Consider the following 124619-nt stretch of genomic DNA (forward strand, 5'->3'; position numbering starts at 1 on the left):
TGGAAGTTTTTTTTTTGTTTTGTATTATTATTATTTTTTGCCATAGGGATTTTAAAAAGTCTTTGTTAAAGTGTATAAGCTATGAACTAAGATAACCATCTACAAGATGAATCACAACATTAAAAACTTTGATTTGAAGCAAAAAAGTATTTGCAAATCAGACAAAAAGGCAACGATGCAAGACTCAGTGTGTGATGCTGCGGCGGAGACAAGGAGAAAGCGGGATCCAAATGCAGTGTAATTTATTAAATAGCCTCTAGACTTTACAAACATAGATTCCGGGAACATAACTCAGGACAGGACAACCAGGAACAGCACTCAACAATGAAACAAGAACTCACACACAGGGCTTAAATACAAGGACAAACAAGCTAAACAAGATAACAAGGGGGCGTGGTCAATCTGAAACACCTGGGGAGACTAATCAACATAATGTGGAACAGATGAACACGAGACATGACAGAGGAACACAGACCTGAATCATTACATAGGGCAGAGCAGGCAAAGCAGGCGACCAGGGTGGAGCAGGCAGTGCAGGCAACCAGGGTGGAGCAGGTGGAGCAGGCAACCAGGGTGGAGCAGGCGACCAGGGCGAAGCAGACGACCAAGGCGGAGCATGCGCTGCAGGCGACCAAGGCGGAGCGGACCCCTCAGGCAACCAGGGCGGAGCAGACGACCAAGACGGAGCGGACCCTTCAGGTGACCAGGGCGGAGACGACCCCTCAGGCAGCCAGGGCGGAGACGACCCCTCAGGCGGCCAGGGAGGAGACGACCCCTCAGGCGGCCAGGGAGGAGACGACCCCTCAGGCGGCCAGGGCGGAGACGACCCTTCAGGCGGCCAGGGCGGAGCAGACTGTTCAGGAGGCCAGGGAGGAGACGACCCTTCAGGCGGCCATGGGACAGGAACAGACACCGGCTCAGGAACAGGAACAGACACTGGCTCAGTAACAGGAACAGACACCGGCTCGGGAACAGGAACAGACACCGGCTCGGGAACAGGAACAGACACCGGCTCGGGAACAGACACCGGCTCAGGAACAGGAACAGACACTGGCTCAGTAACAGGAACAGACACTGGCTCGGGAACAGGAACAGACACCGGCTCAGGAACAGACACCGGCTCAGGGAAAGGAACAGACACCGGCTCAGGAACAGACACTGTGGCAGCGGCTATCTCTGCTGAGGGCTCAGGTTCAGGCGTGTAGGCGGCCATCTCTGCTGAGGGCTCAGGTTCAGGCATGTCGGCGGCCATCTCTGCTGAGGGCTCAGGCGACGTGGCAGCGGCCATCTCGTCCGGAGACATTGGCTCGGCGGCGGCCCTCTTGTCCGAAAACACTGGCTCGGCGGAGACCATCTTGTCCTGAGACACTGGCTCGGCGGAGACCATCTTGTCCTGAGACACTGGCTCAGCGGCAGCCATCTTGTCCTGAGACACTGGCTCGGTGGCAGCCATCTTGTCCTGAGACACTGGCTCGGCGGCAGCCATCTTGTCCGGTGACACTGGCTCGGTGGCAGCCATCTTGTCCTGAGACACTGGTAGACACTGGCTCGGCGGCGGCCATCTTGTCCGGAGACACTGGCTTGGCGGGCGTGACGTGAACAGTCTCTGGATCGGCAGACGTGACGTGAACAGTCTCTGGATCGGCAGACGTGACGTGAACAGTCTCTGGATCGGCAGACGTGACGTGAACAGTCTCTGGATCGGCAGACGTGACGAGAACCATCTTTGGATCTGCAGAACTGACGTGAAGCGTCTCTGGAACAGCAATAGTGACGTGAAGTGCAGGCTCAACAGGACTGAAGTGAAGTGCAGGCTTGACAGGAATCTACTCAGGCTGGACAGACGGGACGTGAATTGGCTCAGGCTCAGGGGGTACTGTGAGCTTGTGGGGTTCTTCAACTACCAAGCCCACAGTAAACGATGAACCACCCATGAGAAGAGCCAGGTTGATATACCCCTCTAGGGTCTATCCGGCATTATCATCCGGCATCATCAGAGCGATCTCCTCATCTAGCCCACTCCAAAATATGTCCATGAGCTGAGAGTCCTCTAATGATGCTAAATGACAGCATGTCAAATATTCCTTAGCATACCTCTCGATGGGCTGGCCATCCTGGAACAGAGAGGATAGCCATCTTCTTAGAGCACCGTTGCTTACAGCTACTGGATCCATTTCGTGGTGAGTTTTTCTGTGATGCTGCGGCGGAGACAAGGAGAAAGCGGGATCCAAATGCAGTGTAATTTATTAAATAGACTCTAGACTTTACAAACATAGATTCCGGGAACATGACTCAGGACAGGACAACCAGGAACAGCACTCAACAATGAAACAAGAACTCACCCCGACTGAACTCAAACACAGGGCTTAAATACAAGGACAAAGAAGCTAAACAAGATAACAAGGGGGCGTGGTCAATCTGAAACACCTGGGGAGACTAATCAACATAATGGGGAACAGATGAACACGGGACATGACAGAGGAACACAGACCTGAATCATTACACAGTGAGAGAACTACAATAATGCATATAGAAGCAATATATTTTATGTTTATTGAAAAATATGTATACATTTATATACACTAAAATATACACAAAAGTGTCCTTTTGGCACAATTTGTTTTCAATTCTCTGATTGGAGGAGAGTTATTACAGAATCATGGGTAATATAGTTTTTCAGCAGGAATTCCACTACTGAACACGATTATAAAAAAACTAATAACTTGAAATAATGTGAACTGATGGCTTCAAACTTGTAGCTCACAGAAGGTCTGTTTTTTAAAGGTTTATAAGTTATTATTATAATCAATTCCCCAATGGATAAAACAATGCGATTTTTACTTCCAGAACCTGACTGTTTTTCTGCAAGTTAAATTGTTCAGCCAGTAAATTGTTCAGATGGCAAATTACCATCTTTTTGATTGAGGCATTGAATTATTTACTCAAGCAATTTGTTCCAAACACTAGTTCATTCAGTAACGGAATGAAACTCTTGCTTAAAAGTAGGGATGCACAATATATCGGCCACCATATCGGTATCAGACGATATACAGTGAGGAAAATAAGTATTTGAACACCCTGCTATTTTGCAAGTTCTCCCACTTAGAAATCATGGAGGGGTCTGAAATTGTCATCGTAGGTGCATGTCCACTGTAAGAGACATAATCTAAAAAAAAAAAAAAATCCAGAAATCACAATGTATGATTTTTTAACTATTTATTTGTATAATACAGCTGCAAATAAGTATTTGAACACCTGAGAAAATCAATGTTAATATTTGGTACAGTAGCCTTTGTTTGCAATTACAGAGGTCAAACGTTTCCTGTAGTTTTTCACCAGGTTTGCACACACTGCACACACTGCACACACTGCAGGAGGGATTTTGGCCCACTCCTCCACACAGATCTTCTCTAGATCAGTCAGGTTTCTGGGCTGTCGCTGAGAAACACAGAGTTTGAGCTCCCTCCAAAGATTCTCTATTGGGTTTTGGTCTGGAGACTGGCTAGGCCACGCCAGAACCTTGATATGCATCTTACAGAGCCACTCCTTGGTTATCCTGGCTGTGTGCCTCGGGTCATTGTCATGTTGGAAGACCCAGCCTCGACCCATCTTCAATGCTCTAACTGAGGGAAGGAGGTTGTTCCCTAAAATCTCTCAATACATGGCCCCGGTCATCCTCTCCTTAATACAGTGCAGTCGCCCTGTCCCATGTGCAGAAAAACCCCCCCAAAGCATGATGCTACCCCCGTGTAGTTCTGGGCTGATTTCTCACCTTTCTTAGGATCATTGAGACCCCACGAGGTGAGATCTTGCATGGAGCCCCAGTCCGAGGGAGATTGACAGTCATGTTTAGCTTCTTCCATTTTCTAATGATTGCTCCAACAGTGGACCTTTTTTCACCAAGCTGCTTGGCAATTTCCCCGTAGCCCTTTCCAGCCTTGTGGAGGTGTACAATTTTGTCTCTAGTGTCTTTGGACAGCTCTTTGGTCTTGGCCATGTTAGTAGTTGGATTCTTAAAGGGGGGGTGAAATGCTCATTTTCACTCAATCTCCTGTTAATCTTGAGTACCTATAGAGTAATATTGCATCCTTCATATCTCCAAAAAGTCTTTTGTTTTATTATATTTTTAATTGTGAGATTGGCTGTACCGAGTCTTTCCGGAAAAAAACGAGCGGCTGGGGCGGGCCGTGTGGGCGGAGCTAAAGAATCAAGAGCGCGTGTAGGCTTTTGCGTCGAGAGCGTCTGGAAGCTGTGACATTACCGCGAGGAAAAAAGTTAAACCATCATCCAAAACAAACCATGGCTACTAACTGTCTGATTTGAGCGCAGTGTTTTTAGAACACCATGTCATGCGCTACTTTTACACCATTTGTGTGTGTTAACTCGTGGTTTATGAGGACATGAATTGGTTTATGGATTACTGTATGTGACTTATCAGTACACAAGCAGAACCGTTTTGCACATCAGACTAATATTTTCATAGAAAAACCATGGAATAGTAGCGCATTTCAATGAAGATGCGCGCTTTGCGATTTAAAATGAAATAATTTATTTTTCATTGACATTTCTTCACACGCATTGTGTATTGTTGTTTGGAGTGGTTTAACAATAAACAAACAGAAACCTAGAGTGGCCAGCTAAACAAATGTAGCAAATACACACACACACCATACATCGCATGTTGTTTATTTGCTGTGCTAACGCGCCGATAGCTAAGTTAAACACACAGAGATATTTTAAGCAGTTTCACTCACCGCCTGCGGTTCCAACACACGATCGTGGTGACCCTTTTTCGTTGGGACTGCATCATCCTTTAGAAATAAACGATCTGCAAATCCGGCGTCAAACTGGGCCTTGTTTGTAAAACAAGCCTCTTCAAAATGCAGTGCACAAACAAAAACACTTTCACAACTCCGTTGATGCTCTGTAGAAATAAACTCCATCCACTGGTCCCTTAATGCTGTTTTTTTTTGGTAATTTGTGCAGGGTTGACTTCCCCTGGCAACCAAAAACACACTTCTTTGGTGACATTATGCTCTCTCACTCTGCTCAGTGAATGTCTCTGTCTGGTCTACGAGTGCGTGCGCGCGTGCGTCTTTCCGGGGGAAGTGCCCTTTGGACCCATATAAGGAAATTCCGCCCTCTCTTACGTGAGAGAGAGCCATACTCGAAAAAACTTCCCGAAACTTGTGACAAACCGGAAGGACAATTTTTGGAACAAAAATACTCCTTCAAACGTACAACTTAACTTTTGAAACTTTGTCCATGTTTAGCATGGGAATCCAACTCTTTAACAGTGTAAAAAACTCAGTATGCATGAAACAGCAATTCACCCCCCCTTTAATGATTGTATGGGGTGGACAGGTGTCTTTATGCAGCTAACGACCTCAAACAGGTGCATCTAATTTAGGATAATAAATGGAGTGGAGGTGGACATTTTAAAGGCAGACTAACAGGTCTTTGAGGGTCAGAATTCTAGCTGATAGACAGGTGTTCAAATACTTATTTGCAGCTGTATCATACAAATAAATAGTTAAAAAATCATATATTGTGATTTCTGGATTTTCTTTTTTAGATTATGTCTCTCACAGTGGACATGCACCTACGATGACAATTTCAAACCCCTCCATGATTTCCAAGTGGGAGAACTTGCAAAATAGCAGGGTGTTCAAATACTTATTTTCCTCACTGTATGTACATTTTTTATGTTATCGTTATCGGCCCGATAAGAAAAGTTGGCTAATATATTAAAGCCGATAAATAATGGATTATTTCCTTCAGCTGAGACTCACTTAAGCTGATGTGCACTGTTCGCCATGATGTTTTTGAATTGTTTGAAATATGATTGGAATGACTTCATAAGGAAAATACAGTTAAGACCAACATGCCTGTTGTAAAATAATAATACAAGTCTGACATATAGGCTACATAAAATTATAATGATAACATCATTATAATTGTGTGCTTGGGACATGCTTTAATGGTGACTTGTTTTTGTAATCAGGATCAAAATGATATAAAAGTTGGATATAAAAGTTATCGGCTTTCAAATATAAAGAATTATCAGTTATCGATATCGTATCGACCAAAATGTTCATATCGGTGCATTTCTACTTAGAAGTGCGTGACGGGAAATTTTGTAAGCTGTAAGCTACAATGATGAACCAGTAATGTGAATCTCAGCATTGTCATGAAATGGAAAAGTACATTGTTGCTACTCTGAAAGCTTTCAGTTCTCACTTTTTCACAGATAAATACCTTCAAGTAATAGTAAGGAATACCCCAAAATGAAAATGAATCCAAATGTACTCCCCCATGTCATTTCCAAATCCTTTTTTTTCTTCTGTGGAACACAACATTTTTTTTTAAAGAATCTCATTGCACCCCTTTTACATAAAACAATAGTTCCCTGTGCACATTTACCACATTAAATGTTGATATAAATAGCGCTTCTGTTCTGACATTCTGACTCAATTGTAAGAATGAGTCATTTGAATAGCCATTGTATATCCAAAGAAAATTCTAGACTTGCTGGAATTTGTTGTTCTTACATTTCCAACTCACACAAATCTGTGGTGAGAATGATCCTGGGTTCACGAGGACTTTAGTTGGCAGTATGGCGATGACACTGCCCCCTCAAGCCATCTGACTGGAAAATCGTACACCTGCTGGGCTTCATCAGGCAAAAGCTGCTCTGTGCCAGGCACGCATGCTACACATTATACAGAAAAAGTTATGTTTAATGAGAGTCAACAGAACCACAGACCTTCTGACTATTCATTAGCGGTATTAAAATACACTCCCCGGGTAAATTTTTAACCATGTCTCACCTGTTTTAGTCATTCGTCCCACTAAGTTGTCCTTGTGATTTTTTTTTTTTTTTTTCAGTTACCAGTAATTTCTTGACTTTCATCACACATTCTGTCAGAACTGCTGAACCATGATTAATTATCATCCAAACACTTTGAGTGTGACTATGTTGATTTGGGGACATAAAGTGTGATGTGTTTTCTTTTTTTTTTTTCTTTTTTTTTTTAAATGGACTACTTACTCATCTCTTAAAAAAATTGCTTTAATGCATTTCATTTAAATATGCTTTTTCTGAGGTTTTTATTGTAATGTCCCCAGATCCAACATAAATAGTTATCTTCTAAATAGACTTTATTCATTGATGTGAATATACATATTCATGTATATATACATTTAAAATGTAGTTATTCACAGGACAAGCTTCAACCAAAAAGTTGCTAACTACATTGGAGTACTTAAAAGGGACCTTTAATGCCCCTTTTACAAGATGTAATACAAGCCTCAGGTGTCCCCAGAATGTGTCTGTGAAGTTTCAGCTCAAAATACCCCACATATCATTTATTATACCATGTTGTAAATGCCCATTTTTGAGTGGATGGAAAAACATGCTGCTTTCCGGCATGTATCTTTAAATGCAAAGGAGCTGCTGCTTCCCACCCCGCTTTCCAGAAGAGGGTGGAGCCTTTACAGCTTGTGCCTCAGACATTCTGCCAAAAATGAACAAAACATCTGTTTGGTTTTGGTTATCATCTCTATCGTGGTCACGCCCACGTTACAGTTCATCATCATGAAAGTTTATTATTTGCATGCGTTTTAAAGCCACATCAGTCTAAACTTCTGATATATGGTTTTCTGAGTGCACACACCCTAAGCACGCGCACAGAGAGCTGGATGTCAGACGGCGCATCCCATTAGTATTAAAGAGGTGACTGATTATGATTTCACTTTTTTAACTTTAGTTAGTGTGTAATGTTACTGTTTGAGCATAAACAACATCTGCAAAGTCAGAACGCTCAAAAGTTCAAAGCAAAGGGAGATATTTTATTTTAAAGAAATTGCTTTTTAAGGACTACAACAAAAGGCTGGTGGGGACTACACAACATTCCTCCTGGGTTAGTGACATCACTAACCCTAAAATTTACATAAACCTCGCCCCCAGGAACGCGATTTATAGATTATCATGACAGAATATGCTAATCAATGACTAGAAGATAACTACACTTAAGCTACATAAATTCATCAACTAACCATTCAGAAATGTTGTCTACATGTTGTCACTTCTTTTTGAGTCTCCATCTTTGTCTGACTCCGGTTTGAACATAAAAGGAAGTTTTTGAAATTTTCAGGACACAAGCTTTTGAAGCTCCACCATCTGTGCAGGGAGCAGCAGCTCATTTGCATTTAAAGGGACAGACACAAAAAAAAATGGTGCGTTTTTGCTCACCCTCAAAAAGTGACAATTTTAACATAAAAATATCTGTGGGGGTATTTTGAGCTAAAACTTCACATACACACTCTGGGGACATCAGAGACTTATTTTACATCTTGTGAAAAGGGCATATACCACCCCTTTAAGCTAAGTTATCTCACGTCTTATTGCGCTTAAATTGTCAAATAGACACAAAGTTATGTCAAAAACACACAAAGTTAACATAAACAGTCAGTTATTTCTGTGAACGTAAAAAGTAAAGAAACTGCATGTGTAGATCTAAGTGAAAGCAGCAAAATATACAGTATCTACTGCTGTTAAAATGAATCAAACAAAAAAAGAAAACAGAACACATTTACGTTGCACCATGTAAAAATGAATTTTGCATAATAGGTCCCCTTTAAGGCTTACAAAGCAAATTAATAATTTATTCAGAGCAGTAGCTATTTTTGATATTAAAAAAACAATGGTTTTGAATAAATGAACAAACTCTGACAATAGGCCTTTCTATGGAAGCTTGTTTCTGCCACGGGATAAAATAAAAAAAGTAATAAATAAGGCAACTCCGACTTTTTATATCACAAATCTAATATCACAAATCTGAGAAACAAACAAAAAAAAGTCAGAATAAAAGGTTTCACTTTATTTTGATGGTCCCTTACACACATTCTGTTGACTAAGTAACGTTGCACCTACATGTCAACTACCTCTCATTAGGTTTAGTAGGGAATTATTAGACTGGTAGGGTTAGGGTTAGAGTAAGATGACATACTGTATAGTTGCAAAGCTATAGTCAGTAGAATGAAGAAGCAGTCGAACAACAGGAGAGAACATCACTCTGTGAGTGTTTACTTTTCCCAGTAGATTTTAGCACAGTTCTTTGTTGCTAGGAAACTTTGTTTGATTTACTGTGTTTTACTCTGGTAAAACGCGTGCCCACGTGGCATTTGTTTGTGTGCCGTGACTTTTGAGTTTCCCTTGGCTAAATAGTAGGGCGTGGCCAAAGTCAGTTCAAGTATTTATTCTACCCATCTGCTAGTACTTGTTAGAAGAAACAGTCGAACATCAGTGTGTGAGTGTTTACTTTTCATAGTAGATTTTAGCGCGGTTCTTTGTTGCTAGGAAACTTTGATTTACTGTGTTTTATTCTGGTAAAACGTGCGCCCACGTGGCATTTGTTTGTGTGCCGTGACTTTTGAGTTTCCCTTGGCTAAATATTAGGGCGTGGCCTGCTGTATTCAATAACGAGGTATTAGGCGCTTATGAAATAGGTTAGTGCACCGCAGCAGCCCTCGTGTGAAGCCCTCATCGTGTAAAGACTGAAGAATGTAAAGACCAACGACTCTACCTGTGCGACTCCACCGAGCAAGGACACCGACAAGGCACTTGAGTATTAATTTCTTGTTGTTTATTTGATTATCTTGTTGTTTCCTTTCTCTTCTACACAACTTTTCATCTGATCTTTCTGTTTGTGAGCTCTCTTACACTGTGTTTTCAAATCCCTATTATTACTAACATTGTTCGGGAGAGGTGGCGGGGCATGTCCGTCATGGAGACGATATCAATTTAATATTTTAGCAATATTTTGGATTACATTAGCACTTTCTGATAAACCAAAATGTTATTTTACAGTATTGGCTAAAATGACACTTTAGTCAGAGTAAAAAATTACTTAAATTACTGAACAACACTAGCCTGATGTCGTCATACTCAGATTCTAGTCAGAATATGAGTCTGATACTGCTCCATTGGGCTGTGATTAAGGGGCGTGTTTCAACCAAACCAGGAAAGTAAATGCCTCTGCACTCAATTGGATAGACCTACAACTAATCAGAGCAATGGAGTAAGTGACGTATGTCCTTCATTCATCTTTCTGACCGACAAATGCCTTGATCGCGGTTCTCTGTTCCTCTTTTAAAATTAATGTGCTGTCTGTCAATATCTTCTATAACAGACTCGATGGGAGAATCTACACATGATGTTTCATAAACAAAGTTCGGGAGGAGCACATTCAAATAATCAATACAATCAACTTGTCTATCAAACAATTACCATGTCTACCCTATCAGCATGAGAGGAAGCATATATTTATTCACTCTGTCAACTCACCTAACATTCCTTGACAGTTTTCAGCATCCCTCCACTCACTCTTGGCCTGTTCTTCCACAGCCTGGAATACGGGGGGAGTACTTTGGGTTCGGGCCGAATACCGAGCCCGGAGCCCTCTCCTCGGACAGCACGCCAAATTATTCTATCTGACTTACTTGTAGGCTAAGTGTGAACTCGTGAAATCTCAAATCTCCAGCGGCAGTCATCTTTGTTGTAAACAAATTCAACCCAAGCGCTCTTTGGTGACGTGGATGATTACGTTACAGTTGATCATCTGTCCATCATCGTATAAAGTCCGCCCTGACAATTCGATTGGTCCGAACAGCTCTGGTTCAAGCATAATAGCTCCACAACGGATCAAGTCCAGACCGAACTTCCCGACCTAAAAATATTGTGGGCGGGGCTAAGTTCGGCTGGCATCCAGGCTAGAACAACACATGATTGATGAATTCTGAATACAATTTAAAGGATATGTTCATCATCATAAAAATGAACACACATGATACTTTTAGGCTACTTTATTCAACAGTAAATAAAACGTTCTCTTCAGTGTTAGGCTACTTCAGCAGCATATTTCAACTGTGCTTATGAAACAGCAAAAACGAACAGCTTAGTTTTTTTCTCAAAGCTAAAGGAAAAATGTTTAACAAGTGTAACAAACGACTGCTATGGGTAAATAAAACAGCCGGTATCATTTATTAAAACAAACATAAAAAAACATCCTGTATAGGTGTAGAGTTGTGGCACTATCACTTTAAAATATCAGTGTTGAGGTAAACGTCACTATGGCGACCCCGGTGTGGAGGAAGCGGATAACGTGAATAAAAACCAGTCTAGTGTTTACACTCACACGAGCTGCATGTGTATTACTCGACACTCTACAATAGGCCTATTTACCACGACTGATTAAATTACAGCCTACATATTGTTGTTCAAAAAGAGAAGTTGGTCTACGTGCTCAGGTGAGAGGCGTGTGCGGAGTCTTCACAATTAGGCCGGCGGTGGAAAAAACGCGCTCCACTGGAACAGATGTTGCAGGAACAGCTAAGTACCACTGGGCAATGATGCTAAGTACCACTGGTGCTCAGCTTTGTAAACCGATTCTCATTTACCTTCCACCACAGTAGAGGGTCCTGGTTTACAGAGATGGATGGCTCACTGAAGTAGCGTTCGATTTCAGTGTCACGCGGACAAAACTCACTCACACCGTAATCCTCACCGAAAAGAGTGTTGAGCACCGTAGTTGCTGCTGCTCGATCAGGCTGAGGGTCATTTTGAAAGGGTGTGACAGAATTTGTAACGGTGTCGTAAAGCTGTTTCAGACTCTCCTTTACTTTCTCTCGAAGCTCTGTCTCAAGAAACTTAAGATGTTTGTGTCTTGGATCCAATGTTGCTGCAATCAGAGGTAGAGCAACTTTCTCAGCATCCTCAGCAACAGTGACTATGCGTCGTTTCAGAGATTCTGCCACTGCTGTCTTGAATTCCGAAACTCTTGGAGACTCACTGGTCTGTGTGTTTAGGTGTTTGTGTGATCGGATAAACCATCGAAACGCAAACATGCATCTCACTGCACATTGTTGTGGCGCACTTCAGAGACTGGAGAACAGGTATCAGTTCTTTTATAATCTGCCAGTGCTCATCTTTCAAGTCCAGTGTCTTCGCATCTGCAAGTTCTGTAGTATTGCGATCTGACAGAACAGCGCACACAGTCCATCTCTGTTCCAAAAGACGTTCGAACATATCGCACACAGAATTCCACCGCATACGACAGTACTGAATAAGTTTGTGTTCGGGTATGTTCTGCTGTTGTTGTTTCTGGCGAAATGCCACTGTAGCCACGGTGCTGTGGTGAAAATGTGCCACCAATCGGCTACTGGCAGCTATCACGCTTTTAACTGAAGCAACACTGAAGCCTTTGTTGATGGCTAGCTGCAGGGTGTGTGCGAAGCAGGGCACTGATCCCAAAGTCCTCGATTCGCCAGAACCATGTTACTAGCGTTATCATGAACACATGCAATTACTCTCTCCGAGCTTGACAGCCACTGTTCTGTAGCATCTTTTAGGTAGATGGCTATGTTCACAGCGGTATGTCGTTCGTCGAAACTGCACGTCTCTAACACTGCACTATGTATTTCCCATTCAGCAATGTAATGACAAGTTAGTGTTATAGAGGATTCAGGCCCCATCCACACTACTGCGTTTTCGTTTAGAAACGGAGACCTTTTGCTACGTTTGCACCTCCCGTCCAGACTAAAATGGCAAAAACGAAGACCTAAAACGGAGAAGTTTAGAAACGCTGCCGACCCCGTTTTGCGTTTTGAATCTCTGTAGGGCGTTTTAGTGAAGACGGGTCAAAACGGAGGACTTTAGAAACGATGACGCAGAGGCTCACGCTCGGCTCTATGATTGGGTGTCATCAGTCATGGAGTATACACAGTTAATATTCAGTACCAGTAAACTCCACCCGCTGGAACAGTTTCTTACAGTAAGAAACTGCGCGGCTCGCGCGGAAAACGCGTGCATGCTAGAAATAGAACCGACGCCTTTTGACACAAATACATTTTGACACAAATACATATTAATAAATGACATTTTGATGTTTGAAAGTCTCTAGGTTTACACCGGCACGTGCATGCCCAGTGTTGGTGAATGGTCACGTGATCCGCGTTTTCAGTTGTTTTAATGTGGACGGAGATCAATTCTAATATGCAGCTAAAACGCTGGTGTGGACGGAGATCATATTCGTTTTAATTCTCCGTTTCTAAACTAAAACGCAGTAGTGTGGATGGGGCCTCAGTGGTCAGCGAGGTCCATGTATCGGTAGTGATAGCCATCCTCGCTGTCTTTGACAGTCTGTCTTTCAGTGAAGAAGCAGTCTTTTCATATAGAGCTTCTATTCTTCTCGTGACTGTCTTGCGCGATAGGACGTTATACTGGGGCTCAACGTAATTCATCAAATCTTTAAACCCTTCTCCTTCGAAACGAATGGGCAGCAAATCTTTTGCTATCATTTCGGTGATTAGTTGTGTCATCTTTTTACCTCTGGCTGCGTTGCATATCTGTCTGACCGTAAAAGATGCAATGCTCGTCTGAGTTGCGTCTTTGGTGGTATCGGAAGACATTTTATGTACAAATACTAGATGATAACGCATTGTACTTATGGTAGATTTGTGTGACAGCTTGGCACTGCATATTTTGCACTGAACTGTTTTTTTCATCTATTTTGAAGTGAAGCCAGACATCACTATGTGACTTTGAAGACATTTTCTCTGTTTTTCGGTTTGGACTTTGGACTGCGCTCTGGCAACGCTAACCAATCAGAGCTCAAGGTGCCACCCAAAATGCTGCTATAACCAATCAGGAAAAAAAGGATTTTTTTTTATTCAGATCATCGTTTTTATGATCAATCGTCGCTGTCACGTTCGAGTACTCGAGTGATCAAGTACTGTGCCTACTCGAGTGATCAAGTACTGTGCCCATCCCTAGCGGTTAAATCCAATGTTACACGTCGGAGGCAGTTCAATCCTAACAACCTGCGTACCTTTCCGGTGTCTTCTAGTACTATATTCTCTTTTCCTATTGGTCTCTGGAATTGCCAGTCAACAAGCCTGTAAACAAAGCTGATTTCATTACATCTATTTCTAGTCATTCAGGTCTCCGCCTACTGGCCCTGACTGAGACCTGGATCAGACCAGAGGACACTGCCACACCGGCTGCCCTCTCCACTAACTTCACTTTCTCACACACCCCTCGCCTGACTGGTAGGGGTGGAGGTACTGGTCTGCTCATCTCAAACGATTGGAAATTTGATCCTTTACCACCTCTGTTTGACTACAGCTCATTTGAATCACATTCAATTACCATCACTAGCCCTATTAAAATCCATTTTGTAGTTGTATATCGTCCCCCAGGTAAGCTTGGCAGCTTCTTGGAGGAGCTTGATGTTCTACTCTCATCCTTCCCTGAGGATGGTACTCCTCTCATAGTTCTTGGAGACTTCAACAACCACCTAGAAAAACCTCAGGCTGCTGATTTCCACACTCTGCTTGCCTCATTTGACCTCAAACGAGTATCTACTGCAGCTACTCACAAATCATGTAACAAATTGGACCTTATTTACACGCGCTACTCCTCCACTGACCATACACTGGTCACTCCACTGCACACCTCAGATCACTTCCTCACTCTCAACCTCAACCTGCCTCAGAACACAACACGCACTCCTCCACAGGTCACCTTTCGGCGAAACCTACGCTCACTCTCACCCTCTCGTTTATCCTCTTTGGTCTCATCTCTTCCTTCTCTGCTAATATACAGTGAGGAAAATAAGTATTTGAACACCCTGCTATTTTGCAAGTTCTCCCACTTAGAAATCATGGAGGGGTCTGAAATTGTCATTGTAGGTGCATGTCCACTGTGAGAGACATAATCTTAAAAAAAAAATCCAGAAATCACAATGTATGATTTTTTAACTATTTATTTGTATGATACAGCTGCAAATAAGTATTTGAACACATGAGAAAATCAATGTTAATATTTGGTACAGTAGCCTTTGTTTGCAATTACAGAGATCAAACGTTTCCTGTAGTTTTTCACCAGGTTTGCACACACTGCAGGAGGGATTTTGGCCCACTCCTCCACACAGATCTTCTCTAGATCAGTCAGGTTTCTGGGCTGTCGCTGAGAAACACGGAGTTTGAGCTCCCTCCAAAGATTCTCTATTGGGTTTAGGTCTGGAGACTGGCTAGGCCACGCCAGAACCTTGATATGCTTCTTACAGAGCCACTCCTTGGTTATCCTGGCTGTGTGCTTCGGGTCATTGTCATGTTGGAAGACCCAGCCTTGACCCATCTTCAATGCTCTAACTGAGGGAAGGAGGTTGTTCCCCAAAATCTCGCAATACATGGCCCCCGGTCATCCTCTCCTTAATACAGTGCAGTCGCCCTGTCCCATGTGCAGAAAAACACCCCCAAAGCATGATGCTACCACCCCCATGCTTCACAGTAGGGATGGTGTTCTTGGGATGGTACTCATCATTCTTCTTCCTCCAAACACGTTTAGTGGAATTATGACCAAAAAGTTCTATTTTGGTCTCATCTGACCACATGACTTTCTCCCATGACTCCTCTGGATCATCCAAATGGTCATTGGCAAACTTAAGACGGGAACTTATGATTTCAAACCATGACGTCTTAGTGTATTACCAACAGTAACCTTGGAAACGGTGGTCCCAGCTCTTTTCAGGTCATTGACCAGCTCCTCCCGTGTAGTTCTGGGCTGATTTCTCACCTTTCTTAGGATCATTGAGACCCCACAAGGTGAGATCTTGCATGGAGCCCCAGTCCGAGGGAGATTGACAGTCATGTTTAGCTTCTTCCATTTTCTAATGATTGCTCTAACAGTGGACCTTTTTTTCACCAAGCTGCATGGCAATTTCCCCGTAGCCCTTTCCAGCCTTGTGGAGGTGTACAATTTTGTCTCTAGTGTCTTTGGACAGCTCTTTGGTCTTGGCCATGTTAGTAGTTGGATTCTTACTGATTGTATGGGGTGGACAGGTGTCTTTATGCAGCTAACGACGTCAAACAGGTGCATCTAATTTAGGATAATAAATGGAGTGGAGGTGGACATTTTAAAGGCAGACTAACAGGTCTTTGAGGGTCAGAATTCTAGCTGATAGACAGGTGTTCAAATACTTATTTGCAGCTGTATCATACAAATAAATAGTTAAAAAATCATATATTGTGATTTCTGGATTTTTTTTTTTAGATTATGTCTCTCACAGTGGACATGCACCTACGATGACAATTTCAGACCCCTCCATGATTTCCAAGAGGGAGAACTTGCAGAATAGCAGGGTGTTCAAATACTTATTTTCCTCACTGTATCTACTGCTAAAATGACTTACTATCACAACAAAATTAACAATTCTTCTGACTCTCTTTTCAAAACCTTCTCTCTTCTCAACCCTCCTCCTTCATCAAACCTAACAGCTGACGATTTTGCCACATTCTTCATAAATAAAACAACCACCATCCGCGGCCAATTTACCAATCCATAAACTGACACACACATTTAACCCTCCTTCTCTCTACTTTCAGAGGCAGAAGTCTCAAAACTCCTCCTTTCCAATCGCCCTACCACCTGTCCACTTGATCCTATTCCCACTAACCTACTTCAAGCCATTTCATCTTCAGTTGTACCCGCACTCACGCACATCATAAACACCTCTTTTCACACTGGTACCTTTCCCACAGCATTTAAGCAGGCTCAGGTAACCCCACTGCTTAAGAAACCCACTCTAAATCCAGCACATCTGGAAAATTAGAGACCGGTATCTGCACTCCAATGGTTCAAGTCTTACCTCTCAGGTAGGTCCTTTAGGGTGTTGTGGAGAGGTGTGGTGTCTAAGACCCAACATCTAGCTACTGGAGTGCCTCAGGGCTCAGTGCTTGGACCACTTCTCTTCTCCATCTACATGACATCACTAGGATCTGTGGTTCAGAAACATGGTTTTTCCTATCACTGCTACGCTGCTACACACAACTCTACCTCTCATTCCAGCCTGACGATCCGACGGTAGCTGATCGTATCTCAGCCTGCCTGACAAGACATTTCTGGCTGGATGAAGGACCACCACCTTCAACTAAACCTTACCAAGACAGAGCTACTTGTGGTCCCGGCCAACCCAACACTTCATCACAACTTCACCATTCAGCTAGGCACGTCATCCATAACTCCATCAAGGTCAGCCAGGAACCTTGGAGTTGTAATTGATGATCAATTGAACTTCACAGACCACATTGCTAGAACTGCCCAGTCATGTAGATTTGCCTTGTACAACATTAGGAGGATCAGGCCCTTCCTATCACAGCATGCTACACAACTCCTTGTCCAAGCGCTTGTTCTATCCAGACTGGACTATTGTAATGCTCTCCTGGCTGGTCTTCCAGCTTGTACTGTCACATCTCTGCAACTGATCCAGAATGCTGCAGCCAGAGTGGTCTTTAAGAAGCCGAAGAGAGCACATGTCACTCCTCTCCTCACAAAATTGCACTGGTTGCCAGTTGCCACTCACATCAAGTTACTGACATTTGCCTACAGAACAACCACTGGTTCTGCTCCCTTTTACTTAAACCCATTACTTATGTGCCATCCAGAAAATTGCGCTATACAAGCGAACTAGAAAAATCTATTTAAAGAGATCAATGAACAACAAAAAATAAATCTAAAAAAAAATAGTTAATAATTTTATACAAATTTCAAATAATTTTCCTGAACACAAACATTTTATAAACTTTTTATTTTATTTATTTTTTATAAAAATCACATCGCAAACATAAGTGCACCATTTAATTTAACTTGCCTTAAAATTTCTTTCTAACAAATAATAATGTTAGGCTATAGATATAAATAAAAGTATTGTATACAGGTAACATTTGGGGTCAATTTTTTTTTTTAAGTAATTAATACTTTTATTAATCAAGGACACATTAAATTGATAAAAAGTGACAGTAAAGATATTTAGGCTATAATGTTACAAAATATTCTATTTCAAATATAATCCTGACATATAAACTGTATAACAGTTTCCACAAAAATATGAACATTGATAATAATCAGAAATGTTTATATTAGAAATGTTTATGTGAACATTGATAATAAAGCAGTAAATCATTATATTAGAATGATTTCTGAAGGATCATGTGACACTGAAGACTGGAGTAACGATGCTGAAAATTCAGCTTTGATCACAGGAATAAATTACAGTTTACAATATATTCACATAGAAAACAGCTATTTTAAACTGTAATAATATTTCACTCTTCTCCTAGCAAGGTACTCCGTTCTAACTGCAGGGTCAGAATTTTTACTTTGCTTGGCTGTGGCATCTGGTAAAATAGATTAAAATAGTTTTAAATAAATAAATGGGCAATAATAAATACATTATAAATAAATGCATAATTACTAAACTGAAATTCCATGCTCTAAAAAAGTTTTTTGTTGCATTTTTCTCATATTGTACATAGAGTAAACATAAACCGTCTGAAATATATATATTTAAAAAAAAATCCCAAATTGCATAAACTATTACAAATGATACAAAATTAAAGTACTTTTTGTATATAAATATCAATTGAATATAAAGGTACAAAAACTGCCAATCTAGGACATATATCTATCACTGAAAACAGTCTGCAGTGGTCGCACCACATTATATTTGGTCACACCACATGATATTTTCAAATTCAGTCAAAATGTACAGGCACAGAATTGGCCACCTAAACAAAACAAGCTAGCTTCCCACAAAAGGTTACTATGAAATTTATAATAAAACTATATATTTGACAAACCTGCTTGCTTCCATGGGTCCTTGGTAAATTAGTATATGATGTAACTTCCTGTGTTTGAATAGTTTTCAACATAAAAGTCCCAAAATGGTAGATGGTCACACCACATGATATTTCATAAAATGGACATCATCGGACAAAGTTTGTTTGTGTATTATGATGGAAATATAAATACAAATGCTTTGAATTTTTTTTACAGGATTACAAAACACTTTGGAAATCATGCCAAATAGTGCAGAAAATAAATTTGAATTAATTTAGAGTAATTTCAAAGACGTTTTCAAAACAGAGGCTATGGCCAGACAGTCGCACCACATGATATTTTGACACTTTAAATAACCAAAAAATGACAAATAACTAAAGGTTTTTGAAAAGTTAAAGTAAGTGCATACATGGGAGAGGTACTACAAATATAGGCTACAGTATATTTTTAAGCATTTAAACCCGTTTTTACCTGAAAAAATGCAATCAGACAGAAAATGTAGGCGTCACGTCGTTGATATGAATGAGAGAGAGCTGTTTACGTGAGCGTTTGATTGTTCTATCAGCTTAAAAATTAAAGTCAGCATGAAACAGAAGTCGCAATAGTATTTTTCCCCTATTGTGATGTAGATCCGAGTGAAATGGCTTCTCAAACAAGAAAAAATGTGACTTGGATTTGTCCATCAGCAATTGCAGATCATTTGCTATTGCTGATGTCATGTGAGTGACAGGTTGTCCCGCCCTCGCGCCAGGAAACACGTCATTAGAGAAGTGAAGAGATGTTGTTGAAAGATGGGAAGATATTTTGATTAAAGATTACAAGGGGATAAATTATTTAGAATAAACACGGAAATGTACCATTAAAAAAAAAGAATTGTAAAATTTTGAAGTGTTTTGTTACTGAAAAAAACGTAAAAACAGCTAAACTGGTGTCATGCTACTGAAAATGGTGTTAAATTAGAAGAGTCACTCTTTGTAGTCACTCTCCAACACTGATGATTTAAATACATAACAGATGCATGCTCTGATCATCACTGTGTCCAGGGTTTATTGCATGCAATGACCTCAAAATAACAGCTTATGGTAGAGTTATTTTCATACAGGAGCATCTTGTAAAATTATAGAGCAGTTTTTTTAGCTTGCTTCTCCATTTGCACTCTTCTCTGTTCTTCTTTCAAAAACATGTTTAATGTTCTTATGGCCTTGTTTGACTGAATTAGTGCATCTACAGGTGTCGAATTAATACCTGAGTTAAATTTATTCTGGTGTGTAACCACAAGCGTTGGTCTCCAGCCAGGAGCACTGCGCTCATTCGCATGTCAACATGACTACATATTCTCAAGCTGAGAGTTTTTCCCCTGCTACCACAGTAAATACATCATCACGTTTGTTTGCAGGTCTTGCACATCAACAAAAATCCCTCAGGATTCATCTACACATTTCCCAATCTTCTCTCCCTACTTTTGTGTGATGATGAAAAGATGCAGTGGGGAGTTCCTCTGTGATGGATGACGTAGTTTATTGTGCAGCAGACGAGTGTTTGCGGTATGAGGGAGAAAGCGCTGGTTTGTGCAGGTGTACGGCTGCCACAGTAGTGTTTATCCTGGCTCGGTATTGTGTCTGGAAACAGGGGCTCTGACGGAGGTTAAACGTCCCCTGCGGCCTCAAAAACACTCTAGAACATCAGGCAAAGGAGGAGTCCAAGAACAGAGAAGCTTAGCTGGTCGTCTTTTAGTGTTTTCTGAGAATATGTGCAGGTCTTTTTTATTTTTTTTAAGGAACTCTGCTTTTAAAAATGCTTTATATCTGGTATATGCTTGTCTTTTTGAGATGAGATCATTCTCCTACGATGAAGGTGAAGTGTTACTTATAAAGTTCTTTATTGCCATTGATGGGTCCATGAAGAACATTTCACATCCATGGAACCTTTCCATTGCACAAAAGTTGTTCTGTTCACTGAAAGGTTCTTTTTTAGGGAATCCAGGATGGTTCTTCTATGGCATCGCTGCTAAACCACCTTATATTTGGAACCACTTATATTACATTGATTCAAGGCATACATTTCTATAATTAAAACCCATGATCCTGCTGTTTCTACTGCCACGCACCACTGTTTGAGCTACAGGAATATTTGATTCTGATGTACATGTATAGTCAAACAGTGTGAATTTACTAATAAAATGAAACATATTTTAGAGTTTATGAGTTTAGCATGTACAAGATAATGATCATGTCAGCTAACAGGAAATGTTCTCCCCAGACAGCAACATAGTGTCGGCCCAGATCCAGGCCACATCTGGTACATGTGGATTCAACGCGTACCAGATGTGGGCCGGATCTGGGCCGACACTATGTTGCTGTCTGGGTTAGAACTTATGAACAAACGTTCTTCCAGTAACATTAACAGAATGTTTGTTCAAAGTTGTCTGGTCTTTAAAAACGTTCTCAAGACGTTAGCACGAAAACATTACTTATGCATCGTTCATGGAACGTTTTTCTTTTTCTTTTTTTCAAATCATGCATTCCCTGGGAATCAAACCCAGTTTGAATCAAACCCAAAATTGGCGTTGTTAGCACCATGTTCTTCTGTTTGAGCAACAGGATTGCTCATGGTGCATTTTTCTGAATCATTTTAGTTAGTTTCATCTAACTTTTTGTTATTGTTACTACTTACTAGTTTCAGATGTTTCGGAGAACAAATGGAACATTCCATTACTGTTCACATAACCAAAAAACCTGTTTGAACGTTCAGAGAACATTCAGAAACAACGTTTTCATAACTTGATGGGAATGTTAGTAAAACGTTCTTGGAAAATATTTTTGTTAGCTGGGATCCAATTTATTGCTAATGGAAATTACTGGAATCTTTTATTAATTTACAGTAGTTGTTCTTACAGTAGTTGTTGCACAAAATTATGAAAAGGGGCCATCTTGCCCCACTACTGAGGTATGATGACCCCCAACAAGAAACCGCCTGATGTAAACTTAGACCAACTCTCATCTGAATATTACAGAATATCTAAATTACATCTGAGATTAATTTAATTTAATTTATTTTCTCAAAGAAAGGTGTCATTAATGTAAAATGCTAAATGGAATTCTGTGTAAATATATGTTGACAAATAATACATTTGAATAATTAAATGATGACATTTCAATAAAATAACAGAATCCCACTCAAAGAAATACATGTGAATAAGTGTAATTCTATGAATTATGCACAGTCCTATATTTTTAACTGAAGTGATATAATAAATAACAGCTCAAATAACAGCTCAATGAATTATAATAATTATTAATAAGATAAATCATATAACAAGCGCAACTACAGGCCTTCTGTCCCAATTCTGAGGGAGGAAAGTCTAAGCATAATTTTTCACTTTTCACTGAATAAATGAATGAATTAATGAATAGTTATTAGGTAATCTATATGAAGTACTGTGAATTTCTTTCAAATTAATTCCATGGCTTGATATTTTCTTATTTAATACAGTGACATTCATCCACTTTTAAGTGTGGCTTGGGAGTTCAAATAATTTTGGAGCCCCTGAATTTTGTCTGAATTGCATTGCTGTTAAGTCTGAGATAGTGGGAAATTCATTCAGAAGTATTTATGCACCTGCTGCATTTCTCTACAATTTAAGGAAGAGGTAGACTGCCACCTACTGTTCAAATGACAGTAACTGAACATTATCCTGTACAAAAAAAAAAAAAAAAAAAAACTTTTGTACGAGTCTGCAGCCATCCAGCCTGACATTAAAGACATGAATGATCAGTTATGCCTCATAACACGAAGGTCTTTCCCACTCCTACCGTCTGTCACTGATGACTGTTGGGAACGCAGTAGGACAGGGACTCTTTCATCCCTCCTGAGGGCTGGTGGAGGATGCGATTAGCACCGATTATGTACAGATTTGTCATCGTCATAAATCCACAGCTGTCGGAGGCTTCACATTTTTACATGTCACTTCAAACACATTCCTGTCTGTCTCCTCCTGCTTTACAGCTTCTGTCCAACTCTACTGACGGCAGCCGAAGAGGGTCACTCTTCTCCAGCACTTCTGCACCGAGATGTCACGTTTCACGTCATGCTGCCTGAATGCTTGTTAGGAGCAAATTGGAAGCCCAGTAGTCATCCATACAAGGTGTTGTCTGACTCTGAACCCTGGATCATTTTTCATCCTGACTTTCCTTCCTCATCTTAGTCTTCATATCCTTTCTTCTCCTCTCACCTCCTTTCTTCTATGTCAAGCATCTGGATGTGTGAGTGTTCATGTGTGTGTGTGTGTGTGTGTGAGAGAGAGAGAGAGAGAGAGAGAGAGAGAGAGAGAGAGAGAGAGAGAGTGAGAGAGAGAGTGAGAGTGAGTGTGTGAGTGAGTGAGTGTGTGTGTACCTACTTAACTATATTTTGGGGACAAATTTGTACCCAGAAGTGACCAAAACCTGACAAAATCTCTAAAAAACTTCCTTTAGGGACGTCCTCATTTGTAAACTGTTATAAAAATACAGTAATTACATTTTTTTGTTATTTAAAAATGCAGAAAGTTTTGTGTGATGGGTAGGTTTAGGGGTAGGGTTAGTGTAAGGAGATCAAATATACAGTTTGTACAGTATAAAAACCATTACGTCTATGGAATGTCCCCATTTAGATAGCTAAACTTGTGTGTGCGTGTGTGTGTGTGTGTGTGTGTGTGTGTGTGTGTGTGTGTGTGTGTGTGTGTGTGTGTGTGTGTGTGTGTGTGTGTGTGTGTGTGTGTGTGTGTGTGTTGCCAGCTGTTTGCTATTCCTCATGCTGACTGCCTGGGAGTCTCCCTTGACCCAATGTCCCCATCCTTTCACAGATCTGCCTTGAGCTGCACTGAGACAATATTAATTGCTTCACAGTAGATACATTTACAGGTGTTTTTATTGTGCATATACTGATTGTAAAAATGATTGTAATTTTACATTTAAAAGACTAAAAAATATTTTAATTGGTTAAGTTCCCTTAGCCTATAAAGTAAAATATTGTTTAATACCATTCTTGGAAGTAAAAAACAAAACAAATCTACAGTGAAAAAATGTAAACGGATATTCCCAGAATTCCCTGTGTGACACTTCACATTTGACGGTTTTTCATGTTTCGTTATTGGGTACATAGGGTTTTATGGTACAACCTGTAGTTAAATGAATGTTTATTGCGTTATTTTGTAATGTGCGTTATATTGTGAATGTGTGTGTTACAGGTTGTTCTGTAAATATGTTTACATTTGTTGTCACTGTATTGTTACAGTATTATTTTGGCAACCACAGCTACCAGTTTTTTTCTGTAAAAACAACAGGATTCTTTTTTTTCCACATTGCTCCATTCGGGCACACCTATTCATTATTTATTACTATTTTCCACATTTAAAGCGATAGTAAAGTTCTAAAGTGAAAAAAATATATATAACACAAATGTAAGTATTAGAATTATGTATGCATGGGAATTATGTATTGGCCAAATTTTTGAGCTTCTTCACCCTTTGACTATTCTCACAGCCATATAAAAGTACATGATGCAAAATACCTGCCTGTACATAGTCTAAGTGAGACGGTGATGATGATCACATATGTTCATTGGCACATTGAACCATAAATCTCACGGGAAGTGAAAAGTTCAAAGGTCAGCAGGTCTCAGACAGGACTGGAATACAGTGGCAGAGTGGGCTTGACCTGCCCTGTGCACTCCCTTCACCCTCCCTTTGCTGACGTCTACTAATTCAATTTGTGGGAACATTCAGCCATGGTGAAGGCACATTCCTACTGGTGTTAGAGGGGTTTCATGGGGCTTATGGAGCCCAATCCGTTGGGATTATCCTGCTATGAGTGGGTTTGCCCCAAAAACTATGACACTATTAGCTGTAAAACTAAACATCACCCCATCTGACAAAATATATAGCCTACTCATCGGCCACTTTATTAGGTACACTTTGCTAGTACCGGGTTTGGACCCCCTTTTGCCTTAATTCTTTGTGCTGCAAACATTCCTCAGATATATAAGCATTTTATGTATAATAAGCATTTCTATGGAATATTCTGTCATATATACAAACATTATATTATTACATGATATTACACTTTATATTTACACTACAAATATACTTTAGATTTTCATTTAATATAAATATGTATCTAATGTAATATAGAAAGGCATTAAAATAAGCATTATTATGTATAAGTATTTCTATGGAATATAGGTTCTATTATATGTCAATATAAATATAATTGGTTTTAAAGAAAAATACAATTAAAAACATTTTTATTATCATTTTAATTTTCATTAATCACCAACCAAATCAAAAGAGTTGCCAATACTGTTCCAAACAACAGAGGGCAGTATTACACAATCAAAGAAGAGAAAAACAACTGGAGAGGTACTCAAATACAGGAAATGTTTCAAATAAATCTTAAAAATGATTAAATAATCATAATTCATGTATGGCAAAATCCCACCAGGATGCCACATTCATACTCATTCTAGTTGGTCAGATAAGCTGAAGTGATCCGATCAGCTACACACATGCTTTGTAAAAGCTTTATTGAACACTTCATTAGAGAAGGCCGATGAACTTTTAGTGTTCTTTCAGAACGTGTTAGCCGTGTTGCTCTAAATGAGTTGAAGAAATCCATTCATTTACAAGTTCTGAGTTCAAGCTGTTATTTAATTTGATTTGGTCCAGTGAATAGTGGTGAATATCTCCAGTAAATATATTTTTATATATAACCATTTACACTAATTAGCTAAAACATTGTGACCAGTCACAGGTAAAGGGAATATCATTGATCATCTCCTAACAAGGCCAGATACTAAGAGATGAGATGGTAAGCAAACAATGTAATTCTTGTAATGTGTTGGATGCAGGAAAAAATGGGCAGGTATAAATATCTGAGTGACAAAGGCCGAATTGTAATTGCAAACAAACTGTCAGAGGATCTCTGAAACGGGTTGCTCCCGGTCCGTTCAGCAGTGGTGAGTATTTTACCAACAGCAGTCCGAGGAGGGACACACCACAAACCGGTGACAGGGTGTTAGGCACCCAAGGCTGCACGAGGGCAACGAAGGCTATCCCGTCTGGTTCGAGCCAACAGAAGGTCTACTGTGGCACGAGTCACACAAAATTTGAATGATGGCTTTGGGAGGAATGTGTCACAACAGACAGTGTGTTGCACTCTGCTGCGTCTGCATAGCCTCAGACCAATCAGAGTGCCTATGATGACCCCTGTCCACTGTCTAAAGCACCTTCAATGGGCACGCGAGTGTCAGAACTGGACCTTAAAGCAGAGGAAGGTTGCCTGGTGCGATGAGTCCCGTTTTCTTTTGCATCACGTGGACCGTCATGTGCATGTTGGCCATTAACCTGGGGAAGTAATGGCACCAGGATGCACTGTGGGACGATGACAAGCCGGTGGAGGGAGTTTGATGCTATGGCCAATGTTCTGCTGGGTTACCCTGTGTCCGGCCATTCATGTGGGCGTAAATTTGACACGTGTCACCCAACCTAAACATTATTGCAGACCAGGAACACCCCTTCATGACAATGGTGTTCCCATGGTGGAAGTGGCCTCTTTCAACAGGATAATGCACCCTGCCACACTGCACACATTGATCAGGAATGGTTTGAGGAACAAGATGAAGAGTTCAAGGTGTTGCCCTGGCTTCCAAATTCCCCAGATCTCAATCCAGTTGAGCATCTGTGGGATGTGCTGGACCACCTAATTCAATCCATGGTGGCTCCACCTCGCAACCTACAGGACTTGAAGGATCTGCTGGTAACGTGTTGGTGCCAGATACCACAGGACACCTTCAGGGTCCTATAGAGTCCATGCCTCGGCGGGTCGGCGCTGTTTTGGCAGCACACAGAGGACCAACGGCATTTTAGGCGGGTGGACATAATGTTTTGGCTCAGCGGTATAGATGCAAGTTGAACAAACTTAAAGGATTGCAGGACTCAACAACTTTAGGAAAAACAGATCCACAGATATCTAACTTTACCATCACAGGAATGTTACATTTTAAAATATATTGAAAAAACAAACAGTTCTTTTAAATTGTAATAATATTTTACAATACTACTGTTTTTATTGTATTTTTTATCAAATAAATGCAGCCTTGGTGAGCACAAGAAATCCATCTCAACCCATTTTTTTCAGAAGTACTTTAATCTAAAGAGGAAACAAGTAGCGAGCATGTAAAGAACTGCAAATTAGATAGATATGTTGTCCAACTTAATAAACGTTATTACATATTTGAAAAACCAAGGCTTGTTTGGTCCACACTGTATATATATATATTTCTTTAGGGCACATTTTTCACTGGCCAATAGATTTTCAACATCTCATGAGAGACATTTAAAGAGACATTTATCAAAGCACAGTGACAGCACTGTTAATTTAACAGGGAAGCCACAGATTCTTATATCTAGCTGATCCAAACGGGCTGGTGGTTGTGAGCCACAAGACAGTTGTGCCTTTCTTTGTCCATTTTCAGCCTTTCTTTCACCCCAATTTCTGCTTCGTCCTCCTCATCCTGCATTCTACTGGTGATCTTTTCTGGCCCAGGCATTATGACCCACAGCTGCCATCATGACAGCCAATGATCATCACAGCTCAGAGCATGGTGACCTCTAATAGGTAGGAACAAAGCTCCACCTTTTTTATTATTATTATTTTTCATGATTGTAAGCTCCAATTATCCTCCAAAAGACAGGTTTGGAAGTGGTCTGTTCTAGTTCTGCCACTGGCCGAGATGTTGTGCGAGATGTGCCGTGTTACTCTCCATTGTATAGTTTGTGTGGCCTCCATTCTGAAACTGATTAGAGAGAGGATTTTAGTATGATTAATTATCTAAATGTCAATTCTAAAATCCCAAAGTTAATCTTTTCCAGTACCGATTTTATAGGCCCACAGCAAAAGATTATTGCAAACAATAACATACAGCGTGACCAATGTAGTCTAATTTATGAACAAATGCCTCTTATGTTCTTTTTTAGTGAATAAAAAAAAAACCCAATTATGTATAAATATATATGAGCAAAATGATACTTTTGAGCCAGTCTTTATAATGAACTATTCAAAAAGACTCACAGTTATCACTATTTACAGTGATGGAATATTTTACATTTACAGTAAAGTATAATTCAGTAAAGGACGGTACTATGAAATTCAGATATGGTAATGGCCGTTTTGTTTCTGAACACACATTGTGAGTGGTAGACCAATCACAACAGACTAGGCCAGCTGACGCTCTCGGAAAGGAAGGGTTTACAGAGACCAAATCCTTCATCAAACCGTTTCAGACATTGTGAGAAAAAAAGGTGATGCTGCAATGTATTATGCAAAAATTAAAGTCCATTATAAAGAACCTTTTGTGCAATTGAAAGGATCCATTGATGTAAAAGTTTCCTCATCTAACCATAGATGCCAATTAAGAACCTTCATTTTTAAGAGTTAAGATAGGTAAACCACACATGAGTGGTTTGGTTCTAACCTGGCCTATGTAAGCTTGTTGATCCAGGCTTGGTCGGAAACCTACTCTTTCATCCTGTCCTGAGTACCTCTTCCTCTCCATATCACCATCCAGGCCATTGAGCAGCTCCTCGATGTCCTGAGCCGTGAACTCGCTCAAGCCTGCGTCACCAGCAGTGATATAAGGTGAAGAGAGCTGCTGGGAGTAGCTGATGGACACAGTGCTTAGATGGTTTCTGTAAGGGTGTTTCAGATCCACATGAGGTGTCTCCAGGTAAAAGCATCCAGGCTGCTGGAGCTCTGGCTGGAGGAGGGGAGGAACCTGCAGTGTGTCACTGGCTAGAACTTCAGTGAGGTTTCCACAAACCTGAGCATTTTTGAGTGTTTTACACACCTGCTGATCCAGAGTTGGAAGGTGTGAGCACCGTGACTGTTGGCTCGTCGTCTGAACCTGGTGTTTTTGGATTGTAATGTGTGAAAGTTTGCATTGTGAGATTCCAGTCTCTTTGTATGGTTGATACATTGAGTGTTGATGTCCTTGAGGATTGTTTTGGAGATCTGCAGCAGCCTTCAGTTCCGTGTGAGGTTGTATCCGTGTGAAGTGTTGTGTCTTTGGTTCAGGATGTGCTATAGTAAAAGTCATCTGTTGTTCCTGAGGTACTAATGTGAGAGGATCACATGAATCCTCTGGGATTAACACTGGAGCTTGCTGTGAAGGTGTGAAGGTCTGAGTAGGCTTCCCGATGAGACACTTCTCCTTCACATTGTCCTGGACATCACCTACACTGTCCGTCTTCGTCCCGAGAGACTGTTGCACATAGGACAAGATGCCATCTGTGAGGTCTGCCACGTCATTTCGACCATCAAGGTCAATCCTGAGGAACAGTTCGTCTTGTTGTAGGGACTTCAGATCTTCTGGGCTGATACCTAAACTACGCATGAAGTTCAGTATCTCACAGTTGCCATCTCCTCCAGAGCCAACGATTGGTTCTTGTTTGAACACAGAGCTTTCAGAGAGTGACGTAACACTTTCGTGCCAGTTACTGGAAAAGATCCCACCAAGATCCTCATTCGCTAATGCCTGTTCCGACACAGAGCGCTTATCTGCAGAACACACATATATTGACTCGTCCTGCTTCAGCATGGAGCCCAGCAGGGAGTCAGGGTCTACAGTTCCAGTGGTTCTGAGTTGGTTATTGTTGTCTTGAGCAGTGGGATCAGAAGGTGTGGTGTTACCCAGAGATCTGGGCAGGTTCATGTCATAGAGAACAGCCTCTCCTGTAGTAAAGCTGAAGGGAAGCATCATAGCACGCTTTCTCAGGTTCTCCTCACCCTCCTCGTCCCTACAGAAGACAGAATGACTCATTCTCAAGCAAGACACCAACAGAAACATATTAAAGAAATAAAAGTGCTTGCAACACAGCAAAAATAAGCATAGGGTTTAGGTTTCTGTTTTGCCACTTTGCTGACTATAGATACACATCCCCCAATACAGAAGAAAAGATCTGTTGCTACTTCCATTTCATCACGACTAAAAATTATGGGTAATTTTTTTTTTTTTTTTAAATGCATGGCTGAATCGTACATAATAAGATCAATAACTAAATAATAAATAGGGTGAATTTTAATTTCATGCTGACTTTAAAGTCCCCCTGTGGTGAAATGTTGTTTATATGTCTTATTGGTGTTTTTAATATGCTTTTAACGAGTTTGCTTGCCCATAAAATCTTTCAGATATTAGGTTAAACTTATTTGGCTTGCTGTCCACTGAAGAGGGGCTCGATGAAGCAGCTTCAACTCGAGCTCTGATATACCCCCCAGTGGCTAAATGTAGGATATGATAATTGAAGGGCAAGGTACCGGAGATGAAGGTGGAGTTTGGGGAGGTGGAGGGATACTGGAACAGCTTGATGCTAGAGAGAGGTAAGCGGCTGCTTATATACTCAGGCTGTTGATTGAAAGATTAGATGGGCTCACTCCCCCCTAACTTGCGTTTAGGAACTTCATTAAGACAAAACATGTGAAAAGTCATAAGTCAGCATAAAACACCATTGCTGAGTATTTTCTCCTAAAACTGCAGTGAACCAAAGACAGTCTCAAAAACACGTTTTGAAATCGCTGGTGTTTCTGATGTCACAAACTAACTTGTAACCAATAATGTCAATGTGTGATCATCAACGAGTGGCTCTCTGAGCTGGTGTGAGTGAGTGGAGGCAGGGCTAATTTGCATATTCAAAGAACCTCGTATACTAAATGAAGCACGGGTGTAGAGCTACATTCAAGCTATTTTAAGGCATGGAGATTTTTTTCTAGGGATGCAATTATTGACTACAGGGGGACTTTAAGGTATACAGTTGTATCTACAATTATTACAACTAAGATTAAATTATCTGTGGTTACCTTTTGCTATGAATACTGCTTCATAATAAAACAACATAGGAAAACATAAGATATTCAATATCAAAAAGAGACAACTTCACAAAGACACAAATAAAGGCATACGTGATGACTCTCTGAGAGGCAATGATGTAATCTGGTTGCCCGTTTTTGTAGACAAGTCTAGCGTTGGACTGTACCCAAATCCAGAGGTTCTGTTTAGTCAACAGTCTGAAAACAGTCAACCCGCTTTCACCCGTCCTCATCGCTGCAGGGGAGAGAAATTATTAAATTAATTTAAATAATCAGCAACTATGTTGCTACCATTAATAATAAAAAAAAGTATATGCTTTTAGCAGTCCCCTTTTAAAAGATTAATTTCAGATTTATGTATATGGTATATGTAGATTTGTCATTGGTTCTTGCACATCAAACAAACACATTTGAGCTTCTGTTTGCCATATTTGCTGTGCTCTATCTACGCATGTGCACTGATCAATGCTTATATGTGAATAAAAGCCTATTAAATCTGCACTGATCAATGCTTATATGTGAATAAAAGCCTAAATTAAATCTGCTCATCATATAAAGTGATCGTGTCTCTTCAGAAGACTTGGATTAAACCGCTCGATTCATGAGGATTACGATGTCTTTTCGTACTTTTAGGAGCAATACAATTATTTCAACAACAGTTAGATCTCCACCCTCTGACACATCAATGTTGAAACCCAGCGTGAGTGAGGTGAGTGTGTTTTCTTTATCCATTTGTGATAAAAGGAGTCTTACCCCGCATGTGGTTCTCGGCGCAATACAGCATGTCTGCTGCATGGATGAACTGATAGCCCGAGCCGCGGTAAAACAGTTCTGCCTCTGTGTAGCCCAGAACAATCTTTCCTCTGTGGAGGAGGAAAAAAAAAACATGGCTTTGAAAGTGAGAGATACTGATGGTATAAGAGCACCAAATTAAGGGCCAATTATTGTTTACGACAAAAATAAATATTTTTTATCACAAATCTAAGGAGATAAAGATGCCACTACAAGTCAAATGAAACAAACTGAAGTGAACAGAAAACAAAACCACAAGCTTTTTCACACTTGATAGGGGCTAATATGTCTTACTTTGGGTCACATGCGGTGGGCGTGAAATCCAGTTTATGCTTGGTTTCAAACATGAAGCTCTTGGTGTGGATCTCCAGTATGTAAGGCTGCACAGGGCTGACCAGGGCAAACAGGGCCAGCTGAGGAGGGATGGGTTTGCCATCTGCTGTTCTCTCATTCTGCCCATGCAGGAACTTCAAACGCCCCTGAAAGTTCATGGCCTATAAAAGTACAAGCCATCTATTTAACACATTCGACCATATGTAAATACATTGCACAGCATTCAGCTAATTTTCCCCAACCTCTCTTTGAAACCAATATGAGGAGATGATGCATTTTTTGGAGAATTGTCATTTGAGCTATGAGATGCAATGGAAATAGCGACAGATCTTTTCTTCCATATTGTGATGTACATCCGGATTATCACCTTGTGAGTCTTGAAGCTGACTTCTGCTAATGAAACTGCAAACTATCTTCAGTAAAAATTTTCTTTCATTTATTATAATTCTGACTCTTGTCTTAATTAATCATTTCTGGTTCTGGGTCTTTGACTGTAAATCCCCTTACAGTACAATATGGTCTTTAAGTGATTTTAACTGCTATGTACTCAAATTTTAATTAATCATTTGATACAATGCACTTATTGTATACATGTTTTTACATGTGAATACATGACCCTTCCCTTACACCTCAAACCTACCCAAACTACTAAACCTTTCTCTAACCTTACTCGTATACCACCTCAATAGAGCAAAAAATACAACATGAACACAATAACTACATAGTACCAAACAATTATTGGTTACACTTTATTTTAAGGTGTCATTGTTACAATGTAATTATACATTTAAGTACTGAGTCATATTAATTAACTACATGTACTTACTATAGGGTTAGAGTAGGATTAGGATTTGGTTGAGGGTTAGTTGCATGTAATTATGCATAATTTATTGTTATTACTATAGTAAGTACATGTAACATCTGTAACATGGACACTGTAAAATAAAGTGTTAATTATTTTTTAAAATGTAAATACATAGTAGTTAAAGACACCTAATATAAAGTGTGACCAAAAAGCTTTTTAGTTTTTTATTTATTATCATTTCAACTTACAAGAAAGCCAGATGACTTGTCCAAGAGACATCTTAACCGGCAAACAAAACTTCGCTCCAGAAAGGTGGAGTCCTCTGGCGGTAACTGCTCTGGCCTGTAGTACGTGTGAGGCAGTGGTGAATCCTGGGAAGCTTGACAAAAGCAAAGCAAGTGCATTTAAACTTGAATATAGAGAAAAGCATAATTAAATACAAAACTCTCTAAGATTATATAACATAGAAAAGGTTAATAATGCATTGGTGGCAGTGTAAATGTTTATATAACTCGTAGGTAGTGTCATTGCTGACACACTGTAAAAAATTTCTACCCCTCCCAAATCAAAAATTTCAAGTGACCGATAACATCTAAATTTTTCAATTGGCCCAAGTGAAAATCTGTGAATTTAATTTGATAATTTACAGAATTTCACTTGGGCCAAGTGAAAAAATTAGATGTTATCGGTCACTTGAATTTTTTTATTTGGGAGGGTTAGAAATTTTTTACAGTGCAGCTGGATGTGCTGTGTGTGTGTGTGTGTGTGTGTGTGTGTGTGTGTGTGTGTGTGTGTGTGTGTGTGTGTGTGTGTGTGTGTGTGTGTGTGTGTGTGTGTGTGTGTGTGTGCTGTCTGACACAGCTGTCATGTGTATAACAATGACAGGCCTTCCAAATTGCAAACGTTAGATCTGATGAAAACCGACCCAGCTTGGTTGAGAATAAAAAGCCCAATCTGTAACCAGAGCAAACTGGCACAGCCTTTGAACACCAGCTATAAGAGGCGGTTACACATATGAACCTGAATCCTCAGAGCATATATAACAGAAAAGCATCTTATTCATGAAATATTCAGATTGTCTGAAATCAAGTGAGCTGTTGGTTAAAAACATGGTCTGTAACAAACTTCTTTGTTATTCTAAGAAAAAACATTTGGATACCTTGACAAATTGTTAGCTATTAATGACAATGTTTCAGACCCATTGTGAAGAAGTTAATTGAAATGTATTGCTTTTGTTGTTTTAAAATCATGTTATTTGTGGATTTATTTTTTAATGAAGATTGTAAACTAGGATGTCTGTCACAATGGACAGACTTTGTCAAACTTTTTTTGCAGACAAATGCAATCCCATCTTCATTGACTCTTTGTGTTGATGGAATGGGGACAGAATGTTTTAGTTGTCCAGGCACAATGCTCAGGTCTGCTCATGGTCTGCTTGGAAAGATGTTTAGTTAACTTATTTTCTACCTTGCACTAGCTGTCCGGCGTCTAAAGTGCAGCTGGGGTTGAGTGCCCAGTGGAGCTGCTTCTGAAACCTAACCCGGTCTTCAGTGTGAATGAGCTCGTACACACTCTGATGGATGAGATCCGACTGCAAACCAAACACATCGGTTTTACTGCAAGTAGTTTCACAGCTGCTCATTACAGCTGGTACCAAATTTATGAAGAAATCTGAATCTAAATGCTGAAGAAAAAAAACAAATGGTAAATGTCTAAGCAATCTCAACCTCTAATGAAGCTGTTTTTATCTAAATTTGTTCACAGCCTGCTTTGTCTGGCAAAACAATTCAATTCAAGTTGGTATTTGTTTACAGCTTGATTTCTGATTGCGGTGAGGAAGTGCTTTTAGAATCACATTTGTGGGAAGAAGCTGTAATTTCACACACAATAAATTAGAAAGCTGCTATGAGGGATTTAAAAAGACTGGTGATAAAATCAGGTCCATAATTCTTAATGTAATGAACCTTGAGTGAGTTTTCGAGTGAGTAGATTCACTAAATTGATGAGGGATGTGTGCAGTGGATTAAACAAAAACTTGGATAGGTGAAATTTGAACAAACTGGACTGACAAACAAATTGCCAATATTTTTGTTTGTACTTTTTTAGGGATGGGCATTGACACAAATTTCACAATTCGGTTCAATTTTGATTCACAATCTTGCGATTCGATTAAATGCAATTCAATGTTATTCAATTTGAACGTGTTCTTGTTTCCTAGTTCCTTAGTTATTTGTAAAATATACGAAAAACTGCTGCATTTAGATCCTTTACTCATCTCTATTTTCAACCCAACTGTGACAGATACCGATTAATATCAAGTACACTACATGTCAATGTATCTAAAGGAAAAAAATACACTATACAAATATTTAAATTGAACATAAGGCCGTTTATATAATAACTCAGATTTCTCCAGTTTCTACTCCAATTCGTTTTTTATTTAAATGGTGGCTTTCCTAAACTTGTTTTTATGCAAATGTATTCATACATTGAAGAACTACAAGTTAAGTAAAAAAAAATGTATATAGTGCATATACTTAGCAAAATGCTCAATGTTAATTTTTCTACCTAACTATCAAGCAAATGTGTCATTGAATGGCTTTTCTGAGGTAAATATATTGTTACGTGACATTGATTACAAGCTTTTATTGACGTCTATATTCATGTTTGTGTCATTTTGTGTTTATTTCATGTTTATGCTATAACTAGTATTAAACAGGAAGAGATGATCGGTTCACATGCCGTTTGAACTGAGGCGGCTACAGCGACCCGTCACACCACTTTAAAGACAATCAAAACGGTATTAATTGTTTGAATTTTATTATAACTGACAGAATTTGAAAGCTTCGAAAGTCTGATAACTGAAGACAGCATAGAATAAAATAATGATTTCTGGGATTTAAGGATTAATATTGGTTGATCAAAATGAGAATTGATTAAAATCGAGAAACTGATATTATTAACCCAGCCCTATTCTTTTTTAAAGAGAAGTTGCTATAATGTAAATCCAGATCATTTCGGTCCAATTTAGCCCCTACAAATAAACCCTTTGGGCTGCAGTTTCTTCCACCCCCACAATACATATGCAAACCAATACGAACCTGATGGAACCCCAAGTAGTCCTTAATGGTGGAGGAAGCATAGAAGATCGTGCCACTGGAGGTGACCACCAACACAAAGCCATTTATAAGCTGTAAAAAAACGTAGGTAGATAAAGTTATACTGCTAATAGAATTCTAAATCAATTTTATTGTGTTTTTGTCTAGATCTATGTGCTTGAATTAAAATACTAATGTTTCCTAGCAGTGAGTTCACCTGTAGTAAACATTCTCCCTCTGGAAGCTCCTGAATTTGTGGTTTAGTGTTATTTGCTAGTTGGCTGGAGTTCTTTGAGTTCAGGGTCACTGCAACAGCAAACAAGCATTAAAGCAAGAAGCTCTGCACAATAGTTAAAACAGATAATACCAATTCTTCAACAAAGACATGATGAGAAAATTATGGGTAACCTTTCACAATATTTAATGTCATGTGAGGGCACTTAATCAGGCATAATCAAACAACAGCACAACTTCCTGCATTAGAAAGCAGTAATAATGATAGTGAGAGAGAAACATGAATAAATGTATAACAATGGTAACTTATATCACAGAGCTGTTGGCCACTGAACAACCAAAAAGTGAAAGCAAATCATAATGCCCAGTGGTTTAACAATACACAGTCAATGGTTGAAAAATACTTGTGCTTGGCACACATGAGCCATGAAAGGTTTGCTCACATAGTGGTTTATGACATGCAATGGCAATGAGAGGTCTCAACAGACATTGGGTCAATAACAAACAAGAGAGCCCATGTTAAAGAAAAGAAAAAAATCTAGTTTAAAAAGCATGTGCCAAGTTCTAAATTGTTCTCTACTCGTATTGGTTTCATATGATTTTGAAAAACTTTTTCAAATAAATAATTTTTTTAAGTTACTTTTTTTTAACTTATGTTATGTACAGTATAAAAATCTTGAAGAATTGATGTTCCCAACAGATACATTTTCAAAACAATTAATTAGTTAATTACATGACTGGGTCAGTGACACAACGCATTTTTATTGATTTATTTTAATTTGTTGAAAAATATATTTAAAATGCAATTGATTCATACAGTGGCTTCAATACAGCTATTCTATGCTGAGCATGGTTTCCATTTCAATTAATTTAGATATTATGTATGTATGTATGTATGTATAATATATAAATTTTAATTGAAATTTAAACCATGCTCATCATAGAATAGCTGTATTGAAGCCACTTTAGGAATCAATTGCATTTTAAATATAGTTTTGAATAAATTAAAATAAATCAATAAAAATGCGTTGTGTCACTGACCCAGTCATGTAATTAAAGGAGAACTCCGGTCAATTTTAACATTGAGCTCATTTTTTTGTACATTTGGAGTGCTGTCAATACAGAGAACTACGACAAAAAACGGTGTTGCCTACACCGAGTTATTCTATTTTTAAAATTTGCACCCTGTTGACTTCAATAGGGCAAGTAGTAAGCCTGCTTTTTAGCCTTTTAACATCCTTTAAGTGTCATTACAAGTGCACAGAAAATGTGAGTGATTCCTTCCGAGTGAACACGGGTGGATCTGACTGCAGTAGATGTTAGAGATATTAATAAAAACGAAGTTAATTCAGCCAGCGCTCATACCTTTGTTTACATTCTGTTTTCGGTGGAACGCCATAGTAATCGATTGTCGAGTTCACGCGCGTGATCATTGGTAACTAAACCTATGCGCGTGAACTCGACAATCGATTACTATGGCCTTCCACCGAAAACAGAATGTAAACAAAGGTATGAGCGCTGGCTGAATTAACTTCGTTTTTATTAATATCTCTAACATCTACTGCAGTCAGATCCACCCGTGTTCACTCGGAAGGAATCACTCACATTTTCTGTGCACTTGTAATGACACTTAAAGGATGTTAAGAGGCTAAAAAGCAGGCTTACTACTTGCCCTATTGAAGTCAACAGGGTGCAAATTTTAAAAATAGAATAACTCGGTGTAGGCAACACCGATTTTTGTCGTTGTTCTCTGTATTGACAGCACTCCAAATGTACAAAAAAATGAGCTCAATGTTAAAATTGACCGGAGTTCTCCTTTAACTAATTCATTGTTTTGAAAATGTATCTGTGGGGAACATCAATTCTTCAAGATGTTATACTGTACATAACTCCACAATACCAAAACACTGGCAAGAAGACACAAAAATGTACTCTTGACTCTTTTCTATTGAGAACAATGATCTATCTACAGTCTTCACGTACTAGATGCCATTACTTAGTCACTGTGTCAACAAACCCCTGAATTTTGGAAGTGTGTGCCAGCAAAACATTGAGATCATATCTCAACTGGTGTTCCTGCACTCTTCTCATGCAATGTCTGACCCTAAATATCCCCACACACTGGTTCAAATGATCAAAACTTGGCAGGGTCTTTGATGCTACACAGCAACTCCGGTCAAAGTTTGCTGCTAGAGCCAATGACTATCAAACATTTCGTAACTCTTTTCACCTAAGTCAAAATGTCAGAACGAGTCAATTTCAGTTACTCACGCAAACCCAGACCCTCCCCTGCAATGGCCTCCAGAAAGTCTGAGTAATTACACGAAACAATCAGCGCACCTGTTTAGCTTGTTTCTCATGGAATCCCTTCAATGCTGACCACCTGACCACACCTCTGAACTGGTCAGGATAATTGGAAGAATATAAGCTGGGAACTGTAAAACGATATTTTTTTACATGACAGGTTCTTGCTTAACAAAACTTGGACTGTTGCCTTTATAAATCTCAAAAAAAGATGTACAACTGCATCTTTGAAAGCATGTGTAAGGCTCGTCCGAAACACATGCATACACTAAATCAGGGGTGCCCAATCCTGCTCCTGCCGATTGACTGTCCTGCACAGTTCATCTCCAACCCTAATCAAACACACCTGCCTTTCATTTTCAAGTGATCCTGAAGACGTTAATTGGTTGCTTCAGGTGTGTTTGATTAGGGTTGGAGATGAACTGTGCAGGACAGTCGATCGGCAGGAGCAGGATTGGGCACCCCTGCACTAAATGAACTGTGATATTAAAGGGACACTATGCAGTTTCGGTTTTTGTCAAACAGTGACCCCTAGAGTCGCTGTGGAGTACTTTAACGTTACTGTCGTAAATAGTTTCTCGTTTTCTTTTCCTTGACTCTTCCGACCGTGCTTTCTTCGTTTTCTTTGTCATGATTCACGTCTGAAATGCGTGCTAGTGTCTTCCATAGTGGCTGCTTCATATGTTGTTGATGTATGTGACGTTGTGCCGTAAAGCAAGTCGCGATTCTCGCGAGATTTGGCGGGGAGCCACCTCTCAAACCTGCATTGCTGGTTTTGTCAGGGGCGTCCCCCCCTGCTTTGCTATCGGGATGATTCGCCCTACTACGAGTTCGTTTACCATCGAAATTACTTCGAAGCTGTTATATTAAGGTACAAATCTTGCATAGTGTGCCTTTAAACTCTCTAAAAGTCTATTCTCTAGGTGACTTTAAACAGGCTAATTATTAACACTTGAAATATATGTTTGATCAGGGCAGTAGTTCAGATATGTGTACTTTCCCTGCCAACATTTTACATTTTCAATGCTAAATGTTTTCTATTTGTCAAATAATATTTAAATGTATACACTTTAAAAGTTTGGGGTTGGTAAGCTTTTTATTATTATTACTGATTAAATTAATACTTTTATTGAGCAAGGGTGCTTTATTGATCAAAAGTGACAGTATATGATATGATACTATATATAATGCAATAATTATACTATATATTATAACTAAATATTTTTTTATATTAAATAAAAAATTTTTTTTTACATTTCTATTAATCAAAGTATCATGAAAAATGTATCATGCATGGTTTTCAGAAAAATAAAAAATAAATTACATTAAATATAAAATAAATTACATTAAATAGAAAATGTTTATTTTAAATTGGAACAATATTTTACAATATTACTATTTTTATTTTTATCATATAAATGCTTTAAGCAATAAAAACTTCTTTCAAATACATTAAAACATTATCTTAGCAAGCTCAAACTTTTGAAATTAATATTCATTTAACAGTATTGTTAATAATACTATATTAAGACTTTTTACTATATTAAGACTTTGATTTGCAGTAATAGCTGGAAATTTGACAAATATAGTGTAACTAAAATCTATGAATTCATATACACACTTCATTCACACAATGGCATGATCTGTTTAAAGCTTTCAAACCCATTGTAAGCTAATTTTGCAATTTCAACAAAATTTTCTTATCTATATTAATTGGCTAGATTAAATCAACGGAATTCAACAGCAATGTTCAGTGCTGTTCCCGGGCCATCGGTTCATTCTTACAGTTGACCATGCATTACATACTGCAACATATCGCGCAATATTATCTATTTTCAAGTGCCAACATTGCACAATATGTGCCTTGAATTTTGTGAATTCATACACACGTAAAACTTTTGGACAGCGGCAAGAAAAAAGTATCTGTCCCAATAGAAGAAAGAACCTCCAGACCATTATTATAATATATCAAAGCATAGCCTATGTTACCCAAATATGGGTCATCCTGAGATAAAACTGCTGAGAGACCGGGATGTCCTGTGATAAGCACTCAATCTATCACAAACAAAAGGAGGAACTCCATGCACTGCTCTGTCCAACTTCCAAATCTTAATGCTGAGGGAAAAAGCCTCTTGCGTTCATCTTACGTCATCACAAATGGGCACAGCACATGATAGAAAACAGAATGCGGGTGAATATATTGTGGTTTAAGGCTTTAAAGTGAACCAAGTGAACAAAAGTGAACAACACTTGCGTTTACTGTATGTGCTTCGCATGAAGGCTTGCAAATGGACTCTTTTGAGGAGAAAGCTGATTGCGAGTCATTCATTTGCCACTCTGAGCAATTACACTGCACACACACCCTCGCTCGTATCCAGTGTAAATCATCAAACTGTCATCTCCTAAGTGTGTTTGGTTGATGACGTTGTCATCGGATAAAACACATGCGCAGGTTACTTTACTTCCTGAACAAGTGTGTCCGAGGTAGCATCCTAAACCGCATACTCTCTTGAGTAGGTACTTTTAAATAAGTAATTACTCTACGACCGCTAAAAAAGTACATTCTATAATATGAGTGTGTGTAGTATGAATGAAATTCTGGATGTACTACATTCGCCATGTAGTCCTTATCATGTGATCTACCAGCGTCAGTTACATCGCTTCACTGTCATTCATAAATCCTCTCCCGTGGCCTCATGGGATAGTAAAGTGTCTATCGTATACACACTTCAGAATCTTGCCGGAAGAAGTACGTCATCCGGGTACTTTTTCGAACTAAACAGCCAGTATAAAAACGTCCTTATTCATTTTAATCATTAAGGAAGAAAAAGTGTTGCCTTTGGATGCATTCCACAACATACTAAACTATGACAGAATTTTATAGAAAATACATCAAAATAATAAACAAATAATCTTTCAAATATGCATAAACTGGATGGGACTATTGCAGGGGTGTCCAGTCCTTCTCCTGGAGAATTTGGCTCTAATCCCAATTAAACACACCTGAACCAAGGTAATCAAGGTCTTCAGGATTACTTGAATCTTCCAGCCAGGCATGTATTTTTGGAGAATTTGGAGCTAAACTCTGCAGGACATTGGTCCTCTGGGATCAGGATTGGACCCCCTGGGACTATAGCATCCATACATTTAAATGCAGTCAGCAATTGTACAACTAGTATACACTTGTTACAACTGCAGCTTCGGTTTACATGTATTACCATTGAAGTGACTTTTGGCCCGCAGGTAGCTCACACTTAGCCTCAGTATGGTGAGTTTGTCCATCTTGGATATGACCTCTTGTGGGAAGGGGAGCTGGCTGGCCAACCTGTCTAACTCTCCATTCAGCCGGTCCCGATGTCGTTTGGATGGATTCGATTTGACGCATTCAGGAGGAGACTGCTTTTCACTAAAAAAAAGAGAAAACATTCGGCTTTACTGTAACTTTCAGATTAGTATGACAGTATAGAAAAAAAAATGTGTGTGTGTGTGTGTGTGTATGTATGTGCCCTTTTTTACTGACTTGAACTTTTGGTTCAGCACAATGAACAATTTTTTTTTTTCTTTTTTTTTTTTTTTTTGAGTCATTCAAGTGGAGGTCAATTTTATATTTTCAATAGTCAAAATAACCGAACACGTTCATATCTGCGCAATGTTTTTGATAATTTCTTTTAATATTCCGATTTAGGAACTCACGCAGACAAATATAAATTATGGAAAGCACAAATGATTAGTTCACCTCCTGATCCTGGATCGCTTATTTGCCAGGTGACACGCAATGAACGAATCGTTCATGAAAACGCTCAAGCACAAAACACGGTCGAACGCACTATAAACAACGTCCAAAGTTTCGCAAACACAGTCTGGTTAGATTTTGGACAGAGTGCATCGATAACATCACTCAAAGTTGAGTCAAATTGAACAAATATGCAGATAACTATATAAAGAAATAGCCTACTGTAACAAAAACTATATACATGAACAATTATGCAACGATAGTCAAGTGTCCGCTTTAGGTGCAGATATTAAACAGGCTGACCGTGCTGTAAACTGAGTATAGGTTTAACTAAGCAACTTTAGTAAAACAATGATTTATTACCTTTTCTGGGCAGGTTTCCTCCGTTTGCGACTTGCATAAACATTACAGGAGCTCATAATTCCCACAAAAACAGATTCGTGGTTAGTCGGGTGGTGCTAGCAGGCTAAACTTAATCTGCTGTTAGCTTTCTGCCCAAATAAACAAACCTTACAAACTAACAATTACCCGGTAGTGCTCTTTAAATCTGAAGCTTTCACCTGTGTTATTAAGCAGTTAAAGCCCATGGATGACACGAGGGTAGAATAAACACATCCCTGTCATTGCTAAGCTAAAATGACAAGCTGTCTGTCAATCTAACTAACATTAGCTAAGTTTTGTCTAACTTTCTAAAACTCAACTACTACTGACTCAAACGCACCTTTTGCTCTCTAAAAATGTTTGTATTCAGCTATTATATACTAACTAACATAATAGTCCAGGGCTGGCTAACTTGTAGTTAGTTTGACAGTTCTGCTGTGACCAATATTTGGTTTTGACAGTCCGATCAGAGGCAGGGCTAATTCTCCCTCACACTAACCACCTGCTAACCACTTCCTACAATTCCTTTTGAGTCATGGACTGAACCAGTACTTTGTCCAAGTACCCCAAACCCCACAAAACTGTAGGCAACAAAATATCAGTTATTGTTAAGCCATAATAAATGTAATACTGTATGAACTGTAAAACCATAATCAATTGATATTTTTAAACCATGTCAAAAGCTCAGAAGCATTCTGCAATTTATTTATGTTTAGTTTTTATGACAGTAGTGACTAATACTAAGTTACCACAGTTTTAGCATGGTAACAAAAACCAAATGTTTAAGCAAAATTAAAGCTGTTCAACATAGCATGCAGCCATGAGTTAATTGCACTTTTTTTTGACCACTTTGAATGACTGTGAAGAAAGTTGAGATGAAACTCTGAATACTAATAAAATTGACTAGAATATGATAGAAATTATGACTAATTACATGGATGTAACAAAGGTATAACAATGTGCCTTCTTAGCAGAATTTCATATTTAAAATAAATGTTTATAGACATCACATTTTGTCTGTATTATAATTGTTTTTGATTATTGTCATTGACTATTACAAATATATAATTTGCCAAAGCTCATCTGAGGATGTAGAAAATTAAATTGCGGGCCTATACGCTGAGCCTATATGTATGTTTTTTTTATTATTATTATTATTATTATTTCTTTGTAACAAGACACACTGGGGACTGGAATGTTTCATCTGATGACTTATATTTGTACAAATGGTCAAATGTCAAATATTTGCACATTCTTTCATGTTGCTTTAACAACAGTGGCTTGTTGACTAAAATACATTAATTAGGCCTGCAGCACAGCCATGGGTTTTTTTACATTCCTCACCATAATTGTGAAGAAGACAGAGTTCCAAAGAATTCCAAGATTGGTTGGCGTCTAAAGGGATAGTTCATCCAAAAATGAAAATTCTGTCATTATTTACTCAAGTTGTTCCAAACCATGAATTTCTTTCTTCTTCTGAACACAAGAGAAGATGTTTTGAAGAATGTCAGTAACCAAACAGTTGATGGACCCCATTGACTTCCATAGTATTTTTTTTTTTTGCTCCATACGAATGCCCATATTCTTCAAAATATCTTTTTTTGCGTTCAGCAGAAGAAAGAAATTCATACAGGTTTGAAACAACTTGAGGGTGAGTAAATGATGAAATTTTCAATTTCAGAATTGAAATTTTTGGGTGAATTATCCCTTTTCAGTGAATAAATTCAGTGAATCTTCAATGTGAATACTTACTAATGGAAGTATAAGAGCCTAATATTCTTTGCTATTCTTTGCCCTCCTGTTACCCTCAAATCTACCATTAATTTGACCCCAGCAATTTAAACCCCCAGAATATGACTTTTTTTCCCCAAAAGGTTTAAGTCAGGTACTTTGTTTCTTTGTTGACTACTTAAATAGCCCTTTAAATAAAACACCACCAACCCCACCCCACCCCTTATACATCCAGAATACCTATTGCACGACTATGGACAAATTAGCAAATCACAATAAAATGTCACTGATTGATCTAAAATTCAAAAATGATATATATATTTTGGTGTTTTAATAGCTTTATATTTATTATATTATACAATATATCATTTCAGTCAGAAGGATGCTTCATCAGATACAATAACTTTGCACCAGTCTTCTGCTGTCCAATTCTTGTGCTTCCTGCAGAATTTCAGTCAATCTTTGATGTTTTTATTGGAGAGAAGTGGCTTCTTTGCTGCCCTTCTTGACACCAGGTCGTTGTCCAAAAGTCTTGGCCTCGCTGTGTGTGCAGATGCTCTCACACCCACCTGCTGCCAATATTGAGCAGTTCTGCACTGGTGGTGACACGATTCCTTAGCTGATTCCTCAGGAGGAGAAGTTCCTGGTACTTGCTGGACACTCTGGGACATCCTAAAGCCTTCTTCGCTGCAGCCGAAACTCTATTCTTGAAGCTCTTGATGATCTGGTAAATGGTTCTTTCAGGTGCAAAATTCTTTGCAGCTATTTCCTTACATGTGTGGCCATTTTGATGCAAAGATGATCCTCCATCTTTCTTTGGAGGAAACCATTGCTAACAGAAGAACACAATGATTGGAAGCACTTCTTCCTTCCTTTTATAGCAATCATGTGCTGATGATCTGATTAGTAAAATGATGTTAGCTGGTAATTTGGTGCCAAGGACAAAAACAGTGAAATTTGGGGTTTTGTGATAAAGCTTTTTTAAATTATGTAAAATGCCTCTGATCACTATGCACAATAATCTAGAAAAATGTGAATCAACATCATAACAACTGAAGCAGCAAAAATTTCAAATTTGGCCACAGCTACCCATGTCATTCAAGTGGGAAGTGGGACCATAATAACGTTCCATTTTTGGAAGGTAATTTATCTGATAGACAACTTGAGGGTAAACACTAGGAGTCTCATGCTCATCTGAGGAGATATACTCATAGCTCATATGAGATATCATAATAAGGGTCCTCCTCGACATTATCGTCTATTTCAGACACATTCTCCTTTGTCACTGTCACTTTCAAAGAACTATGACAAAATCTAATTGACAGAAAACCTTTGCTAAGAGGTAATTTTCAATTGAGAAAGAGCATAAAGAGAGAGCTCACAGAGCACTAAGAGAAATGGTTTATAAGGCTTCTGTGGAAGCTTTCATACATTTGCTCCTTCCCTATATTATGTTTTCCCCTCCCCCACGGCACAAAATATCAAAGTTCTTGCAAGAATTATGTTTTCCCTTCCCTGGAAATATATAATTGGCACTGGAAATATTTAATTTCTTGTGAGAATTATGATTCCCCCTCCACTATATCGTGTGAACTATCAGTGGTTCTCTCAATATTTCAGTATAATGTTAGGTTAAAAGCCCCCTAAAGCAGAGGGAAGGTTTTTGAAGATCATAAAATCTCAATTTATAATGACCTCAATATCATCCAAAACAAATGTGGGATTTGTGCCTGATCACCAATGTGTGAACAACAAAAAATTTGATATTTCTTATATATTTTATACAGCAAAATGAGCCTGGGGTCAAATTGACCCCAAAGAACACCGATGCTTCAAAATGTGTACAGAACATTGAAAACCTATCATCATGTTAATTTTATGTTTACCCAGTTGTCCCCATTAAATTAGGAAAAGTCTTTAAATATGAAGCTAATTTTTTTTAAATTATTATTATTATGTATTTAGAGACGTTAAACACTGAATGGGGTCAAATCGACCCCAAAGGTAATGTAATATGCAAGTTATTATTATATGACTTTTTTTTTTCTTTTCTTTTTTTACATAGGCTATATATTCCAAATTATTTGCTGATGCCTCTATATCTATATCCTACCTGACAAATATCACTGTAATGTGCATTATATAAAACTAGCCTCTTCGAATAGGCTAACTTTAACTTTTGGGCTATGACACCGAATTAGCAAATGTATCACTTAAATGTAATGTATCACTTGTAACATTGGCTGATGCATTATCATTTCATATGCTACACTTACATAAAATAATGTAAGTGGCCGAAGTAAATTATGCGCATGTTCGTGTGTGACATCTCCCATTTTACCTTATAGACGAAAGCTGGATTCAGCCTCGTCTTTTATGCATAATAACCGCAGATATGGCGATAATGATGAGCATATACGATGACTGCTATTTTACAGAGAGCAAGCAGCGAGCAAGCAGCGATTTTTTTAACCAAGATTTGTTTCAATTTATATTTAGTTAAATTGTTTATATAGCATACAATGGTAAATCGTGTCAGTTTCTGTGACTGGTTGCAGTGCGTTGCCACTGATATGTATTTTGTAAAGTAGGCTATAAACACTTTAGCGTCATCTGGTGCACAACATTATAATAGACTGTTTGTTCTTCGATTATTTAACGCTCATTGTCTTAAAGCCTCGTTTAATCCAAATGAATGTCTTTATTTTCATAGTTTTATAGGCCTATTTTATCGAGACAAACTGTCAGTATGATTTATGTTATTCATTTATGTTATTCATGTGTCTTTATATTTGTTATCTCACAACTTTAGCTACTATGGTCTGATGAGCTGTTCCTTTAAGGAACAATACAAGGAACCGGTTTCATTGTTTTCTGTACAGACATATGAAAACATGTATTTCCTCTAACACAAAGTGAAGACCCAGTGAAGACGATGGGTAGGATTTTCCAAGTTTGCTGTAATTTTATCATTGATACATATTGCATTTCGTTACTTATAATATAATTATATGTGTATATATAACCCCCCCCCCCACACATACACACACACACACACACACGCACACACACACTTGAGTAGCTACAATTTGACAGTTTTATATTGAAATGTAGGCTACCACTTAAACTGTCTACAACAGGTCCGTCCCTATACCTAAACAGTGACATTTAGTTGATCATTGGGATAAATAATAATGTTAAACCTAGCCTATCCTGATTGATATTGGCATATTATAACACAAATAATGTTCCATAATGTTCATGGTCATTTGGTAACTTTAAGTATTCAAGTATTTACTTATAGGACTTATATATAAAAAAGTAACCGTTAAAGGCTATGATATGTGCACTTTATCCACCAAATAAAGTCCTAATCCACCTTCTTTGTCTCTATTCATTTTTGTTCAAACGTGAATTGGAAGTCACTTTGCGATAGAGAAACACGCACTTCTCCTTTACTTCTCTGAAATACACTGTAGCACACACACATACACACACACACACGCACGCACAAGCAGCTCCCCATCTTGCTTTTAACCAATCATTGTTCTTCTTACTCTCGCTCAAGCCACTGTCTAGCCAATCGTCGTCTTCGTTCTTTGTGAGGCAGCAGTGGCGGTAATGTTATGGAGTTTTCTCCCCTGCTCATCAGTGGCACATAGGAAACCCCAGGCCTACTGGAAGCGCTAAATTTACCGACAATAAAACATCAGCATTCAAGTGGTGGTGGTAACTGATATCCGTTTAGTCCTGCATGAGAGCCAAAGAGAGCATCGAAACATGGTGGTTCTCAAAATTAGAGACCAGGTGAGTGATGTGTGAAACAGCTAGCCGAGTTAGGCTAATAAGTGCTAACACGCTAGTGAACTACTCAGAAACCTTACAGACGATTAGACTGTACAAAGTCATTTAACTAAAACCGGGAATGGGAATGTAGACGTGATACACAGTGCTATAAGCGAATAAGCACGAAACGTAGTATTTAGGTATTTGTCATCCCGTACAGTAGGAAAATGTGGCTAATAGTTGCTAAGCTAAATGTCCGCGAGCCACGATTAGTATAACGGATCATGACTGATGAAGTGTACACTTTATGTCTTCAATAATCTACTAAATGTAATTCATAAATCGCTCTTCGGTTTAATAGTTATCTTAAGGCTCAGTCAACAGTTGGTCTCATGAGGGCAGAGGGTTGACATCTCGTTGCACTACTGCTGGCTATGAAAATGCACAGCTATCAGAGATTATATAGTGGTTTGATTGTGTATCTTTATTTATAGGGTTGATAATAAATTGAAGGTCATTTAAAGATTGATAACTTTAACGTCATTCTGCTTTGGCTTACAACTTTACAGGGTGCACGACAGGTGTATGGTCCCCTATCAATGATGTACTAATCCAGTCATGCCAAAAATAATTCAAATGTGGTGATTTAGGTTTTGCAGTTGATGTTTTACACTTAGTATGTTACGTGAACTTTATTGGCTTTTTAATATGAGAGGTGACTAGCATAAGCACATTCAAGATGTTGAATATTTTGGACGTTTTGACTTTTGTAGTGATGAGACTGCCAAAAGAGGCTTTATTTAATTACTGACGTCATAGATTTCATCTGTCACATTACTTTGTCCTGCAGGATATCTATCTATTTTTAAATTATTACGTTACACTTTTCTTCTTTTGACCACTTAGTGATTTCACATTAATGAAATTCCTGGTTTTCTTTGGAATAACGCAATCATTATGTACTCGATGGATGCTTAGCAGTGCTCAACATTAAAGATTTTTGCTACCGGCCCAATGGTTTCGATTTTCAGTTGTCGTGTCACAAAAGATTGTTACAACACCAGCATTTTGATTCCAGGGAAATTTCACAATTTTGATACCACAGCAAAAACTACTAGCCTCACGTAATGTTATAAAGATCAAACATTAGGTACAGCAGATTCGATTTCTTTCTCCACTGTTTATGTGCACTTATAACATAGCCAACTGTTTACAAAGATACTCGCCAAGACTTGCATTTTGAATATTTTGTGTGTATTTGTCTGTTCAGACACAAAAGAGAACCCATTTTGTGTACCAAATTGAGTTCTCCTTAGCACCTGAATGGATTGAAATCGTTTGAACGCTTAAATTGGCAAGACCAATTTGCACATGCATATAATAAACTTCCAGTTCCCTCAGCTGGCCATCAGACATTTCTTACTGTTGACTTGAGCCCTGCTTCTGCACTTACAGTGTATTCCAGGTGTTCTCTGGGAGTCGAACCAATGACCTTGGCATTACTAGTTCCATGTTCTCCCTGTCGACCTCCAGGATCAGAAGGAGATTTCAGTATTGGGTTGTTAGAGTTTGTACATGTGCACATGTGTTTCTCTGGTTAGAGAGAGGATGTGGAGATAGCGAAGAGCTCATCTCCATGGTGATGGCATTAACTAGAGGAGCTTGTTAAAGGAGACAGAACACGATCGCAGTGCTTGAATAGAAGTTTAAAACCCTGTATGCATCCAGTAGAGCACAGGCCACATGTGACAAATAGAGCCTTGTCTCAGCTTAGAGCCACTAAAGGAGGCTTTTCAAACGAAGCTTTCTTCAAGCACAAGTGCTTTCTTGTTATGTTCTCACGACTCTCAGTGTGAGCCTGTCCTTCCACTGACAACCTGAACTGAGACTGATTTAGATGAGCCAGTGAAGATCTGGGTGAACTCTACATATTGTTCATTTTTGCAGTACATATTGTCTTGATTGCGACGTAAATGTGTCAAACAAAGAGATCTTTCGTATTTTCTTGTTGTGCTTTTTTTAAATATCCTTCTCAACCTGTATATTGCTCATAAAAAGAACATGTTAATGTTCATTTAAATGCTTTTGCTGATGTTGTTATCCTCAAAAGTAGTGCATGGTGTGAAACCTGAGGCAAATTAACTCTGATTTTTCTGCGTCTCATTTCACAACTCTCAAGAATGTGTGACTGAACACTTCCTGTAACTCTGGCATAGTGCACATACTTCCCATGAGTCACACTGCGTGCTCTGCAGGAGATGCGGAAGACACGTGCATTGTTCTAAACCCCCCTTTTTTCTTTCTTTCTCTTTTTTTTTTGAAAGTGATGATAGAGATAAAGTATGGAATACTTATGGCCACGTACACACTGCAGCTAAATTCAGTGCTGCGGTGGGCAAGTAGTGTAATCAGTTTGCGGCTTAACACCGGTAACACAGAGTATCGCAGGAAGCCTAATGTGCATCAGAGATGTTTCTCTCTTAATGTGCAGTGAAAGTGGTTGTCTCATTCGTGTTGCCAGATCTTACTAAGAAAAACAGAGAACAAGAAGAAGCCCATAAAAACCCGAAATAAATCGAAATGCTTTATGCTGAAAATAATACCAAAATATCATGACCCACACCTGCTCACTTTAAGAACTCCATAAACTTGATCGCTCTATGAGCCAAGCATAAACAAGCCCAAAAACGCTTATAGCCTAATAAGTGGACATGGCCAAGTCAACCCTGCGAGAGCATGGTCTGTGAAGCAGCCTTCACAAGCATGAGCAAAACACTACGCCTCCGTCGTCTGTGCTAGTGTGCTTTAGTTAAAATTGTTAAACGTACGTTTTTTGTCACTGTAATATTACTTAGGTCAGAATAGCAGATGCTAAACAGGTGAGATGCTAAATACGGTGTCAATCATCGCAGTTTCGTGAGCGAGTCGCGTTCCATACACACACAGAAGACGTTAATTTAGGGGTCTCACTCCCGCAGTTAACGGTCCCGAAACTTTACAGTGTGTACGTTGCCTAGTATGTGGCAAAGCTGGAGATGGAGATGGAAATGAGTCTCTGCAGAGGAGAACTGGTGTCAACACTCAAGTTTCACTGTGTATTTTGCCTCTCCTATCACTGACAATTTTTTGGGATTTGTTTGTTTGTTAAAGCTGGCTAAATATTTATTGATAAACACAAAATTAGCCATCGTTGTGCTTGATAAACCAGTAGCACAAGCTTCGCTGCTGGGAGGAACAGTGGTGTCCAACATCAACAGTCATGCTGATTTGGAGCAGATTTGCCTTGTCTGCACCATCTGCTCTCTCCAGTCTAGTGGAGTACAATCATATTTTGCATCCATCTTTCAATTAATGAAGAACGTTTTTGAATTTATCATTTTGAGGTTTCTCGCTGGTTGGGATTCACTGCTGGTGTTTAATCCCATAGGGTGCCCCCCCTCCAAAATTAGGTGGATATTTGACTGCTTAATCTTGATAAATTAAGATTCTTCAAACTGTTTCATCCATGTTAAAATGTACCAAGTTGATTTTGGTTCAGTTTGTGGAGGTGTGGATTTTAAATATTGTGTGTGTGATGGCAGTTTTTGATCCCAGTTTTTGAAGTTATTAATGTAATTATAATTTTTAGATGCTGACTGTTTGTTATTGACACGTAATCGAGCAGAGCTACTCTCAAGTCATGATTTAAAAAGTAGTACAATTAATTGTCTCTGTGGTTCTGGCAGAGATGTGTCGCTGATTTTTGTCAACCAAATTTACATTTATTATTAGAGATGCATAAATATGAAATGTGAAAGTTTTGGTCGATACCAATAGTTCTTTATATTTGAAAGCTGATGACCGATAAATTGTAGCCTGGTAATACCAAACTCTGCTACTTCGCTTTGCTTCGTAGACAGAGTCTGGAAGGGCATAATTGAAAAGCGTTTTCTTTCTCGCAGGGGGGGCGCTTGTCTGAAGTTTAAAATCATTGGTTACCCGTAAGCCAATCGCATAACGTTTGGTTATGGCGTGTGTTATGCGCATGCTCAGCCGCATCTAACTTCCACTGTAAACACATGTATGATGCGAAAAACAAAACCATCAAGCGAAATACCGGAGTGAACATGGCTGTGAACGACTTTTGCAGATTATGTGAAGTAAATCTACGCATCCACGGTACAACTACAATCAGCGTCTACGTCACAGCTCTCAGCCCGCCCTCTGTTCGTTGATTGGCCGGCTGTTTTGAGGCCGGAGGAAAACGGGAAAATAGGTCGCTATCTCAGACTGAGTACAGAAGCGAACTGAAATTGAGCGGAAGTACGAAGTCTGACGTGGTCAGGCTAGATAAATTGGCCAATAAATCTAAATCCAAATTTTTATGTAATTTTGAAATCCTGATTACAAAAACAAAAGCGACTCATAAAATAACAACACTAATCGTAATATACAATGCCAGGTTTATTAGGCAACGAGATTAGGAGGGATTGAGGCAAGCTAGAGAAGAGGAGAAATGCAGAGGTAATGACAACATTTTTGGGCACAGCAATTCTTCTAAGTATCTACAAATTCTTCTTTCCAAACTACTTAAAATCATGCTTAATCAAATAGTATACAATTTAAAAATATATATTTTAGATATTTATTATAGTGGCAAAGTTAAGTCTGCATGGGGACAAGCTCCAAATTGTGAAATTCTATGAGGAAATATTAATTAGAGACAACGTTTAAGGCTATTATAATCTATCCTTTAAAGCTTGAATGTTTGTCAACTAGAATGAAAGCATGTTTTCTTTAAAACCATTGTAAGGGAAAGAGAATTGACTGATTGAAGAATCAACCATTAGTGTCAATTTGCACTGCAGCTCAAAAAGACGAGGCGAGGAGGCAGAGGCTGGTTTTATTTAGAATCATTCTGGCCCTTGAGGATGCACTTACATAAGCAATACACATGCAGTCTCATGACAACATTGCTGTCGGAAGTCTTTGGGGGAGAGATGCAACCATGTTTCAGTTTTTGCAAACACAAACCCAGACTCTGCATTTAAGTTCACCCCTCAGGACACAAGCAAAATGTCATGATTCTGACTAGGCCATGTTTCTCACCGTCAGTTGTCTAACTTGATGCTTCTCTGTCTGTCTTTCAGCCTGCCCTGCTAAAAGCTATTTTCAATGTTGATCCGGATGAAGTACGCTCTCTCATTTTCAAAAAAGAGGATGTGAATGTACAAGTAAGATTTTAACCTGTTAAAAAAAAAAGCATGACCAGATTGCTTAAAGGGATAGTTCACTTTGAAATAAAATTTTTGTATGTTTTAGCTTACCTCAAGGGCATCCATAGGTGTCTTTTTTTCCGCAGTAGTTTCAATTTTGATATTTTTAGGTTAAACCGTTCTTGTCTGTCAGTCATTTAATGCAGGTCTATGGTCACTATCTCAAAGAGCATGCACAGAGTCCAAATTAAAACAATTCCCCATCGTCCAAATTAAACAATTCCCCATCGTAAGTACACATTGATGGCCTAAGACACGAAACGAGTGGTTTGTGTGAGAAAACGAACAGTATTTGTGATACCACGTCCAAGTGATCTGAGGGCGCGCGCGCATCCTGGTGTGTGACGTGTACGCAGACTGGTGCATAGATATATACACTAGATGTCGCCTTGTCTACGGCAGTTCATTGGAACGAATGTCTTTAAGGCGACATCTAGTGTATATATCTATGCACCAGTCTGCGTACACGTCACACACCAGGATGCGCGCGCGCCCTCAGATCACTTGGACAAATACTGTTCGTTTTCTCACACAAACCGCTCGTTTCGTGTCTTAGGCCATCAATGTGTACTTACGATGGGGAATTGTTTAATTTGGACGATGGGGAATTGTTTTAATTTGGACTCTGTGCATGCTCTTTGAGACAGTGACCATAGACCTGCATTATATGACTGACAGACAAGAACGGTTTGACCTAAAAATATCAAAATTGAAACTACTGCGGAAAAAAAGACACCTACATCTTGGATGCCCTTGAGGTAAGCTAAAACATACCAAAATTTTATTTCAAAGTGAACTATCCCTTTAATTGAACCACCACGTTTTTGAATTGACTCAATTGTGATTAAGAACTCTCTTTATTTCTTTCAGGACAATGAGAAAAGGACACCACTTCACGCAGCTGCTTACCTAGGAGATGCTGAAATTATAGAGCTCTTAATTTTATCAGGTAAATGCACCTGAAATATTCATCCTGATGAAATACATTTCCTGAAGCTTCTAGTATCTTCTCCCTTTGATTCCAGGCGTCTTCAGATCAGATATGGCTTTGATGTATTGTTATACTGTTATTCATGAATCTCTTGATGTTTCAATGTTTTTTGTGATGTAGGGGCGAGGGTGAATGCCAAAGACAACAAATGGCTGACTCCTCTTCACCGCGCAGTGGCATCCTGCAGTGAGGTACTACAAGCACAGAGCCGTTCGACAACCTACACATAAACTCTACTTCCTGAAGAGTAGGATTGTCACAATACCAAAATATCAGTAGTGCATACCAGGGTTATTATAGTTAACTGAAACTAAAACTGTATTGAAAAACATTTTTGTTGTTTAAAATAAAATAAACGCTAAGAGAAATTAAAATATTACAAAACTTATGTTATTTCAGAAGTTGAAAAAGAAAAATATAGACATAAAAAATTTTTTACTAAAGCTTTAAAATTAAAACGGAAAATAAATATAAAAAATATCAAAATATTAATAAAAACTATAATGGTATACTAAAATAACACTGATGAATACCAAAATTCTGATATAAATTTTGGCATCACAGCAAAAACTGATTTTTAAACTATTCTAAACTATTTTGAAACTAATTAAAAAGTTCAATTAAAAACAATAAAAAATAGCCTACATTTGATTAATTAAATAATTGAATCTAGTGATTATCAAAGTAAACGGTTATAAAATTAGAGAAATTACAATCGTAAATAAATAAATAAAAACAATAAAACAAAGATATGTGAGCTAAACACTGCTGTTAGATATCTGAAACTTCAAGCACTAAATATTGAAGAATATACAAAACGATTTATTTTGACACACGTCCAGTCTTCGTTTTTTGCCTATAAAGCCTATTTTTATTTTTGCTCTCGACATTTTGCAGTACAAAAATACCAGTATTTTTGACTTGAGCTCATGTGAGTAAATTGACTAATTGTTACTTGACAAAATAAGGCAAAAACAAAAAGAAAAGTAATGTTTCAGATTATTGATCTGCCTCTTCATGTAACCTTGTGTCTTGCAGGAGGCAGTGCAGGTTTTGTTGAAGCACTCTGCTGATGTAAACGCTCGAGATAAGAACTGGCAGACCCCTCTACATGTGGCCGCTGCTAACAAAGCGGTTCGCTGCGCTGAGGCGTTGGTGCCGCTGCTTAGCAACGTTAATGTATCCGATCGGGCTGGACGAACCGCTCTGCACCACGCTGCCTTCAGTGGCCACCTGGAGGTCAGTGAAGAAGCATTTGCATATGTGTGGGTTTGTTGAAATTATGGTTCAGAATTCATTAAGAGCTTGAGGTACAATTGAGAAATGAATATTTTAACATTATATAAATTGAGGTTTTTTTTTTTTTACACTGCAGATGTATTGTTTAATTAATGTCCCCCCTGTGTAAAGTATGCATGTTTTTCTTTTTTCAGATGGTGCGGTTACTGCTATCCAGGGGAGCTAATATAAATGCGTTTGATAAGAAGGACAGAAGGGCGATCCACTGGGCGGCATACATGGGTGAGGCAGAGCAATGTTTGTTTTCCAGTCCTTTTCACAACCATATCTATAAATTCAAAACCCATTCAAATCCTCAACTATTCATTTCTTCTGTATCTCAGGTCACATGGAGGTGGTGAAACTGCTGGTGTCGCACGGCGCTGAGGTGACGTGTAAGGATAAGAAAGCTTACACACCCCTCCACGCTGCGGCGTCCAGCGGGATGATCAGTGTAGTGAAATATCTGCTGGATTTGGGAGTGGATGTGAGTTCTAATTTTTCACAAAAATCATATTGTCTTAAAATAAATGTTTACTATGGATAATATTGAATATACAGAAATTTTTCCGGCGATATTAAAAACACAGTAGTGGTCGATGGTGGATATTTATACAACTATTTAGTTTAATTATAGAAAAATTAAACATGCTGCAATTAAACGTAATATTTTAAAATGTATAATTTTACATATTCACTTAATTTAAATAAGTATAAATTAAAAATAATTTAAAAACTATCATTTAATATAATAAAAAAATCATTTGACTTGAAACTATAAAGAATAAACCTGGCAAATAAAAGTATTTATACTTTCGAGTGCAGCTTTTTGATTCTGTGATCCTAGTATTTTTCACAAATAAAGAAATTGTAAAAAAAAAACTAAAAGGTAGTAACTTAAAGGTAGTAACTTAAAGGTAGTAAATACTATAGATGTACCAATTGCAATTTTCTTCAATTTTTCTTTTGCCGATTGCGATTTTCTTTCTAAGAACGATTATTGACAGTATATGCAAACAAAAATCTACTTTTCTTCAATGCAAATTGTTATTTTTTAAAAAGTAAAAAAAAAAACAATAAGAACAAATAAACAAATTCCATATGTAAAATACATTTGCATATGCCTGCCTCCAGAGCAAGATATCAAAGAATAGTTATACATCACACTACTACCATTCAGTCAGTGACTTAAATTAATTTCTGCAAATCATTTCTTTTTCAGTGTCTTTTTTTATTATTTTGGCAGTGCGCAATTTCATTTTACATTGGTCCAGTCAAAAGTGGCAGTTAGTTTGATTGACAAGAACATAATAAAATGCACAATGGGATTTGCTTTCACACAGGCATTTGTAGTCTTGGGACAGGGTGATTTGGTCCAAGTATGTTTCAGAGGGCATTATGCTAACTTTTTTCATGCAGAGACCCACTTTAAAGGCACTAAGAAAGTAGCCTACTGTGCATTTGAAAAGAAGCATGTATAGCTAATTGGGTTACACCAGAATGCTTAAATTGGTTGCACACCTGTGTTCAGTTTCATTCAGTAGCACATTCTATTAGACACGTTTGTAATTAAACTCTTCTGAAAGCCTGCACAGTTTAAAGTAGGGCTGTTAAGAGGCATCTGCACAATCGATGCAAAAACAAGACTCCTTTACTCACAGAGACAGAGAAATGATTTGCACCCACGGCAGCTTCAGTGGATCTTCAGATGCAGCTCAAGCGTACTCTACACTTGGTTACAAAACATTTCGAATATCTAGTCGTTTCAAATGATAGATGAACTTGTGCCTTGATTGGTGTTATGGACTTTGGCATCTTTAGTTAGGTAGATGTCTTCATTCTTGGCACTTTCTTATGAGAATTTTTGGATAAAACATTGAAAATTGAATGTCAGTTTACAAGTTACGGTTATTATTTTAATCGATTAATCAGAAAAAAATGTATGTATTTATTAACAGTAAAAATAATCGATAGATCACAGCCCTAGTGTGAATGTTGTGTACCTGATCATTTAAACTGTGGACATGCTTGCAGATGAATGAGCCAAATGCATATGGGAACACTCCGCTGCATGTGGCATGCTACAACGGTCAGGATGTGGTGGTGAACGAGCTGATCGAGTGTGGCGCGAATGTGAACCAGGTTAATGAGAAGGGCTTCGCACCCCTGCACTTCACCGCAGCCTCGCGGCACGGAGCGCTCTGCCTTGAGCTGCTTGTGGGCAATGGAGCTGATGTCAATATCAAGGTAGAGCCTCTATTAGGGCTTCACATGTATGACAAAATCACCACTGGATTTGATTAGATTAATAGAGCTGCAGAAAAAACAGGTTTGACTGGTTATTTATCATTGTTTTCTCCTTGTACAGAGTAAGGACGGTAAGACCCCTCTACATATGACCGCAATCCACGGGAGGTTCTCAAGATCTCAGGCTATTATTCAGAATGGTGAGTCTTCATTTTTCTGTGTTCCATTATTGAAACCTGCAGTATCTCCAATTTGTCTGTTTCGTTTATGTGTAGGTGCTGAGATAGACTGTGAAGATAAGAACGGGAACACTCCTCTGCACATCGCAGCTCGATACGGACACGAGCTTCTCATCAACACACTGATCACTAATGGAGCTGATACAGCCAAGTATGAATTCCCCCATGCACTTGTTAATTACTGAACATAACAGCTTTGTTACATTTGTGCACTAACTTGACATAGATGTAGGCAGAAATTCATTATATATCTTCTTTGGAAATCCCAAGAATGTTGTAATTGATCCCACATGCATACACAGTGAGATGCTCCTGGCTTTCTGATTGTAACATTGGCTCTTTTTGATTTAGGAGGGGAGTTCATGGCATGTTTCCACTGCATTTGGCTGCTCTCAGCGGCTTCTCTGACTGCTGCCGTAAGCTGCTGTCATCTGGTAAGACGCTTTCTGTGCATGGATTACAATATTTGTTGTTTTTTAGTAGTCTGCTCTTTTCAATATAAAGATGAACTGAATGGGTCTCTGTCTTCCAGGCTTTGATATAGACACCCCCGATGACTTTGGAAGGACCTGTTTACATGCTGCTGCTGCTGGCGGGTGAGTTTCTTTTTGATTTTATGGTCATTGACATTATGCAGTGTTTTTCTTGGTCCAAATCTTTTTATTTAGAATTTATTCAGAAAAAGAAAAAAAAAAAAAATATTTATTGATTTCTGAATTAAATGAAGTAATAAGGTAAGGGTGATCTGATCAGGGGTTTTGGGGCCGTTTACCAAAATAAATAATACTACATGATAAATAAAATGCTTCAAATAAACCCACTGGTGTAATTAGCTAACAAGAATGTATTTCAAGAATATATTTCAGTATTCAGTAAAAAAAAATTATGAGATGAGAAAGTATCAATCAAATTATATAAAGCTATTATTATCGGCCGATAACGATCTGCCCGATCAACCCAAGCATCCTTATTTTCTTAAGGCATAAATGTCAGGGGTATACAAATATCCTGATATCATAAGTAAAATAAAATAAAACACTTTAAAAGAATACAAATTTTGAAAAGAAACTTAGTTTGGCATAATTTTTTTTATTAGTTACTTAGAAAAACATATTTATAATACAAAGTAATAGTTTAACAAAATTGCTCCGTAGTTTATTCATATTTTAAAAACTTTGTCATGTGGTGCGACCAACATGGAGAAAAACTTAAATCATAAAATTATATCATAAAGACCCTCATGACTGTGTGCCAAGGTCAATAAGTTTCTTAAAATACCAGATAATTCGACCTTTTTATGGTAAGGCTAGGTTAGTTTGTAAAATGCCATGTGGTGTGACTACCCCAAAAAAAGTAATGGTATTTATAAAGCATATTAATAAATAAAATATTTTTGACAAGTTTCAAATTTGTACACTGTGATGTAAGGAAACACACAAGGTGCAAGGAAAATATTTAAAAAATATAAATAAAATAAATGAATGATGGTTACACCACACATTAAATTTAAAGTCATTAAATTGAAACTTTCTTGACATTTTAAACTAGACTGAATATTTCTTATTGTGAATACTTTTTGTTTTTGTTGTGATTTAACCAACCTAGTGTAACCCATTTAATGTTTCATTCATGCAGTTTGAGCATGTATTACAGTATTTAATGAAACATGTTTTCCACTGCAGGAACCTTGAGTGTCTGAATCTTCTCCTCAACACGGGGGCAGATTTCAATAGGAAGGACAGTTTTGGAAGGTGTGTTTACCTGTACAGTAGGGCTGTCAACGAATAATCTAAATTCGAATATATATTCGAATAGTTTTAAAAAACAGAAATTCGAACGTGAAAATTAATATTCGAATGTGAATTTCGAATATGGAAAAACACGCCCGCGGAAGCAGAGGCGCGGCTGTCTGCTTTGCGAGTGGGCGCGCTGTCGTGAGGCGTCAGGGACAGGTCACACGAGTCGCACTGTTTAGCACAGCGTCACTGCTGAAAGTTGACTTATGGAAGATGGCAGAAAGTGCAGAGCCCAACTCGACCGCAGCAGAGAAAGTGATTTTAACCCCCAAAATCTAAAAAGCCATGTCTGGAAGTACTTTGGATTTTGGTCGGTAGAAGGTAAAATTGTGGAGCCGCGAGATAAAGTAGTATGCAAGCTATGTAAGATACAGCTAGCATACCATTCGACCTCAAGCAACATGAGGTCACATCTCGAAAATGTGCACCCAAATGAGCATGGCATAATGACAATAATTTCTTTAATTTTTTTTCCTTTTTTTATTACAAGCACCAAGAATGTAAGTAGCCTTTTTCTTTTTTAATAGCACTTTATTTTTTATGAACCTCAGGGTAAAATTTCTTTGTTGTCACATTTCTCGGAATTGTGTGCCTCATTTTATTTAACGTTAAACAGAAAAGTTCCATGTTTACCACAGCACAGCTCACTCGGAGCGTTCAATGTCGGTTCTATACTGTAAAACTTCAATTAATGTTAATAAATTTGTTTCAATCACTGAATGAAGCCTGCTATATTTGGGACAAGAGTCGCGACCTTAAATTGCTTGCACAAAACTCTTGATCAGCACTCAACATGTGCTTATTGTTGTTAATTTAAACCGTTATGCACAGAGAGAGCGTGAGTGCGAGGGCGAGAGAGGGAGAGAGTGCCTGCGTGTGAGCGAGAGTGAGGTCTGCGGTCTTGGCCATTAGTTTATTTACTTGGTTTTGTGTTGGTAATACATTGTCAAATATGTTTAAACTTAAATTAACTACCTATACAAGTAGTTATGTCTCTTTGTATTAATTTGTCCTGTTATTGACGTAATGCGCGTGTCATTGACAAAATGCGCAACCAGATGTTCGAATAGTTCGAATATTCGTGTGTTTTTTAGAGGGAATATTCGAATGTAATTTTTGAGCAATTTTGACAGCCCTAACTACCAGTGTCATCCATTATGCTAATGCTTTTTTGATATTTTTGATTCTTGGGGCTTGAGAAAATATTCTCTTCTTTAGGACACCTTTGCACTACGCAGCTGCAAACTGCAACTACCAGTGCCTGTTTGCTTTGGTGGGTTCAGGAGCCAATGTCAATGAGCTGGACAAGAGGGGCTGCACCCCCCTCCACTACGCCGCTGCTTCTGACGCAGATGGAAAGTGAGTTACCATGTGCACTATGGTTGAGTTGGATGGGTAATTTCAAAGCTAATGAATTTACCAGTGCCTCTCATTCCCTCCCTAGGTGCCTGGAATATTTGCTGAGGAATGATGCTAACCCAGGGATCCGAGACAATCAGGGCTACAATGCAGTGCATTACGCCTCTGCTTATGGACACCGCCTGTGTCTGGAGCTGGTGAGAAACTTAAAATCACATGATAGGTCTATGCTTTTAATATTTTTATCTTACTGTATTTCTGTCCTCTTTATTAGATTGCTAGTGAAACTCCTTTAGATGTGGTAAGTACTATGACACTTAACATTTAAGATCAACACCAGATCATCACTGCTCTTGAGTGATCAGACCTAATTAAATCTGTTGTGTCTTGTCTTGAAGTTAATGGAAACCTCAGGGACAGACATCCTAAATGACTCTGATGTACGTGCTCCTGTGAGCCCACTCCACCTGGCTGTGAGTACAATCTTCATCTGTTTGTTCAACAAATGTTGGGAAACATTTACATTTTCTTGCCTCCTGGCTGGGGTTCGTCTCAGATTATATGTAATGGTTGTCCTCAGGCATATCATGGACATCACCAGGCTCTTGAGGTATTGGTTCAGTCTCTGCTGGACCTGGATGTGAGAACAGCACAAGGGCACACGCCGCTGGACCTGGCTGCCTTCAAAGGCCATGTTGAATGTGTGGATGTGCTCATCAACCAGGGGGCTTCCATCCTGGTGAAAGACTACACGCTCAAACGCACCCCCATCCACGCCGCTGGTATGTTGTACAAAGACTAATTAGCATGAAGTTCAGTTATCCCCATAATTTGTGATGGTTTTAGAGTCCTGCACAGGTTCGGGAACCCGATGGGTGACCGCAAATTTAGCTGAAATGGGTGAAAAATATCCAACTGTGTCGGATACGGGTGCGGGTCGGGTCGGACAAGGGGGAAACATGGGTTTAGAACAGTCACGTGCAAACGTAAAAATACATGCATATTTTTAGGAACTGATAGGAAGTTGATAAAATAATTTTAAATCCATATCAGTTTATTTGTGCCCTCGCCCTCCCAGGAGTCTCTAGGCCAGGGGTGCCCAACCCTGCTCCTGCCGATCGACTGTCCTGCACAGTTCATCTCCAGCCCTAATCAAACACACCTGCCTTTAATTTTCAAGCAATCCTGAAGACGTTAATTGGTTGCTTCAGGTGTGTTTGATTAGGGTTGGAGATAAACTGTGCAGGACAGTCGATCGGCAGGACCAGGGTTGGGCACCCCTGCTCTAGGCCTACTTTCACTTAAAAAAAAAGAAAATCACAACCGCTCGATCTGCCTACAGTCGTTGAGATGGATCCTGTGGAGTTGAAGAAAAGAATAGCTAGTGGAGATTGTAAAGTTGTCGACAATACGTCATCAAAAATCAAGTCCAGTGTGTGAGAGAAATTTGGAGTTATCTCAGATGAAGAAAACAATATTGTGAAAGGCTTTGCTGCATGCAAAACCTGCCTTAAAGTTTTCGTGTTGGATAGCCACAAATGTGGAACTTCATTGCTGAGGAAGCACGCAGATAACTGTGGTAACAAACCAAGCAGTTCTATCGAACAGTATTTTTCAAAGGGGACAGAACTGAAGGTGCCTCGTAGAGAAGGAAACTATAACCAGGCTGTCTGTGAACTTTGTATGCAATGATATTAGACCCTTTGAGGCAGTACACAGTGAGGGATTTTTTTGCATTAGCACAAAGGTTGATAGATGTTGGTGCTCGGGCTGGTCGTGTGGATGCTAAACAACTACTGCCCTGACCTTACGACTGTTTCTTGTGGAGTTAACAAATATGCAGAGGAGATTCACCAAAAACTAATCCCAGAACTTAAAATGATTGCATATATGCTGGAATAATTTCGATTTTATTTTATTGCTTTTATATATTTTTTTACTATAAAATTACATTTACTCAATCACTAAAAATATTTGGAAACAGAAAATGTTCAAATCCATTGACAAAGCTGTTTATAGATTCTTGACACAAGGCAGAGCTAACACTTGTTGTTAATCAGCCAATCAGACACAAGGTCGATGTTGTCTGCAGATTTATCTATCGATTTATCGATCTATCGCTAACCTCAGAGGGATTTAAACTGTTGCTGTATATGTATGGACATAAACACTCATGACACGTGTATTTGTGCCTATTCTCTTGCCTTGCAGCCACAAATGGTCACTCTGAATGTCTCCGTTTGCTCATCGGAAATGCCGACCTGCAGAGTGCAGTGGACATCCAGGATGGCATTGGCCAGTAAGTACATGACACAAAAAAACACAAATTTTCATGTTCTTCTTGTAGAAGTCAATGGAAATGACAGATATATTCATATACGTGATTCTCAGGACTCCTCTGATGCTGTCAGTTCTGGGCGGACACACAGACTGTGTTTACTCCCTTATTAATAAAGGAGCCAATGTTGATGCCAAAGACAAGTGGGGCCGCACTGCTCTGCACAGAGGGGTAAATCGCAACTCATTGCACTAGAAGTATTTCTACTGGCACTGGCTCTCACCTCTGCTAGTGCTTCCTGTCGTGGCTCATGGATGTGTGTGTTGTTCCAACCAGGCGGTGACGGGCCATGAGGAGTGTGTGGAGGCTCTGCTGCAGCACAGTGCCAGTTTCATGGTACGGGACTGTAGGGGGCGCTCTCCAGTGCACCTTGCGGCCGCCTGTGGCCATGTTGGGGTTCTGGGGGGCCTTCTGCATGCTGCCCAGTCAGTAGAGACCATTCCTGTCATCACTGACCACCAGGGCTACACGCCCCTTCACTGGGCCTGTTACAACGGTGAATAAACGCACTTGCCAGTCACAGATGGATACACCATACCTGTCTAAAGGCCTGCTCACACCAAGTCTGATGAAACTTAATGCAGGGTTCCCACAGTCAAGGAAATATCAGGGAATTTAAAAATTGGAATTTCCTTCTGTTTGGAGGCTCAGGAAGCTGAATCCTCTTTTGAGCTACATTCAGATTTCAGGTTGTTAGCTATTTTTAAAGACTTTCATACACGGATAAGCATTATTATTGAAATCTCATTTTAAGGAAAACAACTTGGCATTCAAAGGAAATCCTCTTTAGCAATCTCTATATATAATAATAAGTTCTAAAATATTATGTAGTAATCATAATCTTATAGGACAGGTCATGGAAAACCATTGGTCAAAATGTGTGGGAACCCTGTAAATGGCACTATGGTGTCTATTTTTGTTTTTTTTCTGCAAAATGTTTAAATCTGAATGAAAGCATGAAATGGTCTGAAACATACAGATTTCACTTGCATTAATCTGAAACAACCCATATTTTATATAGGGGAGTGAAGACAAATCTCAATGGTCTGATTTGTTGTGACTAGACCCCTAAAAAAGGTCAAACCAGCATAATCACAAAATATGATCGCTGTCACATGTTCACTCGCCAGAGTCTGTCATTATTCCTATTTGGACGGGACTAGTTTTCTAAATGACGTTTGAGTTACAATTTTTATCCCTCGACGCCTGTGATTTCCTTTACCGATTCGGACGGGACTGACATCTCCATGTTTATTACAGTGGTGGGAGTGTGTGTTTTCTAGACGGGGGTGTTACAGAAGGTCATGTGATGTGCGTGCATCACGTATGACACGTGTCTTTTAATTTATTATTTGTTCATATAATTTTAATTTATTATAAAAACCCTATTTAAGTCAAGTTTTTAGCAGCGGCTGTTTATAATAAACTTGCGTAAGTGAGCAGAGAAATCTAGACAAGTATCTTACTCTTACCTGACACTGATATTAAAATGGGCAGTCTTCGCAGTTTCCACGATTTGGCACTATTTATTGATAGTATGTGTTATTTTTTTCCTTCTGATACCATCCATATTGAAATAAAAGCATGCCAAAGATTGGTGCAGAAATGGTAGCTCAGCAATCACAGACATTCACATTCCGACAGGATTAGATTTCTCAGAGGACCGTTGAGTTTGAGTAGGTAATTTTCCCTGGAATTGTGAGAGGAAAAACAATGACTTGGCAGATTGGGACGGGATTAAAATCACAAAGTACGTCTGTGAAACATGAATTATTCTAACGTCCTCCTGGAAAACTTGTCCAGTCCGAATAGGGCTATTGAGGGATTTTTTTGATCAGGAGTCAGGAAGCTTGTTAGATAAACCGTTGTAACATCAGATTCTCTCTCTGCAGGTCATGACACTTGTGTTGAAGTGTTGCTGGAGCAGGAGTTATTTCATAAGACTGAAGGGAACACTTTTAGCCCCCTTCACTGCGCTGTGTAAGTGGATTTGGGTTGGTTTGGTGTGTGTGTGTAAGAAGGGCAAGAGTATTGAAGCTCTTTTTTTTTATGACCTTCAGTATAAATGACAATGAAGGAGCAGCTGAGATGTTGATAGACACACTTAGTCCTGCCATCGTCAATTCAACTGATTCCAAAAACAGGTACCACTCATACTTCTCTTTATTCATTCTTAAATCAGTTGAGATAAATAGGGCCTATGCCATATCATTTTGTTAATTGGAATAAAGCTGAAATAAAATGGAAAAATTAGATTACAATTTTTTTTTTTTTTATGGTAAATGATGATAAATAATCATATAAAATTCTCATTATTTACCATCTTTTGTTGTGGTTGAGGTCCAGGCTGTAATTGTTGTTGTCTCTGTAACAGGACTCCTCTTCACGCTGCAGCATTCACAGATCACGTGGAGTGTCTGCAGCTCCTGCTGGGTCACAACGCACAGGTGAACTGTGTGGATGCTGGAGGCAAAACCCCACTCATGATGGCTGCTGAGAACGGCCAGACCAATGCCGTCGGTAGGAGTTTGACACTCAAATCTCATGGTTTTTTGTTTACAGTTAACTGAGTTTGTGTTTGGTTTTGATGTCTGTCTGTGTTTGGCAGAGGTGTTAGTGAGCAGTGCAAAAGCAGATCTCACGCTACAGGATGCCAACAAAAACACTGCTCTCCATCTGGCCTGCAGTAAGGTAAGAAACTCTCTGTTCTGTTATGTCTTCATTTCTGTAGGAGTTGTTTTTGCATTCTGCATTGAGCTCAAGCAATGGGACATTGCATCTAGTATAGATTTGGTGATTCTCTCCTATCTGTTACTCACACTATTGATTTTCATTTGCTCTCTATAGGGTCATGAAACCAGTGCCTTGTTGATCTTGGAGAAGATCACTGACAGAAACCTCATCAACTCCACCAACGCAGCTTTACAAACGTACGGTCAACACGTAGAAATGATGCACCGATGTACCAAAATATATTAACAGGGGATGGGTTTTTTCCGTATTTATAAATACCTTAAAAGTATGACCCACATGAATTGCTTAAATCCGAGAGAAAAGTTGTTGGGGTAGGAGGGGGGTGGGGAGGTGGCTGGTTACTGTATGATGACTGAAATCGCGAAATGGCCTTAAACGATTACTAAAACGGCTAAATGTTACTTTTTCTAATACTTTTGCACGAAGTATGCAATGCACGAGCTTGTGGCGCCATCTGTGGGACACTATTAGCATGTTAAGCCAGGGTTCAAACTGCCAAATGCGAGTAAAAATTGCGTTAAAATTGACAAATTGATGCATCTCTTGATGATAAATTTTTTTTTTGTGATGTTATTTCCATCAAGAAGTGCATACATTTTTGGTTCAAGATCTTGAATTGGCAATGCAAGAGTCCAGCACTCTGTAAAGTCTCCTCCAGCACATCCCAAAAACTCTCAATGAATTAGAGGTCTGGACTGCCGATTCATGCGTGAAAAGGATTCTTCATGCTCCCGCCCAATCACTCTTTCACAATTTGAGACATTGTCATCCTGGAATATGGCCATGATGTGTCTTCCTACATGGTTGTTTAAGAAATGAAAAGCTACACACTCCATCAATTAGGGTTAGAGGAATCATATATGCCAAACATATAACATGCTAGAAACATGATAATCACACCAATAATGATTAAGTATTTGCCTATTTAAATCCATAATTATTCATTATTATTATTATTAATATTATTATTATTTTTTCTTTTTTGGCTGGGGATTGTATATTGTATTATAATGTAATTTATTATTATTATGATTATCATAAATACTGAATTTGTTTTATTCAGTACAATAGTATGTATTATTGCGATACTAAGATAATTCTTTAATAATTAAAAAAAAATTCAGAATAATAATTGCCGTTAGCTGATCACATGCCTGTTTAAAGAATAATATTAAGTTCTCATTTTCCAGGCCCCTGCATGTTGCTGCCAGGAATGGCTTGACTGTGGTTGTCCAAGAACTACTAGCTAAGGGTGCTAGTGTGCTAGCCGTGGATGAAAATGGTAATTTATAACCTTATCATAATCATGACTAGAGTTGATAATGTGTGTTTAAAATAAATATTATGTTTAGAAATGTGCAAAAAGTTGGTGATCCTTTTACGTATATACACATAATACCATTAAAAAAAATTGGAATCAGTAAGTTTTTATTTATTTTAATACTTTTATTCAGCAAGGATGCATTAAATTGATCAGAAGTGACAGAAATATTTTGCATCAGATCAGCATATTAGAATGAGTTGTGAATATTATGTGACGCTGAAGACTGAAGTAATGATGCTGAAAATTCATGTGCTTTGCCATCACAGGAATAAATGATATTTTAAAACGTTTATTGTAAATTGTAATATTTGGCAGTATTACTGTTTTTATAGCATTTTTGTAAAAGCAGCCTTGTTGACCATAAGAAAATTCTTTCAAAAACGTAAAATAATCTTACTGACCCTAAACATTTGAGTGGTACTGTGTGTATATGTTTTTATATATTTCTTTGTATATGTACATTTCATAACCTTTTCCCCCCCTTTTGTTAGTAAACAATAGAATTTTGGAAATCATGGAAATTTAAAAATCAAGAAATTATGGAATTTTGGTTGCAGGGTTTACAGATAAATAAAACAAAACATTGATCTCCTAATATTATTTTTATATAATAATATTTTTAGCATTTCATTCTTTATCTGTACGTTATATTGGAAAATAATTTTCATCATTAGTATCAGTCCAAATTTCTCCATTTTCACATCCCTAATTTTCACATGGCAGTTTTGCTTACCATAATAGCATAAAACCATTCTGAAGGCTCTTCTCTCATTTCTCTGAAAGGCTACACTCCCGCCCTGGCTTGTGCTCCTAACAAAGACGTGGCAGATTGCCTGGCGCTAATCCTGGCCACCATGATGCCAGTGTCTCCCGGCGGAGGTGCGGTTCCCAGCCTCACGTTCAGTGCCATCAATCACTACACCAGCCCCACTAAAAGCGTCACGTTCGACAGTCTGCCCATGCTCCGCTCCGAACACAGCTCCTATTGCAGTTTCAACAGCATCGGCCGCCACGACGGCTTCTACAAGGACGACGAGCTAAACGACTCTGACTCAGAGACTTACTGAGGTGGAGGAAAGGAGAGGCTCACATCTTGTCTTAATTTACCCAGCGGCCGGCCACTCCGCAGAGCCTTAACTCTCTACACACACACACACAAATACACGTGTATATGAGGCGCAGCAGGCTGGCGCTCCCAGCCCCTTTATCCATCAGCTCAACCTCTGCCAGCACATCTTGCCCTACACAAAAGTAATGGATAAGTGGGCGGACCTCCCGACATGGCAATAACGAGACAAGAATCAGCGGCCTGGGACCAACATTTGCACGGGCAGTTTGACACTGTCATAGTGCATCTGGGATTCGAGATTCAGCTCTTTTTTCAGATCGTGAGGGAAGATTTGAATCAGTCCCTTACAAAAGACTGGAATATTTGTGATGCTTTCAACAGTTTCAAGTCAGTGTGCACTTCTGAATCGATCATTTACAACTTGGGTAAAGAAATGATTTATTTTTTAAAATACGATTTTAATACGTGTCAATTTCTCTGTCCCTCTGAGGGGAAAAAAATAATAATCGCAGCGTTTCAATAGTTTCAAAACCGCAAGGGCAAAATCGAGGACATCGACAGCATTGTAATGCTTCTGGCCACAAGCATGAGTGATGTTAAAAAGCTAGCAGTCTCCATCTTCAGTTTTAGGATAAATTATTCTTTTTATCTATGGTATTTATTTTTACTTTCCATATTTCATCATCATTTTGTGCCTTCATAAATTACTGTATGGAGGGAAGGGGCAGCTTCTGAGAACAAATCTACGATGCACAAGAAGTTCAACACTACGTCTGTGAAAAGCACTGAAAATGAAGAGGCAAACGGCTCCCAGCATGCTTTGCTCCAGGATGAGGAACACTGTGTAAACCAATGGTAGAACAGCATTTGATCTCTTTGTATGTTGATATATGAATATAAATATATATATTATATTTTTTCTGGCTCTTATTAACATGATGTTTTGGGCATGTATGCTCGCTTTGATTTAGCAAATGAAACCACTCGATCCTTCTTTGATGGCCTGTCAGAAAACCTGTGTTTGTCTCTTTTCAAGCTTTGATTTTGGAATGATTGAAACTGGAAATCTGTTTAAAACAGCTTCCCGGCTGAGAGGGGGCCAGCAGGTATCTGTTAGCTTTCCTGTCCTTTTTTTTTGTGGAAAAAGGAGAGTGATTGGTGCAGTCGATGGCCACTGCTGTCCCTCTACTCAGAACAAGAGATTCCTGTATATTTTATGGTTGTTTAAATAAATAAATGAGTTGAGTAATTTGAATATTTTTTTTCCTTGTCAAACATTTAAAGAGGACCTATTATGTTTTTTTACGTTATCAACTATTGTGTAATGTTGCTGTTTAAGCATGAAAAAGGACTGCAAATGTCCACTCCAAAGTGTTATTCTTTGTTGTTCTCTATATCAGTCCGGCTCAGCACTGTTTCTTATCTCCCTGAAACGCCTCAATTGTAGTCTTGAGTTTCCTTCTGGGAATATACGCATCACAATATTTCTTGTTTAAGCAAAAAAAGGGGTGGAGGCCTGGTTAAAACTTGCATTAATAGTGTGTTGTTGTAGTCATGTGAAACTCACGGTTATGGTAAGGATGTGACATTTCCGAAACGCGCTCAAAGAGGCTGACCAATCACAACACTGGTCCAGCCGACCAATCGGAGCACATTGCGCTTTTAATGAGGGACTTCATAGAGACAGGATCGAAAAATGCTTCTGCTGCAGCAGCGCCCGTCTCAGAGGCTATGGGATCTTTAGCGTTTGCCTCTTACACCGGGGACAAACTTAACGACTGTAAGGCCGATTATGAATATAATTTGAATCATGCCCAATCGCGCCGAGTCAGAGACAGTTGCATTCTGTCGGTGTTCTTTAGATCATCGTTCATCATCAATTCCAAAATCAATATGAGTATGTCAACCATGCCCACCGGTTTTCCTGAGAATGGAGGGGAGTCCTTATCTCCTGAACTCTCAGATGAGCTCACCGTCGGCCTCGCTGCAGGGCGGTAGTGGGCAGTAATGGAGGTTTCACGCCCCATCTCTGAGGAGCCTGAGTATGGGGACCTCACCTCAGGGCTGTGGTGGGAAACAGTGGAGGCAGAGGAACTTCATGCCCGACATCCCTGGTCTTCAGTGATGCATCTGAGAAGGCTCAGTCTCTGCACTCAGGCTTCTCAGATGCTACACTGAAGACCACAAAGCAGTGGAGGCAGAAGAAGAAACAGGGAGCACCCATGTCTTCTGGGTCTACACAGGGAGCACCTGTGCCCAACAGGGAGCACCTTTGCATACCAGTTCTAAGAAGGGGAACCTCACCTCATCCTTCATCTTGAGTGATGCATCTGAGAAGGCCCTGTATTCAGACGCAACACTGAAGACTATGGAGCAGTGGAGAAAAGTGGAGGCAGAAAAAAGGTCACCACAGGGAGCATCTGTGCCCAAGTTTCTACAGAGAGCACCTATGTTTTCTAGGTCCTCTATTTGAAATCCTTTTTACTGTATTTCAAAACGACAGAAAGACATGTCTTTTGATTTAGTCTAAGAAGCACTTAGACCAACATGATTATGTTTGTTTCTTCAACAGGTCAGTATAGGTGCAGAGTATTAGCAGACTAGTAGACTGTCAGGTTAGGGTTCGGGTTAGTAGAATAAATTGACATGTAGTTGCAAAGGTACTTATAGTAAGTAGAATGTCTAAAGTGGACCACTGAAATAAAGTGTTACCAAAGATTGTAAATTGTACAGACCTTGACCAAGATTGAAACTCCCCCAACAATAATGAAAAAAATGAGCTCTAGAAATATTTGACAAAACTTACACCACAACAAATGACAACCTTGTGTAATTTTAATATCAGAAAAAGTGATAAATATTGTCCAGGAATATGATTCCAAGAACACAGGATGAGATGTTACTATCCTTTGTGCAAGCACTTCCAAGAGTTCATGAACAGTGAGCCTGATGAAATTTGGGGAGCGCATCGTCAGTAGTGTACCTTTGGTTCCTAGGGTGTTTCGGCCTTTCACACTATACACCCTCCCCAAAGGCGGCCAGCGACAGGGTGATCAATCCTACGCTTGCATCCCATTCCCAGTTAGTCATAGGAGTTGCCTTGTTGTTGATAGCCAACATCCCATGGGACTATGCATGGCAGGGGCGTCCTCCTCCCTGAGTCAAGCATTGTTGACCGCATACCTCCTGGCCCTCTCATTTCAGGGCCCAGCTGGGGTCTTTCCTCTTCATCCAGAGCCACTGACTGCTGCCTTCTGCCGCCTCCGATACAGCTCTGATTGCCGAACGCTGGCTCTGGCCCTTAATTCCCAGGTCTCTAAGCAGTCTGGTTGTAGATGTTGCCACAAAACCTCTGCAGCCCACCTCCACTGGTCGGACTTCTGTGTTCCAGCCATGATGCCGTGCTTTGGTAGCTAGATCGGCATAGCGCAGATGTTTTCGCTCATAAGCCTCATCTGCTGAGTCCTCCCAGGGTACTGTGAGCTCAATAATGAAGACCTTCTTGAGCGAACGGGACCAGAGCACCATGTCAGGTCTTAGGGTGGTGGTTGCGATCTCCGGAGGAAACACAAGTTGCCGACCAATGTCAGCTAGCATTTTCCAGTCGCGGGCCAAGCGCAGCTGGTCTCGCTCTGATGGTGTAGAGCTGCTCTTCGGTGGTTTTGCCCCTTCGCGGACAAAAGTTGTCCGTAAGGGGTGTGATGCTGCTGGGGGTGGTAGGGAGTTGGTGGCAGCTCGCTTGTCCTCCAGGGTGGACGCAAGATTTTTTAGGACTTGGTTGTGACGCCAAGTGTAGCGTCCTTGGGTGAAGCTTGTTTTACACCCTGTGAGAATGTGTCTGAGGTTGGCTGGCATGGAACAGAGGGCACAGTCCGGATCTTCACCATACCATTGGTGAAGATTAACTGGTGTTGGAAGGACGTCATATGTTGCTCTGATGGAAAAGCTCAACCGCCTCGCTTCCATGGCCCACAGATCCTTCCAGCTGATCTTCCTCTTCTCCACACTGTCCCATCGAGTCCACTATCCCTGTTTGGCAAGAGAGACTGCCTTGGCCCACCTTGCAGCCTCCTCCTGATGGCGTACTTCCTGCACTACCATCTTCCGCCGCTCTGGTGCAGTGGCCTTACTCCAAACAGCACGGCTAGTTAGCCCAAGGCCTCCTCTCCCTTGCTGAACATGACCCACAATGTCAGCATGTCTGAGGGCTGCTGTTGCCTCCTGGACTGCTTTTCCTGGCCTCCATTTGCGCCCAGTTGCCAAGGTCGGTGCGTTGTTGCTCACCACTGGGTCTCGAGATTTATTCAGTGTCATCTGGAGCCTGGTTTTTGCACACTTGAATTCCTCTGTTAGACTGGTGAGGGGCAGCTTGAGGACACCATCTCCATAGAGGCCTATGGTGGTAAGGCATCGTGGAACTCCGAGCCACTTCTTTAAGTAGCCTGTGACTCCTCTTTCCATCTTCTCCACTATTGAGATTGGAACCTCATACACTACTAGGGGCCACAACACCCGGGGTAGGAGACCAAACTGCAGACACCAGGCCTTTAACTTTCCAGGTAGCTGGGTGTTGTCGATGGACTGTAGGCTACTACTGATGTCTTTGCGCAGCTGTTGCACCTGGTCTTTGTCCTTCAGGCTTGCATCATACCACCTTCCAAGGCTTTTTACTGGCTGTTCAGACACTGTTGGGATTTGGTCATCTCCGATGAAGAATTTCAGGTCAGAGAGTACTCCCTTCACAATCGAGATGCTGCGTGACTTGGATGGTTTAATCTTCATACGGGCCCAGCTGATGTTCTCCTCGAGTTTTCTGAGCAGTCTCCTGGTGCATGGAACAGTGGTGGTCAATGTTGTAATGTCGTCCATGTAGGCTCTGAGTGGAGGGAGGCGGAAACCAGAGTCGACTCGCTGTCCACCAGCAACCCATTTTGAGGATCTGATGATAACCTCCATTGCCATTATAAATGCCAACGGAGAAATGGTACATCCCGCCATTATACCTACATTCAAGCACTGCCATGAGGTGGTGAACTCTGAGGTGGTGAAGCAGAACTGCAGATCCTGAAAGTACGACTTCACCAGGGTTGTGATGGTGTCCGGTATGTGGAAAAATCTGATAAAGAAATATAAAGACCCATAGAGAAGCAGAACAGCACATATTGCTTATCCAGGAAACAGCAGCAGAATTTATTTTTTTTAAATAAAAGAACTAGAAGTTACTCCAGCTGTTTTATAATCATTCTCAGTGGAATATAAAACTCAAAAATTGCTTCCAGAACTGAAGTCTTCCTTTGAGCCTTCACACCACTGGTTATTAGCGTAAAATAATAATTGGTTGTCGACATTCGTCCTCAACCATATTCATTAAAATATTTCCCATTATTTCGATTTCATTCATATGTCCGGTAGTCTTTTACATTCGTCATGCCCCTTTAAAGGTTAAACCCATAAATACCATAATTATAAGAGGCTATTCTGAGTTGTATGTCTCTAAGGGAGCCATGATGACGCTGTAAGGTAAGTTAATTACATCAATTATGGCACTCAAGGTCCATCCAGATTTTCTTTGAGTAAAAAAGAAATGCCAATTTGCCAGAAGGTGCGAATTGTTCATGTATGGCTGTGTATAAAAGCAAGGTCAGTGCGCTTTTGAGCAACAGAGGCAAGCTAACAGCAAACTGCATTCACGGGCACTGCAAACATGTGAGTTCTTTTGGTTAGATGTTGAAGATGTGGTTTCATGCTGGGATTGTAATGTCTCTGTCTGTTGTGTTTTGCATCTAGGTTGAAAGTGTTGGCTCTGATGACACTACTGATGATCTCTGTGGAGTCGGACCTCTCACATGAAGAGTGGAAGTCTCTGAGCAACCCACAGACCAGGACCCTGGTGAGTCAAACTGCTCTGTTCTTCATCCTTCACGCAAAGACTCTTGCTGCAAATGTGGGAGTTATATGTGAATTTTTTTATTCCTATAAAAATGACGTTTTTCAACCAGAATTCATGCGACACTCCGGTTCTGTTTACTCAAAACAATTTTTTTTATATTTTTTTTTTATTTCGGTTTTTATTGCAAAGGGATATAATTCACATCTGTTCACATTGGTCACTTTTACAGCTTTACCGGTTTACAAAAATTGACTACATTTTAAAGAACCCTTTATGCCATAGGAGAAATGTCTTAAATTATTAAATAATACTTTCATGTTTAAAGGGATATAAACCTTTAAGGTTATATACATACAACCTTTTTTTCTAAGAGTGTCCTTATGGACATATCTGTATAATATGTGTATTATTATTTATTTGTATTATTATTACAGTCAGACCTTTTTTTTTTAGCTTCATTTATTCTTGTAAAAATATTTAAATGACATTTTCTGCATTTTAAATTCATGTTCCCGTAATATGTTGTCAGTTTTTCCGGATCCTGCAGTCGTATCTTGAAGGCAGAGAGAGCGAAGCTCAAGCGATGGGCAGGAAAACAGATGTGAAGGTCAACAAAAACAGCAATATGGAAAATACTGGTTACGACAAGTACAGCCTCTTTCTTCACAATGACATTTATGATGTTTAGCCTGAAGATTTCATTTTTAGTTTCTCAATGTCTATCATGTAAATCATTAGGTCTTATAGTTTGAGAATTGTTCAAGTCATTATGCCTGTAATGATGTTTTGCACAGTAAAATTTGAACTCTTGCTAAACCAATCTTCGCTACCGGTTTCATTTCTCATATACTACTGATCAATTAAATATTTTTTATGTTATAAATGTTTTAAAAAGTTACAAACTAGTTGATAAAAGCAAAGCATGTCATATACTGTGTTTATAATAAAGACTTATGTTAGTAGTAATGTGTTGTTCTCTTAAAATTATCATTTAAATCTTCCTAGTATGAGAATGGAAACAGTGGAATGAAAATAGCAACTGTGGAATATGAGATTTTGTTCAGGAGTGCAGATTCTCAACATAATTATATTATATATTCATTTTTATTAAATATTGAGGATTACTCTGAATATTGAAAGATGTAAGTTTTAATTAAGTGTAATGAACACAATCTAGAAGGTTTCTAATACTCTCAGGAATGATTTTCAGTTGAAATTTCATATTGATGAGTAAAATTTGAAAGAAAGCTAAATGAGTTACAATTACCATTTAACCAAATGTAACTATGTTGTTGCTTCTCTTAACACACACACACACACACACACACACACACATACACACACACACACACACACACACACACACACACACACACACACACACACACACACACACACACACACACTTACTTCATCTTCTAACTACAGGATCCATAAAAACGAGACAGGAGACCAGCCTTTGTCACAATGTGAGAGTGACACGTCCGGGTTATCCAGTAGGTGGAGACATGCGCTTTCATTTTATTGCAACTACACAACACAAACCACAGAAGAAGAGCAGCAGGACAGAAGAGCAGTTTGATATCTTGATATCTGTAACGTTATATGAGTGAAATGAGTCTGTTGTGAAGTTGATTATGGATGAAGTTACTGGAGCTCAGTTGATCGCTGAGGCGCTCAAATCTCAGGTCTGTGTTGTGTTGCCGGATGTGTTTTCTCTAAGTTTCTCCTGTATATTTAAATTAAATAATCTAAGTAGGCTATCTAATCAAAACCTTTGTCAAAACCAAGTCATTAACGTGTATTTTATTTGCAGAGTTGTTGTTTTTCCATTGCAATATGCGTGCAAAGAATTGCCTGCTGTGCTATTGAACTTGGACAGTGTGTCAAAGGTTCCGCGCATGCGCAATAGAGCTGTCAATAAATGTGTGATCCAAAACACTAAATAGGGCATGGAGATGACAAATTGTGTGTGTTTCACATTATGGTCAAAAAATTATTAGATAAAAAAAAAAAAAATCTCTAACAACTTGACTAAATATGTAGCCTGAATCAGGGGCTTCATACTTTTAGATGTCACAGACCCCCATCCTAAAAATTAAAAGGCAGATATATATTTTCATGTATAGAATAGAACGCCCCATTAATACTGTGAAATATTAATTAAATATTAAAACAATTTAATAAAAAAAAGATCATGAGGTGTGTTAGATGTAGCATTTATTCTTTTAAATCCGTTTTATTTACTTATTTAGTTAAATCAGTTCATTTTAATCAGATTTATTATAATTTTTTCTTTAATTTTAATCAATTACTTTTGTTAATTATTTTTATTAATTTATATATATATATGAATCAAATGTATATGCTTATGTATTTATTTAAATCAAATTTTATTTATTTTAATATTTGATATTTTAATCAAGGTAGGTTAGTTAGTTAGTTGTTTGTTTGTTCATATAATCTTATTTTTATTATTTATTTTTATTTTATTTTAAAATGTACACTGTTGTTCTCTAAACTTTTCCACAGTGAAAACCCCTGGCCTAAATGTACTGCTTCTTTTATTGTGGCTTGGATTACTAGAAATACTTTTAATATTAAAACGAGTATTTAACATATTAGTATGTATATTATGTATGTCTTTTCTTATATTTAACTCCATCTGCAGAATGTGGAGTACATGTTTGGCATCGTTGGCGTGCCCATCATCGAGGTGGCCATGGCCGCCCAAGCAGCGGGCATCAAGTACGTGGGCATGCGCAACGAACAAGCAGTAAGACAGTCTCTCTTTCCACTTTCATTTCAAATGTGTCCTGCTTTCATTACAGTGAAGACCGTTTGGGTGTGTGTTTCCATCTTCTCTCTCCTAACAGGCCTGCTATGCTGCGTCTGCTATCGGGTATTTGACAGGATGGTATGAATATGTCATTTCATTTTTTTTTACTTGTTTTTTCTTATGCTGTTTTGCTGAAATATAATTTCCTTTCCTTAGGCCAGCTGTGTGTCTGGTGGTGTCTGGACCTGGGCTGATTCATGCTCTCGGAGGAATGGCCAATGCTAACACGAACTGCTGGTAGCGAACTCCCACACTGCTGAATTCACTTAAAATGAAAGGGAATTGACCTCAAATGGGCCATTTTTTTACTTTTCTTCTCTTGTTTGAAATCACAGGCCTGTCATTGTCATTGGTGGCTCATCTGATAGGAACCAAGAAACCACAGGAGCATTTCAGGAGTTCCCTCAAGTAAGGTCGATAGGAAATGTTTGGCTTTAGTACAAAATAGCCTCTGGTATCTCTGGTATCAGTTTTACTGATCTGGGGCCGTATTCACAAAGAATTTTAAGGCTAAAAGTAGCTCCTAACTTGCGAATTTAGGAGCAACTCCTAAAAATAATGGGTGTGTCACTCGTAACTTTAGGACTCCTCATTTTTTTTACTAAGAGTAATTCACGAAGCATTTTAGCCCTAAAAGTAGCAGCTAAGCCTGGGACAGCTTAAAAGAAGTCGAGAGGACTCCTAACTCACTAAGACCTATTCACAAACCGCTTTTTGTGGCATTTCATTTTGCGATGTTTTGAAATGCGTATGCGGCGGCTACAGGAGCTTCCAATCGCGAGGGAACAATTCTGCATTGTAGGCATAACTAGGGATGCAATAACGCCACCAACAACAACCAAATCTAGGCTACTCATTGCATGTAAACTATTTGTAACGTTTCATTGTGAATCAAATTAAAATGTTCTTCTCTTTGCAAACGTAGGCAGAGGCATATAGTGACAGATTAATTCAATAATGTTGCAAAGATATTGCATCAATCCACATGTTTCATTAGGCTACTAGGCTATTTGTTTTGCCTTACTCTTTATTCATTTAGGCTATTTACACAGATCTGGCCTTTAAAAACGCGCGTTTTCTCCCGCGGCATTCGGCAATTCGTCTCGTAGAGTCTCGCAGAATTCTGCAAGTGCTTTCGGGGGGCGCTACTTACAAATTCCCTCAATGTGTTTCGCTTCACAGAATATCCACCAGGTGGCGCATAAAAAACAACTTTACGTTAGATTTTTTCTTTTACTTCATTACGTCACGATTGTGAGAAAACATCCACAATAAAATATAAATTATAAATAGTAATAGACACAAATATTTACAGTAGGCTACTGTATTATACAGACATTTGAAAATATTTGTAAATGCAAAAGGTTCATTAAGACAAGAAGGGGTATTGGACAACGTTTACGAATTTTTATATGCTTTGTCATTGCTGTGGTTTCCAGGAGATGAGTGCATGCAGAATATTTAACATTGCTTTTATTAAAACAGCAAAGTGACGTTCTTGCCAGTAGCGCATAACTTTTTTGTACAACTATTAAGATGATTGTGCATGCAATGCGCATTTATATAAGTGCAACAGAGAATTTAGTGTGAGCATAATACACGTGACTCTGCCTGTAAAAACCCAGCAGTATTTTTTATATATATACACAAAATCATCCTAACATAATGCAATTAAATAATGCGACTTACCCAGATTCTTAATTCGTGAAAATATTTCTTGTGTGATTGTTCTTGTGCAGATATTTCTTGTGAGGTAATGTTGCAGCTCAACGCGTAGCATTTATATTTTGGGCGCATCTGATTTGCCATTACATTATTAATAAATATTTTAATTGAACTGTCTTAATGCATTAAGCATAAAGATTTTTCCACGTTAGTCTCAGAATGTCCGGGGTTGGTTTGAGGTCTTGCCGACAGTTTGTAAATCTTCTAAATATTCATATTCACAAATTCCATACAAAGGGTGATCAACAGTTATGACTTCTAAAATAAAATAAAAATGACCAGATAAGAGGTATCTGATTGACAGTTTGACAGATGTTGTTTTAAAAAAATAATTACAACATTATGGGGAAGTGGTATTAAATATTCGGTAGCACATAGCCTAATACAATTATTTTAAGTATGCATTTTGTTCAGTTTTGCTTTTACAAAATGTTCCCTGTTTTTTATATAATTAATTTAATCTGAGATGTGCGTTATATCGCTTTTTGATCATTATTTGTGTTGTCGAATTTTGACACAGTTTCATTACTTGTTCATAATAATTTGATTCATAATTATGTCGTTTTTTTCTAAAAGTAAAAGTAAAAAAACTAAAAGTTTTTCTAAAAGCAATATTCTAAAGAGATACAAAGACAGTGTACGTGTACCCACCAGATTTCGCCATGAGTCATTTTGTACCCACCACTTTTAACTTCCGTTGACCGTTTTCAGTGGTTATGAGGAGCAATATGAGAGAAAATTTTTGTAATCATTGTCTGACACAACAAAAAAAAATTATAATATTCATTTTATTTTAATTTTCGTGTTCGCATTTATGAGGGAAAAAACAACGTGTCAGTTTACGGTTATGGACGTGAGCGCTCTAAAAGCGGCAATAAAAGTCTGCTTTAAAACTTTCACAGAGACCTTAAACAGAACAGCTGCCTTTCTTTAAATCGAATTTCGTTTTGTATTAATTATGTCTTAATTTTAATCAATGTTTCGTGAACCAATTGCCTGGATTTAAGAAGTAAATATAGCAGACAATCACGACACCGGCGCCGGCGATATCTCATAAATGAACCGAAACTCAGCGTGTAATGCACATTCACATTTACAGTGTATTTAGACACATTTAGACGCATTCATAATCATTACTTTTACCGGTTCTTTGTGGCAAGCTTTATGCGTGCGGTCGTGCGCTTGAGTGCGGCTATATTATAGTAAATGCTCATTACTTAAAACAAAGCATAAGCCTCTTCCTGGCATGCAATGGAATCTACAATGTCAGTTGGTTATATCAACATATGTCAAATTAAGTTACGCGATATCAACAAATTAAGCTATAAACATTAATTTGAAATAACTTAAAGCGTATGTATAGTATATTTGCTTAAATAGCATTTAAACAAAGGAACTGCAAGGGATTAAAACCCCGCCCACACGCTGGTGAAAACTGGAAAAACCGGTTTTCTTTTGATTCCCTGAGAGGAGATCGATTAGCATTGGGGGTTGAATCGGCAGACCTGGGGGGTGGGTGGTTGTAATTTCTTGACTCTGTGCAATTGGTAGCAGCTAAAACAAGCAGCTAAAACAAAGACTGTGCAATTAATTACATTTTGGAAATAACTTTCTTCATGTCGTTTTATTTATACACTGTAAAACATTTTTTTTTTTTTTTTTTTTTGAATTTGTAAATATTAAATATGTTTTACAAACAATTGGTTTACAAACTCTTGGAGGTTTGTGGTTACCATCATTCAGAAGAGTGGTGCTTGTGTTTAGACTTGTGTTTTACGTGATTAAATCAGGAAGATTACATTGGTTTCTGTCCACACGGAGACGCATTTAAGACGATTTAATCAGGAAATGGAGGCACCGGCGCGATATAACTTGCATTGCTCGTGAACTGAGCTCGTCTCATAAATGAACCGAAACTCAGAAATGTATCTAGAAAGCTTGAAATGTCCACTTTTAAACAAAACAATTCAAAACGAAAAGAAACAGACAACTCTCTTTTGTAAGTGTGCATTTCTCTCTATAGGCACGTTCACAATATCTGCGAAGATGACGAGTCAGCATTGTCAACATCTTTGACTGACACATAAAACACTAGTTGATTAGTAAACAATTAAAATGTCTCCTTGCTATATTTGACACATGATTACTTTTGTCAGTTCTTTGTGGCAAGCTTTATGCATCCGTTAACTATCGAATATCGTGACTCATATTTTGTACCAGACCATTTATGGTTGTTCATATTGTTCAACAAAGTTCTTGATAAAAAAAGAAAAGAAAAAAAAGAAGCTACTGTGCCTAATATTATTGTTGTATAGCGCGCAAGGTTTATGCGCATGCTTTAAGTGTTCTCCGTTTTTAGTGTATGTCTGTGGCAGAATTGCAGTGCCTGGTCTGGTATGTATACTAGGCTACATCGTTTTGAGTCGGTTTCAGTGGTTTAGTGTGTACGCAGATATTTCTTGAGACGACGCCATGTTTTTATGTTTTTATGCACTTTTACTCTTTTAGTTTTGTTGCAATTTCACCAAAAGCTTATAATTAGGAAATACACACAACACGCTAAACTTGTATTCTCTATATGTTAAAAATGTTGTAAAAAATACGTATTATTCTTATATAATAAGAATAACAATATGATACATTTATATTGCACTCGAAATGATTTAGATATGGAAAGAGGAATTCTTCTCAACTACCACCAATAAAGTTTTAAAATTCTTCTTTAGAAAATATTATATTTTGATGATTCTGCAAGTTCAGCAGACAGTGAGGTTCGGGTTTGTTCCGATCAGAGCTCGTGAGTGGAGAGCGCATTTCTGAATATTCCGCTCCGCTCGTTCATTCCGCTCAGGGTCCACGGCCTCGCTCAACACAGATGTCCTGTTGCCTGGTTCGAAAATATGTGGAATACGGGCTGCTTTCGACTAAAAGTTTTTTTTTTTTTGTAGTCGACTAGTATACTAGGCTAGTTGTTCATTTAAGTAATTCGTGGACAAATCGCCCCTTTATATTAATTTAATTAGCCTACTTATGGATCATGAGCGTTTACGTAATATAGCCGCACTCAAGCGCACGACCGCACGCATAAAGCTTGCCACAAAGAACCGGTAAAAGTAATGATTATGAATGCGTCTAAATGTGTCTAAATACACTGTAAATGTGAATGTGCATTACACGCTGAGTTTCGGTTCATTTATGAGATATCGCCCGGCGCCTCCAATGTCGTGATTGTCTGCTATATTTACTTCTTAAATCCAGGCAATTGGTTCACGAAACATTGATTAAAATTAAGATATAATTAATACAAAACGAAATTCAATTTAAAGAAAGGCAGCTGTTCTGTTTGAGGTCTCTGTGAAAGTTTTAAAGCAGACTTTTATTGCCGCTTTTAGAGCGCTCACGTCCATAACCGTAAACTGACACGTTGTTTTTTCCCTCATAAATGCGAACACGAAAATTAAAATAAAATGAATATTATATATTTTTTTGTTGTGTCAGACAATGATTACAAAATTTTTCTCTCATATTGCTCCTCATAACCACTGAAAACGGTCAACGGAAGTTAAAAGTGGTGGGTACAAAATGACTCATGACGAAATCTGGTGGGTACACGTACAATGTCTTTGTATCTCTTTAGAATATTGCTTTTAGAAAAAACTTTGTTTTTTTTACTTTTAGAAAAAAATGACATAATTATGAATCAAATTATTATGAACAAATAATGAAACTGTGTCAAAATTCGACAACACAAAGAATGATCAAAAAGCGATATAACGCACATCTCAGGTTAAATTAATTAAGCTCCTCATAACCACTGAAAACGGTAAAAAAAAAAATCGAACCAAAAGTCAAATTAATATGGACTGAAGTTAAAAGTGGTGGGTACAAAATGACTCATGACGAAATCTGGTGGGTGCGTACCCACCGTCCCCACCGAAATCGACGCCTATAAGGGAAACATGATAGTATAAAAAGTACTGTGTGTAATGCAGAAAAGCGCATTACAACCATGTTAAAACTATTTAAAACGTTAAGATGCAAAAATGAACTAAATGTAAAATTAGATAATGATATTGCGCAAATGATCTCGGTCTCTTTAAAGGTCTTCGCAAATTATTGTGTTATAAGACTCAGTTATCATAGCCTACATCACGTCTCTTCTACTGTAAGTACACAGGAAAAAAAAAATAAGACAAATGATGCGCGTTTGAGTCGGATTTTTATGAAGAATATGTGACTGTTTATGTAACTGGCAAAAGAAAACATTGTATTCGTCATACTTCGTCAACTCAGTATGGCCACATGAAACACTACTGCCATCTACAGGTTTTAGTATTTCCTGCGTCCAACACCTAATCCCCCTTCTGCACGATCCCGCAGAATTTCGGAAGTGCTTGTGGCATTCTTTTCTCTGAGACGCGCATTTTTAACGGCCACATCTGTATTCAGTTATTCATCATCTTCCGTCCTTCGCACTACTTGTGTAGCGCACGCATTCTCAGACCTGTCACCTGTCACTCATCATCGTAGGGGAGGTGTTTGGAATCATTCCCGCGTTACAATCATCAGCCAATCAAGGTGGTCACTTCAGTCAAGCTCGTGCATGAGTAATGACGTCATCCATAGCAACGAAGACTCACTCTTAGTTTAGGAGTTGTCATTTTTCTTTACTAAGAGTAGGTCTGAAAGGCGTTGTGAATAACTTTTAAGAGAAAACTCCTAGCTAAAATCTTTTAGTGCGATTTAGGAGTACTCCTAGTGGTAAGATAAAATGCTTTGTGAATACGGCCCCAGATACATTAAGCAACAAATAAACAGCATTTGGTGACTGATAAATGAAACATGTTCAATCAGTAGATTCAAATATTTAGTGATTCATCTCATATATTTCTATGTGCTTAACATATCATTTGTATTTATTTTCTTGTGTCTCTTTAACCTGTGATAGTCTTTTTCTTGTTTCTCATCAGGTTGAAGCTTGTCGTCTGTATAGCAAGTTTTCTGCTCGACCAAGCAGCCTTGAGATGATACCAGCTGTAGTTGAAAAAGTAAATTGTGTTTTAAGACCCCATGAAATCAAAAATTCAAGTTTTGTGGCTTGTAGTCCATGCCTGTCAGCTTTGAGGCCATCTATATGATATAACAAAAAAGTTTATATACATTTTAGCAGATATACATTTTTGAAATTTGCGTTTTTAGCACTGCCCTGTTTGTCAAAGATTTAATGTGTTCCTGAAATTAAATGCTCCTAATGTTAGGTGAAATATACAATTTACAATGTTCTGTTTGTGTTTTTTAGGCTGTACGGAGCAGCATTTATGGCCGCCCAGGAGCTTGTTACATAGACATAGCTGGAGACATGGTGAACGCCAAAATAGACCGGACCAGTGTCAGGTGAGCTTTAAGTAGACTTGAAGATTAATCATAGCAATGGGGACTAACTGTAAGTTTATGATGTGATGATCACTTATTGATGTTTTTTCTTTTGCATCTTGAAATATGCACAATTGCATTGCTTGTATACACGTTCTTCATTTTTCTTTAGGTTTGTTTCCTGTTGTCCTGCTCCTCCTGTGAGTCAGGCTGACAGCAGGGAGATCACACAGGCTGTCAGGCTCCTCAAAGCGGCTCAGAGGCCTCTGATCATCGTGGGCAAAGGTGAACAGAATAGAACTGAATGAGCCAGATGTTTGAGCATCTTCAAGGCATGCCGTGTTGAGCTGTGATCTGGCGCAGGTGCGGCGTATGCCAGGGCGGAGAAGGAGATCAGGGAGCTGGTGGAGGTCACTGGAATCCCCTTCCTTCCCACACCTATGGGGAAAGGAGTACTGCCGGATGACCACTCCAACTGTGTTGCTGCAGCCAGATCCAGGTGTGTGTGTGAATGTGTCTAAATGATCTTTACAAAATCTCTTTTTAATGGAACCGACCGATGTGATGTGATGCCCATCTCTCTCTGTTCTAGAGCTCTATTGCAGGCTGATGTTGTAGTGTTGCTGGGTGCCAGACTCAACTGGATCCTGCACTTTGGTTTTCCACCAAGATTCAGTCCTCATGTGAAGATCATTCAGGTTAGTTGCAACCTGGACACTCAGTAAGTTGCTGCAACATCAGTGTAAAGACTTTAAAGTCCACCTGCAGTGCAGTCAATAATTTTATCCCTTAAAACTTGTCTTTGATAATGACATATTTAAATGTTTTTTTTTTTCCTGTGAAAATAATTTTGTCATGCCTTAAAGGGTTAGTTGGTTCACCCAAAAATGAAAATTATGTCATTAATCACTCATCCTCATGTCGTTCTAAACCCGTAAGACATTTGTTTATCTTGACAATCTACGTACAGTAACTACCACTTTCAAGCCCCAGAAAGGTGGTAAAGACATTATTAAGGTAATCCATGTGACTCCAGTGGTTTAACCTCAATTTTATGAAGCAATGCGTGTACTGTTTACTAAAAAAATACATAATTTACCACTTTTATTAATACCACCATTATTAATCTCCAACGCCCATTCACGCATAAACATCTGCTCTCGCGTCAAAACAACATGCATACGTTCTGGTGCTCTCGTTCGTTGGAGATTAATATTTTGTGAATAAAGAGGTACATTTTTTAGCAAACAGTACTCGCATTGCTTCATGAAATTGAGGCTAAACCAATGGAGTCACATGGATTACTTTAATGATGTCTTTACTACCTTTCTGGGGCTTGGAAGTGGTAGTTGTGTAGGCTGTCAATGCTGTCAGATTTGATTAAAAAGATCTTAATTTGTGTTCCGAAGATGAACGAATGTCTCACAGGTTTGGAACGACTTGATGGTGAGTAATTAATGACAGAATTCACTTTTTGGGCTGAACGATCCCTTTAAAATAGCTTGAATGTAACTCTATACCCTTGCTTCATTTTGTATAAGCGGAACTCCCTGATCCATTCTGTCAACTGTAGTAAACGCTACACAATAGCAAGTGGAAATACTGGTTTAATTCAGCCATGTTTGAACCAGAAACTGATTCATGAGAACAAATTATACAGGGTTGTCTACAAGGCGATGTATCAGAATGGTAATGCATTTTATGTACCGTTCTCTACAACGTCGGACACATAACAGTAATTTATATCATTAGCCTTTGGCTTGACTACATTATAAAACAGCTAATAATGTGTTGCTAATGTTACACAAACCACGTTCCCGTTCGCTATTTAGAGTCAGACAGTTGCCTTCTAGAAACCAGCATCTTTAGTAACGCTTCGAACATCTTAAAGCATATTAAAAACACCACATATAAATATATAAACAACATTAAAAACTTGTACAACAGGGAGTCTTTAAAATGACTAAATGATCTTCAGTTTATTGTGAATTTGTTTAGGTGGATCTATGTGCGGAGGAGTTGAGTAATAATGTGAGAGCCGCATCTGCTCTGCTTGGAGACATACGGGCTGTGGTCAGCCAGGTAAATCACAGTATCACCTGAGTTATCTTACATAAATGCAATGTTTTTTGGTATCTGCATCATGACAATCTACACTCTCAGAAAAAAAGGCACAAAAGCTGTCACTGAGGTGGTACCCTTTCAAAAGGTACACATTTGTACCATATTAGTACCTAAAGTGTTACATATTAGAACCTTTTTAAATGGTAATTTTTTCTAAGAGTATTTGTTCTATAGATTCCCAATATCCCTATGAAATACAGTATGTGTTGTAGCATTTATTTCCTTTTAGTTCGACTTATAATGTTTCACAAATGTTTTTAGCAAAAATGCATCATTTAATTTATTTTCTCTATTAAAATGGCAGTTTTTCTATACCTTTAACTTAAGGCTTTTCTACATCAATGACTTCTGTTTTTATTGGCTTACGTCTTTGCCTGTGAAATGAGGAACAGTTTGTCCACTGTTACAGAATTTGGAATCAGTGTTGATAGGTATAAATGGATGGCTATATGTTAATGTGCTCATTTTGCAGTTTAATAGGGTGGAAAACTTATGGAAAATCATGTTTTCCATGAAATGGCCCCTTAAATCTCTTTTTTTACTTGGTTTAAAGCTGTTGGATACTGTACGGTCAGAGTCCTGGAGATTTCCTTCTGATTCACAATGGTGGGCGACACTGAGGGACAAAATGACTGCCAATGCTCAGATATCAAAGGTGAGCTTGTGTGAGCTTGCTTTCTTTAAACATGTCAACTGTGAATTTAGCATTTTTAGAATTAGATGAACCATTGTGTCCCACAGACTCTTGCTCTCCAGTCCACTCTGCCCATGAACTACTACACAGCGTTCCACCACATTTCTGAGCTCCTGCCCAAAGACTGCATCATAGTGAGCGAGGGAGCGAACACGATGGACATCGGCCGTACCATGCTGCTCAATTACCTCCCGCGACACAGGTGACAAAAGATGATACTCTCCCTTTTTTATCCCTAGATCAGAATTCGCTGTTCAGCTGTCCAGATCCAGACCTGGGATTGGTTCAACTTGAACAGTGAATCATTCTTGACGAATTAAAATGTTAACATTCATAAACAGGGGACAGAAAAAATGATGTGCTCTGATTGTCATGACCATGGCAAATTTTAAGCTAGCTCTGATGTGACATTTCAAATGGTGTGTGTGTGATGAGAGATGGAGGACGACATTCAGATTTTTTTCTGCTGTGAGAAAGTTGAGATCACAAGAAAGCTACCTTTTATGTTGTGGTTAAAGGAAAACCACTTTTGTTGTTTTTTAGATTACTTATTACGTGAAAACTTGTGTTATGTGTGCATCATGAGAAAATAACTTTTGTTATGTTTAGATCACAAAAAAAACATTTATGTTTACGTTAAGAAAAAATGTCATTTTTAGATAATGAGAACGTTTGTTGATTAGATCACAAAAACAACTAAAGTTTAGATAACAACTAACATAAGAAAACAACTTTTGTTATTTTAGATCACAAAAACAGCATTTGTTATGTTTAGATCATGAGAACCGGATTTGTTTGGATCATAATAAACAACTTTTGTTGTTTAAATCATGAGAAAAACACTGCTTTGATCCCACACACACATAAAACGTTTGCTATATTTAGATAATGAGAAAATTTGTTGTTTATATAAAAAAAATATATATTTTGATCGCAAAAAACATCTTTTATTATGTTTTGATCATGAGACAACAACTTTTGTGATGTTTAGATCACAGGAATAACACAATTTTCATTTTAGCTGTATGACATATTGACTCCTATAAGTTTTCCTTAAGACTCCTTATTTGCTTTGGCCTTTTTCTGGGAAGGAAATGTAAAGAATGTACCGTAGTGTTGGTAGCTCTATTAAATGTTGAGTTCTACTGTAATGTTGTCCAGAGCAGTAATCTGAATGTCTTGTACAGGTTAGATGCAGGCACGTTTGGCACTATGGGGGTGGGTCCAGGCTTTGCCATTGCCGCAGCAGTTTTGGAGCAGACGCAGGAGAGCGCTCAGAGAGTGGTGTGTGTAGAGGGAGACAGCGCTTTCGGTTTCTCTGGCATGGAGGTGGAGACCATGTGCAGGTGAATTACACATCATGATGCATCATTCTAATCATTATTTATCTTAGACATAGAGCTTCACCTTCAGGACGTTTGTGCGGTGTGCATGCTTTTATAATGGTTCTATTTGCTCTGCCTCATTATAACTACTTTTAATTCTGAATAGGTATAAACTACCCATCATCATCATAGTAATAAACAACAATGGCATCTACAGTGGAGTGGATCCAGAAACATGGAAAGAGATGGAAAAGATGGGAGACATGACCACCATGTGAGTATTGAGCCTAAGGGAAGTTCTGGGTTCCTTCTAAAGCAGAGGTGCCTGAAACTGAAATCCGTGGACCGAAAGTAAATATTTTATTATATCATATAAATTTACAGTCTCTACACTTCAGTGCAAAAAAAAAAAAAAAAAATTGTTAATACAAACTACAAATTAGAAATGAAGATATGCTTCAATGGCTTGTTTTGTTTCTCATTTTTGATAATAGATGGTAATGTAAGTTTTGCGACTTTATATCTTGCCAATTCAGACTTTATGACTCTATATTTGACAGTTCTGAGAAAAAAAGATATAAACTCACAATTGCTAGAAAAAAGTCGCAATTACCTTTTTATTCCATAGCAGAAACAAGCTTCCATAAAAATTTGTGCAGCACTCCAACTTATCCGGGACTAAGATGGAATGAAGATAATACAAATTTGTTGGATAGATGGCTGAAATGTGTTCAGAATGTTTGACAGCATATTTTAATATCTCATGGGGCCTGTAAATTGTACAAATAAATATAGAGTCAATAAGTTAATTGTTAAAAATGAATTTAATTTAGTGTAACAGATAGCTGTCAGTAGGCTTCAATTCTACTGAACTCAGCTGGTATCAAACACTGGCTATAATACTGACCTGTGTGTGTTTTAGTGCTCCTCCAGTGACCCTGCTACCAGAGGCACGGTACGAGCAGGTGATGACTGCGTTTAGGGGTCGTGGGTATCTGGTTCGAACGGTGGAAGAACTCCGCAGTGCACTACAGGAGAGTCTGAAAAACACAGAGATGCCCAGCCTCATCAACGTACTTATAGACCCGGCCTCAGACCGCAAACAACAGGTACTGCACACACACACACACGCAGTCTTACATTTTAGTTAAATCAGTTGGAATATCATTGAGAAAGGAGGAACCTCTGCTGCAACCTGTATTAATGGCTGTGCCCATTGTACGGGATTGTTGTGATTTATGTCAAATTCAGAACAGATACTTCTTCTAAAGACACCCACCTCAGTTTACAATCATTAATTGAGTATTGTGAAACAAATAAAAAAGGGGTAAAATATTTCCTGATTTAAAGGGGAGCGTGCAAGCCGCACTGAATGTGAATGTGCAATTCTTCAGAGTCTGATCACCTTATTTTATTACAGAACTGCAAGAATACAATACAAACATGTTACATTATAGAGCATTAGAATTAGACAAAGCGTAAAATATTAATTACGACTAAAGCCTATTTTGGAAGGATTGAAGGTTTGGGGAAAACTTGTATTAAACGATAATGTTTGCATTTTTTTTTTTTTTTATGCTCTTACTTTACAATGCAATTATCAATAATTAGATCAGTTTGATGTTGTTTAAGAGAGAGCGAGATTAAGCATAAATTACCCGAGTCTGTGCATGTCTCAACGGTGTTCAGCAGTAGCATCTCTACTATTAGAGAAACTGTACGTTTATCTGCTTCAAAAACAGCGCCGTTATTACCTTGCTACTGAGAAATGTCATGTAGCTTTTAAGTTGCTATCTACATTAGCCGTGCGTTTCCCTGAAAATAATTGCACAGCTTAGAACGTTTGTCAACCAATCAACAATTTATATAAAACACAACTCAGTTGTATATTCTTACACAGGAAAAACACTGAATCTAAGTTATTGGCAATTGGGTAGTGTTGTGTTGTTGTTGGACCTTTGACGTACAGCATGCCTGTTAAGTGTTCATAACATCACAAGGCCTGTGTAACCTTAAATTTCAACACTAGGCCCCGATCACACCTACGCATTTTTTGCAGTGAGAGGCGCCTTTTTTGTGTTCCTATGGCAGTGAGCATTCTGCGATATATATATATTTTTAATATATATATATATACCTCTATATATATATTTTTTTATATATATATATAACTCTCCCTCTCTCATATACCCACACCGTAAACATATCTGACCTTTCTATTCTTGAAAGTTATGAGGCCCCATTATTGAAAGTTGTGACCCTCTTTGTTGTGCTGGTTGTATCCTGGCAACCACACGCAGACGTATTGAAGGATTGGGTGTCATAGCGAGCTGGAACACTGAAACTCTTTCACACCGACACTCAAAGGGCTTCCCCAACGATGAATGGAAACTTTCTAGTGTTACAAAAGCATTTAGAAGTAAACAGGATCGACTTCAGTGGAGTTTATTCATGTGTAGACTTTTGTTGTCTTTAATGTTTATATCATAATGAGACTGTGTTTATCTCCTAGGAGTTTCCCTGGCTGACACGGTCAAATCTTTAAAAGCTGACAGAGGTATCGGATGTCGGATCACACTGCATCTTACACTACATTTTGGTCAATTTATTGATTTACTGTAGGTGGCACCGTTTCCTATAAAAAGAAGCAAATGTATAATTTTAAATAATCTCAGTCTCTTCTGACTGAAATGAATTTCCATAGAATCCAGTGCTTTCTTTAAATACTTAAAAGACAGTTCACACAAAAATGAAAAATTCTGTAATCGTTTACCTCATGTCGTTCCAAATCTGATTGATTTTATGTTTCTTGTAGAACCCTAAATTAGATTTTTGAAGATTTTCCAGCAGCTCTTTCTATACAACCCAAGAAATGAGTTCCATCGTTCTGAAGTTGTTTTTAAATGTCTGAAATAAGGTCTGTGGTTAAAACAAGCTCAAGATATTTTCACATTATATTCTACAACATATACCTCACTCGTGCTCTCACTCTATACTCATGCTCTTGTAAACTATATTTTAACTCTACAACTTTCCACCTTGTAGATTTTAAATAGCTTTGTGCTTGGTGATGGTGAAGTTGAAGTCATGTGGCTGTGGTGTAGTCCATTTAAAACCTAAATTTAGCTTTTTATTGCTGCTGATTGTATTTAGGCTTCAAAATGTTGATGTACGAAATGTAAGAATCATAAACTTTTGTTGTTCACAAAGCATATTGTCTGCAATAATCCAAAAGCCAATGAAAAAATCCTATTAACAATGCTACATTTGTGCAAGTCTTCTAAAGTTATACTACAGCTAGATACTACATATCTAGCCTGCATTGTTTTATTCCTTTTCATAGCTATAAAAGAGCAGTGGGAAGATTCTTCAAAATATATCTTTTTTGTTCCACAGAAGAAAGAAAGTCATACAAATTTGGAATGGCATAAGGGTGAGGGCGAACTTTTCATTTGAAAGAAAAAAGGCTAAATAACAAATTAAGGGACATTTCGCTAGTTAATACTATCTGTTTGATCATTTTATTTTACTTTTTCAGTTAATTATTTTAATTCCCACTGCATATTTTGAGTATTTTAACCTCTGATCTCAGGTCAGTGTTGTGTGCACTGCCCCTGAGGGGCTTCCGTTGAAGCTCATCTCAGTATCTGTGTAATTGAGGTCTTCCTGTCCTCGTCTTCTGCTCTTTCATAAGGTATCATTAATGTGGTGCTTTATCACAGAGTGAGAGAGCTTCTCCTCCTTGGCCTTGGCAGATCACACCATTTTCACAATTCCACATTGTGGAAATGTTCCCAACAGTTTCACATCATATAAAAGAACAATTTTCACAGCCAAATGTGTAAAGGAGAGAATGGTCACATTATAAAAGCCTTATAATTGTGTTAATTATTGTGCATTAACAAAAATGGCCTTATGTACATTGTTATTGTATAAAAAATATAGTGATTTAAAACTATTTTTCTAATAACTACTTGTGATAAGAAACAGTGAATGTACTGTAATTTGATGTTCTTTGAAAGATTTTGTTGTAAAATTAAAATGCGATTCGTAAGAAGCCATCTCTGCCTGTCTTTCTCTCCGTCTCCCTGCCTGTCTGTCTCCTTGGTTCTGCACTTTGTCTGATTGCAGGCGTTTACAGACTGCATGTCCCATCAGGCTTTTAAACGGCCCTCTTCATAATTGCTCTGTCATTAATTCTGAGGGAAAGTAAAGGCGCCAATAAATTGTGAGCAGTGGTGGTCGATAAGTCCTGAAGAGAAAGAAAAAAAAGGACACCGAGAGGGAGGGCGAGGTGAACGAGGGGGTCTGGAAAACATCTGTGATATTCCACTACAGAGCATGCTGGCTAATTCTGTCATTTTATGCATGTGTGTGTATCACATGCCAGTGGCAGCCCGTCTCAGATTTAAGTTCTCATTTCGAACATTATAGATGCTCAAGCCTCAAACCAAACCCAGCAGGTTTGACTTTCTATCGTTCTATAAAAACTGAGATCATCTATAAATTAATGGCGGTAGTTCAACTTTACCACTTGCGTGACACCTTGTCACTTCAATGTCATTTCTATCCATACTGTTTTGTTTTCTCTGTCCATTTGAGGCAGGGGAAACAAAGGCAGTGCTGGCAGTAGTAACAGGCTAATATTGGCTACAGAGGGCAGCTGACCGGCTGCCTCCTGTATATTTAGCTCAGGGCCAATACATGGGAGAGGTGTAACAGACATTGGCTGGCATTCACTTCTCCTAAAGGCGTGGATCTAGAGTGTGTGAGAGAGAGAGTGGCAGGGAGAGAGAGGAGTAGTGCGGGACTGCCTCAGATCACTCCTCGGTGCTATTGGAGGTAGACGGCAGCCGACAGCATGATTCTGTTCTCGCTTGGACTATATTTTCAACTCCTCTGCTATGTGTCGTCATTCTCTTACATGGAGAACATATTCCCTCTCCCAACAGGTAAGACATCACTCTCTTTTGCACATGTTTGGTAGGTGCTGATATTAGGGGTTTTCTCTTACAGAGGGAAGTTTGTTTGCACAATATGCAGCATAAGCTTGTTTGACTAACTTGGTATTTTCATGAATCATGCAAATTGAATAAATGCATTTGCAGAATATTCATAACTTGACTTGGGTTGCACCGCAAGTTATGAGATTTTGCAATCAATTTCCCCACAGGCATCCATGAATTATCTCTGGTTATTATCTCTAATGGCAAAATGGCAGTGTTTCAGTTTTGTCGGCCAATACTGCAGTGAAAAGTTTAATTAGGCAAGTGCTTGTTTTTTTTGCAAAGTTAACAGATTTTTTTGTACTTTATATTTTAATGTACTGTAATACATGTATGGTCACTTTTTTTCTCCTGCACAGCAATAACATATATATATATATAAGTATTTCAACACTAAAGTCACACTTAATGTTTGAATATCATTGCATTATATACAACATATCAAAGCAAGTACCATTTATTTTAAATAAAGACAGATTATACATAACCCCAAATATTCAAAAGACAAATTAGGTTGATAAAACAATACATATACTGTTCAATATGACAAGAAAAAGTAATTTTCAGATGTAAGTGGATTCTAGTAAATGCAGTGAACTGCATTTGTTTAGTACACATCTTTTTCGTCAGCACCTGACCAATTAATACTAGCACTTACCTTTTCTATTCTATACTTTCTTTAAAAAATAATAATAATAATAACCTTGCTATGTGTACTTTGCTAGACTAACGAAGACTTGTTATAGCACTTGTATTCTTGTTTCCCTCTTGTTGTTCTGATTGCTTCTATTGTTCTCCTCATTTGTAAGTTGCTTTGGATAAAGGTGTCTGCTAATTGATTAAATGTAAATGTAACTGTGTGAACTTGAGGTGAACTGACTTTGTCAAATCACCTTGACGCCAGTTGAAGAAGTCATCCTAAATGCCTTATTTCTTAGAAAAGCTCTAGCGTCATGTGTTTGCAGATAAATCTTTAAATATCCAGTAGTTTCAGGAATGAATGGCCTTTCGTTACTCTCTTATTCACATGATAACTGTCATAGCTGTCATGTGTGTCAGTCTCTTTTTTCCAAAACAGTGGTGTGAAACACTGTTCCGCTGACCCACGTGTCTGTTGACATGTTCCTCATGAACCTCATTTCCCCGCATCTAGATCTCCAGTTGCTGGAAACCAGAAAGAAATTCAACCCCTGCTGTTTACTGAGTCCACCTCCGCCCCCTCTCTTCCCTCCACCCCCTTCACTGTGGCGGCCAGGGTCTCTGGTGAGTCCTGACACATGACTGCTGATCCAGCACCTGAATTTGATGTAGGTTCCCGGTCAAGGGGTTACATCAAGGGTTCAGAGTGTGAATAAATGCATTAAGTTTGTCCCCATGACCACACCAGCTGTGTCTACATCACTTTGATAAATAAATGCAAATAAAAGTCAAAAGAGGTTTGTGATTACCACTGAAGCTGCAAAGACTGTAACTATTTATTTAACATTTTCTCATTTCCATCATATTTCTCAGATGTTATTTTACGTGACTTGTCTTATAGAGGGAGACTGGTGTTACACCAAATGAAGGGAACTCAGAAGAGAAGCACAATCCCACAACCCACACATGTTCCCCAGGGCCTCCAGGACCTCCAGGACCAGCAGGACCTCCTGGCCCTCAGGTATGTGCTTCAAATGTGATATAATGTTGAGGACGAAACCATAGGCCTAAACTAAACAGATAACTATGAAACAAGCAATTTTAAGACGCATTCACATACAGTACATTTTTTGTCACAAAAAAATAAAATAAAACAACGTGACTGTAATCAGCGAAAATCTGTTGTTGTTTGAAGGCTAGTTTGATTTTTACACTATTTGAATGGCAAACACTGTGTACAAGAACTAGAGGGTATATGAGGGTATACAAAATCTTGTTTAGATTCCTAAAATGTACTCTTGGTTTTGGTTCTCTTTATTTGGTTTTGAAAAACCTTTATAAAACGGTTAGTTCTAGTCCTTGATTCTAATTGGATGTCATGTAACTATCATATCAATTATCATGAATATAAATATTATTGTTGGTCGCACCACGTTACTTTTTTCTAATTGGTGAACAGAAATTTGTCATTTTCAAAAAAAAAAAAAAAATTGTCAAAGAAAATCATAAATTCTTAATTCTCAATTAATCTTTATGCTTTTGCAGTCATGAAAACAGTCCACAGGAGAAAACCAAAGCAAAGATAATACTGGACAATTAGTAAAACTAAACTGAGGGCTTAAAAACAGGAGAAAACAAACTGAACAAGAAACAGGTGCACAAAACAATCAGTAACCATGACAACAAATATTGAATGAGAACTTCAAACTTAGGGGGTTATTTACAAACTGTTTTCAACTAAAAATGAAAAAACTTTTTATGCTTTTTGGCCGTTCATTTACACGTCAATGGCGCTTTGGGGCCCTCAAAATGCAGACTTTTGAAAAGGGGTTTCAAAACGATACCGTTATCATCTCTGTGTAAAGTACAAAAACGTGAATCTGTGGAAACAGTGACGGCATGCACATGTGTATTACGTGTTCAGTCTATAGGCACGCGCATTTGGTGCGAGTGTCCTGTAAAAGAATGTGTATGTGCGCAGGTGCGTAGTCTATTTAAAAAGTGACAAAGTGACCAACTACTGGCCTGGCAGCATAATACAGCGTTTTTAGTCGTTTTTACGGACCCGTTTGAACGGGGATTGTTGTAACAATGTCGTCATTTGTACCAAGAAAAAAACTTTCCGTTTTTAGTACATTGTTGTCGTGTAAACGTACCCTAAAACACACTGAAACGAAATAAAACCCTTACAGATACTGACATTTGTTTCTTTATTTTTATTCAAAAATGTAAAACTTGCTCATCATAGAAAATTTTTATTCGAGTCAATGTAATTTTTATGTATTTCTGAATAAATTAATAGATCTGAATAAAAAAAATAGCATCATGTCATTGACACATACGCTATGTTTACCAGTACAGACTCTGTCAAACTCAAATGTTAAGTATTTATTCATAAGTAATAACAGCAGTCACAGGCAAGTTTGTTGAGGGTTGCGTAGTTGGTGTAGGTGCTTTAAGGAAGCTGAGTATTGGGTTGTCACAATGGTCAGTTCCAGCTCTGTAATTAGCCTTCATAACCCTCTCAGCAAGTGAGACCCGTGTGAGTTCCCCAGACGTCTTTCTGTAGTGACACGGATGTGACCAGTTTGGCCCCCCACGACACAGCAGGCCATTAACGCTCCACATTTAGAGCAGATGAAAATAGACCTTTTTCCATTGCCAGTCTCTGCTCCATCGTGCCATTCTTAGAAACAACCCCAAGAGAGACACACAGACACTCAAAGCCCCAAGAGAGAGTTCACCCCTTCCCTGCAAGTTCACTCTGAAATCAGTTTGATCCCTATCATAGGTTTTCAATTATGTGGTTAATAATTATTGTGATTGTCGGCCAGGAAGACTTGGTCAAAATAACTGTTATAGATACTTTGGCTTTAGACTATGATATTACCTGAAATTGCACAAGGTTTTCTATAAGGTTTTGCAATGTCTGTGTTATGATCAGGGTCCTGCTGGACTGCCAGGACCAAAGGGACCAAAGGGAGATAAGGTACGCCTCATACTTATGCAAATACACATATCTAAGTGATCCAGTGAGGTTAGGAAACAAATAAGATTGTATTATTATTATTATTATTATTATGGTATCACTTTATTTTACAGTCTTTTTCAGCATATACATATTATGTATTTATTATAGTAATTATAATAACTGGCCAATAACTAGGTACTGACCCTGAACCTACCCCAAAACCTAACCTATATTACTTATATTACCTGATGTTACTTATATTACACATACTGTAATTTCTTCTTTTTCTTTTTCTTTTTCTTTTTCTTCTTCTTCTTCCACTTTAAAAAAATGTTCTGGGTTCTAACGACAGCATCTGTGACATTCTGTTAATTACTATGAACAATAATTTCTCTGTGTCTAAAAACGAACAAAAATCACACATCTAGGATTAGATGCATGAAAGGGTTTAAAAATTGGACACTTTGCACAGACAATGTTTGTAAGCAAATTCTCTCACAGTATATATATATATTTTTATACCATTAACATTATGCCTTGCCCCATAGACTTCTATTGTATGTACATTACTATGAACACAATCAATTTTTGCTTGTTTTTCAAACTGAGGGATGGGTTAGAATAATTGGTAACAATTTATTTTACAATGTCCTTGTTACACATGTTACATGTAGTTCTTATAGTAATTAATATAAATTGTGAATTACATGCAACCAATCAAAACCACATCCTAATTCTAACCCTAAAGTAAGTACATGTAGCTAATTATTATTACTCAATACATAAATGTATAATTACAATTATCATGCCAAAGATGCTGTAAATGGCAACCTTGTGGATTCCTTTAATTCACATGGCAATCCCTGCCATGTTTAAAAGGATAGTTAATTCTTATGTAACTTATTTTCATGTTTCTCCAAACCTTTATTACCTTCTTCTGTGGAACACTTAAGAAGATATTTTGAAAAATGTCTCAGTTCATGTTTTCTGTACATGAATGTTAATGTAGTCTAGTGTTGTTTTGGACCCCAATGACTTGCATTTTATGGGCAAAAACAGATTCTTTACCCTAATAATTCACCCCCAAAAAAAAAATTCTGTCATTAATTACTCACTCTCATGTCATTCCAAACATTACGAAACCTCGTTCATCTTCGGAACTCAAATGAAGATCTTTTTGATGAAATCTGAGAGCTTTCTGTCCCTCCATTGAGAGCTACACAACTACCACTTTGACACTTCAAAGAGTTCATAAAGAGATCGTAAAACTAATCCATGTGAATCGGGCTTTATATGATGAACAGATTGAATTTAGGCTTTTATTCACATTTAAACATTCATCAACCCGCACATCAGTTATGGTAAATGGAAGCTTGAGCATGTTCGCTTGTAGCGAGAGAACCAATGAGGTTCATTCTCGAGTTACGCAGCACATTTGAGCTTCCTCACGAACCAATGAGGTTCATTCTCGTGTTACGCAGCGCATTTGAGCTTCCTCACGAACCTATGAAGTTCATTCTCGTGTTACGCAGCACGTTTGAGCTTCCTCACGAACCAATGAGGTTCATTCTCGTGTTACGCAGCACATTTGAGCTTCCTCACGAACCAATGAGGTTCATTCTCGTGTTACGCAGCACATTTGAGCTTCCTCACGAACCAATGAGGTTCATTCTCGTGTTACGCAGCACGTTTAAGCTTCCTCACGAACCAATGAGGTTCATTCTCGTGTTACGCAGCACATTTGAGCTTCCTCACGAACCAATGAGGTTCATTCTCGTGTTACGCAGCACATTTGAGCTTCCTCATGAACCAATGAGGTTCATTCTCGTGTTACGCAGCACGTTTAAGCTTCCTCACGAACCAATGAGGTTCATTCTCGTGTTACGCAGCACGTTTGAGCTTCCTCACGAACCAATGAAGTTCATTCTCGTGTTACGCAGCACATTTGAGCTTCCTCACGAACCAATGAGGTTCATTCTTGTGTTACGCAGCACATTTGAGCTTGCTCGCAAACCAATGAAGTTCATTCTCGTGTTACGCAGCGCATTTGAGCTTCCTCACGAACCAATGAGGTTCATTCTCGTGTTACGCAGCACGTTTGAGCTTCCTCACGAACCAATGAGGTTCATTCTCGTGTTACGCAGCACATTTGAGCTTCTGCGGGAACCAATGAGGTTCATTCTTGTGTTACGCAGCACATTTGAGCTTCCTCACGAACCAATGAGGTTCATTCTTGTGTTACGCAGCACATTTGAGCTTGCTCGCGAACCAATGAAGTTCATTCTCGTGTTACGCAGCGCATTTGAGCTTCCTCACGAACCAATGAGGTTCATTCTCGTGTTACGCAGCACGTTTGAGCTTCCTCACGAACCAATGAAGTTCATTCTCGTGTTACGCAGCGCATTTGAGCTTCCTCACGAACCAATGAGGTTCATTCTCGTGTTACGCAGCACATTTGAGCTTCTGCGGGAACCAATGAAGTTCATTCTCGTGTTACGCAGCACATTTGAGCTTCCTCACGAACATATGAAGTTCATTCTCGTGTTACGCAGCACATTTGAGCTTCTGCGGGAACCAATGAGGTTCATTCGCTTGTTACACAGCACATTTGAGCTTCCTCACGAACCAATGAGGTTCATTCTCGTGTTACGCAGCACATTTGAGCTTCCTCACGAACCAATGAGGTTCATTCTCGTGTTACGCAGCACATTTGAGCTTCTGCGGGAACCAATGAGGTTCATTCTTGTGTTACGCAGCACATTTGAGCTTGCTCGCGAACCAATGAAGTTCATTCTCGTGTTACGCAGCGCATTTGAGCTTCCTCACGAACCAATGAGGTTCATTCTCGTGTTACGCAGCACATTTGAGCTTCCTCACGAACCAATGAGGTTCATTCTCGTGTTACGCAGCACATTTGAGCTTCCTCACGAACCAATGAGGTTCATTCTCGTGTTACGCAGCACATTTGAGCTTCTGCGGGAACCAATGAAGTTCATTCTCGTGTTACGCAGCACATTTGAGCTTCCTCACGAACCAATGAGGTTCATTCTCGTGTTACGCAGCACATTTGAGCTTCCTCACGAACATATGAAGTTCATTCTCGTGTTACGCAGCACATTTGAGCTTCTGCGGGAACCAATGAGGTTCATTCGCTTGTTACACAGCACATTTGAGCTTCCTCACGAACCAATGAGGTTCATTCTCGTGTTACGCAGCGCATTTGAGCTTCCTCACGAACCAATGAGGTTCATTCTCGTGTTACGCAGCGCATTTGAGCTTCCTCACGAACCAATGAGGTTCATTCTCGTGTTACGCAGCACATTTGAGCTTCTGCGGGAACCAATGAAGTTCATTCTCGTGTTACGCAGCACATTTGAGCTTCCTCACGAACCAATGAAGTTCATTCTCGTGTTACGCAGCGCATTTGAGCTTCCTCACGAACCAATGAGGTTCATTCTCGTGTTACGCAGCACATTTGAGCTTCCTCACGAACCAATGAGGTTCATTCTCGTGTTACGCAGCACATTTGAGCTTCCTCACGAACCAATGAGGTTCATTCTCGTGTTACGCAGCACATTTGAGCTTCTGCGGGAACCAATGAAGTTCATTCTCGTGTTACGCAGCACATTTGAGCTTCCTCACGAACCAATGAAGTTCATTCTCGTGTTATGCAGCACATTTGAGCTTCCTCACGAACCAATGAAGTTCATTCTCGTGTTACGCAGCGCATTTGAGCTTCCTCACGAACCAATGAGGTTCATTCTCGTGTTACGCAGCACGTTTGAGCTTCCTCACGAACCAATGAAGTTCATTCTCGTGTTACGCAGCGCATTTGAGCTTCCTCACGAACCAATGAGGTTCATTCTCGTGTTACGCAGCACATTTGAGCTTCTGCGGGAACCAATGAAGTTCATTCTCGTGTTACGCAGCACATTTGAGCTTCCTCACGAACATATGAAGTTCATTCTCGTGTTACGCAGCACATTTGAGCTTCTGCGGGAACCAATGAGGTTCATTCGCTTGTTACACAGCACATTTGAGCTTCCTCACGAACCAATGAGGTTCATTCTCGTGTTACGCAGCGCATTTGAGCTTCCTCACGAACCAATGAGGTTCATTCTCGTGTTACGCAGCACATTTGAGCTTCTGCGGGAACCAATGAAGTTCATTCTCGTGTTACACAGCACATTTGAGCTTCCTCACGAACATATGAAGTTCATTCTCGTGTTACGCAGCACATTTGAGCTTCTGCGGGAACCAATGAGGTTCATTCGCTTGTTACACAGCACATTTGAGCTTTCGCAAGAGCTTTGTTCTTGTGCGCCAAGCAGGTTCAATTGAGCTTCTGTTTATGTTCACTGATCATTGTTTATATGTGAATAAAAGACTACATTAAATCTGTTCATCATATAAAGCGATTGAGTCTCTTTATAAAATTTGGACTAAACCACTCAATTCAAATGGATTAGTTTTATGACCTCTTAATGAACTTTTTGAAGCGTCAAAGTTCTAGCTGCGTAGACTGTCAACGGAGGGACAGAAAGTTCTCAGATTTCAAAAATATCTTTATTTGTTAAACGAAGATGAACGAAAGTCTTACGGGTTTGGAATGACATGAGGGTGAGTAATTAATGACAGAATTTTAATTTTTGAACTATCCCTTTTAAATATCTACTTTTGTGTTCCACAGAAGATATATAGGTTTACAGTTGCTGAATAAATAATGACAGAATTTTCATTTTTGGATGAACTATTCCTTTAAGTCAATGACACTGTCAGAACAAGACTGTATATATTGTGCAAAACACTGATGGACTGACTCTGTTCTTATTTCCTCCTCCCTTCCTCTGTGTTGCCAGGGTGAAATTGGAAGACCTGGACAAAAGGTGAGACTTAATGTCCTCTACTTTCCAATAAGTGGATTTGCCAAAAGAACAATGAATGAGAGATGCACACACATACACTTTCACAACTGCAGCTGGGTGGAATTCAAAGCAAGCGCAACCTTGACACAGATACGCAGGTCACATGTTTCCACATGATCTTCTGTGTGTATAAGCAGCGGAGTGCTTAAAACATCAGGGGACGCTTATGGTCACCCTCATTAGGTTCAATCCACAATGGAACATCCCCATGGCTCCTATCCCACAATGTGATTTGTGGCTTGTGTGGTTTCCTGGAAGGCATTTGGGACCAGAGTCAGTAATACCTACTGCGGTTAAACCGAGAAGCCACTAAACCACTGCGCAGGGATCTGGGTGTGCTGGTGCATTGTTTTACTCCAGGCAGGCACTGAGAGTAGAGTGCTACTGCTGTAGGAAGCTTTGAAGCATTGCATAGTAATTTCGCTTAGTGCTGGGGCAGCCCAATAAATCATTCGCTCTCCCACAATCCCAGGCTCCTGCCCTTAGCACATAATTTAATTAAAGCCAGGAGACTGATGGGGTTTGGTTTAGTTTGCTCTCTCTCTCTCTCTCTCTCTCTCTCCTGATGGCTGTTTTGTCCCTCAGAGCACTCAGAGCACACGTTGTCCTCACCTTGTCCTTATTGCTCTGTGTTTGAGGAGACAATCATCTTTAGGTGTTAAAAGGAACATAAGTCATAACACCTAGATAATACTCAATAGAATCGTAAATATTCCATTACATTTGTGTTCTTTGCATTTGGACATATGCCTGCCTCATTTACATTTCTGATTTACTGTATCAGTGCTGTTATCGTTAACGACTGTTTTTGACGAAGACCAGCTGTTACATCCAGATCGGATTCAGAACGGTGATCAAAACATAGGTGGAGTAGATCGAGTCCATCAACTCTCCTAATGCTTTGCACAGTCCTATAGCTCGTTCTGGTTTCGACATTTCATTCAGTAACATTAGGCAGTTTTGATTTATATGCTGTTTATTATTGATGATCGCGTTATTTTACATATGCATCTGCTTACATATGATATCGCTTGTTTCTGCTTCCTCTTCACATGTCTTTTGATCAGAAGATGTGTAATAGCGCCCCCTACCATATAACAGTGAAAATACGTGAAGATGGTGGGGAAAGAGTTAATAAAGTCTATTTAAACTCAAATTTGTATACCTTACACACGGCATGAAATGGAAGTTGTGCTAGTCTTTTCTTCCCTATTGTGATGTATATCCGAGTGAAACGGTTTCATAAACAAGAAATGTAGGGCGGGACTTGATTTTGTCCATCAGGAATTGATTGGATGGTTGTGGTTTGCTGTTACTGTGATGCCATGTGAGTGACAGCTTGTCCCACCCTCGCGCTGAGAGAAACAAGAAAGAGGGAGGGGAAGTTACTTTGATTAAAGTTTACAAGGGCACAGGAATTTAAAAATAAAATGATGATGGGCACGGATAAATCATTAATAATAAATACTGCAATGTTCCATATAAAAACAAGAACTGTCAGTTTTGACATCATGGTGCTTTACAAAACAAAAAGCTCTCATCCTGCTTTCTGATTGGTCAATACAGCATTTCATCAGTGCTAAAATCCACCATATAAGTTCTGTTGTATCAGGACCATGTTATCAAGCAGAAAGATGCTACTTAATGAATTTACTTAATAAAATTAAGTTTTAATGAAAATCTGTCCTAATCAATTTTGTTATGCGGTAACTGTGCCGAGGCACTGAATTAGATGGCCTCCCATCCAAAACCTGTGCACTAAAGATATGTCAGCCAAAACAATGTCAGCAAACCTGATCATGCAAAATTATTGACATGTGGAGAGCGTTTTTTAAGCCAAGACCACTCTCCCAGGACATCCATTTCAGTGAAATCTGAATGTCGCTAAAGTTAAATGTTTAACTTTGTGTGCTAGATTCTGAGCTTTAATGTGTTACAGGGGCGCACTGGCCCTCCTGGTCTCCTAGGGCGACAGGGACCAAGCGGATGGCAAGGACCAACTGGGCCTAAAGTGAGTAATTCATTCCATCCTCATGTGAACACAATTCCTGATGATTCTCTTTACAGAAGGCAGGAACTAACTTGAAGTAGATACACATTTGTCAGGATGAAAAAGCAAATATTCTGTATCTCAAAATATTGTAGAATCTAAAACATTTATTTACCTTCATACTATAAATCTGCAATATTTTTTCATAAAACTGTTTTATGTTTAACATAGCCTATTGTAAATTAACATTCAAATATTTGGGGTCAGTAACATTCTTTTATGTTTAAAAAAAAAAGTATCTTATGCTCACCAAGGCTGCATTTATTTGATCATAAATACAGTTAAAACAGTAATATTGTGAAATTAACTTTTTAACTTTTTTTATATATATATTTTAAAATGTAATTTATTCATGTGAGGGTAAAGCTGAATTTTTAGCAGATAGCGTCACATTATCCTTCAGAAATCATTCTAAAATGCTGATTTGCTGCTCAACATTTCTTATTATCAATGTTAAAAACAGATGCGCTACATAATATTTTTGTTAATTCTTTGATGAATAGAAATTTCAATTGCATTAAGATCATTTTAATGCATCCTTACTGAATAAAAGTATTAATATATATATATAAAAAAAAAAAATTACCCCAAAAGTTTGAATGGTATTGTATACTTTATCTTCAAATCAGGTATGAAATTTGAAAGCAAAAAGTTGTTTCTCAAGCATGAATTGTAATTGACCTCTACTGTACAACTGTCACAGGTTTCCCTGTGTGTTTTGTGTTTCCAGACTTTTATTTTGTATTGTTTCATGCCTCTGGTTCCTGTTTCCTGTTTCTAGCTTTGTAGACCTTGTCTAGTTCTTTTGGTTCCCCTTGTTTCTCTATCATAATTTGCACCTGTGTCTTGTTATATAGTTCGCCTGTCTGTGTTTTTAAACCCCAGTGTTTCCTGTATTGTATTTGTCGATGATGTCCTCAGTTCTACTCCTGTGATTCCTGGTTTCCTTGTGCTTGGATTATTGTTAACTAAATGTGTTTAGATCCTACTGTTCGAGTTTTGCCAGTGTGACCGAACCCTTGTGACACATTTGCAGTGAATGCTACAGTGACTCCTATGTGTTTTAACAGGGGGAGAAAGGTGACCCTGGGCTGATGGGCATGCCAGGGGCAAGAGGACCAACTGGACCCAAGGTCTGGACCCAACGTCCTGAATTAGTATTGCTATAGTAGTATATGGACACAGAATAATGTGCTCTGTTTGTTAATGTATTTCTTTCATGCAGGGCTTCCCTGGACATAAGGGAGAAAAAGTGAGTTACGTCTCTGAACCCACTATAATTCATCATTCAATTCATTCTTTCTCTTTTTTCCCTGTTGTTCATCAAATTACCCTTTTCATCTTGTAAATGATTTAATGTCACTGGGGTTTTGATGTTGTCCTGCTAGGGTTCACATGGTTTCAGAGGTGAAATTGGCTTAAAGGGTGACAAGGTAAGTTACCAGAGATACAAGTTTGAATCGGTCTAAACCATAATTCATTTCTGTACAAAGACTGCATCTTTCTCTGTTTCAGGGATCAATTGGTCTTCCTGGAATGCTTGGGCAAAAGGTGCTGAAAATATTACTACATTTTTAGCCTTTCATAATATTACAGGATTATGCTAGAGGAGGTTATACTGGTTAACTGTATATGCTGTATTACATAATATATTTTATAAGTTATGGTACAGTTAGTACTATTTATAATAATGCAGTGGTCTATTTTTATTGGTAACAATAAGGTTCCATTAGTTAACATTAGTTAATGCATTAACTAACATTAACAACTACAAGCAATTCAATTGTTACAGTATTTATTTATCTTTGTTAACGATAATTAATAAAAATACAATTTATTACTTTTAATAAGTATTATTACTTTAGTAAATGTTGAAATTAACTAAAATTATTACATGCAAAAAGTACTTTTCATTGTTAGTTCATGTTAATTAAAGGGATAGTTCACTTTGAAATTAAATTTTGGTATGTTTTAACTTACCTCAAGGGCATTTCCGCAGTAGTTTCAATTTTGATATTTTTAGGTCAAACCGTTCTTGTCTGTCAGTCATATAATGCAGGTCTGTGGTCACTGTCTCAAAGAGCACAGAGTCCAAATTAAAACAATTCCCCATCGTCCGAATTAAACAATTCCCCATCGTAAGTACACATTGATGGCCTAAGACACGAAACGAGCGGTTTGTGTGAGAAAACGAACAGTATTTATATTGTTTTTTAACTCTTGTACACAGCCACGTCCAAGTGATCTGAGGGCGCGCGCGCATCCTGGTGTGTGACGTGTACACAGACTGGTGCATAGATATATATACACTAGATTTCGCCTTGGCTACGGCAGTTCATTGGAACGAATGCCGTAGGCAAGGCGGCATCTATTCTAGTGTATATATATCTATGCACCAGTCTGTGTACACGTCACACACCAGGATGCGCGCGCGCCCTCAGATCACTTGGACGTGGTATCACAAATACTGTTCGTTTTCTCACACAAACCACTCGTTTCGTGTCTTAGGCCATCAATGTGTACTTACGATGGGGAATTGTTTAATTTGGACGACGGGGAATTGTTTTAATTTGGACTCTGTGCATGCTCTTTGAGACAGTGACCATAGACCTGCATTATAGGACTGACAGACAAGAACGGTTTGACCTAAAAATATCAAAATTGAAACTACTGCGGAAAAAAAGACACCTACATCTTGGATGCCCTTGAGGTAAGCTAAAACATACCAAAATTTAATTTCAAAGTGAACTATCCCTTTAATGTAGTTAAATAAAGTTAACAAATGGAACCTTTTTGTAAAGTGTTTTTTTGGGTGAACTAACCCTTTAATATACTATTATATATAATTTAAAAATTCTTTCTCAGGGTGAAATGGGCCCAAAAGGAGAACCTGGAAGCTCAGGGAACAGGGGACCCACCGGCCGCCCAGGCAAAAGGGGAAAGCAGGTGATCCATCCTTAAACACATAATAGCAACATGATAACAAAGCTAAAGCATTGGAAATAACTGACCATTATCATGGATTTCTGATGCAGGGCTCAAAAGGTGACAGGGGTGCAATTGGACCCATGGGACCTGCAGGCCCTCAGGGGGTCTCTGGTCACCCTGGCCCTCCTGGTTTGCCCGCCTCAGGTATTATATTTACATTCAAGTATCAGATCTCAGATATCTTCTGGTCTCTGAGGAAGGAAACTTTCCTAGGGAAATTACATGAAAATTTTAGAACAATTACATTATCTTTCAAAAGTGTGGAGTTTGGTATGTTTTTTTTTTTTTTTTAATGGTGCAATGTTTTTGAAGGCTGCATTTTATTTGATCAAAAACACTCATATAAATGTAATTTGTTCCTATGATGGCAAAGCTGAATTTTGAAAACAGTTCTGTTTAATGTTGTGGAAACCGTGATACTTTTTTTTTCAAAACCACAGCATTTATTTTATATATTTTTACTAAAAGTTTTACTTCTGAGTTATTAGTTTGAGGATCACATGATGATATTGCAGCATTAGCTATTGCCATGTGCAGATGGTGAAGCTCATGATCTTAAATCACCTCAGGAAATCCCACCACTGGTCTATTTAGCTTCAGAAGCAACCTGATCTCCGGCTGAAACAGAAGCCCCAAAGGTGACTGAAGCCATGACATCATGTCCTCAACTGATGGCCGCAGCGGCCAAGCTTTGCGCAGAATCACAAACATTATGTCATCACTTTATTCACAGCACAGCTGCTGTCTTGTTTTGGTTTCTGTGCTTATTAACTCAATTGCTTACTCTTCATGATAGATGAGGGCCAGGTTTAGTAGCTCTTAGAATCACTCCATTACTTTTGCATCACATGGAGGGACATTTATGTTTACCTCTCCTGCAGGACTGTACATGGTAGGACAGAAAGGAGAGAAGGGACAATCTGGCAGCCCAGGCCGCTGCGGATGCAATAGCCCCTCGAGTGTCAACCCCTCCTTTGACCAGCACTTGCACCGGGGCATCTATCCCAGAGTGCCAGCGGTAAGCCACCAATGCAGGCACGGTTTACAAACTTAAGCCTGAATATTAACAGATATCTGTGCGCCTCACTGGATTGATTGTTTTTTTTTTGTATGATGTTCAATCTTAGGACCATCATTTTTCAATCTAGGACCAACATTTGATGATATTTAATGTCTGTTGCAGATATTTGTGGTGAATAACGAACAGGAGCTGAACCGCCTTCAGACCGACAACGCTTTGGCGTTCCGTAAAGATCAGAGGTCGCTTTACTTCAAAGACACTGATGGCTGGATGCCAATTCAGGTGCCAGTCAATAAACAAAATCCAAGTTATAAATGGGTAGTTGGCCTATTGGCACTGAGAAAAGAGATGATCCTGTAATGTATATTGTGTTTTTTGACCTTGGATGCATGTAAACCTATTGTAGGAGACCTTCAAAACATAATTAGTTACCTTTAAAATAGCATAAAGGGGCACTTTAATAGTTTTACACACTTAGTGATTTTAGTCTCCAAGGTCTGTAAAAGACTCTTTCATTCCAGTTAACGCCGTTCCAGTCGATGGAGCGGGATCCCGACCAGGACGGTTTCTGTGGAGACAGCATTGTGCAAGTGGAGAACGGAGAGGAGTGTGATGACGGAAATAAGGTGGTCACAGATGGCTGTGTCAGTAAGTATCTGGTTGAAACAGCGGAGTTCCAACTGACAGCTTATTCTCAACAACATGCTGTAATGCTGTTTAACTTGAGAGTGAGTTCTAAAATGGGAACGCAAGAATAATCGGGTCCTGTATAGCAAGCCGAGAATAACACCTTCATTCAGTAGTCACCCAAACAAATGCTCTCCTAATTCATTACACGGCGCTCTGGAATACTACATTCTGATTGGTCGATCACTGCATTCTGCGGTCAAATATTTTAGTACAATGACCTCTAAACTGCACAACTGGCTGTTGTCCCAGGCATTCGATTTCATACACAGCTGTGCTACCACTCGTATCGCTCTGTGGTCTCTGGGTTCTCATTTAATAAAATAATCTACCTCAAATCAATATTTGATTTTCATTTATTCTATTTATGTTGTGTGCCGTGTAAAACGATGGATAATGTACAGTTGGTATGTCTGCGGTTATAACAGACAAATTGTACATTTATCTCTCACTGTAAAAAATACGTAGTTAACGTAGTTAAAAGACAAATTACTTGAAAACTTAACTTAGTTCCCTTACACTAAATGGTGAAAACCTTAAAAGATCTTATGGAATTTTTCCCATGTAGTTTTACAGTAAAATACTGTTAAATATATAATTTTAGAAGTAAAAATGAACAAATAATCTTATAATTTACAGTGAAAAAAATATAAATTGGTAAATATGGTAGTTGTCAGTATATTTTAAAGGTAAGAAACAGATTTTAGACGTTTGGTCTACTACATTATTTCAGTTAAAGAAATGTTGTTGTTTTTTTACTGTAAATTGAATATCAGTCTGTAAATATTTTTACAGTAAAGTTCTGCTGCTGTTTTAAAATTTTTTTTTTTTTTACAGTGTTTGTTTCTCATTCTTTCTTTCCCTCTTTCCCAGAGTGCAAATTTGCATATTGTGGGGATGGATATCGCTATGAAGAGGCAGAGGAGTGTGACGGAAAGGATTTCGGCTTTCACACATGCAGATCCTTTTTGCCTGGGTAAGACATTTCAAGCCAATATAAAAAGAGTTCAAAAAGGCTAAAATCCCATTGAACATGTAAGGACGAACAAAAAATATATAATTATAATTGATTTTATTGGTCCCTTCAAAGGTCAGCAGCAAAGACATTGATTAATTAAGTGATATTAAATACATAAAGTATTTTTGTGTTTCTTTAACATTTAATTATTACAGGTTTGCAGTTTTATTCATTTTGAGAAATACTGAATCTGCTTTTGTGCAAGTGAGATGAGTCAATGAATGTTCACATTTAGTCTAGAACTAGAGGAGAGGTGTCAGTCAATAAATGGGAAATCAGTAACTTTCGTTACTTATTTCAAAAAGTAACTCAGATATTTTGTTGTAAATTTTAAAAAAAGCAATGTTACTTTACTAGTTACTTGGAAAAAGTAATCTGATTACGTTACTCACATTACTAGTTATTTGGAAAAAGTAATCTGATTACGTTACTCACATTACTAGTTATTTGGAAAAAGTCATCTGATTACGTTACTCACATTACTTGTAAGGTAATGGTTAGGACATAATATAAGGAACACCCCATGGTCCTTGGAAAAAGTAGACTATAATAGTTGACAAAATGTCCAAACAATATTAATGTCCATCTTTCTGTCCACAGATCTTATGGAAATCTCAAATGCACAGCTGACTGTTTCATTGACTCAACAAACTGCAAGTATTTCACATGAGGACACAAGAAAGCAGTGTCTCAATTCAGCTGGCGAGATCCGTATAAACAACGACACTGAACACAGTAGATTCAGCAGATAAACTGAGAGTAGAAATCATTGAGGGAATTATCACAAACACATTAGCTGAACTCTTTCTTGACATGATGCTCTGAGGCCACGTAGCTCACTCGGGAAAGGAAAGCTTGGCAAAGCCATGGATCTGCTCGCGCTCTTAAGAACTCTAACAGGACTTCAGACACCAATATCCGTTCATTCAGCCTCTGCTGCCTGCTGCCCGGCCCTGGCTCGACATTTGGCCACTGTGGTTGGCAAGAGGAATCAAGCGAGTTGGGTGTCCTTGGAGATGGGTAAAAGACTCCTCAATACCTCAAAGTACTGTAGTACTGTTTCAGAGGAAAGCCATTTTCTCCTGGTCCACCCCACCTTCCCTTACACAGGGTGCTCTGTATGTGGAATGCAATGTGACATTGTTACTATAGTATTTTGCATGAGGCTGAGATTGCAGTAACGTGTCAGCAGAGATCATTACCAAGGCATGTAACTGAGAAAAAGCTCATATCTTTAATTGTAATATTATGTAGGCTTAGACCAAACTGGTGCTTGGCCCTGGAAGAATCCTAATAATTTAACTATCTTAACACTGATGTACATTAGGATCAGTACAGCTTTGCATACTGGGTCCAAAATTAACCTGTTGCCATACAGCTCAACAGCGGGTATATTGAAAACATTTTAGGAAATGTAAGGTTCCAGACAAAAAAATAATAATTTTGGCTCCCAAAAATTATATTTAGCTAAAAGCCAAAATACTTTTTAATTGACAAATGTCAGAATGGCTATAAAGATGGTGGTTCAGAAGTGCTTCAGTCCATTGCATGCATCCGACTTTCGCTTTCAGTACACGCTTCGATTTACTTCGAACATAACCAAAAAATGATTCACGGTTCAGTGAGGGAGTCACTTGTAAACCCAGTAACATCTCTGAACGATTCACTGACTTGGTCTTCGAGCAAATTCAAGGCTGGGTCATAAATTATTTTGAATGACTCCATAAAAAAAACTGGTCCATATTGCATTATGGGCGAATTTCAAAATGTGTTTTTGCGTCCTTGAAGAGCACTGTGGGAACTTTACTATAAGGTCTCATTTGTTAACATTAGTTAACATGAACACATTTTGAGCAGTATATTTTTACAGAATTTGTTCTCGATTCGGACATCACCGATCACGCCGTTTAAGAAACACCGTCTCGCACTCAAAATCACACATTGAATCATATCAACTTTAAGTTATTGTTGAAAAAAGGTACGTTTTTGTTGCATTTGCGACCATTTTACTCACCCTAATGTGAAACATTACGTCTCACGACCCAAATGGCCAGTAAATCCATTTACTTACTCACCAAAATCAAATTTTACTCCCGTTTGGCGCATGACAGGTGTTATTTTTGGACCCTGGCCATAGAAGTGTTTTCACTGACAATTTAATCTAAAAAAAAAGGCTGTATGAATGTACTTCAGCAGTAACCACAATAATACTACAATACTACTGATTGACGATACTTTATTACAGATGTTTAAGGTTCGAATACCCTCCTTTCCAGGCTCTCAGATGTCTTGCTGGGTCACACTTAGTCTAACATTTCCATCATATCTCAGGAAACCACTTAAAGATATCCAGAACCTTTCCACCTCCATGTGTGGAGTAAGGTGCACATATTCCACAGTTTAGCCTAGTTCCACGCTGTTGTCTTGTGCTTCAAGAGCTTGCAGTCTTGAAGTAAAGCAAATACGGTTTATTTAGTAGGGTTATGAGTCTAAAGATCTTAAATTAGGGTGGAAAAACCAACCCAATCTCATGAGAAAAAGTAACTATTTTATGATCTGGCGATTTATTTTGAATAAATTCGTACGAAAATATACCCTTTTTAGAAAAAGTAAGCATATAACCCCACATTCAAACCATATTGTCAATGGAGCGTAAGCAGCTCCTACGAAAATGTACGAATGGTAGATACAAATTCATACGAATTAGCTACCGATTTGCCAAAATGTAAAATAGTTCTGAATTGCCATGAGATTATGTTGGGAAAACCATACAGTATGTGAAGGCTCTACAACTGTTATTGAACATTTTGTACTGTCTGCTATTGCAGGAGTAGCATTTTGCTGCTATTCAGGCTAAAGACTGTTGGATTAAGGCTGGACTGTTTATGTCGTTCCAAAGGCTTTAAATTGATTCATATCCAGTGCCAAAGTCCAGTCTGAATATACCTCAGCATATACGGTGTGCTTTAGCCGTTGTGATTACAGGACCTGAGGTGTAGCATACAGCACTTACTTACTGTTATATTCAGTGAAACTTTGCTTAAGTACCTTTGAGTTACATGACTTTTTTTTTTTATCAATTGTAATCCAGTTTTCCATAAGCTATATGATGCATTTGCTACAGGAACCTCTTTGCTTACATTTCTGGGGTGATATTCCTGACTTATCTGTAGATTTCATGTAAAATATTATGGATATAATATGGAAATAAGTGTCTTGAATGTGTTATTCTGGTGCAACTGCATGTTCATCGTATACTCTTGTTAAAAAGAGCAAGATTGCCACATTTCGATACATTGATGGCCTATAACAGGGAGGCGTTTTTGGAGTTAAAGTGCATTAAGCTTATAACTGACTGTTATCCTCATACTGTGTTTGTACAAACTGAGAAAAGATGTTATCATATATTGCACAATTATACATACAAAAGAGACTGAATGTTTTGTCCTAGTGTAATTTGAAAGATGTTCTCAATATTAAAACATGTTTGATACTGTCCTGTAATCATGTTAAAATAAAGCTTGAAAAGCTAACTTGTTATCACTGACCTTTATATTGGATCCATTCATTTTCTTCTCTTAAATATGGGTTTTGAGAGGAAAAAATACTAGTGCTCATTGTCAATACAAATGTGAACATGGAATCAAAATTAACCCTGTTTACTTTCTTATATTCCGGATAGTGTTCACAATTCATGCATGTAAAAAACAAAAAAATAAACACTTCATATTCTTTCATCAAAATGTAACTTGCTGGCTGTAATACACTGCAGGAGATTTGCCAAGCTTTTTGCCATTTTCAGTCTGTACAAGTTGACACCATTTGCCGTGAGTCAGAGCCAATCCGCAGATTTTGGGCAGTCAGAGTTGATCGATTTCACAGGAAATCGCGTAGTGTATGATGGGTACAGACTTTGATTTCTTAGCTTCATACTATGATTCCATCTAGCTAGAGGACATCAAGTATATTTGATATTTTTATCCGATTTTAGAACACATAGGTGAATTCAAGTTGATTGCGCCACTTTTCCCAGTCATCTCAATGGCAAAAAGGGTCCCGATTAACCTGAATTCTGGTATACAGTACACGACTTTTAAAACCCTGAAAAGATTTTGTAACACTCATACACTTACAATATACACTAAACAAATTGGTCCGAACACAACCCACACAGGAAATTGCTGTTAGGACGAGTCATGTGACAAATGAAAACATGAGTTCCAAAATCAGCTCAAAATATCAAATGTTTGTTATTCTCTGACTGGATGGATTCATATTCTAAAGAAAATAAATAAATAAATAAATAAACAATAATCTATGTGCCTATCACACAATACATGATTTTCCAACCTGACCTCATAAGAAAACGTAACTATGTTACGAGGTGGCGATTTTGTATGAAATTGTATGAATTATACAAAAACGTACCCCTTAACATACCCGTCACTGGGCCGTATGCAGATCATACGAAAATGTACGAATGAGATTGTACAAATTCACACGGCCAATAAATCGCCAAATGTAAAATAGGAACGCATTGCCATGAGATTGTGTTGACTTTCTGTGAAATTTCTCAACTCTCAGCAATTTGCTCTGTCTTTTACTGACTTACCGCTGACTCGTCAAGACTGTAAACTGGGACAAAAGTCTTTTAATGTATTCCACCCTTTAGATTTTAGACACAATATTGCCAGTTACAATTACAGTTGCTATTTTTGCTCCGCCAAAGAAAATTGTTTCAAACAAAGCTGACTGATTGATTCATAAATATGAACCTGCACAAACACTGTATTGCTCTTTTTTTTTTTTTTCTTTGGTTCATTTTTTGGTTCATGTCATATGAAGGTTGATGTCTGTAAAACTTTTATGTTGCCATGCCTTCAGAGAATGTCGAACTTCTCTCATTGCTGTATATTTGATGAGTTGTAGCTGACGAAGCTTTGTGCTAGATCACAGCCAGACACAGTTAGATCAGCATTTCTGTGCTGAGTCTGGTTCTGCTGCTCACAGACTGTATATGTGGGCGTTTGGCCCGACAGTGATTGACAGTGTATTGATCATGGAGAAGACGGAAGGTGACAGAGAAAGATAAAAGGGATGCTGTCGACAGTTTTCAGGAAAGAAACTCTTTGTGCTGCCTGGAGAACAGACCACGGAGCCTGCAAAAGTCGTGTGCTGTGAATTTGGACTGGAATTTTTTAATTATGTGTGTGTGTTTATGTTTTTAAAGGTTGGCAGGAACCTCGAGCTTGGCACTGAGATTTTTGAAGATGGTTGTCGTTCAGTAACCATATTATAGAGCCATATCTTTACCCACTAATGTCATTACAGTAATTTGCCTGCAGATGAGCTAGGCAATATCTTACATATGCATTGCATAACAGAATCTGATTTTGAACTTTGTTGGGAACATGCCAGTATGAGACTATGAAGAGGAGGCCACATGGAACAGGGTGTGATGTGAGACCCTGTTGCATATGTGGGGGCTCAAATGGGGTATTATTTAGCTATAGCTGCCCAGGACTTTCCATTACAGCTGAGTGGAAACTTTCTGATAATCCTATAGTCTGGAGTTTAAAATGTCTTGTTGAAATCCTAAGCTGTGTCCAAAATCGCCCCCTATTAAGTGCACTATTTGAAGGTACAGCCATTGTAGTGATCCGAAACCAGGGGTGTTTCTAACCAAAAGTGTCCTCATATTTTGATACTTTTTTTGTGTATGTAATGTAACTTGAATTTGTGAGGCTTCCCGCGTCATTCGATTCCAATTATTGTACCCGTACAAAATCTCTGTTATGCTGCTTGATATTGCAAACTGGTACTTATTATATTATTTTAATTCATTATCATCTATCTACAAATTACAGAAACTTCTGTCTGTCTGTCTGTGTGTCTCTTATTCGCATATCTCTCGAAGTCCGATGGATTTCAAACTTGACAGGTGTCTTGCTACGGGCAAGAGGAAGTGCAGTGTCAAGTTTGACGTAGTTTGGATTAGAAATGCAAAATATATCGTTAAATATATCTTTAAAAGAAGCACACATTGGCTTTTGCCGCTCTAGCCGCTGGCCACTCCCCCTCTCACACTGCACACTGAGTGAGCAAAGCGCAGGACGAGACAGAGAGGGTCGAAGAAAGCAGCGGAGCTTAAGTAGCGTTTTCTTAGAGTTCATTGTGTAGTCTGCTCCCTGAATCGTCTCACTTATTCATTTGTGGATGTTAACTGAATCTGTAAGTCAGCTACACCGTTTATTTCTGAATAATATATTTTATTCTGGTGCGCTTAACGTTATCGCTACTGTGTAATAGTAGCCTATGCTATTCACCAATTAAACATATCCTATTCAATGCGTTCACAGTCTCTTTCACGGCCATCATTTGTAGTGGCCTATTCACAAACTGTTTGCTCAAGCGTAGCGTTTTCTCGGAGTTCACTGTGTAGCCTGCTCCCTCTATCGTGTAGTTAAATTTTCCATATTTATTGAATGTCATTATGTCAGTATCAGTATTTGCTATTCTACCATGCACAAATAAAAATTCATTAAGGGTTCATTAACCCTTTATGAAGAAATTTAAAACAAGGACCGTGACGTCGCCCGGCATGGTGCAGCCTCGGCCCCACTCTGGAGCCAGGCCCGGGGTTGGGGCGCGTATGAGAGCGCCTGGTGGCCGGGTCTCCCCCCATGGGGCCCGGCCGGGCTCAGCCTGAAGGAGCCACGTGGGGCCGCCCTCCTGTGGGGCCGGTGCAAAGTGGATCGTGCAGCAGTCGAAGACGGGGGCCTCGACAACCTGATCCCTGGACATGGAAACTAGCTCTAGGGACGTGGAACGTCACCTCACTGGCGGGGAAGGAGCCTGAGATTGTGCGTGAGGTTGAGAGGTACCGGCTAGAGATAGTTGGGAACACCTCCGCGTACAGCTTGGGCTCTGGAACCACACTCCTTGAGAGAGGATAAACTCTTTACCACTCTGGAGTTGCCCATGGTGAGAGGCGGCGGGCTGGTGTGGGTTTGCTTATAGCCCCCCAGCTCAGCCGCCATGTGTTGAAGTTCACCCCGGTGAACGGGAGGGTCGTTTCCCTCCGCCTTCGGGTCGGGGATAGGTCTCTCACTGTCATGTGCGCCTACGGGCAGAATGGCAGTGCAGAGTACCCAGCCCTCTTGGGGTCTCTGGGAAGTGCTCCGACTGGGGACTGGGGTCGTTCTACTGGGGGACTTCAACGCCCACGTGGGCAGCGACAGTGACACCTGGAGGGGCGTGATTGGGAGGAACGGCCCCCTGATCTGAACCCGAGCGGTGTTCTGTTATTGGACTTCTGTGCTAGTTACAGCTTGTCCATAACGAACACCATGTTCAAGCATAAGGGTGTCCATCAGTGCACGTGGCACCAGGACACCCTAGGCTGGAGGTCGATGATCGACTTTGTGGTTGTTTCATCCGACCTCCGGCCGTATGTCTTGGACACTCGGGTGAAGAGAGGGGCGGAGCTGTCAACTGATCACCACCTGGTGGTGAGTTGGATCCAATGGCGGGGGAGGAAGCTGGACAGACTCGGCAGATCCAAACGTACTGTGAGGGTCTGCTGGGAGCGTTTGTCTGAGTCCCTTGTCAGAGAGATCTTCAACTCCCACCTCCGGTGGAGCTTCGACCGGATCCCGTGGGAGTCTGGAGATATTGAGTCCGAATGGACCATGTTCTCCACCTCCATTGTTGACGCGACCGCTCGGAGCTGTGGCCGTAAGGTCTCTGGTGCCTGTCGAGGTGGAAATCCCCGAACACGGTGGTAGGCACCGGAAGTAAGGGATGCCGTCAAGCTGAAGAAGGAGTCCTATCGGGCCTGGTTGGCTTGTGGGACTCCTGAGGCAGCTGACGGGTACCGGCAGGCCAAGCGGACTGCAGCCCAGGTGGTTGTGGAGGCAAAAAAATCGGGCCTGGGAGGAGTTCGGTGAGGCCATGGAGAAGGACTACCGGTTGGCCTCGAAGAGATTCTGGCAAACCGTCCGGCGCCTCAGGAGGGGGAAGCAGTGCCCTACCAACACTGCTTACAGTGGAGGTGGGCAGCAGTTGACCTCAACAAGGCATGTCGATTCAATTTCAAAGTCAATTTATTATAATTCTGACTCTTGTCTTAAATTGACTGCACCTCTAACTCCTGGTCTTAATTAATCATATCTTGTCCTTGGGTCTTTAACTGTAAATTCCCTAACAGCACATAGGTCTCAAGTAGTGAGTTTAGGTAAAATGGTGCAGAGCCAGTGGATGTTATGTAGGCAAATCAGTGCCTTGATTTTTATGTGAGTGTCTGTTGTCAACCAGTGCAAATTGATGAAGAGAGATGTAATGTGTGCTCTCTTCGGCATGTTAAAGACCACTCTCGTTGCTGCATTCTGGATCAGTTACAGAGGTTTGACAGAACATGCTAGAATGCCTGCCAAGAGAGCATTACAATAGTCCAGTCTGTATAGAACAAGAGCTTGGACAAGGAGTTGTGTAGGAAGGGCCTGATCTTCGTAATTTTATATAAAGTAATGTAATCCGTACGTAGCAGCGTCAGTTGCGTCGCTTCACTGCTATTCATAAATTCTCTCCTCTTGCTTCATGGGATAGTAAAGTGTCCATTGTAGCAATGCACACTTCATAATCTTGCCAGAAGAAGTAGGTCATCTGGGTACTTTTTGCCTACTCTTTTATGAGTACTGTAATATCAAATGTCACATACTGTTTTTCCCCTCAATATAGTAGGGAAGTATGCGATTTCGGATGCAGCCCGGGGCTGAATACGAAATCGCCCACTAAACCCTCAATCAATACAGTGCCCCCTATTGCATAACAGTGGAAATGTATGGACATGTATGACAAAAAATATCATCAATGGAAGCAAAGCGCTGTGTCAAATGACAGGTAATCTTGTCAATTGTGGGGAACTTTGAACGTATGTTCTAATAACGTTATGGAGTCCATAATATTGAGAGAAACTTGCCAGAACATTTCTTAAATTTCTGATAATGTTCCCTATTAGCTCGGTAGACTCATGCACTGTAAGCATTGTGCCGAATTAATTCATGCATTTCGCAAGAAGATGGCGTCCACAGCACTCAAGGTCTGCGTTTTATACCCTTCCCTCGCTAACTTTCCTGTGTCTCGTTCACTCGGATGTATGTCATTGCTTACGTTGCATGAGTGCCCACTACTGGCAGAACCCTTGCAATGTGTAAATGGAACGTACTAAGATCTTGGTAGCTAACAAGTATTATGTAGTTAAATGTCAAATTAACTCCAATATCATATACTAGAGTTGTGTGTTAATGTTACAATCATGGGGAATTGTGGTCTATGAACCTGCCTGACATGTTGAGTAGACTCGCTCCCTCTGTCAAAATCGAGGGGTCTGTCCAAATAAACTTTCCTCGTCCACTTGAGGAAGTTGAAAGCACTTTAAAATGGTGGCTGGGATTCCCCTGAGGGGAAGTGCTTAGGGAAGTTTGCGAGGGTATGTCTAAAAGTGGAGTTGAACGCAGCACTGCACACTCAGTGTTCGAATTTGCTCACTCACTTTTCATTCAGTGGACTAGATTTGTGGAGTAATATAGGGAAATACTGAATGAGGGTATAGGGGAGATTTAGGATACAGCCCAGTAATCAGACTGTGATTAAATAGGAAAAAAGGCAGCTGCCATATTGTATGATGATGGATTATACTAATGCAGGTTTAGTGGTGTCACGTTTCGGGTGCTGGTGTAGGACGGAGGAAGAGGGCCTCACAGGCAGGAAACAGAGAGGACCCAGCTGTCACCTGAGGCCCAGTGAAAATCCCTGACCTACGGTAGGGAATGGCAAGCATGCAAGGTGCAAGAGAATAGCACGGATGAACAACACACACATATGAAATAGAAATAAATGGACAGAAATTTTACAAGAATTCTTAAATCTTAGATTAGATGAGTTTTCATCAATATAAAAATCTAATTCTGAAAATAGTAAACTAAATTGTATGTACAGATGAGGTCTATAAACGTTATAGAGTGCAGTGATGGCATATTTTTGTAGGCCAGTTCTGGAAGCATCACCTTGGTTCCCTCAACAAAAACACAATAGGATTTTTCCACTGGCTTTTGAATTATTGCAGAAAATAAGCTCTGTGACCAACACAAGTTTATGATTCTTCCATTTTTTTTTTTTTTTTTGCTGTCAAGCCACTGGCCCAAGAAATTAAAGTATGCTTTTTTCCCAGTCAAAATAATGCAGCTAGTGCTGCAGAACATCACCGAGGAGAAGTACACTCTTGCTGATAGCGCCGAAATGGCCCAACCAGTCGTGGTTCCCGGAGCTGGTGGATCTGTCGATAACTCCTCTGTGGCTGATCCCATTGAGGAGGGACCTCCTGTCTCAGGCAATTGGCAAAGGGCACCATTTGGCACCCCAGACCAGAGCAATGGGACCTGCATGTATGGTGGGTCAGTGCGGAGTTAAACTATCCACGGTTGCTGGCTGATTCGCAACGATTGCTAAACACGATAGCGGAGGCAAGAGCCCCTTCAACAAGATGCCTTTACACCTTTAAGTTGGAAGGTGTTCGCAAACTGGTGTGCGGGCAGAGATGAGGACGTGACCGTAATTCTGGCTTTCTTACAGGATGCAGGATTCTTACAGGATTACTGGATGCTGGCAGCTCGCCCTCTACGCTGAAGGTTTATGTGTCCGCTATTGTTGCTTCTCATAACACTTTAGATGGTCACTCAGTAGGTAAAAACTCCCTAATAACGAGTTTTCTTCGGGCGGTTGAATCCTCCTCGCCCACATGTAATGCCAGTATGGGACTTATCATTAGTGCTCATTGCGCTGCCAAACCCACTCTTAGAGCCAGCTGAGACAAGCGACTTGAGAGTACTCTTGTTCAAAATGGCACTGCTGCTCGCATTTACATGTAGGAAGCAAGTTGGGGATTTGCAAACTCTCTCTGTCAACATTGCTTGTATGCAGTTTGGACCAAACTTTTGTATAGTGAGGCTTATGCCTAGACATGGTTATACACCTAAAGTGCTTTCAACTCTGTTCAAGAGCCCAGGTTATAAAGCTGCAAGCAGATTCGCATGTCTGAGCAGCTGTGTGTCTCTTTGGAGGAGCTAAGAAAAGCCATCCAGTGTCAGAACAGAGACTGTAGCGCTGGATAATGAAAGCTATTCGCCTGGCTTAAGCGTGTTTCATCTCAGTCGTATAGGCTGATGTGCCGTGCTATTGCTTGCATTAATTTCAGTGGTATTCAGGGGCTCCAGCTGTAGCTGTCTGCCCTGTTAATGTGCTTGTGAACGTGGCTTGTCCCGCAGATTTATGCTGGACGCTGTGAATATATGTGTAACTCGCTCGTATGTGCTGGTTTAATGCTGTATGCACCTGTTGCTTTATTATTATTATCACTCTCTGCACTTCATAAGTCCAGCATTGTTCGATTGTGTTGAAGGCAGCGGCGCCCTCTTGGCCCTCTGCCAGCTAGATGTACATATTAAACCTTTCTCCCTCTATCACACATGCACAAGTACACGTAAAATCCATCCTTCTATTCTTGGCCCTTATTATTGAGTCTAGTGATCATCCTTGTTGTAGTGAGAGCTAGATGTCTGGGTGTTTCAACTAGGTCCAGTACCCAACCTAAGTGAGGTGGGGTGCTAGAGCATTGTCGTATTCACCTGCTGCAGCATGTTTAACATATAAACATATAAAATATATATATTTGGGAGATAACACTGTTTTACATGTTTTATGTATTTTATGTTATGGAATTTTATACTTTCCCCAAAGCGTAAGCTATTACGCAATGTCGAGAGACTGACTCAAAAGAGAACGTCTCAGGTTACTCAACATAACCATGGTTCCCTGAGAGGAGGGAACAAGACATTACGTGGATCGCCATGTAAAACCTCCATGAGGAGTATTCGCTTAGTCGAAAGATTCTGAGATAATTTGCGCTCAAACACCATTGGCTATTGCATTGCACGTGAAATAGCGCGATTCAATCAGGCTTAAGCAATTTGGGAGAAAGGAGTTTCCCCAAAGCGTAAGCTATTTCGATCTTTTCAGTTTTCACATCGGCCTCTCTTCTTCAAGTGAAATTAAGTGAAGGAGAAAAATTCTGAGACAATTCTGAGAACCCTAGAAATAGATTGAGCAATGTTGCATTGGTAAAGAGTTTCCAATGTATGTAACGCAACATAGCTCCTCTCAGAACTGTCATGATGCTCATATAATAAATACTACATTTATAGTACATGCAGTCACAGATTAGTAGACAACTAAAACAACTGCTTCAGGTTATTTGCTATTTTGATTTAAAGAAAAAAGTATATATATATATTTATAAACTTTCTCCCTCTATCACACATGCACAAGTGCACGTAAAAACCATCCTTCTATTCTTGGCACTTATTATTGAGTCTAGTGATCATCCTTGTTGTGGTGAGAGTATCCTGGCAACCACATCCAGATATTGAAGGATTGAGTGTCATAATGACGATGTAACATTACTTGTGTCTAAAACTGTCGCCTCGTGTCTAAAACGGTCATCTCATGACTTTGAAATATTTACAAAATTGATCTATGTTGCTAAGAATTTTGCATATTTTTGAATTAAAAGATTAAAAACACTGCAGTCCATTCAGTATAAATGACCATTTAAAAATACAATTAGGAAATACATATAAAAAGGCATATAGACATATTTTAATACTAGTGAATGACAACATGGATACTGTGTGCTATTCCTGGGAGAAGTAAAAGCAAACATTTTCCTAAATGCTGTAATGTCAAAGGTCTGCTTTTCAACTGAAGTTGTATTGATTTAATAAAGATTCAAATGGTTAGTTCAGCCAAAATTGAAAATTCCATCATCATTCACTTTTTTTAAAAGTGTGACTAACCCATTTTTATATTCTCAGTACAACTTTTTGGTTACCAGAATTCATCAAAATATCTTTTGTGTTCTGTAGAAGAAAGTCATACATATTTGAAACATGACATAATTTTCATTTTTGGGTGAACTTTCCCATAAAAGATTCTGGTAAAGGACACATCGGATAAATTGTGACAGTTCAACCAAAACTAGAATTGAAAAGGAATGCAAAAAAAAAGGACAATGTTAGGAATGCATATTTACAAAGACAATGATTTGTGGGATTTTAGTTTAAAACTGTGTGGAATGCAATAAACCTAGAACATTCATCCTCATATTATGTGCTAATCATTTAGTAATATAAATCTGAAATATAAAAAAACAAAACCCATGTAATGCAACATGCGCAAATTAGTATAACTGCATTCATATGATTTGAGAGCGAGCAAAGTGTGATTCTTACAATAAAATCAACAGTTAGAATTTATATTCTTATAAATAAGTTGATAAATAAAGTCATTGAGGAAATATCACAAATATTTCCTTTTGTAAATGAAGATCCAAGATCATCACAGCTAAATTTGTTCGGGAATTTCTCCACTAAACCAAGAAAAAGAAACTCCTTTGGTCCCTAACACCAAGTAGATCCTACAAGTCCTGAATTTGGACAATTGTGAATGTGTTTAAAGACTATGTCACTGCAAAAAAATATCTGTATACTTAATGGTTTCATGATGCATGTTCTGAATCGCTAAAGGTCTCTGAATAATTTTGTGCTAGTCTAAAATGAATGAGATGTGAATATCTGAACAAAAGTAATGCAATATTTCAAGTGAGGAGAAAAGCATAAGTGCATTTTTGCACTTTTACTGTGAATAAGGATACTGCGACTAAAATCTTCACTTCCAGGTAAACAATATTGTATATTACCTTCTTCACCATATCTGCAGTTTGCACTCTGATGCCCAAATGTGTATGTAAAAACATACAACCAATGTCAACAAAACACTTGATCACACCACTGAAGGTTGCTAAAAATACAGCTGTTCCCTGAAAACACTTGGATTCACACCCTGCCCCCTTTTTGATGCGGCTGTTTCAATTTTGCAGGGATGAGTGTTACCGGAATTTGCAGATGCCACATTAACCAACACACTCTTACTGGTCAGTCTTTGCAAGCCCTGCCCTCACAGAAACATCTCTGTCTTCTTCAACACCAACTCAGGGTTCGGTTACCACAGCGGGTGAAAGAAATACAACTCCACCACTGAAACCGATCAGCTCCTTCAGAAGCAAGCGGTGTTCGCTGTGCGGGTGCGTTTGTGTTAGTCACACGATTTCGTCTGATTCCAAGCCGTACTCCTCATAGAGAGAATCCAGGATGGACAGCTGCTTCCCCATAGCTGGAAGGTAGAAGTCCAGGTCTCGGTGCATGCCGGTCTTGAAACCCTTCTTCAGCTCATCGCCTTCATGAGAAACCAGAGCAGCCATGAAGCCCTCATAGGACGGGGCGGCCCGTAGAGCCAGCTAACGTACACAAACACAAAAACAGGGTCAGAAAGGACTAAGGGGATTTGAATGCATGTTGTGGGAACGGATTCTTCAATATCTACTTTTTTTAAGTTAAAATGAGGGAACAAATTCTTAATTCGTGACCATGATATCTTGCCACTATCAACCCACCCCCACAACCCCCCAGACCCTTGTCATGCAGGGCTCCGTACATAAATTGACTATTAATATTTTTATTAGTTTGGACATACTTTAAACAACTTTAAATTTTTTATTTGGATTTAATTTTGTTCTTTTTGAAGCTTGACAGCCCCTGGTTGTTATTAATATTTTATAGTGAGAGCTGCCTAATGATTCTTCAAAACAAAAAGTGTTCGACACTAGGGCAAATACATTTTCAGACAAAAATATTCATTTAAAATGGAGAAGCAGCTCTTTGCACACTACTTACTGCAAAGACTCCTCGAATAACCCATCCGTGATATTGCCGTAATGTTTTTCCATATGCTTTATCTGAAAAAAAAAAAAA

General features: G+C 39.0%; 6 protein-coding genes across 8 annotated transcripts in view; 4 read left to right on the forward strand and 2 right to left on the reverse strand.

Moving 5' to 3' along the window:
• Window positions 1-26754: 26754 nt before the first annotated feature.
• Window positions 26755-42749, reverse strand: ahr1a (aryl hydrocarbon receptor 1a). Of its 2 annotated transcripts, none has more exons than XM_079894094.1 (11): window positions 42236-42749; window positions 41358-41545; window positions 35819-35907; window positions 35605-35694; window positions 33971-34094; window positions 32752-32882; window positions 31660-31859; window positions 31327-31436; window positions 30667-30808; window positions 28187-29507; window positions 26755-27508 (listed from the first exon to the last, which is right to left on the reverse strand). In XM_079894094.1, the coding sequence occupies exons 1-11, from the start codon at window positions 42289-42291 to the stop codon at window positions 27425-27427; spliced, it is 2535 nt and encodes an 844-aa protein (XP_079750220.1). In that variant the 5' UTR covers window positions 42292-42749; the 3' UTR covers window positions 26755-27424. The 2 variants fall into 2 exon arrangements, with proteins under 2 accessions (XP_079750220.1, XP_079750221.1); XM_079894095.1 differs by having other exon boundaries at window positions 28232-29507; window positions 42236-42727.
• Window positions 42750-47559: 4810 nt separating this feature from the next.
• ankrd28b (ankyrin repeat domain 28b) lies at window positions 47560-69661 on the forward strand. The gene is made up of 28 exons (XM_079894804.1): window positions 47560-47791; window positions 52900-52983; window positions 53896-53974; window positions 54137-54207; window positions 55055-55255; window positions 55450-55537; window positions 55639-55781; window positions 57329-57541; window positions 57663-57741; window positions 57817-57931; window positions 58132-58214; window positions 58313-58376; window positions 59463-59531; window positions 60795-60935; window positions 61021-61132; window positions 61210-61236; window positions 61334-61408; window positions 61516-61717; window positions 63147-63234; window positions 63327-63444; window positions 63550-63769; window positions 65166-65253; window positions 65334-65417; window positions 65648-65793; window positions 65882-65964; window positions 66121-66203; window positions 67218-67309; window positions 68135-69661. Exons 1-28 carry the CDS (start codon window positions 47765-47767, stop codon window positions 68416-68418), a joined length of 3159 nt encoding a protein of 1052 aa, XP_079750930.1. The 5' UTR covers window positions 47560-47764; the 3' UTR covers window positions 68419-69661.
• A 4367-nt stretch (window positions 69662-74028) lies between these two features.
• Window positions 74029-75124, forward strand: c16h2orf66 (chromosome 16 C2orf66 homolog). Its single transcript, XM_079895859.1, has 3 exons — window positions 74029-74126; window positions 74208-74310; window positions 74840-75124. Coding segments are annotated over exons 1-3 (264 nt in total). The 5' UTR covers window positions 74029-74124; the 3' UTR covers window positions 74999-75124.
• A 718-nt stretch (window positions 75125-75842) lies between these two features.
• On the forward strand, window positions 75843-92445 carry hacl1 (2-hydroxyacyl-CoA lyase 1). 2 transcript variants are annotated; one of them, XM_079895041.1, is made up of 18 exons: window positions 75843-75998; window positions 76982-77086; window positions 77187-77227; window positions 77306-77386; window positions 77485-77557; window positions 83845-83922; window positions 84174-84268; window positions 84420-84532; window positions 84611-84746; window positions 84840-84945; window positions 86246-86329; window positions 86925-87026; window positions 87113-87267; window positions 88253-88411; window positions 88557-88664; window positions 89313-89499; window positions 90903-90947; window positions 91206-92445. In XM_079895041.1, the coding sequence occupies exons 1-17, from the start codon at window positions 75948-75950 to the stop codon at window positions 90933-90935; spliced, it is 1707 nt and encodes a 568-aa protein (XP_079751167.1). In that variant the 5' UTR covers window positions 75843-75947; the 3' UTR covers window positions 90936-90947; window positions 91206-92445. The 2 variants fall into 2 exon arrangements, with proteins under 2 accessions (XP_079751167.1, XP_079751166.1); XM_079895040.1 differs by having other exon boundaries at window positions 90903-92445.
• Window positions 92446-93015: 570 nt separating this feature from the next.
• Window positions 93016-113248, forward strand: colq (collagen-like tail subunit (single strand of homotrimer) of asymmetric acetylcholinesterase). The gene is made up of 17 exons (XM_079894913.1): window positions 93016-93342; window positions 94550-94659; window positions 94937-95056; window positions 96980-97024; window positions 101866-101892; window positions 103871-103942; window positions 105052-105114; window positions 105207-105233; window positions 105370-105414; window positions 105497-105532; window positions 106847-106927; window positions 107017-107113; window positions 107851-107987; window positions 108153-108272; window positions 108512-108638; window positions 109551-109653; window positions 110296-113248. The coding sequence occupies exons 1-17, from the start codon at window positions 93252-93254 to the stop codon at window positions 110363-110365; spliced, it is 1371 nt and encodes a 456-aa protein (XP_079751039.1). The 5' UTR covers window positions 93016-93251; the 3' UTR covers window positions 110366-113248.
• A 9092-nt stretch (window positions 113249-122340) lies between these two features.
• plekha8 (pleckstrin homology domain containing, family A (phosphoinositide binding specific) member 8) overlaps window positions 122341-124619 on the reverse strand; it is an 11490-nt gene continuing 9211 nt past the window's right edge. The window contains exons 12-13 of the mRNA XM_079895803.1: window positions 124542-124603; window positions 122341-124105 (exon numbers count right to left, since the gene is read on the reverse strand). Coding sequence (XP_079751929.1) covers window positions 123908-124105; window positions 124542-124603 — 260 coding nt within the window. The 3' untranslated portion in view covers window positions 122341-123907. The remainder of the gene's footprint in view (window positions 124106-124541; window positions 124604-124619) is intronic.

Source organism: Squalius cephalus (genome assembly GCF_949319135.1).
Source record: "Squalius cephalus genome assembly, chromosome: 15".
Taxonomy (NCBI): Eukaryota; Metazoa; Chordata; class Actinopteri; order Cypriniformes; family Leuciscidae; genus Squalius; species Squalius cephalus.

Excerpts from the sequence above, each read along its gene's own strand:
- colq (XM_079894913.1), top strand. The coding sequence starts at position 93,252 with ATGATTCTGTTCTCGCTTGGACTATATTTTCAACTCCTCTGCTATGTG. Across the intron at positions 94,660-94,936 it reads TGTGGCGGCCAGGGTCTCTG|AGGGAGACTGGTGTTACACC; the intron begins GTGAGTCCTGAC and ends CTTGTCTTATAG. Across the intron at positions 108,639-109,550 it reads GGTCACAGATGGCTGTGTCA|AGTGCAAATTTGCATATTGT; the intron begins GTAAGTATCTGG and ends CCTCTTTCCCAG.
- ahr1a (XM_079894094.1), bottom strand. The coding sequence starts at position 42,291 with ATGAGCTCCTGTAATGTTTATGCAAGTCGCAAACGGAGGAAACCTGCC. Across the intron at positions 35,908-41,357 it reads GGCCAAAAGTCACTTCAATG|TGACCCTGAACTCAAAGAAC; the intron begins GTAATACATGTA and ends TTGCTGTTGCAG. Across the intron at positions 34,095-35,604 it reads ACTACTTGGGGTTCCATCAG|TCGGATCTCATCCATCAGAG; the intron begins GTTCGTATTGGT and ends TTTGGTTTGCAG.
- hacl1 (XM_079895040.1), top strand. The coding sequence starts at position 75,948 with ATGGATGAAGTTACTGGAGCTCAGTTGATCGCTGAGGCGCTCAAATCT. Across the intron at positions 75,999-76,981 it reads CTGAGGCGCTCAAATCTCAG|AATGTGGAGTACATGTTTGG; the intron begins GTCTGTGTTGTG and ends CTCCATCTGCAG. Across the intron at positions 83,923-84,173 it reads TACCAGCTGTAGTTGAAAAA|GCTGTACGGAGCAGCATTTA; the intron begins GTAAATTGTGTT and ends TGTGTTTTTTAG.
- ankrd28b (XM_079894804.1), top strand. The coding sequence starts at position 47,765 with ATGGTGGTTCTCAAAATTAGAGACCAG. Across the intron at positions 57,542-57,662 it reads GAGCTGATGTCAATATCAAG|AGTAAGGACGGTAAGACCCC; the intron begins GTAGAGCCTCTA and ends CTCCTTGTACAG. Across the intron at positions 57,742-57,816 it reads TCAGGCTATTATTCAGAATG|GTGCTGAGATAGACTGTGAA; the intron begins GTGAGTCTTCAT and ends GTTTATGTGTAG.
- c16h2orf66 (XM_079895859.1), top strand. Across the intron at positions 74,311-74,839 it reads ACCCACAGACCAGGACCCTG|TTTTTCCGGATCCTGCAGTC; the intron begins GTGAGTCAAACT and ends ATATGTTGTCAG.